This window comes from Triturus cristatus, chromosome 12 (assembly GCF_964204655.1).
Source record: "Triturus cristatus chromosome 12, aTriCri1.1, whole genome shotgun sequence".
Lineage (NCBI taxonomy): Eukaryota > Metazoa > Chordata > Amphibia > Caudata > Salamandridae > Triturus > Triturus cristatus.
In genome coordinates this window covers 750,217,238-750,361,416 of record NC_140595.1, presented here as the reverse complement: position 1 = coordinate 750,361,416, position 144,179 = coordinate 750,217,238, and the positions used below count along the sequence as shown (strand labels likewise).

At 42.3% G+C, this 144,179-nt stretch overlaps 1 protein-coding gene across 1 annotated transcript; it reads left to right on the top strand.

The window, feature by feature from the left end:
* Nucleotides 1–81,407: 81,407 nt before the first annotated feature.
* LOC146782690 (extracellular calcium-sensing receptor-like) lies at nt 81,408–135,336 on the top strand. The gene is made up of 6 exons (XM_085637184.1): nt 81,408–81,583; nt 85,813–86,104; nt 94,879–95,709; nt 126,424–126,651; nt 134,171–134,294; nt 134,420–135,336. Exons 1-6 carry the CDS (start codon nt 81,408–81,410, stop codon nt 135,334–135,336), a joined length of 2,568 nt encoding a protein of 855 aa, XP_085493310.1.
* Nucleotides 135,337–144,179: the final 8,843 nt, after the last annotated feature.

Below are 144,179 nucleotides of genomic sequence, written 5' to 3'. Positions count from 1 at the left end.
TGGATTTTTATGTGTGATTATAGCTATATGCAATATTTACATGCACTTTTATGGCCTATATGACTTTTAGACTGAATAAAGTTATATTGAACTGAATTGAGCAGACTAAAACGGAGACTTCTGAAGTAAGTCCAGTCCAGTTGCAGACATGAAGACGCAGATTATCATTTGTGATTTTGTCCCACTCCCCCTTCCCTTCTGGGGTGTCATCTGTTTTGGGGTTTGCTTTCCTTGATCAGGGTCCAGCATCGTCCCCATGACACATTAGTTCAGGAGTCCTGAGTCAAGCTCGAACAACACTGCTCATTCACTCCCAAAGCTTTATGGAATCAACCAGCCACACCCAAAGAGCGATTCCCACAGGACACTTCTCTAGCCACACTGGAAATCTCATGGAATCACACCTATGTTCAGCCCTCAACATCTCCGGAGATCTGAAAGGTTGAGGCAACCCCATTTAAAGCCCCTCTCATTCAGACTCAGAGCACTTCAATGTGCGTGTATAAAGTCAAGACGGAAATTGCCAGTATTTAACTGTTTCCTTCATTGAATTCCTCCTTTTTTCATGTTTCTCTGTTATCCTGGCACATCAACCAATCTGAATGAAGTGAAGTAGATGTATTGGGAGCCTGAGCATTAGAAGTGTGGATGAGGTATTCAACTTGAAGTTCTGACTCAAACACTAGCAAAAATATAATTATTCATAACATCCACATGAAAGGAAATGGACTAAACTCAATAACAACAGAATCACTAGCAAGTAAAGTTGATGCAATAGCTGCTAAAACAGTACGTTCATCAAGGTTCAGTGCTCCTTGGGGTACCTTAAGCTCCATCAACATTGAGTGCAGAATCAACACCAAATACAGTAACCAGAAATAAGATAATACATGCTGCACTGGCAAAAGTTCCTTTAGTGGCACATGAAGGATTTGTTATAGATTTACAAAGGATGTAAATGTTTCTAACCCAATGTGTTTTTGTGAAAATTGACTGCATCATCTAATGCCCAGTGTCTAGTGCCATTTGTTTTTTCATATTTGGCTTGGGACACTGGGGTGTGGCAATACCTTTATCCATGCTGGCTGTCTACATTTTGTATGATTATAATAATATTAAGACAGTTTCAAAAATATGTGAATGATGAACAGCAGCTTTAGCTATAGTGTAGTTCCTAGAGTACCCCTGCAGGACCTGAGCTTTTGGATAACATACACTGTGGGCCTGGTGGCATGACTGATTCTGAGCACTCCCACCGCGTATGTTAGCCTTGTTTGCATTAGCTAGCTCACAGTGCCACTAGAATCTGCTTGTTATCATAGAGAATCATTTTTGGCAACCTCAGAACACAATAACCCTGCTTCCTCAGACTCGTGGAAACAATGTACTACTTTTCGCCTAGTCACTCGTGCTTGCTCATTTGGTCTCAGATAGGTACACAGAAGAAACAGTCGAGCGTGTTTACAATGAGAATTTATTGCACAGTTGTTCTTCTAGTGTACAATATATGTGCTGCGACAACTGTTAAACAGTAGCAGAGATATATGATTAGCAGTACAGTGAATAGAATGGAATAGTATGGTTCTACCATTTTGCAATAGTCATGAACATATACATGAATATAAAATACATTTATATAATAAAGCGCATACTCCTACGATGCCCGACTAGATGTACCTAAGTATACCTAGCATGTGAGTAGGTGCAAAAGAGAGCCAAGAATCCCGCTAGGATTTAGTTGAACCCCATTACCTGAATAATGAGAGTGTGGGACCTCGTCCTGGTCTCGAGTTGGACACCCCGCAAGGGATGGTTAGACCACTGTCAGCTGGAGCGACTTCATGCAGGAGCCTCAGCGTCTCTGGTCAGTGTGTCGGCCTGGAAGTCTTGTTTCCCTCTAACTACTGATAGCAAGAGGTGCTGTATTTATACAAAATAGAATAGAGTCCCTTTGCCCCTTGTGTCTTGTGTTAGCCATTGTTGGATATGAAGATGACGTATGGGATAAACCGTTTACGTAGATGTTTATGCAGGTGGATTCTAGCCCCTGCCTGGTTTCCTAGAACTCTTATGAATATTTAATCATACCGGATTAGCACATCGAAGATGGTATAGGAGGCCATTGTTCAGGGAAAAACCCTCCTTCTGTACCCAAACAACAGTCTAGATAAGGTTCAGCCCTCAGCGACCGATATTGTGGAGAATAGGGAACTAATGTAGGTGAAAGATTATGCCTATATATGGGCATCTCAAACCATGCCTATATTAGGGCATCTATATGAAACATAACATAGCTACTTAAAGGAAGACACTAAAGCCCTGATTACGAAATCAGCCGGAGATGCCTCCCACCAACATTGCTGTGGATGTGGAACCGACTGACCTCAGGTTGGCAGTTCAGACACCGCAATTAGGATGATACTGCACATGGTGCAGTCGCAAGCTTCAATTTTTCAATTGGAGCTTCTGTAGGGGGCCCAAACTACCTGTAGCAGAAGCTCCCATTGAAAAATGTACACATCCCTGCACCATGTGGCAGGCACCTGTAGGGTGAAGGGACGTGAACGGAGCCCCATAGGTGCCCCCCAGGGCCACATGTGGAGAGCCTGGGGGGAAGGGAGCCCTTCTAGGGCCCACCAAAGACACTTTACGACAGCAGTTCCATGTCGGAAAGGACGACATGGAACTGCTGTTGGAAAGTGCCATCATAATCCGACGACCGAAAAACTGTCCTTTAGGGATAATGAGGCCTTTCCGACTGGCTGACAGGCTCCTGGAGCCTGTTGGAATTAAGTCTGATTTCCCAGCAAGTTTAAACTACGACAGCTGGCATTTTAATATGGCGGTCAGAGTTTAAACCTAGATTGTCAGTCGGAAAGGCCCTGGCCAGCAGTCGGAGGCTTTCCAGTCGATTTTGTAACTAGGCCTTACATTTGTGACATAACAATTGAAACCGTGTTGCATATTTAGTGCCATGTAACATTTCATTAGTATAAAAATAAATGAAAGAAGCAAAACATGCAGCTCTCTTATACAGAAGACATTGTGATAGCTTTAAAGATGCCCTAGCACAAATCTTAAATTGGTGCATAGAGGACTGCATCTCTTGACTTGGTCCATCAAATTTATTATAGGGTGTTGTCTTTAACCCCTTAACTGCTGGGCCTTTTCCTCCCCCAGTGCTGAGTCCTTTTTCAGTTGTAACTTTTTGACCACATAAGGTATCCAAGCCAAATTTGTGTCCTTTTCTTCCAACATCATGGGGATTCTAAATGTACCCAGGGTTTGACAATCCCCCTGGAGGGGACCCAGAAATTAGCAAAAATACAGCTAAATTTCGGGTTTAGGGAGAAAAATGGTAAAAAAAGTGCTGCAAATGAAAGAGTCTGTTTTTTCTCCTGCAAATGGTATCGACATAGGATTTATGGGGCTGAAATCACCATTTTCCCAGCTTTCAGGGACTGACAGACTTTTGTCAGAAAAACAACAATTTGTACACAGTTTTGGTATTTTACTGGGATATAGCTTTATATTTGCTATTTTTTGTGCTTTCAATGTCCTTCTGTTAATGGTAGAAATGGATATGAAATCAATAAAGCTATACATTTTGGAAAAGTAGACAAAATTGTCAATTCAGCCAGGGGTCATTTGTGTAGATCCTTCAAGGTTTCTTTATAGAAACTAACAGTTGAATATAGGAAAAATTGAAAATTAGTTGAAAAAAACAGCTATTGGTGCCAACGTTTTCACCTGTAAAGTCTTGCCATTTGCCAGCTGTTTGAAAGCAATATACTGTTACATCCGCTGGACCTTTCTGGTTGTAGGGATAGATAGGAGTTGTAGGTTCACTAAGAACCCGACGAACCCAGAACCAAAAACTTAGCAGCATCTTGCAATGCTTTTTTATTATGTACCGGGTATATAGCAATTAATTTGTTAAAACATATACATGGAAAAATCGGTATGATAGACACCTATGTATTTCTGAAATTGGAACAAACTATAGAGTTTAGAAACAGTAGATACTTGCACATTTCCGAAATTGTGAGTACCCATACTTGCATGATAATTAGAGTGATTTCTTTTTTACACATTGTCTTTCATTTGAAAGGCAGAAATGCATCGAAAGTCAATAGGTAATAAGAGTTGCTCTACAATATTGTGTCACCCTAAGTCTCCCGATAAAAATGGTACCTGACTCGTGTGGGTAGGCCTAATGCCTGCGACAGGAAACGGCTCAAAACGCAACGTAGACACACTTTATTTTTACAGTGAAAACTGACCCTTTTTTTGCAAAGTGCCTAGATGTTGATTTTGACCACTAGCTCTGCTGGCACCTAGGGAAACCTAGCAAACCTATACATTTTTAAAAACTAGACACCCAGGGGAATCCAGGATAGGGTGACTTGTATGGCTCTCACCAGGTGCTATTACCCAGAATCCCTTGCAAACCTCAATATTTGTATAAAAAAACACATGCTGCTCATATATCTGTGGTGGAAAGTTCTGTAATCTGTGAGGATCCTCAAAATGCCACACACCCCAAATTCCCCAAAGTCTTCCAAGAACAATGGTACCTCACTTGTGTGGGTAGGCCTAGGGCTCGTGACAGGAAACGGCCCAAAACGCAACATGGACACACCTCATTTTCACACTGAAAAAGGACCCTTTTTTTGCAAAGTGCCTAGCTGTAGGTTTTGAACCCTAGCTCTGCTGACACCTAGGGAAACCTAGCAAACCTATACATTTTTTAAAACTAGACACTCAGCAGAATCCAGGATGGGGTGACTTGTCTGGCTCTCACCAGGTTCTGTTACCCAGAATCCCTTGCAAAACTCAAAATCTGTCAAAAAAACACATTTCCCTCACATTTTTGTGGTGGAAATTTCGGGAATCTACATGGATCCACACAATTCTACTCACCCCGCATTTTCCAAAGTCTTCCGAGAAAAATGGCACCTCACTTGTGTGGGTAGGCCTAGTGCCCGTGACAGGAAATGGCCCAAAAAGCAATGTGGACACACCTCATTTTCACACTGAAAAAGGACCCTTTTTTTGCAAAGTGCCTAGCTGTAGATTTTGAACCCTAGCTCTGCCGGCACCGAGGGAAACCTAGCAAACCTATACATTTTTTAAAACTAGACACCCAGGGAAATCTAGGATGGGGTGACTTGTCTGGCTCTCACCAGGTTCTGTTACCCAGAATCCCTTGCAAACCTCAATTTTTTTTTTTTAACTCATTTTCCGCACATTTCTGTGGTGGAAAGTTCTTGAATCTGCGTGGATCCACAAAAGTCCACCCACCCCGCATTTCCCAAAGTCTTCCTAGAAAAATGGTACCTCACTTGTGTGGGTAGGCTCATTGCCCGCGACAGGAAACAGCCCAAAAAGCAACGGGGATGCACCTCATTTTAACTGTGAAAACTGACCCTTTTTTTGCAAAGTGCCTAGCTGTAGACTTTGAACCCTAGCTCTGCCGGCATCTAGGGAAACCTAGCAAACAAATACATTTTTGAAAACTAGACACCCAGGGAAATCCAGGATGGGGTGAATTGTCTGTCTATCACCAGAATCCCTTGCAAACCTCAAAATCTGTCCAAAAAAAGACATTTCCTCATATTTCTGTGGTGGAAAGTTCTGGAATCTGTGTGGATCAACAAAATTCCATCCACCCCACATTCCCCAAAGTCTTTTGAGAAAAATGTTACCTCACTTGTGTGGATGGGTCAAGTACCCGCAACAGGCAAGGGCCCAAAACGTATTGAGGAGAAATCAAATTTGCCTAATTCGAAGTAAAAGCTATTCTGGATTCAAAGAGAGTGCGAAGAAAACTCTTTTATTTAGTAGACTGGGGAGGATATGGTCCTGAGGAACAGTCCTGGAAACCCATGGCTAACTTAACCCATACTCCCAGATTACTCAAAGCATTTCATACCAGATTCCCAACGAAACCTAAGCCAATTCCACAGGTATTATGGGGACTTTTGAGAGGGGAGTACTGTCACAATGCTCCCATGTTGTCAAGATTATCTTAAAATGTCTTCACCTTTACGGAAAAAGACGGTAATTCCCATAGTAACAAAACCCTCCCCTGTCCCGTGCACCAGCACTCCATAATGTTGAAATGTAGTGTGATTTATTTGATATGGACTTTATGTTTGGTACATGTAACAGTCTCATATGCTAATGTCAAAGTAGGAATTCATTGTATGAATACTGTAATACTGTGAATTGGTTTTTCAAGACACTGTGAGCCTTAGCATACGACTTGGCACAGGCTAAGGCCCAGTAATGTTTGGCAGTCTCATCTATTGATGAGTTTTGTGGCAAAGAGCAGGGCACCGTTCGCAGAGCGCAGCGGTGTTGTTTGAAACCTCTGAAGGTTTCCGCTGGAACCGCGCACCGCCGCAGGACATTGCGGTGTCTGTCAACGTTGGGTGCGGCAGGCTATAAAAGCCGCACCCAAGGTTCTGGAAGGCGCTTTGCCTTCCGTGCTTCCCAAGGTCAGGATTGGGGTTTAGACTCTCGGGACAACTTACCTGAAGAAGCGTATGTTGTTGCAGCTTTTCATCTTCGAATTCCTCTTCTTCCTGGAAACGTCGAACCTGCAAGAGAAGAGAAAAAGGAGATAAGTAAACTCATTTCAGGCGCCCTTCGCAAAAAAGGGAAGCATCATGAAAAAACAATTTTTGGAACTTTGAACTTTGTGTATCAGAGACTTAATCTACTAGAAATGTCAAGAAAAAGACACTTGTAGATGTTTATGTAATTATTTAGATTACACATAGACAGTTTTGAGGAGTTTTTGGGAACTGTTTATGTGATGAAAAAGCAATCATCAAAAATGAGAAAGCATTGTGGTTTTGCGTATTGTATGTAATTTTGTTTTACATAGCTCCTGAAAGAAATACAGAAGAGAACACGCAAGATAAAAGAAGTAAGTCATAGATAAAAGCTCAGAAAGAAACAGAGAAGAAGGGGAAACACTAGTAGAAGTAGAATGATAACAATTTTGTTTATTTCCTTTTAGACTAAAGTTATCTACCAAACAACTGTGTAGACGAACAACCACTTACTCGACTGACGACGGACTCCATTCTCATACAAGATAAAGAAATACTGGACATAGGATTCACAAAAGCTGATTGCAGGTAGGCCAGTTTTAAGTATCTTGCAACGCAATTAGTTGATAAATCTCTGTAGGAAGAACACATAAAAAGAAATATAAAAGAATTAATAGCGTGTCTTTTGTAAATTTACAGGTCAACAGCCAACGCCCACCACGTCCAGTTCCAGGCCCTCCTCCCTAATTTCTAATTTATATCTAAAAGTGTTTAATACTATCTTTGGAAGTAAGTAAGAAATTTGGGAAGTTGGTCCTTTGCGTCCCTGCGAAATACTTCTACGTCGTTACAAGTAGTACAGGTAAGAGACGACGTAGACCTTGACAGAAGGCAAAACCCAAGAAGATACATTTCGCCTGGACGCAATGGATCAACACTCGCAAATTTCGTTACAGGACATCGCAGCAATGTTAAATGATATCAAAGTAGAGAATGCTGCCTTGCGTAGAGATATATCAACTCTACAAGATGCCATGCATAAACCAGTTCTTAAACCGGCGACCTTTCAGCCACCTTTTTGCTAATACTGCGTCCTCCTTGTCTTCAGTGGCCCCAACACAAATCCAAGTTGTAACCCCAGTGCCAGTTCCTTTAGCGCAACCAGAAAGATTTTATGGTGATTGTAATAAGTTCACCATCTTCATGAATCAGTGCCATTTATATTCTTTGGCCAAGGCTACTGCCTTTCCCGATGACTCCTCCAAGGTGGCCTTTATTTTATCTTATTTAGGTGGGGACGCTGCACTCTGGTCAGTTCCTCTAGTTGAAAGAGACGACCCCATTTTATACAATTTTTGAAAATTTGAACAAGCTATGAAAAAGATTTTTGCTAAACATGTTTTCGTGCAATCTGCAGATAACAAATTATTAAATCTGAAACAAGGATCTTCAGATTTACTCCATTATATTTCAGTGTTTAATCGATTGATCTTAGAAGCAGATTGGCCTTATGATAAAAGGATTTCACTTTTTTACAGAGGTTTAAAAGAAGAATTAAAGGACATGGTAATGCAAATATTAGAACCACCTGATGACATACACGAATTCATAGACTTAGTAGTTAAACTAAATCATAGATTGACAGAAAGACGAGGAGAGAAAGGAAAAACAGATCACAGAGTCATGTGATTTAAAGACAAACCTAGTAGTCAAAAGGAAATAGTTGCCAAGCCTGACTCTGTAGACCCAATGCAATTTGGGACCATCCGTGGGCCTTTGTCCAAAGAGGAAAAGGAAAAAAGACCAAAGTTAAATCAGTGCCTCTATTGTGGCAAAACTGGTCATTTTGTCAGTGAGTGTCCCACGTGCACAAATAAAAGAAAAACAAGATCCGCAGATGTAACTGTAACCCAAGCGGAAAACTAGATCACTCGATAAAAGATGAGGTCAGTTTGTTGAGTGTTTATTCTAGTTTGACCTCCACAGTACCTCCTCAAGGTTATTGACATTTATGTTTAAAGTTAGAATTACAGACCTTAACAAAACCCTCGCATTTTTGGGAAGTAGATGCCCTATTAGATTCTGGTGCTACTGGCAATTTTATTGATACAGAATTCCTGAAAAGATTAGGGATAAAATCTGAAAATAAGAGTCATCCAGAAATAGTACGGGCCGTTGATGGGAAGGAACTGACATCCGGGCCCATTCGATTACAGACTGAATCATTAGAAATGTTTTGTTCCTCAATTCACAAAGAAGAAATAACTTTTGACATTATCGATGCACCACAATTTTGATTAATACTAGGAATTCCTTGGTTGATAAAACCCTATCCAGGTATATACTGGATTAAAAAGACTTTTACGTTCTCCTCTTCTTATTGTTCAGACACTTGTTTCCAGGAACAAGTTTCTGAAGACATTGTACAAGGATTTGACTTTTCAAACAAATTACAAAGCATATTATTGTTGGAAGGGGTTCCTGTTGAGTACTCTGATTTAACTGATGTTTTTGATAAAAAAAAGGGCTAACACCCTTCCCCCACACAGAGATTTCGATTGTAGAATAGATTTAATCCCTGGCGCGACTTCACCATGCAGCAGAATATATGCATTGACAGAAAAAGAAAACAAACACTTAAGAGAATATTTAGATGAGTATTTAGCAAACGGCTTCATTCGACATTCAAAATCCCCCGTCTCTTCTCTGTTTTTCATTCCAAAAAAAGGCGGGGAGTTGCATACGTGCATTGATTATAGAGCTCTAAACAATGTTACGATTAAGAATAGGAGTTAATTACCTCTTATTCCGACTCTTTTGGATCAAGTAAAACAGGCTACCATTTATACAAAACTGGACTTGCGAGGAGCATAACATCTTGTGAGAGTCCAAGAGGGCGATGAGTGGAAAACTGCATTTCGCACAAAATTTGGCCTTTTTGAATACCAAGTAATGCCCTTCGGCCTCTGTAATGCTCCAGCCGCTTTCCAATTTTTTATAAATGAAGTATTGCACGAATTTATCGATGTCTGTTGTGTTGTTTATATTGATGACATCCTGATATACTCACATACAAAAGAAGAACATGTAAAACAAGTTTGGGCTATCCTTCAAAAACTGCTTGCAAATTCCCTTTATGTGAAATTGGAAAAGAGTTTATTTCATGTATCTGAGGTAGATTTCTTAGGATATGTTATCAGTCCTTCAGGAATAGAAATGGACCCCAAAAAGATAGAAGCAGTAAGCAGTTGGCCAAGTCCAACCTCAGTAAAACAAGTACAAAGTTTTTGGGGTTTGCGAACTTCTATCGTCGATTCATTCAAGACTTTTCCCGAATTATTACTCAGATTACTCAACTTCTTTGAAAAGGAGTAAAATTTAATTGGTCTGATTCCGCCGAAAAGGCATTTCAAGAATTAAAATCTAAGTTTACCACGGCGCCTATTTTGAGTCATCCTGACCCGACTCAACCATTCATTGTGGAGGCTGACGCTTCTCAGTTTGCATTGGGAGGTATTCTATCACAACGTAATAAAGACACTGGGCAAATGCACCCAATAGCCTATTATTCTAGAAAACTATCTTCAGCAGAACTTAATTATGCCATTGCAGACAAGAAATTATTGGCTATAAAGGCAGTTTTTGAAGAGTGGCACCAGTAATTGTTAGGGGCACGCCATCCTATAACAATATATACAGATCAGAGAAATTTACAATCTTTACAATCTGTCAAAGCGTTATCCGCTAGACAATTGCGGTGGTCTTTGTTTTTCAATGATTACACTTTTGTTATCACATTTCGGCCTGGAAGAGAAAATTTAAAGGCTGATGCTTTATCACGTCTTGGAGAAGATGACTCCGAAAAGGAAGTTCATATTAATCCGGTATTACCCACAAATTGTTTTCAAGCTAGTCTTTCCATTTGTGAAATAATTTCTGATATAAAGAAGGACCTTGGATTAAAAGATGAGAATATTTGGAAAAAAGAATATCCATTTTTGCAAAGCCGAGACAATCTATTGTACTTCAATGATCAAATATTTGTACCATTGGTTGAAACCCAAAAGACAATTATGCATCTACATCATGATACTCTTTTGTCAGCTCATCCTGGTGTCACAAAAACTTATGAAGTCATTAAGAGAAAGTTTTGGTGGCCTTCCATGTTTAAGGACATACAGGAGTTTGTGGAAACATGTAACATTTGTATCCAAAACAAGCCTTCACATCAAGCTCTCAGTGGTTTACTTCAACCATTACCTGTTCCACCTCAGCCGCGGCATACTATATCATTAGATTTTATAGTTGAGCTTCCACCAACTAAGAAAGGGTTTACAACTATTTTAACGGTGGTAGATCAATTCTCTCGTATGGCTCATTTTTGCCTTTAAAAAAGCTTCCAACAGCAATGGAGTTAGCTCAAGTGTTAATGGACAACATAATACGTGTACATAGACTTCCATCTGTGATAATGACAGATAGGGGTCCTCAATTCATTTCTCATCTTTGGCAGGGTTTGAATAAAATGTTGAATATGGACGTGCTTTTATCATCCAGTTACCATCCGCAAACTGATGGTCTAACGGAACGCACAAATCAAACTATAGAAAAATATCTTCGATGAATGTTAACTCATTTGGATGATGATTGGTCAGATATTTTTGGAGCTTTGGAATTTGCATATAATAATTTGGAACATTCTTCTACTAAAATGTCACCTTTTTTTTGTAACTATGGATTTCATCCTAAAAATATCCCTGGCCACTTTCCTTCGCCTATTGTTATGCTTGCAATACATCACTATGTTTCCAAAATAACGACAATTCAAGCTGAAGCTCAATTTAATCTCGCAAAAGCAAAAGAAAGTCAAAAAGAATGCGCAGACAGACATAGAGTTGAACAACCTTCCTATGTAATTGGAGATAAGGTCTGGTTAAGCACAAGAAATTTAAAAATAAAGGGGAATAAAAGATTCAATCCTCGATACATAGGACCTTTTTCTATAGAGGAAGTAATTAACCCAGTTTGTGTGAAATTGACTCTCCCACTTACTTATCGATGTCACCCAGTCTTTCATGTTTCCTTGCTGAAACCTTACAACTCTAAAACTCATATGTTAAGGCCTCCTCCTCCTATAGATATCGAGGGGCATCCAGAATTCGAAGTAAAAGCTATTCTAGATTCAAAGAGAGTGCGAGGAAAACTCTTTTATTTAGTAGACTGGAGAGGGTATGGTCCTGAGGAACGGTCCTGGGAACCCATGACTAACTTAACCCATACTCCCAGATTACTCAAAGCATTTCATACCAGATTCCCAACTAAACCTAAGCCAATTCCACTTTTATTAGGGGGACTTTTGAGAGGGGAGTATTGTCACAATTCTCCCATGTTGTCAAGATTATCTTAAAACGTCTTCACCTTTACGGAAAAAGACGTTAATTCCCATAGTAAAAAAAACCCTCCCCTGTCCCGTGCGCCAGCACTCCGTAATGTTGAAATGTAGTGTGATTTATTTGATATGGCCTTTATGTTTGGTATATGTAACAGTCTCATATGCTAATGTCAAAGTAGGAATTCATTGTATGAATACTGTAATACTGTGAATTGGTTTATCAAGACACTGTGAGCCTTAGCATATGACTTGGCACAGGCTAAGGCCCAGTAATGTTTGGCAGTCTCATCTATTGATGAGTTTTGTGGCAAAGAGCAGGGCACCGTTCGCAGAGTGCAGCGGTGTTGTTTGAAACCTCAGAAGGTTTCCGCTGGAACCGCGCACCGCCGCTGGACGTTACAGTGCGTGTCAACGTTGGGTGTGGCAGGCTATAAAAGCCACACCCAAGGTTCTGGAATGCGTTTTGCCTTCCGCTCTTCCCAAGGACAGGATCGTGGTTTAGACTCTCGGGACAACTTACCTGAAGAAGCGTTGTTGCAGCTTTTCATGTTCGAATTCCTCTGCTTCCTGGAAACGTCGAACCTGCAAGAGATGAGAAAAAGGAGATAAGTAAACTCATTTCAGGCGCCCTTCGCAAGACAGGGAAGCATCTTGAAAAAACTATTTTTGGAACTTTGAACTTTGTGTATCAGAGACTTAATCTACTAGAAATTTCAAGAAAAAGACATTTGTAGATGTTTATGTAATTATTTAGATTACACATAGACAGTTTTGAGGAGTTTTTGGGAACCGTTTATGTGATGAAAAAGCAATCATCAAAAATGAGAAAGCATTGTGGTTTTGCGTATTGTATGTAATTTTGTTTTACATAGCTCCTGAAAGAAATACAGAAGAGAACATGCAAGATAAAAGAAGTAAGTCATATATAAAAGCCAAGAAAGAAACAGAGAAGAAGGGGAAACACTAGTAGAAGTAGAATGATAACAATTTTGTTTATTTCCTTTTAGACTAAAGTTATCTACCAAACAACTGTGTAGACGAACAACCACTTACTCGACTGACGACGGACTCCATTCTCATACAAGATAAAGAAATACTGGACATAGGATTCACAAAAGCTGATTGCAGGTAGGCCAGTTTTAAGTATCTTGCAACGCAATTAGTTGATAAATCTCTGTAGGAAGAACACATAAAAAGAAATATAAAAGAATTAATAGCGTGTCTTTTGTAAATTCACAGGTAAACAGCCAACGCCCATCACGTCCAGTACCAGACCCTCCTCCCTAATTTCTAATTTATATCTAAAAGTGTTTAATACTATCTTTGGAAGTAAGTAAGAAATTTGGGAAGTTGGTCCCTTGCGTCCCTGCAAAATACTTCTACGTCGTTACAAGTAGTTCAGGTAAGAGACGACGTAGACCTTGACAGAAGGTCCCAGGGCAATGCAGCAGAATTGTCATTGAAATGCAGCATGCGCTGCAATTGCAAAAAACGATATCTGCTCATGTATGATGCGAAGATGGGGGTTAACCAAACCGTGCGAGTAGACCAGTAGGATAGCAAGGTTGGATTATGCACTACCCCCATATTAAGCGTGAGACCCAAAAATACCTTCAACTCCCCTAAAGAAGTGGGGGTCCACTTGCATGCCCTAGAATGAGGCCCAAGAGTGCCTCCATGCTCCCTCAGAAATCGTTTGGCACGCAAATTTGTTTGCTGCACAATTTCGTCAAGGAAGTCAACATCCAAAAAGAGATTAACCTAATCAATTGGCAAAAGATTTGCCGTATCAACTTTACATCCAGCGTCACCAGTGAAAGGCAGAATTTGAGGCTGAACTAAATTGGGAGACTGCCAAGACAGTGCTCCGTCTGTGCCTGCGGCCACACGTGCCTACTCTCTGGCTTGCACTAACCAGCTACTGGTTTCCCGCTGCACAGACTGTGCTGGCAAAGGGACAGCACGACTGACATGGTCTCCTTCAGAATCGCTGGAAGATGAGTTGTCAGATGGAACTGCGCCGACTGAAAATCACTCCCAGATTCTGCTCCATTGTCCTCTACCTCAGATGCTGTCTCAGTATCTGCTGTCTCAGTCCCTGATACTGCCTCAGGAGCTGGACTCCAGAATCAGACTTAGGGCCTGGGCAGCATTCATTAAACGATATCCTATCTATGCTAGGGGCATATCAACAAGGGCTTTATCTCTGCTTTTTTAGCTTTAAAAGCCAAAAAAGCAGAGATAAAACTAGCACCCTATCAACAACAGGGTGCTAACATGCAAATTTGCATGTTAGCACCCTTTTACTCTACGCTTCCCCTTGCATCTCTAATGAGATGCAAAGGGGGCGTTCCAGAGTAAAATAATAGGAGAAATGTCGCTAAGCGACATTTCTCCTATTATCAAGAATGTCGCTAACCCTGTTAGAGACAAAAAAAGCAGCTCTAACCGCGGTTAACGCTGCTTTTTTACGTCTGCTAATTTTCAGACTTAGCCATGATATCCTATGGAAGGAGGATATCATGGCTAAGTTTGCCTGTCCCTATCAACAAGGTAACGTGTGATTATCGCTGGGTTTCCAGCGATAATCTCACGTTAGCCTGTTAGCGTGTAGATTTTTATCGCTATTGAGATAAGCGTTGCTAATAGCACGCTATCTCAGCGATAAAAATTCACGCTAGCCGGCGATAATTATCCTCACGCTAAGAGCGCTGAGCGATAATTATCGCCGGTTGTTGTTGATATGCCCCCTAGTGCCTAAAACTATAATTTTAAAACACTATCCTAGCAGATAGGTTGTTGGTTTCAAAGTGTAGGTGTGTGTGTGCGTGAGTGAAGTGTTTAGCAGTCAATAATGACAAAGTCACCTTACCCTTCCTTTGCGAAATCTGTATGCTCTCCAAAAAAACTAAGAAAGAGAGAAAAAAGACACAGTATTACCTTACCTTGCCACATACCCATCATCGCAGCCTTTTAGCTCTGGTGAAAGCCAGTGTGACCATCATTTTGGCGCCATGATGCCTACAGGTGAACATGTGCTTCATAATTGCACACTATGACCTCCTTTGAATCCCTCACTTCCATCCTTGCAAACGTGCCCCTCATCTCTCTATAGCCCCTCTCTCACATTTATTTCATCTGTTTCAAAGTGTTTCTACTGCGTGGCTTTACTAATCCACTTAGCCATCCACATAATACAGATCTGTTCTTTCCAGCATGCCCTTCATGGCGTCAAAACTGCCACTAGACAAAAGTCAGATATCTCTATCTAGCAGGACATTTTTTTGTACTCTACAGCAGTACCCCGCTTTACTACCTTTCATGTAACTTCAAAGAGACTCATTATAGTTCTTTCACAGTCTCATATTTTCGGCACTGAGAAATCTCTCTGTAAATATATATACATACAGTCGCCAGTAGGTAGTTATAGTTAGGACCTATTTTCCATAGGAAATCCTCATCATTCTATTTGGAATAACGTTGGCGCCGATTGACGAATCTTCGCGAAATTTTCCAAACTTTTGGCCAGCTCCGGTCCGCTCCCATCCTGAAAATTGCACGGTGATTTGTGAAGCGGGGGCCGAGAAAAAAGGGGGTCCCAAAACGCATTTTCCCCATGCATTTTCCCATAGGACATGTTGACGCAGCTACAGCCCGAACTGCTGAACGGAATTACACCAAATTTGGCAAAGAGGTAGTCCTCAGTTCAGACTCAGGCCTTTTGCTCAAATAGTGTAAATCCATTCAGTAGTTTCTGAGAAAATTAGAGTTAAAAAGATAAATATATCTGGGCGGAGCCTAACCACACATCTCATCGTGAGATCTGATTGGCTGTCAGTACTTCATCCAAGAAGTGTTGGCAGCCATCTTGGGACCAATATACATGATAGCACCTCATTAAAAAGCATTGCAGTTAATAGAAGGTTTTAAGACTTTAGTTACATTAGAAATCATTTGTTGATGGTACCATACTGATTTTAGGATTTGTGGTGTGTTCTAAGGTGATTTTACCATGTGAAAAAGCCTTCTGCTGTGATATCATGAATCATGTTTGAGAGAAAACAATTTTCTCATGCTATTCCCACAGAGGTTTGGAAGGTGATCTATAAGCTAAACTGAGAGCATATTTTCTGTAAATTCACATTATCTTTCTCAGTCATGTGAGAATGAAGTCTGACATTCTCAGTAAAACATGTACATCCAACAAGGGCAGAGACTGTCAGTTGATTCCTTTGTGTTCTACTGCAGCTTCCCAGAGTGTTCCAAAGAACAACTAGAGCGCTAACAGTCCTACTTATGACACATGTATGGCACACCTGAAGCCATCTTGATTGGAATAAAGTGGTAAATCTTAAAACATTTAATTTAAAAAGGAACAAAATGAGGGGGTTCATTTTGCCATAGAAAGTATGATTAGTGCTGCAGAAAGAAAAATTAGGGCACATTTTGAGTGACTTCTCAAATCCTTTTCTATTTCATTAAAAAATCCTGACATGCAGACTGAAACATGCCCTTTCAATACCAGCAGCAGACTTCCCAGGTGAGCAGTAGCTTTACTACAGTGTTCTAATAAGCAACTAGAGTGCTAACATTCTGAATGTATGGCAAATGTGTGACACATCTGAATGCCTTCTTGATGGAACCAAAGTAAAAAACTGAAAGTATTTCCTACTGAGGAGACTGCAGTAAATGAGGAAATTAGGAAACTTCATAACAAATAAATCTCCCAAGATGGCCACCAGAGACAAAAGAGCCCAAATGTAGCACAAATATCACCCAGATGTAGGCCAAGTATAGCCCAATGACAGAATGTCCCAGAGTGTTCTAACGAACAACTAGAGCGCTAACAGTCTTACTTATGACAAAAGTATGGCACACCTGAAGCCATCTTGATTGGAATAAAGTGGTAACACTTAAAACATTTAATTTACCAAGGAACAAAATGAGGGGGTTCATTTTGCCATATAAATTATGATTAGTGCTGCAGAAAGAAAAATTAGGGCACATTTTGACTTCTCAAATCCTCTTCTATTTTATAAAAAAATTCTGCTATGCAGACTGAAACATGCACTTTGAATACCAGCAGCAGACTTCCCTGGTGAGCAGTAGCTTTACTACAGTGATCTAATGAGCAACTAGAGTGCTAACATTCAGAATTTATGGCAAATGTGTGACACATCTGAATGCCTTCTTGATGGAACCAAAGTAAAAAACTGAAAGTATTTCCTACTGAGGAGACTGCAGTAAATGAGGAAATTAGGAAACTTCATAACAAATAAATCTCCCAAGATGGCCACCAGAGACAAAAGAGCCCAAATGTAGCCCAAATATCATCCAGATGTAGCCCAAGTATAGCCCAATGACAGCATGTCCCAGAGTGGTCTAACGAACAACTAGAGCGCTAACAGTCTTACTTATGACAAAAGTATGGCACACCTGAAGCCATCTTTTTTGGAATAAAGTGGTAACACTTAAAACATTTAATTTACAAAGGAACAAAATGAGGGGGTTCATTTTGCCATAGAAATTATGATTAGTGCTGCGGAAAGAAAAATTAGGGCACATTTTGACTTCTCAAATCCTCTTCTATTTCATAAACAAATTCTGACATGCAGACTGAAACATGCACTTTGAATACCAGCAGCAGACTTCCCTGGTGAGCAGTTGCTTTACTACAGTGATCTAATGAGCAACCAGAGTGCTAACATTCAGAATTTATGGCAAATGTGTGACACATCTGAATGCCTTCTTGATGAAACCAAAGTAAAAAACTGAAAGTATTTCCTACTGAGGAGACTGCAGTAAATGAGGAAATTAGGAAACTTCATAACAAATAAATCTCCCAAGTTGGCCACCAGAGACAAAAGAGCCCAAATGTAGCCCAAATATCACCCAGATGTAGCTCAAGTATAGCCCAATGACAGAATGTCCCAGAGTGTTCTTAAGAACAACTAGAGCGCTTACTGTCTTACTTATGACAAACGTATGGCACACCTGAAGCCATCTTGATTGGAATAAACTGGTATTACTTAAAACATTTAATTTAAAAAGGAACACAATGAGGGGGTTCATTTTGCCATAGAAATTATGATTAGTGCTGAAGAAAGAAAAATTAGGGCACATTTTGAGTGACTTCTCAAATCCTCTTCTATTTCATTAAAAAATTCTGATATGCAGACTGAAACATGCACTTTTAATACCAGCAGCAGACTTCTGTGGTGAGCAGTAGCTTTACTACAGTGATCTAATGAGCAACTAGAGTGCTAACATTCAGAATTTATGGCAAATGTGTGACATATCTGAATACCTTCTTGATGGAATCAAAGTAAAAAACTGAAAGCATTTCCTACTGAGGAGACTGCAGTAAATGAGGAAATTAGGAAACTTCATAACAAATAAATCTCCCAAGATGGCCACCAGAGACAAAAGAGCCCAAATGCAGCACAAATATCACCCAGATGTAGCCCACATGTAGCCCAATGACAGAAGTGTGCAAAACACTTATTTTTTTGTGTATTTGCAGTTTTATATAGTGCAGACTTGTCAGGTATTGGAGTGCTTTACATGAGCATTGGTTACATCACCCAAGATCAAATTCATTTTGGTTGTAGACATGGGGAGATTAAGTGATTTGACCAGAATCACAGAATATTGAGCTGAAGCAGAAACTCCAACCTGGTTCCCCAGTTGGAAAGTCTGCAGCTCTGGAAGTAACACCACATCCTCTCCCCTAGGTGCAATATTTAATCAAGTGGTCAACTGGATAAAAAAACATAAAGATTACAAATAATTTAAAATTTCTTTGTCGCTATTTGAAAACTCAGAAAAAATGTCCTCATTTTAGTTTTTAGAGCACTAACCATAATTTTGATGCAAATAAGACCCTCTCATATATGTAATTTCTACAGGAAATGCTCTAGGTATTACAGTTTTGATTACATCAAGATGACGTCAGGCTTTCCACACTTTTGTAATAAATATAGAATGTTAGCAATCTAGTTGTTCATTGGGATACTGTTGAGAGGCAGAGGCCAGGGGCACGGACTCTGAAAATTGAAGGCAGGTAGGAGAGTGCAGAGGTAACAATTTGACCACACTGGGCAGGCAGGAAGGGCAGTGGCAGCACAACAGACTATGGAGGGCAGTGGAAAGGGGGGCAGGGGCAACAAACCAACAATACAGGACTGGCAAAAGAGGCTGTGGCAATATAATATACCATTGTGGACAGGAGTGCAGTACAACAATCCGTAGAAAGCAATAGGGAGGGGACAGGACCATGCACATGGACAACAGAGAACAGAGGGGAAAGAGGCAATTGTAGCTAGCTGACCATAATGGACAGACAGGAGAGAAAGCTGCAGCATAACAGATCATAAAGGGCAGGAGGGACGGATCAGGGGCATTACAATGGAACAGACAAGCCATGAGGGTGGGAATAGGGGTCTGCACATGGAAACAGAGGGCTGGGGGCATGGGGGCAGGGCAGGAGCAGCAAGATGACCATGGAGGTCAGGCAGGATGGGCACTAGAAACAAGACACACCATGGAGAGCAACAGTGAGACTATGATGGCATACACACAGACTATTGAGGGAAGGTGGGAGGGGGTCATGGGCTGACCACACAGGGAAGGTGGGAGGGGCCATGGCAGCACAGAAGACCATGCATGGCAAGCGGGAGGGTTAGTGGCAGCACAATGGCTATGATGGGCAAGAAGGAGGGTGCAGGGGCATGCACAAAGGACCATGGAGGATAGAAGGGAGGGTCAGGACCTGGGCACAGACAAAAGAGTTCAGAGGAAGGGGCCTCACAACAGACCGTGCGGGGCAGGCAGGAGGAGCAGTTGCAGCACAACAGACCAGGGAGGGCAGAAGGGTGTGGCAGTACAATGGACCATGGAGGACAGGAGGAAGGGGATAGGGGCATGGCATGTGAACAGGCAGGGTGGAGGTGGCAGGGACAGGTTACAGTCATGACAATGCTAGGCAGGTGGGAGGGGAGTGGCAGCCCAACTGAACACTCAGAGTAGATAGGAGTGGCAGGTCCATGGAACATGGTGGGCAAAAAGGATGGAGCAGGGGTATGCACAAATACATCGGAGGGCAGGGGGAAGGAGAATAGGGGCAGCAAGCTAAGCACAGAGGCTAAGCAGGAGGTCAATGATGGGCCATAGAATTGGGCAATGGAGGGCAGGAGGAGTGGACTGGTACATCATGCTAAATGGAGGGCAGTGGCAGCACATCAGACCATGCATGGCAGGAGGGAGGAGGCTAGTCCATGGATACAGACAACAGAGGATAGGGAGGAGGCGGATGGGGCAGCAAGCTAACTGTTCAGAGAAGGTGGGTATTAGGAACTTTATTGTTTTTAGAATGTGTGTCTGTGCGAACTACTTAAAATATGAACAAGTATGCAGCATAATCTCACTTTGATTCAGGAAGAAGAGGACGTTTGTGACTGTGACTCTGGGCTCACTTGGCAGAAACACCCCCTGACCCTCCACCCTCCGTCGCAAAATGTAAAAAAGGGTAGGTGGACGCAGTGTTATATAGAACATAGTCCTGAGAGCACGATTGAAAATGAAAACTAAATATAGTATATGGTATAAACTATGCACCAAAAAGTGTGATATAAGATGAACCGGGGCGTGAAATATAATATGCAATACATTGTGCGCAATGACAGATTTATTGGAGAGAGCGAGATAGCACAGGGACTAGCGCATGCTATGCGATATGTGCCTTGGAGTGTAATATGCACAGGGCAGTGTTGTGTAACCTAACTAGTCTCTAAAGTTGTAATATAAAATATGTGCTGGGGAGTTTAATGTTGCATATGCATTGTGACAAAGATATGGATCCCAGATTGTAATATGTATGGCATAGCGCTGTGCGTTATAACATAGGCATGTTCGATGTTAGATCTTGGGACCAATATACATGATAGTGCTGCAGATCGGCGCATAAAAATTCTCCCAGCTTCCACGGACAGAGTAAATCCACAGTCACACGCGCAGTCACACATCATACGCTAGGGCCCATATCACTAAATTCACACAATTACTCTATCCACACTGAATATAGGAGAGAAAACCTAGTCCAATCTGCATCTACAATGAGGTCAATGCGACCTTAATGACATTGCCTTGAGTCATGATCTTGAACATGAGAAATACATTTGAAACTCAATAAATGACAAAGAATAAACACCCGACACTGTAATTCAAACAAAAGCTTGTTTATCTAAAATTAATTCAAAAGTAAAGTCAATCATTAGCAAAATCGTTATTCTCATAGTTACCTATTCTAGCTAAATGGGACAGGTCAGGTCTCTCGGTAAAGTCTCTCGAGCCACCGTCCTCAGCATAGGAAACGTCCAAACGCGATGAAAGAATGAACCAGCGAACGAACATGGACCCTCTCTAATCTAACATACTTATAGTATATGTTGCGAACAAAAGTAACAAACAAATGTTAGAAATCCGTTGAGCCACTGAGCAGAGCGAGCAGGAAAGGAAGTCTTTAGATACATTTAGAAAATCTCTGCTCAGGAAAAAAATCACAAAAATAAAAAGACGGAAGAAGGAAACTCAAGTTTGCAAATGTTTCTTTCGAAGACGCTCTTCCTTGATATCTTAGCAAAGCCACCGCAGCATTGTCATTGTTCATTGTGACTTTATCCTTGTCCAAGGGCAATTGGACCCGTTCCCGGAGCTGCTGTCCTCACGGAAAACTTTTAAACCAGGCAAAGGCTGTGGTCAGGTGACTCTCGACCATGTTCAGCAAGGCCTCTCATCAAAATTCGATCACTCGAGCGCAGGCTGTAAAAGGCAGCCATCTTATCCAGGCCAAAACGGACCATCTTAATTAAAAGAGACAAAAACAACGTTACCACATCATAATGATTGTAAAGTGTTAAACCCCTCTAATACCCTTATGTGAATGTACTTATCTAGCCCTCTGCAACTCAACAAAGCATTAGTACTCGTTATTTAAAACGCACAAAACACAAAACCAATAGCATTTGTGAATAAACCACACATTATTATTAAGCAACATTTATGCATCCCACGTGTAGTTTCTCTCATTAGTGATATTGATTAGTCCAGACAAAACAAACTATTGATTAATCGTTACTAATTAGTATTTTAAAATCATAACATATAGACGAAACTGGAGCTTAAAACTCGATAAATTTTCAACAGAAAACTCTGCTCCAGCAATCCCCCCTTTGGTGATATCTTATCACCACAAAAACCACCCAAAAAAAAGGAAATTTTAGTCCCAAATTTAGGAGAACTTGGAAATGTCTTTATGACACAACATTAAACACCAGATTCTCTCACATCATCCCTCCTTGACTCCAAGTACACGCTCTCCCTCAACTCTTCTAATTCTATTTCTTGTGGGTCTCTCCTCGACCTCTTTTGTTTCTTTTCAGCATTGCTTCTAATTATTCTCTTTCTCCCTCCCCTGTTTTTACAACACAAACACCCCAATCTTAAAATCAATAAAGCAACAATTATGCATGTCAAAGGAAATAATACTTTACCAATGATGGTACTACCTATCTTAGCATTAAAACTCTTAACAGCAATTATCTTATTAGCTATTTAGTCCAGACACTTTCAGCTTCAAGTGGTACTAATTCTTCATGTAAATCAGTAATATTTTTAATATAGACCTTTAGGTCTCTGCTTTCGTCAGGAATGTAAGTGCAACAATGTTGAACTTTCAGCATTCCACAAACTCCACTCTCTTTAGCCAAAAGAATATCAAGGGCAAGTCGATTTTGCATAGACATAGCTCGTACGGCAATCATTTCCGTATTCACCAAAAGAAACCCTCCAGCAGTACTTGTCGATAAACGATCCACCACTGTCGACAGTTTTCGAATCCCATATGCATTCAAAGAAATTCCCACTGCTGGAATTAAAGCACCAAAAATGTCACCCACTATCTCTGACCAAGTTTCTCTCTTAAAACGTGTTAGTATATTAATGTGTTCTACATCTTCTATTCTATCTATATGAAAAATCTTTGGAAAGACCAGGCCCACATAACATGTGCCATACCAATGGTCAGGCAACTTGTAATAAGCCTTGTTCCCACAAACATAATACACTCCTGGGAAAACTGGATCTTCACCACCTTTAAAAACCCATCCTGTTGCAATAAAATATGTATCATGACACTCACTAGTCCCAACAAAATATGAATCATATTGGGATTTCTTCCTGGTAATGCATAACTTACCCTTCTGTGGTGCATCTGAAGCCAAAGTCGGACTAGCTCCATTTCTTAATTCCTTTCCCATCTCAATGTCCCAAATTGTCTCACTCATTTTATATTTCCCTGCCTTCTCATGCATGCTCTTTCTTCTTTCCTCTACCATGTTTAGGAAAGCTTTCTCCTCTTCTTTCAGACTGCAAGTCAAATTGTTTCTAAAAATGTAATCTAAAGTTAATTCTTCTTTCTCAATAAAAATCTCACCAAAAATGTTAGCTTCTTTAGCCGGATTCAGCTTTTTATCCATTGGCAATTGCCCAAAAATGTTATCTTTGTTAGACATCTCATAATCTATTTTCCCTAACAAATAAAAAACACTACTTAGCACACTACAAGAAATTCCATACGTAGCTGGTAAATGGTGATAAGTAACACCCTCTGAAACGGATGCAGGTAATTGCATACATACGTAGCAATCCCTAACTTCCATTGTCTTTACGTATTCATATAACAACTTTGAAAAAACATTACTAGAAAAATCATTAATTGACCTATCCTTATGCACATAAGTGTTACTAATTCTAGTTGGAACAACTTTTTGTGAACCCTTCTCTACACCGGTCACATTTTCAGTATGCATTCCCAAAGCGTCTATTGTAACTCTAAAAGTAACTAATAAAGCTAAGACTCCCCATAATAGCATTAATAATCCAGTACAGCAGCAGCACATTTTACACCATCTTTTCAAAAAGGCACATCTACTTCGATTATTCTCTGTGATAGCCATTTTACTACTTTGGCAGTGTCTTTTGACTTAGCCTCTTCTACTCCACTACTGAGTTTTTAGAACTCTAGATTATTTCACACAGCTAATTTCAGATTTTTCTTTTTTCACTTTTCTCCAAGTGACTCCTTTAGTTCACTCAATTTGGATTAACATCACTTTTCACTTCTTCTTCAGCAACATCAAACTGTATTAGATCATCAACAACATCCTGTACATCCGACTCTTCTCCAATATCAGTCAGAATAACCTTTAGAATTCCAACAGTTTTCTCCTCAACCACTTCTTGTACAGTCCCCTCTGGATTTCCTTGACTTTCTGCCTCTTCACCTTCAGACAGTGCCACATACGTCCAATCCGGTGACCTATACTTCTGGTTAGGTTTTCTGATTCTCTTGATCTCCTCTGGTTCTTTTGTAATCTTTTGTTTTTCACCTTTTGCTTGATTCTGACTAGACACCTCGTTCACTTGTTCAGCTTTCGATGAAATTGCTCGTGTCAGTCTGTACCTCAGTCTCTTTATCCTGTTGGGCCAAAGATCTCCTCTTACAACCCTTTTTGGTCTCACTTCTTTATTATTTCTTTCTCCGATCCAAGTTCTCTTTATCAGAACTCGACCCTCTGATTTCTCATTTTCACTCTCATCTGATTCTGTCTCATTTGCCTCTTGTTCTTCAACAATTTTCTTTTGCTCCACAGTCTTTTCCACTACCGATTGAGACTTCCCTAATCCTGTCCCTCCTCGGGTCTCCAACACGCAATCTTCTTGCTGTCTACTTGTCCCTTCACCTTGCTTATCAAGAATGTTCCCTACACCTCCTCGGGGGTCTTCCGCAATCTGTCCCTCTCTATCTTCTACTGACCCTGTTTCTTCAGGTGTAATCTCAAGTGGATTTTCAACCTCTTCATCTGATTCAGGTGTAATCTCTGTGGAACTGCTCCTTTCTCTTCTATTGCTTGTTGGAACTTCAGGCACTCTTACAGAATCCGATCTCTCCTCTGAGACTCTTAATGTTTCTCTTGAAGCCTCTCTTGGAAAGGGGTAAGAATCACTCAACTCTCTTTCACCTTCACCTCTTTCAGGATTTCTCCCCCTTCTCACTGGTTCAGTTTCTGCATCATCACTGGAATCTGACTCTTCAAAATACTCCTTACCAGTCCCATCCTTTGGATTTGGAACTCTCAGAGTATGACTCGCATGCACCCAATTTTTCAAACCAGCACACTTCACTGCAGTTGCCGTAGTGAGAATGACTTGTCTCGGCCTTCCCCACCTTGGAACCAAGCAATTTCTTCTCCTGTGCACCTTAATCCTCACCCAGTCCCCTGGACTCAGATCATGGGCTTGCTTCTTCTCAAGTGTGGTAGCGTCTCCTCCAACCTGGTGAAACACAGAATGAACTGCGTCAGCCAGGCCTTTACAGTAATCCAAAATCATGTCATCAGTTATTGTCATCAACTTGTTGACAGGCGCAAATGCATGTCTCATCGCACGTCCCATTAAGATTTCGTGCGGACTCAAACCTGTGGTTCTATCTGGAGTAGACCTAATAGTCATCAGTACTAGAGGCAAGACATCAGGCCATTTCATTCCAGTGGCTAAACACATCTTACCAATTCGGTTCTTTATTGTGCCATTCATCTGCTCCACAACACCAGAAGCCTCTGGTCTGTATGCACAATGTAGCTTCTGCTGTATGCTCAATGCTTCACAAATTAAACCCATGAGCTCATTATAGAAGTGTCCACCTCTATCAGACTCAATGGTCACTGGGAACCCGTACCTAGGAATCAACTCCCTTAACAGTAACTTTGCAACTGTTATTCCATCATTTCTCCTAGTCGGATAGGCCTCCACCCATCTTGAGAACAAACAGACTACCACTAGAACATACCTCAATTTGTTCACTTGGGGCATTTCAATGAAATCTATTTGCATTCTTGTGAAAGGACCTCCTTCTCTGCCTATTGTTCCTAGACTCACTACTGTCTTTTTCCCAGTATTGAACTGCTGACAAATCAAACATCTCTGACAGATGCTCTCTGCAATCAACCTGAACTTTGCATTGTACCAGGTCTGCTTAAAAGACCTGATCATCGCATCCCTACCCAAATGTCCCTGGCCATGATACATTCTCGCCATTGTCGACAACATTGAATTAGGCATGACTGGTCTACCATCTCTGTAGATCCAAACATGATCTGTTTCTCTTGGGGCACAACCTGCCTTGATCCAATCTCTCATTTCCTCATCTCCTGCCTCATCCTGCAACTGTTTCACTTCATCCCACGTTTCTAGGACATTAGTAAACATCACAGAACAAAAAGACATTTCCCTCTCTCGTGCCCTATTAATCGAATGATTATTTTTGGCACAATATTGTGCTATGTCATTGGCAAATCTATTACCAAGAGTAACAAAATCATTTCCTTGTCCATGAGCAGCACATTTCACAACTGCTAACTCTTTTGGCAGCTGTATCGCCTCAAGCAATTTCCCAATCACTTCAGCATTCTTTATTGGAGTCCCACTCGACGTCAAGAAACCTCTCTGTAGCCATAGCTGGCCAAAGTCATGAACGACTCCAAATCCATACTGACTATCAGTCATCACAGTCACTCTCAGATTCTTCCCAATTTTGCAAGCTTTTGTCAATGCCACCAATTCAGCCACTTGAGCAGATCTCACTCCTTTCAAAGGCGAAGCTTCCATAACTTCTGAAACCTTGCACACTGCATATGCTGCACTCAGCACACCATCATCAGTTCTCAGACACGATCCATCCACAAACAGCACATGATCACTCTCAGGCAACGGTAAATCTCTTATGTCTGGTCTTGGTTTTGTGCAATAGTCAAGCACATCCAAACAATCATGATCAACATCATCTCCAACATTCACATTGTCAGCATCTGGTAACAACGTTGCTGGATTCACATTCACACATCTCTCGAGAGTCACATTTGATGCTCCCAGAATGATTTTCTCATATTTAGTCAGCCGACTATGTGACATGTACTGAGTCCTGCTTCTTGTCAAAAGAATTGCCACATCATGAGGTACGAACACCCTTACAGGATATCCCATTATTATGCCCTCACTCTGTTCCAAGCTTCTGCATGTAGCAGCTACTGCTTTCAGGCAACCTGGCAAACCCACAGCTACGGGGTCAAGTGTCGATGAGAAGTACGCAATCGGCCTTCTCAGTTGTCCGTGCTTCTGAATTAACACTGAAAGTGCACACCCATTTCTCTCACTGCAGTACAACTCAAACTCTTTCTCATAGTCTGGCATTCCCAAAGCAGGGGCTTCACACATTCTGCTCTTCAACTCTTCAAATGCTGCCATTTGTTCCCCATCCAGTTCCAATGGGTCTCTCACCTCACTTTTGGTCAACTTAATCAGTGGCTTTGCTATCAGAGAGAAATTACTTATCCACTGACGACAATAACCCACCATCCCCAGAAACATCCTCACTTCTCTTTGGGTCATCGGGGCTCTCATTCCTCTGATAATTTTGATCCTGTCATCGGTCACCTTTCTCAGAACCTTTTCAATATTGTGTCCAAGATAATGCACCTCTTTCTTGCAAAATTGCAATTTGGCTGGAGATACCTTTAACCCTCCATCTGCCAGATGATTCAGTAAAGCTATGGTATCTACTTCACAAGCTTCACGTGTCTTTGATGCCACAAGTAAGTCATCAATATACTGCACTAGCACTGAGCTTTCAGGCATGATCAAACTCTCCAATGACTTTTTCAACAACTGATTGAATATCGAAGGACTCTCTGTATACCCCTGTGGGATAGGACACCATGCTAAAATACGCTGGCCAAACCGGAATGCAAAAATCGGCTGGCTGTCATGATGCAATGGAATTGAAAAGAAAGCAAGACACAAATCAATCACTGTGTACCACTCAGCATCATGAGGAATCTGATACAAAATCACTGAAGGATTTGGCACAATGGGACAACATGCCACCACAATTTTGTTAACTTTTCTCAAATCCTGTACAATCCTGAACTTTCCATTAGGTTTCTTCAACCCCATTATCGGTGAATTACACGGGCTACTCAGTAACTCTCTCAAGACACCCTGTTGAATCATCTTGTCAATTATAGGAGTTATTCCCTCAATTATCTCTGGTGTCAGTCTGTACTGTGGGATATTAGGATAACTGATTCCCTCTTTCACTGAAATCTTCACTGGATCTACATTATTCATCAATCCCACATCTTCTCCAGTAAAATCCCAAACAGCTGTTTTCACTGTGTGTCTCAACTCCTGAGGTAAATCATCTGGATTAAACACAGCATATGTACCAACAATCTCACTCTCTCTATTATCTAGAGTCATCCGGTACAAAACATCCTCATTCGGTGTCTCAAAAGCTATTCCATCCGGAGTACAAAAAATTGTACAATTCATCTTGCACAATAGGTCCCTACCTAACAAGTTCACTGGACTGGTGTCACAGACAACAAATCTGTGCATGTCTGAAAATTTCCCTATTCATACCCTTACTGGTTCAGTAAGACGGGTCTTAATCTGTGTATTGGCTACACCAACTACTTGGATTGCTTTGTCCGAGAGAGGAAGATTTCTAATATCTGCTGACCTGACAGTTGATCTCGCCGCTCCTGTGTCTACCAAAAAAGTAACACTTTCCCCATTTATTTTTCCATCCACAAATGGTCCTGCCTGGTCTATTTCTAGAGTTGCACCAAGTATGCACTCTTCCTCCTCCTTTCGGCACCGTCAATAGTCCCCTTCAGACTCACTCCCCTCATTCTTTAACCAGTACTGCTGTACCAGGTTAGAACGTCTCGGTTTGTTTACCTGCTCATCATTGTAGAATCCTGAGTCCTGGTTATACTTTTGGGACCCTCTATTCTGTGGCAAGGGCGGTTTTGGCTCTTGACTCTGCTGTCTGACAACCTTCTGCTGTTGCTGCTGTTGATTACACCCCTCGTTCTGCACCTGTTGATTTAAGGGTTTACTTTCATTACTCACTAATGGTGGATTGGTACACTCGGATCTCCAATGCCCCAATTGTCCACAGTTGTGACAAGGGAATTTCTTTTTAGCCTCCTCTAAATTACCCTTTCCTTTTCCCGCATATCTGGGTCTAATTCCTGGATTATTTGCCTGTTCCATCAACTGTGCTTCTTGTCTTTCAGCAACTTTCACCTGAGCCCACATTGCTTTTTCTTTTAGCTTTCTCTGTTTTGCCTCAATCTCATCACTGAAGTACTTTGCATGTCTCAAGATTTCATCAATCTTTTTACTCTGCCAGTCAACCGTATGCTCACGTATTCTTTCACTTATTTCAGGTCTCAGGCCATATACAAACCTGTAAACAAAATGACTCAAATCTTTATCACCCAGGTGTTCATCTCCACTGAACTGTTTAAAAGCCAGTATCAGCCTTTCGTAAAAAGCATGAACTGATTCTTTTGTTTCCTGATGTGTTCGATCTATCTTAACCCAGTCTGTCTCTTTTGGGGGTACTTTATTCTTCAGGAATACAATTACCTGATCATATTTCCTCATGACCTCTGGATCTGGTGCTCCTGTTTTCGGATCTCTTGGATACTCTTTAGCAGGCCAATCTACAACTATTTTACACTCAGCCCACAAGTCTGCTGGAACAATTATATCAAACAGACTATTCAGGTCAATCCACAGCACCTTTGACAATTTCACAAACCTGTCTACCTGCCTATACCACTCGACGGGCTTTTCTCTTAGTCGAGGGAAATCATTCGTAAATGATAAAATATCCTGTCTAGTCCATGGGACATGTACATATCCTCCTCCAGGAATCTCTCTCATAGGATAAGCATCCACTGTTTTCTCTTTTTCTCTCACAGAGTAAGTCCTGTCCACTGAATCTTCCCTTTTCTTGTACCACCTATCCTTCCACTTTTCTACATCACCCCATTTTCGCAACAATGCAATCATTTCCTTAATCTACCCTGTTCTGCCAGCACCATTTAGATTGTCAATATCTTTATCAGAGAAATCCACCCTGTAAGGCTTCTGCAAAGCTTTCACCTTATCCATGTCAACTCCCTGTTCACTCGCTATTGCTCTTAACCTTTCATATGTATTCTTAGCTCTCCAGGTGATACTCTTGCACATAAATAACAATTCTCCATCATGATGGGTTTTGAGTATGTCTGTAGAAATTGTCCCTGCAATAAGCTCTTCCAATTCCATGCGCAACCTGGCTACATCAATTGCCTGTGAATCTTTATCCTTCTTTTGAAGAACTTTTAACCAATCATTCAAATCTTCAGCTGTTATTTCAGTAGACTTTTTCACTGCACCCACTTGTTCTGTCATCCTCTGTGGTTCCAAAATTGTTCCTCCCAAACAACCAGTATTCAATCCTGAATTAGGCTGCACATCTAATCCTCCACTACATGTGTCATGTCTCGACTGCCTTGAATCATTTCCTCCTGTTCTCACTCTTGATTCCTCCAAAGTACAAGTACCAACCAAACCATTTCCAACATAAGGAACTGTCAAATTATTTTCACCCATTCTTTGTTTATCAAAAATAGGCACAACCGGACCAATCGTTACAGGCACTGTAACTGCTTCAAGATTTTTCGTCAGCTCACGGATTTTCTCAGTCAGCTCAGATGTGGTTCTGGCTAATTCTCTTGTTTTCTCTTCACTGACTCGATTTTCTCTCTCTCGCTCTCTCTCTCTCTCCCTTTCCATGAAAGAGCTACTATTTTTCAGATCAGGTGTCACAACCTCAGTTTTAATAATTCGCAAAGTATCTCTTACAGGAGTAGAAACTGGCGTACTCTCTTCTGGTTCTGGTCTATACGGAGGTGGTCTCTTGTAAATCATGTCATCCAAGACCTCATCCACATAATCAGTAACTCCGTACCTTCTCACTTCTGTATCCGGCACCTTTTCTGCACCTTTCCTCCCTTCCGCTTCATCAACAGTCCTCATAGGATATAATCCCTCTGACATACTAGCATCTCGCCATCTCCTCATTCGATCATGATGAGTCTCACGATCATATTTCCTCCCAAAAAAGGACCTATAATTGCCTCCACTCCTCTGCTTTTCTCGCTCATGCACCTCATCTTCCCATTCCACCAACGCCTCAAACTGTGTCGGCCTTGGTCTAGGCTCTAGACACATCATCTTCTCTCGTAAATTTCTCAACACGGCCAGATTAAATGAACCATGTTCCGGAAATGCTAGGACACCATCTTCCTTAGTATACTTAGCCCAATTATCCAACCATATACAGGTATGATACCCATATTTCGCAACCATGAAGGATGCAGGAGTTCTCGTCGGAGGTAGCAATTCACCTTCTCTAGTTATCACATTCTTATCTTTGTCGAACCACCTTTTTATTTTACCGAACAAAGACTTTTTCTTCCTTTCCTCAGGTTGGTAATACATCTTAACGTTTATCAATATTCTCTAGTCCCCTCCGTACAGTTGCAAATCTCTGCCCAATAACAGCGCGACTCACACCAACGCACCAATCCTGGAGCGTCTACGTCACTCTGTACTCCTTTCAATCCCTGCGCGGCTCACACCAACGCACCAATCCTAGCGCGAGCACTATTCTGAGTCACTATCCAATCACAGCGCGGTCTGAATGACGTCAGCAGTCGCTGCAGTCACTTATGCTCCTGTCGCCTGTCACTCGTCTACCCCTCCTTTACAAAGCCCTTTTAGTAGACTTCGTTTCAGATTCTACAAAATCTATTAGTTACAACATATAAACATGTGAAAACTTAAATTGATGGAATCAACCTGACAGTTGATCTCGTCGCTCCTGTGTCTACCAAAAAAGTAACACTTTCCCCATTTATTTTTCCATCCACAAATGGTCCTGCCTGGTCTATTTCTAGAGTTGCACCAAGTATGCACTCTTCCTCCTCTCTTCGGCACCATCAATAGTCCCCTTCAGACTCACTCCCCTCATTCTTTAACCAGTACTGCTGTACCAGGTTAGAACATCTCGGTTTGTTTACCTGCTCATCATTGTAGAATCCTGAGTCCTGGTTATACTTTTGGGGCCCTCTAATCTGCGGCAAGGGCGGTTTTGGCTCTTGACTCTGCTGTCTGACAACCTTCTGCTGTTGCTGCTGTTGATTACACCCCTCGTTCTGCACCTGTTGATTTAAGGGTTTACTTTCATTACTCACTAATGGTGGATTGGTACACTCGGATCTCCAATGCCCCAATTGTCCACAGTTGTGACAAGGGAATTTCTTTTTAGCCTCCTCTAAATTACCCTTTCCTTTTCCCGTATATCTGGGTCCAATTCCTGGATTATTTGCCTGTTCCATCAACTGTGCTTCTTGTCTTTCAGCAACTTTCACCTGAGCCCACATTGCTTTTTCTTTTAGCTTTCTCTGTTTTGCCTCAATCTCATCACTGAAGTACTTTGCATGTCTCAAGATTTCATCAATCTTTTTACTCTGCCAGTCAACCGTATGCTCACGTATTCTTTCACTTATTTCAGGTCTCAGGCCATATACAAACCTGTAAATAAAATGACTCAAATCTTTATCACCCAGTTGTTCATCTCCACTGAACTGTTTAAAAGCCATTATCAGCCTTTCGTAAAAAGCATGAACTGATTCTTTTGTTTCCTGATGTGTTCGATCTATCTTAACCCAGTCTGTCTCTTTTGGGAGTACTTTATTCTTCAGGAATACAATTACCTGATCATATTTCCTCATGACCTCTGGATCTGGTGCTCCTGTTTTCGGATCTCTTGGATACTCTTTAGCAGGCCAATCTATAACTATTTTACACTCAGCCCACAAGTCTGCTGGAACAATTATATCAAACAGACTATTCAGGTCAATCCACAGCACCTTTGACAATTTCACAAACCTGTCTACCTGCCTATACCACTCGACGGGCTTTTCTCTTAGTCGAGGGAAATCATTCGTAAATGATAAAATATCCTGTCTAGTCCATGGGACATGTACATATCCTCCTCCAGGAATCTCTCTCATAGGATAAGCATCCACTGTTTTCTCTTTTTCTCTCACAGGGAAAGCTGAGTAAGTCCTGTCCACTGAATCTTCCCTTTTCTTGTACCACCTATCCTTCCACTTTTCTACATCACCCCATTTTCGCAACAATGCAATCATTTCCTTAATCTGCCCTGTTCTGCCAGCACCATTTAGATTTTCAATATCTTTATCAGAGAAATCCACCCTGTAAGGCTTCTGCAAAGCTTTCACCTTATCCATGTCAACTCCCTGTTCACTCGCTATTGCTCTTAACCTTTCATGTGTACTCTTAGCTCTCCAGGTGATACTCTTGCACATAAATAACAATTCTCCATCATGATGGGTTTTGAGTATGTCTGTAGAAATTGTCCCTGCAATAAGCTCTTCCAATTCCATGCGCAACCTGGCTACATCAATTGCCTGTGAATCTTTATCCTTCTTTTGAAGAACTTTTAACCAATCATTCAAATCTTCAGCTGTTATTTCAGTAGACTTTTTCACTGCACCCACTTGTTCTGTCATCCTCTGTGGTTCCAAAATTGTTCCTCCCTAACCACCAGTATTCAATCCTGAATTAGGCTGCACATCTAATCCTCCACTACATGTGTCATGTCTCGACTGCCTTGAATCATTTCCTCCTGTTCTCACTCTTGATTCCTCCAAAGTACAAGTACCAACCAAACCATTTCCAACATAAGGAACTGTCAAATTATTTTCACCCATTCTTTGTTTATCAAAAATAGGCACAACCGGACCAATCGTTACAGGCACTGTAACTGCTTCAAGATTTTTCGTCAGCTCACGGATTTTCTCAGTCAGCTCAGATGTGGTTCTGGCTAATTCTCTTGTTTTCTCTTCACTGACTCGATTTTCTCTCTCTCGCTCTCTCTCTCTCTCCCTTTCCATGAAAGAGCTACTATTTCTCAGATCAGGTGTCACAACCTCAGTTTTAATAATTCGCAAAGTATCTCTTACAGGAGTAGAAACTGGCGTACTCTCTTCTGGTTCTGGTCTATACGGAGGTGGTCTCTTGTAAATCATGTCATCCAAGACCTCATCCTCATAATCAGTGACTCTGTACCTTCTCACTTCTGTATCCGGCACCTTTTCTGCACCTTTCCTCCCTTCCGCTTCATCAACAGTCCTCATAGGATATAATCCCTCTGACATACTAGCATCTCGCCATCTCCTCATTCGATCATGATGAGTCTCACGATCATATTTCCTCCCAAAAAAGGACCTATAATTGCCTCCACTCCTCTGCTTTTCTCGCTCATGCACCTCATCTTCCCATTCCACCAACGCCTCAAACTGTGTCGGCCTTGGTCTAGGCTCTAGACACATCATCTTCTCTCGTAAATTTCTCAACACGGCCAGATTAAATGAACCATGTTCAAGGAAATGCTAGGACACCATCTTCCTTAGTATACTTAGCCCAATTATCCAACCATATACAGGTATGATACCCATATTTCGCAACCATGAAGGATGCAGGAGTTCTCGTCGGAGGTAGCAATTCACCTTCTCTAGTTATCACATTCTTATCTTTGTCGAACCACCTTTTTATTTTACCGAACAAAGACTTTTTCTTCCTTTCCTCAGGTTGGTAATACATCTTAACGTTTATCAATATTCTCTAGTCCCCTCCGTACAGTTGCAAATCTCTGCCCAATAACAGCGCGACTCACACCAACGCACCAATCCTGGAGCGTCTACGTCACTCTGTACTCCTTCCAATCCCTGCGCGGCTCACACCAACACACCAATCCTAGCGCGAGCACTATTCTGAGTCACTATCCAATCACAGCGCGGTCTGAATGACGTCAGCAGTCGCTGCAGTCGCTTCTGCTCCTGTCTCCTGTCACTCGTCTACCCCTCCTTTACAAAGCCCTTTTAGTAGACTTCGTTTCAGATTCTACAAAATCTATTAGTTACAACATATAAACATCTCCATTGTCTGCTTCGCTAACCACAGAATAGTATAGAAAATCTTTCCCACAAGAATCCCGCCTTTCTCTAGAACAGCGCTTACCTCTGCTCTACCACGGAATAATCACTTTCGTTGACACAGTAGCACATCCCTCTACTCTGCCCTTCTAACATGCATCCATTAACTGTTTCCTCTAGGACTGCTCCAAAGAGTCTTACAATCAATTAAATGCTCATACATTCACGCACTTTCATACCAGCAAATTTAACACACGCACACAGAATCCTGCCTTTCCCAAGAACAGCGAACAATCTGTCCCGCTACAGAATTATAACACACGTTAACCAAGCAGCCTACCTCTGCCCAGTCCTTCAAACAAGCTTAGAGAATACCTATTACTTCTCCAGCGATAAGCTTTAACGGCGAACTTTACGGATCCCTGGGACTTAAAACCAGAGTTTCACAGATAACCTTCGCTATCATACACACTCCTTTTATACCGAAAATATGTCCCTAATAGTAACACACGACGATGTCACTGATTCCGAACCCAGACAATGTGACGCGCGACTTCAATTGTCACACGTTTTCCCCGCATACGTACAGGGCCAACAATCCCGTTTTTCCCGAGAGCAGCACTTACTTCCCTCTGCCCTACTACGGAACTGTCACCAGCTCCCAAGTTCCAGAAGCCGTACACACTACATAAAACTCAACACGACGACCTCAACATATAGTATTAGTACATATACCAACTTAAATCAATAATCAATAAATCAAAGCCTATGTACAAGCAATCTAATCAGATCAGGACAATGATCATAACCATCATACTGCTACCAGGAAACTGCTGCAGATCGGCGCATAAAAATTCTCCCAGCTTTCACGGACAGAGTAAATCCACAGTCACACGCGCAGTCACACATCATACGCTAGGGCCCATATCACTAAATTCACACAATTACTCTATCCACACTGAATATAGAGAAAACCTAGTCCAATCTGCATCTACAATGAGGTCAATGCGACCTTAATGACATTGCCTTGAGTCATGATTTTGAACATGAGAAATACATTTGAAACTCAATAAATGACAAAGAATAAACACCCGACACTATAATTCCGACACTATAATTCAAACAAAAGCTTGTTTATCTAAAATTAATTCAAAAGTAAAGTCAATCATTAGCAAAATCGTTATTCTCATAGTTACCTATTCTAGCTAAATGGGACAGGTCAGGTCTCTCGGTAAAGTCTCTCGAGCCACCGTCCTCAGCATAGGAAACGTCCAAACGCGATGAAAGAATGAACCAGCGAACGAACATGGACCCTCTCTAATCTAACATACTTATAGTATATGTTGCGAACAAAAGTAACAAACAAATGTTAGAAATCCGTTGAGCCACTGAGCAGAGCGAGCAGAAAAGGAAGTCTTTAGATACATTTAGAAAATCTCTGCTCAGGAAAAAAATCACAAAAATAAAAAGACGGAAGAAGGAAACTCGAGTTTGCAAATGTTTCTTTCGAAGACGCTCTTCCTTGATATCTTAGCAAAGCCACCGCAGCATTGTCATTGTTCATTGTGACTTTATCCTTGTCCAAGGGCAATTGGACCCGTTCCCGGAGCTGCTGTCCTCACGGAAAACTTTTAAACCAGGCAAAGGCTGTGGTCAGGTGACTCTCGACCATGTTCAGCAAGGCCTCTCATCAAAATTCGATCACTCGAGCGCAGGCTGTAAAAGGCAGCCATCTTATCTAGGCCAAAACGGACCATCTTAATTAAAAGAGACAAAAACAACGTTACCACATCATAATGATTGTACAGTGTTAAACCCCTCTAATACCCTTATGTGTATGTACTTATCTAGCCCTCTGCAACTCAATAAAGCATTAGTACTCGTTATTTAAAACGCACAAAACACAAAACCAATAGCATTTGTGAATAAACCGCACATTATTATTAGGCAACATTTATGCATCCCACGTGTAGTTTCTCTCATTAGTGATATTGATTAGTCCAGACAAAACAAACTATTGATTAATCGTTACTAATTAGTATTTTAAAATCATAACATATAGACGAAACTGGAGCTTAAAACTCGATAAATTTTCAACAGAAAACTCTGCTCCAGCAATAGCACCTCATTAAAAAGCATTGCAGTTATTAGAAGGTTTTAAGACTTTAGTTACATTATAAATCATTTGTTGATGGTACCATACTCATTTTAGGAATTGTGGTATGTTCTAAGGTGATTTTACCATGTGAAAAAGCCTTCTGCTGGGATATCATGAATCATGTTTGAGAGCAAACTATTTTCTCATGCTTTTCCCACAGAGGTTTGGAAGGTGATCTATCAGCTAAACTGAGAGCATATTTCTGTAAATTCACATTATCATTCTCAGTCATGTGAGAATGAACTCTGACATTCTCAGTAAAACATGTACATCCAACAAGGGCAGAGACTGTCAGTTGATTCCTTTGTGTTCTCCTGTAGCTTGCCAGAGTGTTCCAAAGAACAACTAGAGCGCTAACAGTCCTACTTATGACACATGTATGGCACACCTGAAGCCATCTTGAATGGAATAAAGTGGTAACTCTTAAAACATTTAATTTAAAAAGGAACACAATGAGGGGGTTCATTTTCCATAGAAAGTATGATTAGTGCTGCAGAAAGAAAAATTAGGGCATATTTTGAGTGACTTCTGAAAGCATCTTCTATTTCATTAAAGAATTCTGACATGCAGACTGAAACATGCACTTTCAATACCAGCAGCAGGCTTCCCTGGTGAGCAGTAGCTTTACTACAGTGATCTAATGAGCAACTAGAGTGCTAACATTCTGAATTTATAGCAAATGTGTGACACATCTGAATGCCTTCTTGATGGAATCAAAGTAAAAAACTGAAAGTATTCCTACTGAGGAGACTGTAGTAAATGAGGAAATTAGGAAACTTCATACCAAATAAGTCTCCCAAGATGGCCACCAGAGACAAAAGAGCCCAAATGTAGCACAAATATCACCCAGATGTAGCCCAAGTATAGCCCAATGACAGAATGTCCCAGAGTGTTCTAAAGAACAACTAGAGCGCTAACAGTCTTACTTATGGCAAACGTATGGCACATTTGAAGCCATCTTGATTGGAATAAAGTGGTAACACTTAAAACATTTAATTTGCAAAGGAACAAAATGAGGGGTTTCATTTTACCATAGAAATTATGATTGGTGCTGCAGAAAGAATAATTGGGGCACATTTTGACTTCTCAAATCTTCTTCCATTTCATTAAAAAATTCTGACATGCAGACTGAAACATGCACTTTGAATACCAGCAGCAGACTTCCCTGGTGAGCAGTAGCTTTACTACAGTGATCTAATGAGCAACTAGAGTGCTACCATTCAGAATTTATGGCAAATGTGTGACATATCTGAAAGCCTTCTTGATGGAACCAAAGTAAACAAGCATTGAAAATGCAATAGGTCTTGCCCTCGTTTAAGTTAAAGCAATTCTGTTTGTAATTAGGTGGCTTTTTAGCTTTGCTCTTATTAGTGTTTTTCAAACTTCCATGTACATAACATGCATATGCATGCATATATGTATATGTATGCATGCATTTATATTTGTATTTATATAGTTATGCAGATTATGTATATGTTTATATATGTATGTATATATATATACACATACACATATATAAATGCAAATGTATATATATGCATATATATATGTGCATATGTGTGCATGTAGAGAGAGGTAGAGAGAGGTAGAGAGGTAGAGGTGTAGAGGTAGAGAGGTAGAGGTGTAGAGAGGTAGAGAGGTAGAGAGGTAGAGACGCCGAAAAAAAAAATTGGAATTATTTTTTTAAAGAAAAGAATATAAATATATTAATATAAGAAATGAAAACAATAAAATGAATCAATATTTCATATAATGTTATTTAATGAATAAAATATTTATAAATAAACAGTTACTATACAATAAACTGTAGAAAATCAGTACAAAAAAATAGGTATAACTACTATCACACTTAAAAATTTGCATTTAAAAAACCTTTAAAATTCACTGAAAAAAACATAGGTTTCAGAGACGTTATAGTTAGAAATTAGCATTTAAAAAAGTTTTGAAATTCACTGAAAAAAACCATAGGTTTCAGAGACGTTATAGTTAGAAATTAGCATTTAAAAAACCTTAGAAATTCACAGAAAAAAAATAGGTCTCAGGGGTGTTATAGTTAGCTGGCCATTTCACTCGTAGAAAACCATAGAAATTCCTCTGTTATAGTTAGTTCTGCTAACTATAACTCGCGCGCCTGCAATGCACTGCTGATGATGTCACATATTGCATCATTCATGACATGGTCAGTGACATCACTGATGACATCACTGCTGACATCTCAAATGACATCACTGATGACATCATCCACGTGACAATCTGATACACCTCATCATACACTAGTATAACCTTTCATCACTCACTGTAAAATACAGAGTACATATTTGAAACCATTGGCACACCAATGCCAGTTACTACATACCCACTCACTGATTCCTAAGTCTACACACACAACTACCCATTCAACAACAGAATAATTTATACATGCAGTCACTAATTAATAGAACACTATCAAATGCACTTATACACATATATAGACATTGACACATCAGCAGTCATCTTAGTCGGGTATGCAGTTGTCCTACTCACTCATGAAAAAAATTAATCACACTTACTTTTAATCACTTACACAATTATCCAACAACACCTCCTTTATTCAAACACATAGTAACTGATAGTTAATATGTTAAAATTCACCATTACAATTATACACCCATTCATGTAGTTACTCTCACAATCACTGACTCTTACACATACTTATTTATATACACCAACTCTCACATACAATGCCTTTTATTTTTTTACTTTGTTGAAGATGTACAACACAAACATATATTCGCTCACCAACACACAAATAAATACACTCAGTCGCACAAACAACTGTTTCCCACATGCACTCTTAAACCTATACACCTAGTCAATCAACAAATTCACATATCTATGCAGAGTTACACACACCCCACCCAACCACACACAAACTCAGTGTCCCATACAAATACTCACCCAACTAATCAATAACTAATATACACACTCATGCAGTTAGTGACCAACTGATGCAGCATGGTATACAACAACAGAGACAGTGCTGCACACATTCACATGGTTTAGTTACTAATCCATGTATTAAGTGAGACACTTTTAATTACTCACTTAAACAGACAGTCAGACAGCTACTAAATCCTCCATCCAGACAGTTATATATCCACTCAATCTTAAATACAGATTGGCATATATATATATATATATATATATAATGCATATTTACATTTCAAACTAAACCACATTCACTGGATGATGTCATCAGTGATGTCATTTGAGATGTCATCAGTGATGTCATCAGTGATGTCATCAGTGATGTCACTGACCATGTCATGAATGATGAAATATGTGACATCACGCGCGAGTTATAGATAGCAGAACTAACTATAATGGAGGAATTTCTATGGTTTTGTACGAGTGAAATGGCCAGGTAACTATAACACCCCTGAAACCTATGTTTTTTTCTGTGAATATATATATATATATATATATATATATATATATATATATATATATATATATATATACATATATATATATATATATATATATATATATATAAATATATATACTCTAGCACTGCCCACATGAGTGCTGATTTTCTTTTTGGGAAACAAAGAAAGAGAGCTTGGATAAATATCGCGGGCGCACCCCTGCGTTTGTAAAGCACCCGTCCGCAAGTGCGCTGTTCATGGTGCATCAAGGAGCAGATATATATATATATATACACACACATATATATAAGATGTTATCTCTACATATATTTATATATATATATCTATCTAATTAATTCTATTAATGGCCAACACTGAAATACAATTTTAAAGCACATCATTTTGGGTCCGTGTCTGCTTTGCTAACAAACTTTTTATTGAATGGTGAAAAGCAGCGTGTGCAGATACATATATATGTATACAGATACATATATATCATTCACTCTGTAGACTTATGTATATATCTATCTATCTATAGAAATCACCAGTAATCCTTCGTCAGCTCACAGCGATATCAGCGCTTCCTCCGCCACAAAGGTTATACGAACCACCGAAAATTCAGGCAAATCAAATATTTATTGCTGTTTCCTGATGACGCGTTTCGGGCACCACTTGCCCTTGTTCACATAGCCAGTAAGTAAGAAACGCCATTTTTTTATACAATGCTTTCACCACATGATAAAATAACTTCAATGGATATAGAGAAAATACTACATATACATGTGCATGTTTGTGGAAACACCAGTCTTTCCTTTTGTTTCTTTTATCTTTTTTCTTTCATTTTATACTGTGTCTTTTTTTCTTTTTTTTCTCTTTTCCTCCTCTTTTTTCGCATCCAAATAACTGTAATGTCTGCGTCACAAAACCATTGTGATCCTCCAAAAGATATCGTAATCCATATAGAGGTGATAGGTCCCAGATCTATCTATCTATATACACATATATGTATACAGTGCTTAATTTGTAAAATATTAAGTGCCAGGGCTCTGACAAGGAGGCCACTGCAGCTTGCACCACCCATCGCCCTTGTCATCGCTGTCAAAACAACTACTAACCATCTCTCTCACATGTAAAAGCGACAGTTCAGATTATTCCAGGTCCCAAAAGGTAAAGGAAAAGCTGCGGAGGCAGATATTAGCAATTTTAATATATATTGTATTCCTAAACTCCTGTTGTTCTGCTAATTTCTAAATTAGATGAGCAGCGCCACCATCTGGTGGACTGTTTTACGCATGATGTTGAAAATGAGGTGCTTAGCACCAGAAAGCCCCGGCTCAAATTAAGCACTGTATGTATATAGATACATATATGTCAGCTCATGCTTCTTTATTCAGAAAAGAGGATGCCACACTCACGGTTGATTTCATTCAATATTTAATTCAACGAAAAAGCGGGATGCGTTTTGACTTGCGCCTTTTTCGACCACAATGTTTACCGAACTCATTACGCTATTTTATTTTATATTCACGAATGCGCACATGCGTTCCATCATGAAAATGAAAAGCGGACATAGCTTAATTATCGGCTGCAAAAAGTAGACGCCATTTTGAGGTGGTTTTCACGCAAATTATTTCAATCCATGATTTAACTCAAGTCAAAATATTATTAACAATATGGGGTTAATCACTTGTGTCTTGTATTGTATTATTATGGAAATGAGGATAATACAATTTGTCGCATGTTGAGTAATTCAATGATAAGTGCGCATATCAAATGTTCATTTCCCAGAATTGTCATATTTCATCAACAACAATAGCGCTTTATGAAATCCCGCTCTGAATGAGCTTACTATACACCAATAACTCAATATCGATATATGCAACTTATATCAATAAATTCATGCATCCTCACAATTTATCGATGTGGTTCATTAGTTAATGTTTGGTGCACATTGCATATTCGACCACTGATTAAGCTCTGGATGAGCATTCCTGGTTATACATCAAATAGACCCCTTTAAATTAATAAAAATATATATTGAATCATTCATTAGGGTGCCACATAAAAATGTTGACAATGACACATCATAGTTACTGACAAATTTCAAGGAGGTACTTCAACCCACATGAATGGCAAGTTCATCTTCAGTATTCAAGCCTCCTGGAGTCCTGGTCTGGAGATCAATTATATATCTGGACTCAAATCTACGTAAGCAGAGCTCTCTATTTCCTCCTCGTTCATTCTGTGGGACATGATCAATACAGAAAAATGGTAGAGGTTTCTGTTACTGGAGTGGGATTGTGCAAAGTGCCTAGCAATGGGATATGTTGGATCCTTTCTTTCTATGGCTCTGGCATGTTCAAGGATACGTTTTTTAGTGGGATGGATGGTGCTCCCTATATATAGGAGATTGCATGGGCATAGCAAGCAGTACACGCAGAACGGAGTATTACATGTGAGAAATTTGTTTATCTTTCTCGGTCTATCAGACCTCGGTACTTTAAATGATAATTTTTTGCTACAGTGTCTGCATGCCTACACTTGGTACATGGAAAAAATCCAGTCAATTCACTTATATGTGGATTCTTCCAACTGTTATCTAGATGACTTTGGGTCAAACTGTCTCTTAATGATCTACTTCTCATATATGTGATTTTAGGATAATTTGACAAGTTCCTCCCTATGACCAAATCTGTCTTGAGAATATGCCAGTTTCGTTTGACGATTTTAGATATATTCTGTACTTCATCGGTGAAGGTCATTATTAATCTGAACTCTGGATTTTCAGGGTTTACTAAATCATGTCTTTCAGGAGTAGCTTTCTGGGAATTCTGTCAACTCAATTAAGAGTTGACTTTAATAGATTCTCTGAACATCCTTGTGTTTTAAATCTCGTTATGGCTTCTAAGGCCACCTGTTCGAAATCTGACTGTCTCGTGCAATTTCTTTCAGCCTTAAATATTCCCCATAAGGGATGCTTTTTACTAGAGGTGCCCTAGAATCTAGAAGCCGGATAACTACTTCCGGCTTCTAAGATTGAATTGTCGGCCATTGGTTTACCAAAGAGGGAGGTGCATATCGTGCCATCTGCTATAAAGACTTTTAGGTCTAAGAAATGTACTTCTGTGGCACTCATTTCCCCACTGAAGTATAAATTAACCTTATTGTAATTTAGTGCAGCAATATATTGTTCTGTGTCTTTTTTGGGTCCTTTCCATAGGAGAAATAAATCATCTATATAGCGGTGCTGGCCCACAATACAGGACACCCATCTCTGATATTCATTAGCCCAGGCCAGCTGCTTCTCCCACCAGCCCACAAATAAATTCACGTAGCTGGGGACGAAGCAGGTTCCCATGGCCGTACCTTTCAGTTGTATGTAAAATTGTTGCTGAAAAAGAAAAATATTGTTATGTAGGCAAGAGGTTACAAATTCAAGCAGAATTTGACTCTGTTCCGCTAACTTTAGTAATCTGCCCTTTAAGAAGTATTCAATTGCTTTGATTCCTTGTACATGATCTATGCTTGTGTATAAGCTTGTTATGTGCAACGATATCATTAACATGTCAGGTTCCCAACTAATATGGGAAATTATTCTGATGAAGTCAGTTGTATCTCGGACATGAGATGATAGAGTCTTTACAAGGGGGGCCAGAAAAACAACGACAAATTGAGACATATGTTCAGTTAGGCTCCAAATAGAAGAGATAATTGGGCGGCCTGGGGGTCTGCTTGCATGCTTATGTATTTTAGGGAGATGACAAAATGTTGGTAGAATCCGATGTGCTCAGCTCAAAAAGCATGCTTCCTCATAGTCAAGCATCCCTCAAATGATCCATTTTTGTATCAATTCCTGATGGTTTGTTACACTTTGATTGTACCTTTCCTTTGTAATTCTTGCATAGTTTACTGTATCTGATAACTGATGCAATGCTTCCATGATGTAATAGTCTGCAGTCAATAAAACGATGTTGCCCCCCTTGTCTGATGGTTTACATACAATAGTGGTGTCCTGTTGCATACCCATGATTGCCTTTTCCTGTTCATACGTGAAATTTGGTCTTGATCGGTTTCCTCTTGTCCATTTAGACTGCTTCATTCGCAATTGTTGTAATTCTAGCTTTACTGCTTCTTGAAAAGCATAAATGGTGTCGAATGGAGTGTTCGGGATGAAAGCCGATTTGAGTCTGAGCCCTGATTTGACTCTTTTTTGGTCAATCCCAAAGCTTTCAATGTTTGTTATCACTTGTGTTTCCGAGATAGATTCCTCATCGGCCAATTTCCATTGAAGATCTAAATCATCCCCTTTTAGCACATCCTTCGTAGTCTGTATGGAAAGATGTCTGTGGTAGATCCTGCTGTCCTCTCAATTTAAAAAACGTATACAATTTCAATTTCCTTGTAAATAGGAACAGGTCAATCGGTAATTGTGTGTACTCAAACTTCAGTGTGGGGCAAAACTTAAGACCCTTTTAAAGTGTTGCCTTTTCAATTTTAGACAATTTCCTTGGTGTCAGATTTACAATTGTAAGTTTGTCAGTTTCATCTATTTCCTGGCATTCCTCTTGCTTCTTGTCTGTGAAGCTATGCCCACACTTGTCGAAGCCTCCTCGTATTGTTTTTCTTTTCTCTTCTGGTTTCTCCACTCCGGGGGTTTGCCTCGTCCTCCCCTTTGCCACGTCTGTCGCATCAGTTGAAATTCCTTGTGAAAAAGGGAACGCGAAGGGTTATGCTCTGCTCCTTCTTCTCCTGAGTGTTCAGCATCAGTTGTTCAGATTCAGATATTTCCCGCTGTTCAATCGATTTGCGTGCAGCATTAGATCTCAGAGCCCTTCTCGGTGCATCATACTTGCGTGCAAATGTTAACAAGCATCCTTGCTCATAGTATTGTGCATCTCGATTCAATTTGCTGTGTTTGCTTTGTTTAATTTTTTCTTCATATGCCAAGAGGCGTTTTTTCATCCCTTCGCGCAGCTCTTCTCTGATCTTGGCATCCTTCTCAGTCAGAATCATTGTTTCCAGTTCCTCTATTTCTTTGAGGCATTTGTCACTGTCACTCCAGGCAAATTTTATTAATATTTTGAGCATGCCCACAGAGGATTCTGTTGTGTAGGCTGACCATTGGTCTAGCAATTTGGGGTCTGGGTTTTGATGGGAGGGAACGGTGTATCTGCGCAAGCCACATGAAATGCGGTTTACCTCTATATAGTTTTGAAGCGCCTCCCACCACTTCCGGATCTCCCATTCGTAAAGTCTTTCCAATTTTCCAAACTGGGCCTTAAGTCCCCCATGTGTGTCAGATATCTTACTTGTTGCTCCTTCTTCGCTGGTTTTGCCACTTTTAAATATGTCTACTGCAGCCTCCTGGCGTGCCGCGTCGGTGAACATGTTGAATGATCTACAAATCACTTCTCCTATTTACTGGTGCTACATAGAGCACAATGTTATTATGTCACCCTCGTTCCAACGGCTATATTTAAATGGTACACGGCTTCAATGCCTCTGAAAACAGGAAATGTGAGTTTTTAGACTCACCCGATTCCAGATCGAAGTTCAGTCCTTGTCCGTGTTTTCAGGACAGTCGCAGTGGTGCTAACGCGCTTGCAAATTGACTCTTCAGTCCACCAATATGCGCACTCAGCACTCTGGAACGAGTGCGGCTTGACGTGGCGGTGGGTCCACGAGTCAATGTCAGCTCACGCTTCTTTATTCAGAAAAGAAGATGCCGCACTCACGGGTGATTCCATCCAATATTTAATTCAACAAAAAAGTGGGACGCGTTTCGGCTCGCATCCTTTTCGACCACAATGTTTACCGAACTCATTACGCCATTTTATTTTACATTGACGCATGCGCACATGCGTTCCCTCATGAAAATAACATAGCTAAATTATTGGCTGCAAAAGTAAACGCCATTTTGAGGTGGTTTCCACGCAAATTATTTCAATCCATGATTTAACTCAAGTCAAAATCTTATTCACAATGTGGGGTTAATCACTGTTGTCTCGTATTGTATTATTATGGAAACGGCCAATGGACATGCGCCGCACCACGGAGGTAGTGCTTGCGTTGGCCATTGGCCGACACAAGCACCAAAAGGGTTAAGAAATAGAAACATGTTGAGTTTCTAGGTTTGCCTGAACCAGGAAAGACTTTTCTGGAAAGACAAGGATGATAGGTCCGATTTACAAAGATAAACTTAGACCTAAAGTCTAGGTTTAGACCTGAAATCTAAGGGTTCAATTCACAAAGGTAAACTTAGACTTCAGATCTAAGTTTACCTTTATGAAGTGGGCCCAATGAGTAAACTATATATGCAGCAAACAAACAGTAATAAAGTGAAGACAAAACACAAGAAAACCCCTTCACCAATTTAGAAACATTTAGTAAAGTTTAATACATTATTTGACACCAAAATGTCAAAAATCCACTCTGTAGAACAGGAGTTATGAATTTTTAAATTTAATGGTGAAAACTAGCACCTAAAAAAATCAAAGCAGCAAATGCAGACATCTAGTCACACAAGACTGGGACAAAGTAAAATAATACTGCTGACCGCGATAGAGCACAGTTTGGATGCAAGAAGTTGATTACGCCTGGTCGGTGATTACTTTTGGACTTAAAAGGAATTTTGTGGAAAAATTGATAAAATTGTAAAGTTCAGCAGGGCAAGGCTCAGGCAGTGCCACAGGAGCAGATGTCGTATTTGGGGAGTCACTAGATAAACTCACATTGAAGGTTTCTACGCTTGGACTCCAGTGGCACAAAGCTGAAAGCTGTAGCTGACAAAGGCTTCATAATGCCACAACCCCTTCTGCACAGGACCCCTGAACAGGATTTGCTGCTGCAGAGAAGAATATAGCAGGAGATGTTGCGAAGTCAAGATGACAGGCCATGCACCTTCGGCAGACCGACTAACAGGTATGTACTGGTGTCCTTTCGGTTCTCAGAACACTTTTTAGCCAAAAATGTTTTAAAGTCCCATGTTTTTGATTTTGTATATCTGGGTGCCTTTAGGATTACTTCCAAGGGTCCAGAAATGAAGATGCATGACTTGGAGCTGGGTCCAGGTATGGGCTCAAGATGGTTGGAGCCTTTTCTGTCCCTATTGCTTGGGTCAGGAGGCCAACCAACTATCCCTTGGTGTAACTCTGGTAGTCCTGGGTTCAAGCAGTGAAACAGGGCTCAAGCAGCAGGTCAGGCCTCTGAAGGTTCAAGTCAGACTTCACACAGCAGAGCAGCCCTTCCAGGTACAGAAAAGCAGTCTTCATAGGTATGCAGGAGGCCACAGCAGCAGACAGTCCTCCAAGAGTCCTTCAGCGGGTCCAGAATGTGAACTGAAGAGTAGGTATGATGGTTCCATTTTTATATCTGGTGACTTCTTTGAAGTAGGGTGAGGTTTCCAGAGATACACTTTGAAATTCTTGGAATGTTCAGCCTCCCCTGCCTTTGCTCCAGGGTGGCTTCTGGCATAATGGGTTATTGTGATGTTCTTTGTGTGAAGGTAGGACACAGCCTATAGAACTGCAAGTGGGGCTGTGCCAGCTCCACTCCCCAGCCTGCCTGTGATGGCCAATCCAGGCACACCATCTTCCTCTATTGTTTGGCTGCCTGAGAGGATTATACAAAGACCAACCGCTAACTACCCCCAGTAATGTGAGCCAGGAACACACTGAAGGCACCAGATAGCTAGGGTAGGAAAATGCCAACTTTCTGTAAGTGATATTTTCACAATTGTAACTTAAAATCCAACTTTTCCATAAAAGAGCATTTTGAATTTCAATTCTCAGACACCAAACAAGAATGTCCTACCTGTACCCAATCAAAATGTAGCACTTTATAAATGTAATATGGCAACCCAATGTTTTCCTATGGGAGAGTTAGGCCACACAGCAGTAAAAATCGAATTTGTTAGTTTTTCACTACGAGGACATGTAAAACTTAAAAGTACATGTCCAACCTTTTCATTATAATGCACCATGCCCAATGGGCTATCTATGACCTCCCTTTGGGGTTTCATATGTAATAAAAGGGAATGTAAGGATTGGTAAAGTGGTTATTTTGCCAAGTGAAATTGGCAGTTTAAACCTGCATTCAACTGCAATGGCAGACCCGGGACTTGTTTTCAAGAACTATTTAAATGAACGCAGAATAAGGGGTGCAAGCCAACTAATAGATTTTAATTAAAAGACCATGAGCATATGGTATACCACTTTACTCCGGACTTTAGGAAGTGAGCACAAGCACTTTAGCGCCAGTTAGCAGTAGTAAAATGCAAACAGTCTAAAGGCCTGTTAAAATGAAGTCAGAAAAATAGACTGGGTGAAGGCAAAACGTTTGCCTGCAGAGGTGGCCAAGTCCAACAATGAGGATCCACAGTGCCCACAGTAAGACAAGGTGCCACATGTAGCACTGGCAAAAGGCCAGGACAGAGACAAATGGGACCACAAATTTGGCAAGCAATATCACTGGAACCATATGGGCTGGAATAATGAATCGAACAGCTCCAAAAACAAAAGGACATCTTCTAGCCCTAGAGACTAGACCAAATGCTAAATATGTGAAGAATTACTGCCTCCTGGTCTATCTTATTTATCTGGGGCTTATCTCTCCGTGGGCACAAGGCAGGTTGGAGATGATGCAGGGTCACATTTCTCTATGTAGAAGGTGATGGAGCAGGTTCTTAACTAAGTTTAGAACTTTCTTTTTTCATAGGCAGCGGGGTGGTCTGACCACATGGCTTCCACACACAGTCAGTGGCTCCTGATGGCCCTTCCAGTCAGCTGGACTTTATCCAAATCCCCATGCGAATCTGGCCCCTTCGGCATGAGTAGTCTAGTTCCTCTGATGGAAAGTAGGTCTTCCGACTATGCCCAGGTCACAGCAGAAAAGTGATTTCACATTTCTCACATGGTGGCCCAGTCTTGAGATAAAATAGCAACCCTTAGAGATTCTACAGCGGTTCCTTTCTCTTCCTTGTTTAGGAAGGTGTGTACGCCTCCTCTGGTAGAAAAAGATGGATCTAGTACTGGATGAAGGAACAAGTGCTAATGCACCTCTGCTCTGGTGTCTAAGGTGGCCTTCGGCAACTTTTGAAAATGCATTGACTCTTCCAATCCTGAAGAAGCATCCAGTTTCTGTTGAGATTTCATTTGCTCTCAGCCATTTTCCACATTGAGATCAGTTTTAGGTGGCTCTGGTACAATACATATCACCCCTTTTCTCGATCTTTATTTTATCAGGGGATAGGTCCATATCACAGGAAATGGAGATGGGTTGAGTTTCACCGGGACGGAGTAAAAGCACACAACTGGTAAAGCGAAAGGGCTGGAGACCTACCCTACCCAACAGCTAAACAGGTTTTATTAAGGAATGGGACTTTTAGGGCACAATTTCTGAGATGAGCATCACCAGTCCACTGAAAGGACATCTCCATTTTGTGCAGCATACACCTGTGGGGCCCAATCGACCCCAGCACCCCCCAGTGCATTCACCGCTCAAGCAGCCCTTAGCATAGGCCAGACATGATGTGGGCAAAGGTACCAAGTACATGGAGAGAATGGATCTTGTGCATGGCAGGGGTGATGCACAGGTTTCCTGGCAGGAGCACATGTAACAATGGTAGTGCCTCTGCCTACTTAGTGCTGCCACCAGTGTCAGACACCAGGCAGCCTGGTTTGAGGTGGGGTAGCCACTCTCATTTAGAATGATGCATACTTTGGGTCTTGCCCTGACATGCTGTAAGTACCGGAAGGCCTTCCAGTGGGCTTGTATGGCCGCCAAGTTAAGAGGGGAAAACAAACGCTCTTCAGAAAATGCAGCAAGGTTGGGAGGCACTGAACAAAGCCTTGGAAATAGGTTTTGTTCCAACCGTGGACCTTACAGAACTTTGAAAAGAATTGTCTCTCAGAATTATGGATAACACATAAGTATCTCAGACATTTGTGCTCCAAAATAGAGACAAAATAAACCCCAGCGGATTGGTGCGCTGATTACTTTCTACACATCCCATCAGACCATGCAGCTCCTAGCCCCCTCCTCGCCACTAGATCCGCCTGTCGAGACTCTGATTACATATAAAGCCTTCCATCCTCCTGGCCTGGAGATCACTGCCAGGCCCAGGAGATGGAGTGAGGCTCTGCTGCTCCAAGGCTGTGAACGCCATCTGCCATGGCCCGGGGATAACCAAGGAATCACGTCTCTTTCATCGTCAGCGTGGAGTCTTTCCTCTCTCTTACTCTGGCACGAGCGTTTGCCTGGGCTCCATTGCAGAAGGCTGTGAGTAACACATTTCTGGGTGTCATTAATAGGGGTCTTCAAGGCTACCGAAAGCAAACTTTACTCTTCTTCATACTTTAATTTCTGAGCAGACTATTATGAGTTGTATATGATGTGGAATCACACATTGTGCATTTAATGCATAGACAATGCATTGATCTTTTTTCAGGCAGGAGAATTGATTCCTCATCTGAAATATTTTGCACCGCAAGAGAAGAGTGCATTTAATTTTATCCTTTTGCGCCATACTGTGACATATTGTTTTAGAAGTGGGGATCCAGAATGTACCGCATTTGCAGTGGACAGTTTCATTATTTTGTGTTAAGCAGAACCATTGGAAATATGGGATTTTTTGGATGTGGCATTTTCCGCATAAGTATGAATTTGTCTCATTTGCTACATAATCCATCATCCACTGCACAATCTGCAGATTTTAACAAAAAAAATAGTTTCTAGCTTTATTGTATTAAGAGTTATTAAAAGTGTGTCAACATGTGCTGTCATGCAGTGGGAAGTCCTGTGCAAAGGTTGAGTGGGGACCTTTCGGTTGATTATTGTTGTATTTGTGTGTCAAACTGGTACTAATCTTAGTGAGGTAATACTATCACAAATATGCCGCATTGTGCCGTATAATTTGTCTATTCTCATACAAGATTTAGTCAAAGCTGCTGCATAATTTGGTCCTTGCGTGCCGCACAATTTCAGTGACCCTTTTGATAATACATATTTTGGTGGGGGTCAGAGGTCAGAGGTGCACCGTCAAGAATTAAGATTTGGTTTCCGGCACTTGTTATTTTATTAAGCACTAAACCCAAACATGCAACGACGAAGCACAGGCGGCCAGGTGAGGCAAAGCGATGTTACTCTTGTGATTCGTCATTCACTTTGCGGTGATTGGTTACTTGGGTGAGCATGGCATGCAGTCTGGGCACTTGGAATTCCGTCGCGCGGTTCTTTTCTTTCGCCCGTTAATCGTTATCCGTTGAATGAAATCCATTGCCTTACGTGCTTTTCGCATGGCTGCCATTTTCATATTTTCATGAGTTGCCTTTTAATAAGACTGAATTGTTTGAGATATTGTTTTTTTTTTTTCTGCACGAACTGTGAATTCCGTTTTTTATAACCTACAGTCAGATAGCGTTCTGTCGTTTTGTATTTCATGCCACTGTACGCGGCGTATTTTACAATTTGTCGCAACATCCCTTTTGCTTTAAATACATCTAGCATTTATTTAGTCGGGACTAAGGTGGTATTTCACCCAAGAATTAGCATAATGTTTCCCAGCATGCCCCTGTGCCTCGAGGATCAGCTTGCATGAACAAGCATTTGCAATGCAATAGGTCTCGCATTTGTTGGAGTTGGAACTACTGGCATTGTAAATGACAATGTTTTTTATTTATGTTTTTTTGTTTGCAGTGGAGTGATTTTTTTTTTTTTTTTTTTTTTTTTTTAAAGCGGACGCTGTATCATATTCTAAGCTTTTACAGCAACTGTACAGTAAGGCACTGGCTATCCTAGCGTAGAGGGATGTGAATGGATGAATAAAAATACAAAAAAAGGATCTTAAAATATATGATAGAATGTAAAGCAGGTGACAGGGACTACCGATCACAACATGTGTACTTGAAGTGATTGTGGCCATAATATGCAATGAAAAGCATCAGTAGTATGGGGTGTCAATGACGCGTGTGCAAATCATGTTCAGCTGGTGAAGTGGTCAGCTCTGTTTGCAGATGCAAAGTGGTGAAAGGTGAAGTATTCAGCTCTGTTTGCAGGCACACAGGGATGAATAGTGAAGTGGTCACACTCTTCAGTGGTGAACATGTTCTTTACTGCTGCTCATGGGCATCAAGAGAATCTGCCAAGTCTGAGGCATTTCAGAAACCTTATGTGATGGCTGGGGTTTGTAAATTAACCTACAATAAACACCACTAAGAGATAAAGCAATTTCTGCGACATCACGTGATTTTTCTCCAAAATGATTTTTTCAGTTTTACTTTTTGGTTTCGGCAATGCTCTTGCATAAGATTCCCAGGTGCACCGTGATTCATTTAGTACAGTAAGAAAACATAATAACTAGAAATACTCTCAAACTACTGTTTTTACAGAGACGCGTTTTCTGTGTAACAGACAAAAACCCGACCATGGACCCAGTAGGGGCACGTGCCACCTAATCCTAAGCAGAATTGAGACACTTGTCTGACAAGAGTTGTGCCAACCCACCTGCAGCCAAAGCCATGGGTCGCGGGAAAATGGGATGGAGAGAAAGGGGGGGACGGGGAGAGAGAGAAAAGGGGGACGGGGAGAGAGAGAAAAAGGGGACAGAGAGAGAGAGAAAGGGGGATAGGGAGAAAGAAATGGAGGACAGGGAGAGAGAAATGGGGGCAGAGAGAGAAATGGGGACAGAGAACACAGGGAAAGAGAGACGGGAAGGCTAAAAACAAAGGGAAAGAGGGCGATAGTGAGGGAGGTTCAAGAAGGGGAAGGAGGTGGACAGGCGCTATACATTTTAAAAAGAAGGTCTTTGGCAGGAGGTGATGACTGCTGGCAAGGACCAACACCTGGAAAGGAGGTTTAACCTCCGAGACCCCACTATTATAATGTGAAACTATCAAGCAACTACAATATAAGTCACAAAATGTGCAAGCTTTCCAAAGGCACATGACCCGCCTGATGTACACACTGCAAGATTCTAATAAGTGGCAAGAACGTTTTTGTTAACTCATTGTTTTTTAGGTGGCCATCAGTATTTAATATAAAGACACATTCACTTAGTGCATTAAAAAAAAGTAATCCATTTCAAGTAGCGCTTCGTATCGAATTTGCTCCATTTCTATGCACTGTTAACAGATAACTACTACCCAATCGATGGTATTCAATTGACCCACCTCGGAAAAATGAAGGCTTAACCAGACATGCCGGGACTGTAGCCTCTGCCCCTTACAAGTGTAAGTCTCACTGAGCCCATGTGCCGGCATTGTTTTAGACACCTGGTTACGGTTCAATCAGTATAGACGCTTTTTTGTAGCCTTTAAACAGAAACACAGCAGAACCTGCTTTTGTGGACACCAGACAACTTGGAAAACAAGCAATACATGAGGCGGGAGCAGCAACCAGAGTCACAGAGGTAAAGAGAGCAGCCTTGACTCCGCCCGTTATGAATAACTTTATCTCCACGCACCTACCAAAAAAATGTGTCCTTCTATAACGTATGTGGTGTGCATGTAAAGTGCTTCAATGCCTACAGATTGAGTTTGCGCTAAATAAAAAAATAAATACAAACAATTGACAGGTCTTTTCCATATCCGGCAGTGGAGTCATAGTCCGCCCGACCCTTGTGAGCACAAAGCAGCCGCCCCTGAAAACCAGCAGGGCGGAGCGAAAAGCAATACATGAGCAGGAGCGGCAACCAGAGTCACAGAGGTAACAAGAGAAGCCTTGACTCCTCCCACTCAAGCGTCATAAATATATTAATCTTCGAGAACCTACCAAAAATGTATGTGTCCTTCTGTAACGTATGTGACTTGCATGTAAAGTGCTCCAATACCCACGGATCGAGTTAGTGCTATATAAAAAAAAAATAATGCATACAACTGTTAGGTCTTTTACCGGTCGTCGGCGGGTTCATAGACCAGTATTCACCTGGCCCTTGAGGAAGACAGAGGGCAGGACTGCAAAAAAACACCAATGCCTGACCTGCAATAGCCAGATGAGAGGAGGGAAGAGAGGCCTTTGCCCCTAGTTCTGGTCACAGGCAGAAGTCTTGGAGATATTCCCCTTCTCACACAGCCCATCTGGGTGCTTGGCAGATGATTACATTTTGAGTGTCAGCCTCCCTTTTTTATAGTCCCATTCCAGACACCAAATTTGAATTAGTGTCTGAGGTTTTGAAGTTTTATTTTGGGGTTCTGCTTCTTTTGAAGTGTACACTTTTGCTTTTTCTTCTTTCCTCTTGAAAGGCTGTCTGTCACAGCAGGAAACACTCTAAAGGTGATTTTCCAACACCACAGTTCATAAGAGTGACCAGCGTTCACACCTGGATGGCATTCATAGTGCTATGAGCATCAAAAGGTTAATCTCGGGCTCCCTGCTCAACTATTCATGATTCCTGTTTGACCTGTACATCTTAGTGTGGTCTTCCACCCAAACCTTGTGCCTGCTTACCTCCAATATTTGCTGAAAGTTGTTTTTGTTGGCCTTAGGACTCTGTGCACTTTACCACTGCTAACTAGTGCTTAAGTGCTTGTGCTCATTCCCCTAAAATCATTTGGTTGGTATATACCTAATTGGCACATTTAAATTACTTCAAAGTTAGTTGTAGAGTAGTATACCGTATACCCAGGACCTGTAAATTAAATGGTACGAGTGGGCCTGAAGCACTTTTTGTGCCAATCACTTAAGTAGCCCTCCAAAAAAAGTCCCAGGCCTGCCATTGCAGCCTGAATTTAGCATCACAATGGTATGTCAACTTGGCATTTAAGCTCCCTTGTCAAGCTTTATAGTCCCATTTTATTACATAGAAGTCGTCCCTAATGTAGGCCCTAGGTAGCCCCCAGGGCAGGGTTCTCTGTAATTAAGAGGTTTGCCATGTTCTTTTAGGTTTTACATGTCCTGGTAGTAAAAAATTCCCAGATTATTTTTTTCACTACTGTGAGGCCAACCCCTACCATACAATAACATTAGGGATTCCTTATTACATTTAATAATCACTAATTCCTAATTGGGAGCCAGTAGATATATGTGTATGGTACCTATGAAATTTTAATGATAAACCCTTGCTAATAGCAAAGTCAGATTTTTCATTAGTTTTAAAAATGCCACTTTTAGAAAGTTGACATTTTCCTGCCCTTAGCCCTTTTGTACCTGCAGACTTTCTTGGGTCACATGGTTATGTGTAGCTGACAGATAGACTTTGTGAATTTCTCCCAGACAGCCACACAATAGAGGGATTACTATTAGATGTGCCTCAATGGGCCCTTTCCTGGCAGAATGGGGGGCATAGCTGAGCACAGCCCCACTTACAGCTAAATTGATTGTGCTCTGCTTCCAGACAAAGAGCTTCAAGAGCTAGTGTTGTCCCTGCTTCCAGCTTGGAGGCCAGGAAGGTGAGTCAGGAAATTCCATGCACTTCAAAGAACCTTCCCAGAAGCGTTTTCCACACTTCATAAAATGGGCAACAGGGAATAGAAATTGGACCTTCAGATCCACTCTTCAGTTCACTACTGGACCTACTGAAAGACTTCAGAGGTTTGCCTGCTGTTGTGATCTGCTGTGCAATCTGCCAGACTGCTGCTGCTTGAAACCTGCCTTGAACTTTCTGAAAGTTAGCCCTGCTATTGAGCCCCGCACCTTCACTGGCACCCAAGACTGCCAGAAGTGACTCCTAGGACTAGTTTTCTGGACTCCTGTTCAGAGCCACAGGGGCATACCTGGATGCCTCCATTTTAAACCCTTACCTACAACCAGCCTGAGTGAGTCCTGAACCCAAAGAGGTGTCTCACGAGTCCTGGACCTTTGGTTGTGATGCTAAAGGTACCCAGATGACCCCTTTTAACGGCCCTTCACCAAAGGAGAATCTGAACTCATGAAACTGTCTTCAGCTACAGCCCTGCGTCTCGTCACGCTGGAGATTTTTGACTTCCATTTTGGTGACTAAGTCTGAGCATAGAAATCGTCACCATGGCTTTGGTCCAAGACCATCCAATGGCAAAGGTCCCTCCTTGTACACCTCCTGCAGCCTTGCCCCACTGATCTTTACCTTCTCAGATATTTTTCTTCAATCATTTTTCTAAGTTTGAAGGTGAGCACTGACCAGGCCCAATCCACTTCTTGTATCGTAACCTTGCTTGATTGCGGTCGGCCTTAACTTTCAATTTTGACCCAGTCTCATGCCACTAGACATCTGCAGTTGGTGCTTTGAGCATTTAGGTGCAAGATTTAAATTAAACCGGTACAAATTAATAACTCTGGTTCTACTGATTGAATTTTTGTAATTTAGGTGTCTAATAATTTTATTAAAATGTACTCTATTGTTATAAAGTGGTTTGGAATTGTCTTGTGTTTTCATTTCATCACTGTGTGTGTGCTGCATAAATACTTTACACATTGCCTGTAAGTTGAGCTTGACTGCTTTTTTGCCAATCTACCCAGGGCTAAGCACAGTTTATTTAATGACTTTTGTGGTTCATCCTCCAAGGGATTGTGGCTGTTGCTTAACCAGGGATCACACCCCAGTCAACCAACAACCCAATTTCTCACCATTCACTTATCAGTTTCACCTCCTTCCTGAGGTGTGCCCAGTCCCCTTCCTTGTGATATATTGCTGAATCAAAGAGCAACCTTTTGAAGTGTAAAGGGGAAGTCTCTTCCTCCCTTCCTTCAGTGTGTGTCCCACCTAGCTCACAGGAATATAGCAATACAGTAATGTGTGTGTGAAATTCTTCTACTCCTCAGGTTTTCACCAGGCAGACTTAGCTTCCCAAAATTGGACCCAGGGTCCTCCATGTAATGTACCATTGTGGGCACACTTGCACTTTCACAGCACACATACTCTCCAATACTGTAATCTTAATGCATTGTGCCACTACAGTTACACATATCTTGGGGACACACTTTAAATCCATGCACACTGCTTAGTACTGAAGCTTTTTCTGTATTGTACCAGGGTGTGCTATTTTGAAAACACACAGGCTGCCAACACACACACTCACAATGGACATGCTGCACAATGCTTCCCCCTTCATGTAATGTACTTCTCACACGCACATATATACCCAGCACATGCATTTATGGTGCACGACCTGCACAGCACTATATCTCTCATAATATATTCCTTGCAGGCATAAAAAACTCAGTACACGCACTAACCATTCATGTACTACAGAGTACTGCTCTACCCTTGAACTGTGCCCTTTCTAGGTATGCATACATGCATCTCAGTCACTAATCCTGCACTTCGCAGCACTCTACATCTACCTGCTGTAGGCCAAGGGTGATTTAAACACACAGCAGCTGAACTTTAGAAAGCTGAGTGAGCCTGTAGGTCTCATTCTGTGACACAGGGTAAAAAGGACCTGTTCCCTCCTACTGATCACTACACAGTATGCTGCTACTGTCGTATAGTTCATACTATATCAGTAAAACTTGGCATTTGGACAACATATGCATCAAAACTGTTCAAGACTGACTCCATACACACCTTCAGGATGTGTTTGGCCTTACTCCTGACTAGTTTACAGTGCGCCCTCTGGACCTCTAAACCTTACAAGGTACTGGAAGGCATATGCAAACTCAGAATATGAAAACCCGGACTCCCCAAGGAAATCTTGGAAACAGATCAGTCCCTTTCATCAGTAATTCATGCATGTCCAAAGGAGACCCAAGAAATATTGAGGTTGGCATTTCAATACTTTATTGAAGCAGAGTGATTCTTGTGTAAAATATGTGTGCTACAATGATCAATAGAAGGAAACAGAACAGGGTAATCAGCATTACTTGAATCGTAAAAGACGAACAATTAAACCTATGTGCTGTTACATTGATTATAAGCATATATGTACAATAATACTTACATTCCTACCTAGTGCTTCCTAATCTAGTGTGCCTAGGGTGGGTGATTCTGCCAGAATCCCTTAGGGCGATGTAACTCCCCAGTTACCTGTGAGTATGTTTCATTGGGGGGCCTATCTTGGTGTAGAGCTTCGCACCTTCCTTCTCCAGATGTAAACAGGATTTAGCTGAGCTAGAATTCTGGCATGGATGACCTCAACAGTGTCAGAGAAATACTCCTCTGTCTGAACAAAGAGTAATGTTCAATACATGACAGTGATGTCCATGACTCAACAGCGTTTCACATACAATCAATGCACATGACGAAATTTCCTTCGTTCAATCAATCTACATTTATTTTCTTCTTATAAGCAGAACTTAATCGAAAAACATATTAGCCAACGTGTTTCGTCCAACTCGGACTTATTCAGGGTTCCAGAAGATATATACAACTCATAACTAAATATGTGATTTGCATACAGTTAAAACACTTAGCAGCTATGTGATTAATGCACTTCAAACATTTCTTTTTTCAATAAAGAATATACAGAAGTTGGAACAGACTCCAAAGGACACCACAGTTTCAACTCACACATATTTAGATGTATATACAATGACACATATAAATGGTTGCACATTTATATCAGCTGTCAATATGGCAATAAGATCATGTGCCCATAGATTACCCTATTAAACCAAACCACAAATTGTTATTTGCTTAGTGGGTTGGTTTAATAAGGTAATCCATGGGCACATGATCTTATTGCCCTTTTGAAGGTTGATATAAATGTGCAACCATTTATATGTGTCATTGTATATACATGTAAATATATGTGAGTTGAAACTGTGTTGTCCTTTGGAGCCTGCTCCAACTTTTGTATCATTTTGATTGAAAAAAATAAATGTTTGAAGTGTATTAATCACATGGATGCTAATTAACTGTATGCAAATAATGTAAATATTTATTTATGAGTTGTATATATCTTTTGTAGCCCTGAAGAAGTCCCCGTTGGATAAAACGTGTTGACCACTATGTTTTTCAATGACGTTCTACTTATAAGAAGAAAATAAATAAAGATTGATAGAATAAAGGAAATTTCGTCATGTGTATTGATTATATGCTAAGTGCTGTTGCGTCATGGACTTCACTGTCACGTATTGAATGAAAATCCATGTAGAATCCATGTAGGACTATAAATGCTACTGTGATACAGTTATAAGATTGAGTGCTAAGCCATTTATAGTCGATTGGAGATTATTTTCCATTTGAAGTATAGAGGGGCTGTGCTTCAGGTGCGCTGCACCATTTAAATCCTACTTTGCTTAATACTGTTGTTAGCCAGTACGGTTGTATCATTACCCTAACCCCTCATCTTTTTTATTGTAAAAGAGAGATGTTGTTTATATGATAAATGTCATCCCTGTTACCATGCTGAAGCCGCAGTCAGGCCACCATTATTGATTCTGTCTATACAGAGCTGTCTCAGAGTGGACATTAATATGAACATTTTGCAAAGTTAACTTAGCCCTTGTACAGAATATTCAAGACTCCGATAATATGCCTATGAAGAAATGTAAATGTAAGCAAAGCAATTTCAGAGAATATTACTCCATATTGGCATGCAAGTAAATGTGTATGAAGTATCAACATTCAAGAAAGATGTCACCTATAAACATGGACATGTAAACTGGCGGTGTTCTTGCACTGGGCCTATGTGACTAAAGCACACCTGCTCCTTGGATGTAAGGTGACTAAAGCTTCCTGAAAACTATTCTAAAAATATAGATCTAAACAGGTAGCAAAACCTAAAACCTTGAACGGATTGTGCTGTTTCATAATAAAAGGAAAAGGAAAGCCAAATTGCATTTAAATTTAAAAAATCAACATTAAAAAACAAATTAAAATGACTGCATCTAAAAGCAATTTAGCTTTTAAAAAATGGCCAAATTAAAAAAATCTGCACTGCTCAAAACTGCCAGATTATTTAAATGTTCCAAGAAGCGGAGAAAACATTGCTGTTCTCAGCTACCATAGACAATGTTTCCTTTGGCACTCATCTCAACAGATCCAATAAACTAACATGCTCAAATCCACCACCCTCAGCATCTGCTAAAGGTGTGATGGCAAGTGGTGCACCCGCAGAGGAGGAGCCAGGATCCAAAACTCTGGGGGCTAAAGCATCCCAAGAAGGCTCATAATATGTATTTTGGAGCAATGGTGGTTGCTCAGGGAATCTGTGAAAGTGAGTTTTGAAAGGACCCACTAGCAGTTCTATATCTGTAGATTGAGCTAGCTGCATTCCTAAGCATACATCCAGGAAACACTCAAGAGGGCACAGTTGACAGCAGAATACGGGTGGCACGCAATGTAGCCAGACAGGCTGGAAGGACAAAAACCAGTCATCATTTAGTTCCTGAAGCAAAGGTGTGACAAAAAGCTGAATCATTCTCACACCTCACAGCAGCACATGTGGTAGTGCCATCCCCATTTGGGTGCATGACGGAAAACCCATTGAATAGCAAATCAAAGAAAATCAATATCCTGACAACTAGGAATAGGACAAGCCGTAAGCCTCCAAAAAAGCTTCCAAGCAGAGAGAGTATGAAGGATGGAATAACTCCAAAGACAGTCTGGAAGGCGCTAACCAACTTGGAGTCAATTGTTTTAAAAAGATGCGCTAAACCCACAATATTTGAAACATTGAAAATGCGGAGCACTAGCTCTCGAAAATGGTGTGGGTGATTGGTACGAAATAATGGTTAAATCTCAAAAGATGACCGTGCAACTTCAGGATAAAAAGTGTCCTGTGCAGAGGTTAAGGCCACTTCCTTCTTAAACAATAAAGCTTTCAGTCTACTCAAAGCATCAAAGAGCACATTCAAAATTATAATTGAAGGACAAATTGTTGCATCCCTAACTGTACAAGCAGGTGGAAAAAGCACTAGTATATAACAGGTCGCAACTGCAGAAACTGTCACCAGATTTGGCATTCCTGATTTCATCCCTCAGGAACCATAATCATTCAACATCAAATAGCTTCCATTTGAAAGTAATCTAAATGCTGGATGACTTACGTAGTTGAAGAATCTTTCAGACAGCAGAACAAGTTCACCTTAGACTCATTACATGCACCATGGTGTGTGACCCCCTGCAAACTAGAGAATAGCCTGAAGTATTATTGGAGTCTGTACTGCTAAGAAAAACCTCAACAAGATATACTTGTTGTATGACTGTGAATACAGTGGAACAAATTGACTTACTATGTCTATCCCCACCTGCATAAATGGAACATGTACAACTGGTAGAGGCATTACGGCCCCATAGTCTTCCCTCCTGTCTTACCACTAATCTGGCAAGTGGGACAGTTTCTTCAGAACTGCTCTGTCTCTTTGCACAATCCTGGCCAGTAGAACTGAGGGTCCAACCTATCCTTGGTTGTTTTAATCCCTAGGTGTCCTGCTAAGCGCATTTTATGGGCTAGTGACAACAGGACGTTACTGTGCCCTAATGTAACCACTAGACCATGCTATATCGTAGCTCAAGATTTACTGGTTCATCACGATAAAGTAGACCACCCTCCCTGCCAATATAGTGTTTCCTCTCCATTCCTTTGCTTACCTGTTCTTGGGCTACCTTCGAAAGTCCCACAAGAGTATGGCACTCATACTATACCTTACAGTAATCTTCCCAGGTAGGCCCTCCAGCAGTTAACAAACCATACAGCTCTGAAAGCGACCCCGACTCCAGCAGCTGGTCTACTTCAGAAGCCTCATCTTGCCCTCCATCTGGAGAACATTTCTACCAATCTCCAATACTCCTTTGCTTAGGTTAAAAACTGTTACAACAAATAAATGATGGACGGAATGCTGACAATGCAGACATTCTCCCTCAGTCAAGAGATCTGGGTTAAATCCATCGTTCTTTTGCCCACTACGCCACCCCAGTTTAGACATGGCCATATGCAAATCAGTCTTGACCTTGTGCCTCATGGGAACAGTCCAGCCCGAACTGCCAAGCCATGTCTTCCCTGGACCGGAATCAAGCATCCTAGGACCGGTTTCTGGCTATCAGCCGTCATCAGCCAGGATAGCTTGACTCCAGTGGCGTAGTGAGCATGGGTCCCACGTCTGGGAATACCCATCCCACTTAGGGCGAAAAGCGTTACAACAAACAAATGATGGACGGAATGCTGACAATGCAGACATTCTCCCCCAGTCAAGAGATCTGGGTTAAATCCATCGTTCTTTTGCCCACTACGCCACCCCAGTTTAGACATGGCCATATGCAAATCAGTCTTGACCTTGTGCCTCATGGGAACAGTCCAGCCTGAACTGCCAAGCCATGTCTTCCCTGGACCGGAATCAAGCATCCTAGGACCGGTTTCTGGCTATCAGCCGTCATCAGCCAGGATAGCTTGACTCCAGTGGCATAGAGAGCATGGGTCCCACGTCTGGGAATACCCATCCCACTTAGGGCGAAAAGCGTTACAACAAACAAATGATGGACGGAATGCTGACAATGCAGACATTCTCCCCCAGTCAAGAGATCTGGGTTAAATCCATCGTTCTTTTGCCCACTACGCCACCCCAGTTTAGACATGGCCATATGCAAATCAGTCTTGACCTTGTGCCTCATGGGAACAGTCCAGCCCGAACTGCCAAGCCATGTCTTCCCTGGACCGGAATCAAGCATCCTAGGACCGGTTTCTGGCTATCAGCGGTCATCAGCCAGGATAGCTTGACTCCAGTGGCGTAGTGAGCATGGGTCCCACGTCTGGGAATACCCATCCCACTTAGGGCGAAAAGCGTTACAACAAACAAATGATGGACGGAATGCTGACAATGCAGACATTCTCCCCCAGTCAAGAGATCTGGGTTAAATCCATCGTTCTTTTGCCCACTACGCCACCCCAGTTTAGACATGGCCATATGCAAATCAGTCTTGACCTTGTGCCTCATGGGAACAGTCCAGCCCGAACTGCCAAGCAATGTCTTCCCTGGACCGGAATCAAGCATCCTAGGACCGGTTTCTGGCTATCAGCCGTCATCAGCCAGTATAGCTTGACTCCAGTGGCGTAGTGAGCATGGGTCCCACGTCTGGGAATACCCATCCCACTTAGGGCGAAAAGCGTTACAACAAACAAATGATGGACGGAATGCTGACAATGCAGACATTCTCCCCTAGTCAAGAGATCTGGGTTAAATCCATCGTTCTTTTGCCCACTACGCCACCCCAGTTTAGACATGGCCATATGCAAATCAGTCTTGACCTTGTGCCTCATGGGAACAGTTCAGCCCGAACTGCCAAGCCATGTCTTCCCTGGACCGGAATCAAGCATCCTAGGACCGGTTTCTGGCTATCAGCCGTCATCAGCCAGGATAGCTTGACTCCAGTGGCGTAGTGAGCATGGGTCCCACGTCTGGGAATACCCATCCCACTTAGGGCGAAAAGCGTTACAACAAACAAATGATGGACGGAATGCTGACAATGCAGACATTCTCCCCCAGTCAAGAGATCTGGGTTAAATCCATCGTTCTTTTGCCCACTACGCCACCCCAGTTTAGACATGGCCATATGCAAATCAGTCTTGACCTTGTGCCTCATGGGAACAGTCCAGCCCGAACTGCCAAGCCATGTCTTCCCTGGACCGGAATCAAGCATCCTAGGACCGGTTTCTGGCTATCAGCAGTCATCAGCCAGGATAGCTTGACTCCAGTGGCGTAGTGAGCATGGGTCTCACGTCTGGGAATACCCATCCCACTTAGGGCGAAAAGCGTTACAACAAACAAATGATGGACGGAATGCTGACAATGCAGACATTCTCCCCCAGTCAAGAGATCTGGGTTAAATCCATCGTTCTTTTGCCCACTACGCCACCCCAGTTTAGACATAGCCATATGCAAATCAGTCTTGACCTTGTGCCTCATGGGAACAGTCCAGCCCGAACTGCCAAGCCATGTCTTCCCTGGACCGGAATCAAGCATCCTAGGACCGGTTTCTGGCTATCAGCCGTCATCAGCCAGGATAGCTTGACTCCAGTGGCGTAGTGAGCATGGGTCCCATGAAACTGAGCAAGTACAAAGAGGCACTGAATCATCCAATAAGGACACAACTCTGTAGCAGCTTTCCTTCCTCTCAACAATTCAAAAAGGGGACTTCCCTGTCACACAATGAGATGGAGTACGGTAAGACCATATTAACTCCTTAAAAGACTCCTCCACATTCATGTTGCTTCTAATGGTAGCATGTATACATTCCACTAGTACCTTGTTACAATGTTCTACTTTTCCATTGCTCTTAAGATGCTACAAAGGAGTCCTTAAATGTCTTATAGCACATTTATTCAAAATTGAAGGAATCTCTGCAGAAATAAATTGAACCCCATTGTCCATTAGAATTTTTTCAGGTAAACCTTCCCTAGAAAAACGTCTTTAGAAACAATCAATAACTTTCCCAGTGGTACATTCAGAAACTGGTTCGACTTCAACCCATCAGATGGTCCACCATTACTATGAAATAACTCATACAATTGGGTAGAATTTGAAATGGCACCAAGAACTCCACCCCCAAAACTTTGCCAGGGTTTTCCTGAACATAAAGTCACTGATTCATCATGTCTCTCTGTTACCCAGACTTTGTCACTTACTTTGCATTTTACACAGTTTCTTACAAAACCTTCTATTTCACTGTCAATTTGTGGCCACTACAACCTTTCCCTAACTTTTCTTTTCATTACAGTTGTATCTAAATGGCCTTGATAAGCCAATTCAATTATGCATTGTCGAAATCAGGAAGGTGCAATCAGTTTGTCACAACGCACTAAGATTCCACTTTCTATGGACAATTCTTCTGAAAATGTTGAAAACATTTGTAAATCATAAGACGCATTTTTCTCTTTTGGCCATCCAAATTTTACCAATGTAACAACTTCCCTCAAAATGTGATCTTCCTTAATGGCATCAATCCAAACCTCATTCTAACCACATACACTGACAACTCCTACATGAGAAATAAAACATTCCTCAACCTCCGACTCCCACTCCAAGGGCCTCATGTAGGTAGCCCAATACCGGTCGGTAACGGCCGATGTTCGGTAATTATACCGTTACCGACCGGTATTTAGGCTTTTGCAATGTAGGGGGCACATTACAGGATTCGGTAATTTACTGAATCGGTAAAATTACCGAATCGGTAATTTTACCGATTCGGTAAATACCGAATCCTGTAATGATATGTAGGGGGAGTGTGTGGGTGTCGTGTGGAGTCAGTATTTACCACCAACTAATAGTTGGTGGTAAATGAAGAATGGCTCTGTAAAAGCATGTTCAAGCGCTTAGAAGTGTGCAATGTGGCAGACATACATGCCCTTAGGGCATGTATGTGTGCCACATGTGCACACATGCAGGAATCAGGGGTGCAACAGGGTGTCAATGTGACACCCTGCCACCCTTGATTGTGCTCCCCCATTACCGAATCGGTATTTACCGATTCGGTAATGAGGCATACCTTCCCATTGATTCAATCAATGGGAAGGTATGCCTCATTACCGAATCGGTAAATACCGATTCGGTAATTACCGAATTTCTACGATTCGGTAATTTTTACCGAAGGAATACCTACATAGCATTTACCACTTCATAAATACCGAATCGGTATGATTCGGTATTTATGAAGTGGTAAATGCCAGGCCACCTACATAAGGCCCCAAATCTTGAGAATCCTCAATGGGAAACCTGGACAGATTGTCTGCTCTTTAATATTTCCCTCCAGGAATGTACTCTATCGTAAATGTATATTCCAATAATTTCCCTGATAATCTAGATATTCTAGCTGTGGTGAATTGAACTTTTTTTCCTGAAAGGATATTAACTGGTGGACAATGACCAGTCTTTAATACAAATGGATTTTCCCCATAAATACGCATTAAACATCTCCACACTCCACACACAAGCCAAAAGTTAATTCTGCTTGTCTCAATGTTCTAGAGGCAAAACCTGCAGTAAATTCAAGACCACCTTCTGTTTGTGATACCAAGTCCATATTCACATGCATCAACTGTAACTGCTGTAGCTCTAACTTTGTTTGTAGAGCTGGGGCTTTCATGATCTCCTCCTTGATGTTGTTAAACGTTTGCTCACAAACAGCAAACCACACAAATTTAGATATTCTTTAAAAGTACCCTAAAACCTTATGTTAGATTTGCAAAATTCTTTAAAAATTTGGTATAAAAGTCACATAAGCCTAAAAATGATAGAAGTTATTCCTTGTTTTTAGGAGCAGTTGACAAGACAAGGTTACGGTTTCACTCTTTGGTTGGAAAAAACATGACCAAATTATTCAGTTTTTCTTGTTTTGAAAATACATGTGTATTTTCATAAGGTTGCACCTCTAGATTCAATCATATCCAAAACCTTAGTTAACACCAAATCATGTTCAGGTTCACTGTCCATAAACACCAGGATGTCATCTTGAAAAACTGCTACTTGTGTAAAATCTTGACGTGTCGAAGACATAAGTCTCTGAAAAACTGCTACGGCAGAGGCTATACCAATTAGCATGCTGCAAAATTGAAAAGTACCCTCTGGGGTGACAAAAGCAGTTAGATGACGAGAACTTTTATCCAATTCGACATGATAATAGGCAAACCTAAGTCCAATTTTGTAAATCAGCTAGAATGACCGATCTTCTTGATAAGATCCTTTATCCTAGGTAATGGGAAATTATCTACCCAAATAGCCTTATTGACAATCCTCAAATCCACACACATTCTAAGCTCTCCCAACTTCTTATTTGCTAATACAATGGGAGATAACCATAAGGTTACATCTAATCTTTCAATAATGCCCTGTTCACACATAACCTTTACCATATCTGAGAATTCCTTTCTGACACTTAATGGAATGTTTTATAACTTGTGTTTCACTGGTAAAACATCTTGTTTGAATTTTATAGTGTAGATTAAGTCAGTTATTTTCCCTAAATTCTCCTGAAATACTTTCTTACATTTTCTCTCCCACATATTCTCTACACTTTGATAGAGTTTATATTGTACTTTTCAATGGCAACTGGACTACTTGAACCAGGCCTTATTGTCAATTTAAATTCAGCTTGATGAAATAATCCTAAAACATTGATACCTTTGTGTGCCACATGCACCTTCCCCCTGATAGAAATGTCTAACAATTTGATGGTAGCCCAAAAATAGCCAATCAATTCTACCTTGCTGCCTTCTAAAGCTACTGTCAAGACATCACGAGGTAACAAAGACTGTCTGTTTCACAACTGACTATATTTATCTTGTTCCACAATAGTGATCCAAGCTCCCGTATCCACTAAAAGCTTCAAGGATTTCTTTCAATCCATACCTCTTTTTACGGATCATGTATCTGTGGAATTATGTCTTCTTTCTCATATATCCTCCTAAAACTAAGTCTTTGTGTTCTTCCTGTTTATCATCCCGTTATCCCCACACTCTTCACTAACTACACAACGTACAATGTTCCTCTTACCTCCTCTGCACACTAAAAAATGTCCTATTTTACCACATTTCTTACTTCGCTGACCATGTGCAGGACAATATTTGAATGCAGAAATGTGGCTGGGTGAAACACATCTGTAGCAACTAACTCTCTGTGGTTGAAGAGTTGGGGCATTAAACTTAGTAATACCCCTACCTTTCTTAATTTACGTAGGTGTTACTGGTTTACTTACTACCACAGCTGAAACAGAGATTTTATTGAGAGATTCTTCTAAAAATGTCACATCTTCACATGAACCCTCAATACTCTTAATTATATCTATAGCTTTGTCTAAACATGGATTTTTGCATGTAAGCAATCATTCTTGTATCTTCTTTGAATTGAATCTTACCACCAGTTGATCTCTAATTAGCTGCGGCATTAAATACTCAAACTCACACGTCGCTGCTAAAACTTTCAAAGCAGTCACATAGGTATCTATATTTTCAGATAGTTTTTGTACTCTAGTAAAAAACTTAAATCTATAAACTACTAAATGTTTTGTCTTAGAAAAACATTTAGCCAACTGTGCAATTACAGTGTCAAATTCATCAAAATCTTCTCCTTCCACGTATTCATACTTTGGTAAGTGATCAAAAATAGTCTGACCTTTTACCTACAAATGATAGTAAATTAAAACATTTTTTCTTTCTGGTTTGATTTTTGTTGCATCAATTGCTGTCAAGTAAGCTTTGAAAGATCGAATCCATAATTTCCACTCCAACTGTGGTTCACCAGGTTCTGGTAAAAACTGTGCAGGTAGAGATCTAATTTGCATGTTTCCTTCATTCGAATAAAATGTAGCAAAATAAAGCAAATTTTTATACTTGTAAGAGCATGTAAATCGCTGATAAAGTACAGGAAAACAAAAAGAATTTCACCAAAAATAGCATGCAGATCGCTGAATGTTATACAGAAAGAAAATAATAGAATCTGCACTGTGATTTTGTGGGCAAATCATAGTCAAACTGAGATGAGGCAATATGAATCTGCAAAAGCATGCAAATCGGTGAAAATTAATTCAACAGGTATATTTGACACCATGACTCTATGAACATCACAGTTGAAGTGAAACATGATGTGCCAAACTTCAAAGATCCACTAAAGGCAGTTCAGAGACATGAGGCTGATACACTTCTCTATTGCACCTGCACTTCCTGGCTGAACGTATTCATGTCTGGGTCATTGTAGCTGTGCACACAGGCTCTCTGAGAGGCTGCAGTCTTACACCTACACTTGTCGCAGATCATCGTGGGGAATGCGTGATGCCAGCACAAAGTTACCAGCAAAGGAAAACAAGCACGTAATGAGAAGGTAACAGCGTTGATAATACACGCAGCTTGCACTTAACAGAGAATGCGGCTCATGCTTTGAACATGTGACTCGCCCTTTGAAGACAAACTCAGCTCCCGCTTTCACAGAGACTGCAGCTTGTGCTTTGTTCTGCTGCTAGGCATCCCGTTAGACAGATCACAGTTGAATGGAAGCACACAAAAAAAATCTGTAAAAGCTTGTAATAACCAGGGTAACACTCCCAAGTCTATGGAGCAACTTTGAGTGTCTCCTTGATCAGCGAAGCGTCTCTCAACCTAAAAATTCACATTTGATTGAATGATACCACTGGTCTCTTCTGTGCTTCCTCCAATGATTAATTATTCCCTGGCCCCCACAATAATTTCCTTTCTTGATGAGTGCTACATATGTTTACCCAGGTCATCACCAGTTCTGTAGTAAGCACACCAGACAGAGATGAAGAGGAAACAATGGTTTAATTAGTAGCTTGGGAATACATCCATCTTCAAGGGGGCACAGTAGTAACTGACTGCATGGAACCAGTCTCCAATTACCTTATCCCATTCCATCTTCAACCTACTAACTTACACATGTAACTATAAGCAGGGTACTTTATAGGCCCTGGTGTTGGAGAAATTGCACATTTAATTTTCCCTGCTGTACATCCCCAGCCACATAGGATAACATTGCAATAGGTTATGAGCGCATAAATATTGCTAGGAATTAAAGAAACTAGCACTGGAAGACTTAGGAGAATGGTATTGATAAATCCAACAATATGCTATTGTTGAATGTATCCTGAAATGTACAGAAAAGAGGTTATACAACTTTCTTGTTTGTGAGCCAAAATTCAGCCTTCCTGTGGTTTTCCCCAATTGGTCAGATTCAACAGGATTAGCCAGGCTGCTTTGATTAAGTGATACATGGCTTACCCAGAGCGAGGCTATCTGGTAGATAAAGCTCTGCTGTTTAGGAATGCCAGAGCAGGGGGTAGGTGTAGCAAAGCATGAAGCTTCAAGGGAGGAATGGGACAGGCAGGGAATGCCAGGTCCATCTACCCCCATCACCTATGACCCAGGCAGATGGCAGGCTTAAGGAAGGAATCTGCAGATGGCGGAGAGCTAAGGAAACGAGCCATACTGGAGGTTGGTTTAACTAGTTCTTACTCCTGTGCTGAGATTTCAGCCATACTGAATTTTGGGGGGATAGTGATTTCTGGGAGAAGAATATGCCACACTTTGGAGAAAGTGATCATGCTCTGGGGTGTTGCCCTGCACCTCATTGGACAGGATTGCTCTGCTGCTTGACCACAGAGAACTCCGAATAGATATGTGAAAGAAGTAAAGTTTCTCAGATTTGCTGCTTTAAACTAAGAGAAGAAGGAGGATAGCCAAGCTGGAAACTTAATTCGCACCATCAGGCCCTGCATTCTGACTGATTGGGTCTGTTGCATCATTTGGAATTACCGCCCTTTGGATGCACCTTGCTTCAGGAGTAATAAAGAGTGGACTCCCTGCAAGCTACAGGCTAACAGGGCTCACCTGGACCATAACCACCAATTGTTCCCTGCCTGGAGTGTGTTCAGTGGATTTGTAAGGGTTTTGTCCAGATGCATTGAGGGAATTGTGGCCCCAACTTTTCAAGGACCATTTAGGAGGTTCCAGGCCAATACACTGTGTTTTGGATACTCTGGACCCTCAAGAGGAGCTTCAGAAAGAAGTTCCAGAAGTTTGGAGAAGTTTGAAGAAACTTTGGAAAAAAGCTCCATAAGGGGACCGACTCAGCCATGAGAGCCTAGCCGGCCACCTTAAACTGCAAGCTGGCCTGGCCTGCTGGTTCGTCCCACTGAGAAGCTCCAGGGACCCGACTTCCAGAGTTTGACCAGGAGCTCCATGAAAAGCAAGCAAGCGAACCATCACCTAATCTGAACTGTTGAAGAGCATCGAGGGACTCCGGCAGAAAAAGCACCAGAAAAGTTTCTGAGTCTTAAGGGCAAATTTTAGGTGTACCGCAAGGGGAATCTGAGGGGAGTGAGTCCTCCGACTTCGGTCTCAGGATCGCACTCTCCCCTGCAGCTCCGCTGTGCTCTGCGTCGCCTGCCAGCCCCACCGTTGCAGGGTTCGAATTTACCCTGATACTGGTCTTGTTTTTTCCGCTCTGTTCCTCCTAATTTTACTTCCTTTTGCCTGACTGCTGTTAAACTTGTTTTTTCGTTCTGTGCCCTTAATTTTACTTCTTTGTGTCTGACTGCTGTTTAAACTTGTTTTTTACCTTTCTGGGCCCTTAAGTTTACTTCTTTGTGCCTGACTGCTGTTTAATCCTGGTATTGGGCCTCACTGTTGTGCCCGGTTTTTCTCCCCTCTTCCACTCGTTTTCCCGCTGTTGCCCCCCATTCCTGCCACCACTTTCTCCTGTGACTCCTTCCCCGGAGCGCCCCGTTCCTGCCTCCCAGCTTCACGCCACTCACCCCTCACCTACATAATCGCAGCCGCGCCACCGGCACTCCGTTGGCGTGCCTAAGGCAAGCCCATTTGCGCCCATCTGCGACCCAACTGCGGCCAGTGCCAGGAACCTTGGATCTCTGGAACCCTGCTGTAATGACTCAGTGGCACTCTACTCACTCAACCCCGGAAGACTCACCGACTGCGAGAGATCCTCACCCATCACCACCAACGGACAGTTCTCATGCAGACTCTGCCGCATCTCCTTCACCATCGATAAAACCACCCCTACCGCCAAAGGCCCGCATGATGTACGCACCACCGAAACCCTAACGTGCATTCTCCTCAACGTGCGTTCCCTCCACCGACACGCAGAGATCTGGGACCTGATAGACACCCTCTCGCCTGACGTCGCCTTCCTCGCGGAAACCTGGACCAACGCCTCCTCTGGCCCCGGCATCGCCATCGCCGGGGCCAGAGGCCATCGCCGATCTACAAGATCCAGAGAAAGGACCGGCCCCACCACCCAGGAGGAGGGCTCGCCATCGCACACAAGACCCCACTCCGACTCTCCACATCCAGCACGAGTGACCCCCACTCTAACACAAAATACCTCCACTTCCAGATCCAGAACAGCCCCAGGACCATACTACGCGGCACCCTCATCTACCGACCACTGGGACCCCGCACCCAGTCCACAACTACCATTGCCGAACTCGCCGCCCCCCACTCCATCACCTCCACAGACTACATCCTACTCGGGGACCTGAATTTCCAACTCGAAAACCACGACGACCCAGACTCCACCACTCTCCTCCACAACCTTGACAACCTCGGACTGAAGCAGCTGGTCAACGTGCTCACGCACAAGGCTGGACACACCCTTGACCCAATCTTTGCAGGTGGAACCAACATTCGCTTCAGCCACACCACCCAGCCCCTCTGAATCGACCAACACTGCGTCCATTTCACCTTCAACACCACCACCGCACCCAAGCCCGTCCCGCCACGAAGGAACTGGAGCAAGGTCACAGAGGAGCACTTCAACAGCACCCTTCTCCCAGACCCCCCAAGCGCCGTGACCGACACCAACTCCGCAGCCAAGGAATTTCACCGCTGGATCTCCTGCTGCGCCGACGAGCTCGCACCCCTCTGCCACTGCCAGACAACGCCCCCTGGTTCACCACAGAACTCCAAGGAGCCAGACGCTCCTGCAGACTCCTAGAGAAAACTTAGCAAAAACAGTAAACCACGGAACCATGGAACAATCACAGGAGCGCCATGAAGGAATACCACCAGCGCATAAGAGACACCAAACATACCTTCATAAGAGACAAAGTCCAGACCAACGCTACCAACGCCAAGGAACTGTTCAACGTCATTTAGCAGTGCGCTAAACCACCCAGTGAAGCCACCCTCCCAAGAACTCTGCGACAAGCTCAGCTCCTACTTCCATCTGAAGATCAAGGTTCTCTACAACTTCAAAAAACAGACGCCGGATATCACCCCCCCTCTCCTCCGATAAGCCATCCATCGCGACCTGGAATCCCGCAACCATAGAACACATCACCGCGACCATGAAGAAAACCCACTCAGGAGCCGCATCAGACCCCTGCTCCCCGCACATATTCCACAGGGCCGCCGCTGCCATTGCACCTGAACTAGAACGGACCGACAATGCTTCCGTCAGGTCCGGCATCTTCCCAGATGATTGGAAGCAGGCGGAGATCAAACCCCTCCTCAAGAAACCATTGGCCGACCCAATGGACTTAAAAAACGACCAGCTCATCTCTCTTCTCCCCTTCGCTGCCAAAGTCACGAGAGACTCGTAAACACCCAACTGACCGCCTTCATTGAAGAGAACTTCAACCTGAATGCCTCCCAGTCCGGATTCCGCAGCAACCACAGCACCGAGACTGCCCTGCTCGCCGCCACCGAAGACATCTGCATGCTACTCGACCAGGGACACACCGCGGCTCTCATCCTCCTGGACCTCTCTGCAGCCTTCGACACAGTTTCACACCACACGCTCGCAGCCAGACTTCACGACGCAGGGATAGAAGGAACCGCCCTCGACTGGAAACAATCCTTCCTCTCTGGCCGAACTCACAGGATCAGACTCCCTCCCTTCCTCTCCGAACCCACCAATACCAACTGCTGAGTTCCCCAAGGATCATTGCTCAGCCCCACGCTCTTCAACATCTACATGGCCCCCCTCGCCGCCATCGTCAGACAGCATGGGCTCAGCATTGTATCCTACACGGACGTCACCCAGCTCATCCTCTCACTCACAAAAAAGCCAGAAGACACCAGACCCTGTTTCCAGGAAGGAATGAAGAAGGTGGCAGCCTGGATGAAGGACAGCTGTTTAAAGCTCAACTCTGAGATGACTGAGGTCCTCATCCTCGGACCCTGCACCTCCGCCTGGGGCAACACCTGGAGGCCCGACGCCCTTGGGAGCCTGCCCACCCCCACAGACCAAACACGAAACCTCTGCATCATTCTCGACTCCTCCCTCTCCATGAACCACCAGATCAACGCCGTCGTCCACACAAGTTTCAACTGTCTATGCGTCCTGCGAAAGATTTTCAAATGGATCCCTCCCGACTGCAGGAGAACCGTCACCTAAGCTCTCGTAAGCAGCAGACTGGACTACGGCAACACCCTATACACCGGTATCAACAGAACCCTTCTACACAAACTCCAAACCATCCAGAATGCCGCAGCCAGACTCATTCTCGGGACACCACGTCACGAACACATGACCCAACACCTACGAGACCTCCACTTGCTCCCCGTCGAGAAGAGGATCACCTTCAAACTCCTCACCCATGCCTACAAATCACTCAACAACATCGGACCCAAATACCTCAATGAAAGATTATCCTTCCACGCACCCAAGAGGAACCTCTGATCCGCCAACCAAGCCCTGCCAGAGGTCCCCTGCATCCACAGAAACAGAACAGGTGGGAGAGCCTTCTCCCACATCGCATCCAAGACCAGGAATGAGCTCCCTGTGAACATCAGACGCTCCCCGACCCTGCACACATTCAGGAAGGACCTCAAGACCTGGCTCTTCAACTGATCCGGAGCTGCCCCCTCCCCCCCAGCGCCTTGAGACCCTCACGGGGAGTAGGGCACTATATAAATCCCTGATTGATTGATTGAGCAGGGCTCCATCGCGGTCAGCCTGAACCTTTGGCTTTTTCCTGGTCAAGGGTGACCAGAAGTCCTATTGTGGTGCTATAGGTTTTACGTGTTATAGAGTGTTAAATCTTAAAAAAATCATATCTCCACTTCCTTACATTGGATTTTTATCTTTTCTGTGTCATTTTAAAGATACAAATATTTTATATTTTTATAAATTGGTATGGGATTTTTATATTGTATTTATTGAATTGGTGTTTTTAAATGCTTGACATTCCTGTCTCCTAAGTTAAGCCTGCCTGCTCTCAGCCAAGCTACAAAGGGATGAGCATGGGAATAATTTATTGAAACCTGTACTGAGGCCTAGACTGTGTTAGTGGTTTTATTGCCAGTGGTATATGCATATTTACCACTACTAATAACCCACTTTCCAACACCCTGGATGTCTAGTTTTAAGAAATGTGGCTTCCCTGAGTGCTGGCCAACTTTGGGTCTAAATTCTGCAGCTAACAACATCCCAAAAAATGTTTACAATTATCTTGTTTCCATCGTGCATCATTTGCCCTTTCCTGTCATGGGCAATATGTCCAATCACACAGGCTTTCATCAGTAAAGTGTGAAAAGGCTTGGTGAGAAGACTTTTGTCAATCTTGACCAATTCTGTAACTTCCCCTCGCAGGAATGTTAGGAAATTATGTGGTTTTACTCTGCTTTATGTTTACTTGGCATTCAGGACAAGGAAACATTGTGGGATCCCCACAAACCACAACATCCTGGACTCACTCGGGTATATAGTTCTCCATGCAGGGTACACCACCCTTGACTTCCCATGTTTGTAATTTTGAAAAATGCTTTAAGTTTATCCCAGATGCCTCCAAATTCCCAGACCAAATACCATAGGTACCCATATCCAAATATTGATGTAATTTCAAATCAAAATGCTTGATATCTGCACTTTGTAATTCTAGGTCTTTCCCCTCCTAAGATATAAGCCCACTCACACAAGTGGAGTATTGTTTTTATTAGAAGTGTGGTGATGCTGTATGGTTGCACTAATCTTGTTCCCTATGAATTCTGCAATGCTTTCTCACAGTGTACAAGGACATTCTCAGATTTATCCCAAAGTTTGATGTTTGCAAGGCGTTGTGGGAAAGAAAATTAGATTGATACATGCAAGTCACATCCATCCAGACACCCTCAGGAATTGTGTTTTAAAAAATGTCTAGGGTTAGTAGATTTCCCCTTGTGCCAGGGGAACCCACACCAAAATGTATCAGATGTCCCCATACTAAAAATCATCGTAATTCAAAGCAGGAATATTGATATTTCCATGCTATGTTTTTGGGCCGTCCCTGCCCCAGGTGATAGGGCAACTCAAAAAAGTGGGGTGCCGCGTTTATCAATAGTGTGGCAATCCAGGCAGCATGATTTTTGCCATTCCATGCAGATTGAGGGAACTATGGAAATGTGCCCACAGATTAACATTTTTGAATTATTCTGGGTAAGAAAACAAGGCGGGAACCATGCATGCAACATCATACTGGACTCCCTTGGGTTTCCAATTTTCTAAAATGTCTAGGATTTGTATGTTCCTTTTTTGCACTAGCCTGTCCTATGCTCCAATACCACATAGAACAACTACCCCAAAAGCATATCTTATTTAAACATCACTTCCGGTTTTTAATTGTTAATTTGCTGTGCCATTCCTGTTATGTGTGATGGACCAATTCATACGTGTGGGTACCCTTTTCAATGGGAGAGGTTTGAGAACAAAGATTGGCAAGACATTTGTTATTACCTATTGAAGTTCTCTATATATTTGGCTTACAATTGCCTGTTGCCTCGCAGTAGGTAATGCAACTAATTATTTTATTTTCCTTGTATGCACACCAGAGTGCAGTTCTAGAGATACCTGGCTCCGCTGACCCGTTAGCAGCACCATCTTCGAACGTTTTAGTTTCGAGTTTCTTTTATTAGCATAGTTACTTAAAACCTTTGCTACAAACATTGTCATAAAAATTCGCATTATAAATTACGATTTTGAGAGAAAGATAAAATAAGTAAAGTGAAGATCAGTTCAAATCTGTTAATCATATCATTTTCAGATGCAAACTGTAGTAATCAAATCATTGACTTAGCAGCTTTTTACCTCTTTACGTTTGGGCAGTGATATCGCTCTGCCCAATGTTAGTGCTGAGATGTTCCTGTCGCAATTGTGGCATTTTCTTCTCCACCTGCCTCAAAAACTTTACCATCTTCGAAGGGCTTCTGAGTCCATTTCTAGTTATTTTATGTTTATGTTTTACCTATTTTTAACCTGCTTACTTTAGTTTGTTTTACTTTGCCAGTAAGTGTTTGCCTGCAAGGGAACATGCAATAGAACAAGCAGGGTTGCTGAACCCCAGTTTGATTTTTAATCTACCCTCCCATATTTAATCCATGCCGGAAAGCAGCAAGTCACCACGCCCCAGACATGCCCACTCTCTGGATGCTGGCTTTAAAATTGACCGCCACAGTGCATCCAAGTGCACCGCTGGCACGCCATCCATGCGCGGACCATGCTTAGCACCAGCCACTATGCCAGTTTCTCCCCACAGGCCAGAACCCTGACATAGTACCTCAGAGATCAGCTGCTCAGCCTGAACTCTCCTGTAAGCATTGCCTTTGCCCCACTGTCTGCCTCTTTAGCATCACTGATACTATTATATATGCTCTAGTTGCAGGCTCACCCTATCCAACTAAAAGAGCAGATACTCTACCACTACAGATGATATCACCCCTAAGCCACCCCTACCAGAAGGGATTTTTCACCTCCATCAACGGCCACTCCCTCATTAGGCATGCACTTGAATTCACAGATTTTCTTCAGGCGGAACCCTTAGACATTGCTTTTATAACCGAGTGTTTGGCAGACGCAGCCTCTGGTTCAGAACTGTCCACTACAGTTCCTGCCTAATACTCGATCTGTAGACAAGACCACCTGGATAAACAAGGCAGCAGCCTAGCGATCATCTACTGCAGCCTATTCAAAAGTGCATTTATAGGCCACAACAATTCTACAGAGCTAGAAGTACTATCATAAAAAATCACTCCTTTAACGGTCACCCTTAAATAACAACCCCCCCCCCCACCCCGGCCCGAGATGGCTTCCATCCAAACCCTTGGTTAACTCCTAGACACTATAGTTGATTCCTCTCACTGTACTATCTTGGGAAATTTCAACCTCCACCTAGAAGATGCTCAAAGCAATGATGCCGCCCAACTTATAGACGTGATGGATAGCATGAGCCTGGTCCAGCTTGTCAAGGAAGCCGCCATTCTGCAAATCGGCCTGTTTGCAAATGCAAAATTGATTGATACATGTGGCCCTCTGTTCATAAATTCAAAAAGGCCTGCTGGGGTGGAAGAAGCTTTGTCTTGGGCACAACCAGACTTAGGAACTCTCTGCCCTTGGAGCTGAAATGAAAAATAGATCTGTTAGCTTTCAGAAAAGCCCTCAAAACTTGGCTTTTCGTCCAATAACTCTTATCATGTTCTTCTTCTGGCAGCAGTTCACCTTCTCTGAGATCAGCACCTAGACACCTACGGCTATGAGTGCGCTCTGCAAATCCTATTTTCATTTAATTTCATTTTAAGTCAATCTGAACAATTAATCACAGATGAAAATGCTCATTTACAATCAACTGATCTTATTGGTAATCATAAAGTCAGAGTGATATGACCAACCCTCATTTCTGAATTCAAATTTTTGGGCACATTTATAAAATTATATCTTTCCATTATACCAATTTTTAGTTCAGTAGATTTTTTTCCTATTAATTGTTGCATGATCAGAACACAATGAAAATACACTATAAAGTGCAGCTTGGTCAAAGGCCCTGTGTGTTGCAAAATTTCAAACAACCAACTTACTCTATTTATCTGTACAATGAGAAGAGTCTGAATGACGTAATGATCAAACAATTTTATGGATTGGCCTCCAGTGTAAAAACGTAAAAATTAAATCCAGGTCACCTCCCTCTCTTTCATATTACTTACTTTCACTAATTTTTATTTCAACAGTTTCCTTGGGAAAACCTTGAGCAATGTAAACAAATGTTACCTTGCTGAATTTTGAACTGTGGCTAGTTTTCAGAAATGTGTAGATTTCCAAGTTCTTCAATGAGTTTCAAATCTATGTTTCCCAAAAACTACAAGTAGGTACACACAGCAAAAATTTTAAATATTGACCACCACTTAGAAATTCAAAATTCTGTGATGAAAAAGTTATCTTTCCAAACTGCCTCTGTCTTAAAGCTGTAAAGAGGGTAATCTTAACACTGCATAATGTTTGTTGAAACCATGTTTAGAAACAAATACAGAATCTTTCAAAGCACTTTTTTCCAATTTAGTTAAAAAATAACATTTTCCCAAATGTTAGATATTTTCTCAGGCCCCTTCAGTAAACCACATATACAATACCTAATATTGGACCAGCTCCTCTCAGCAGGATCAACTCCAAGCCGTTTACCTTCATCCCAATCTTCTAAGCTGATCTAGTTTTTGTTGACTTTAGGACACTGTGCACTTTACCACTCCTAACCATTGCTAAAGTGCTTGTGCTCCATCCCACCCACTTGAGTAGCTTCTTAAAACATGTTTCAGAATGCCACTGCAGCCCTTAGTGTTGTTTTCTACTGCCAATTTGACCAGGCAAAATAAACCATTTGCCCTTTTTAAACCTTCCTTTTTAAGACATATGCCACCCCTAATGTAGCAATTAAACACTCCTAGGGCAGGGTGCATGGTATTTAAAAAGTAGGATTGTGGGTTTACGTTTTACATGTCCTGATATTGAAAAACTCCTAAAGATTATTTTCACTAAAGTAAGACCTATCTCTCCCATTGACTAACACTGTGCTACCTTATTACAATAAATATGTGCTAACTGTAGATTGAAGGCATTTAGAGATATGCTGTTTAGGCTCAAATGATTTGTAATTTAAAATCCTATTTCATTATAAAGTCAAATTTTAAGTCACAATTTAGAAAATGCCACTTTTAGAAAGTTGTGTTATTTCTGTCCAAACCATTTATGCCTTATACCAGTGTTCTGGGTGACATGCCTGTGAATGTCTCTGCTGTTGGTGTTTGTGTATTCCTCCCAGACAGTGAGACAAAGGGTATTAGGTGTGGAAAGGAAGGGTCATCCTGCCAGGATGGCCAGGATGGCTGGGTCTCGCCTGACCCATTCGTAAATTAAATAGCCTCCCCGCAGCACACAATGGAACCTGGTACTAGCCTTCTGTCACCCCAGTTTGATGCCTTGACAGGGGAAGGGAACAACTTTCCAGAACCAAATGTAGAGGTTGGACACGGTGTCCCCCCAAACACAAAGGCTGGCCCCCGGTATAATTATAGAACCCTCAAAAACACTCTTCAGAACGCTCCTGGACCTGTGGAAGTTACAGAGGAAGGATTGCCATGCTGCCAGTGAACTTTTCTTCTGTTTGAAGGACTGCCTTAATGTCTAAGAAGGAAGATTGGACCTGCTTATCTTAATCCCAGGCTAACCTAAGTTACTCCATAGTCAGTTGGCTGACCTCTTGCGAGGACACAACAAGCTCCAGAGGCCTCCCTGCAATTGAACAGCTGGCCTGCTGCTCTGGACCTGCCAGGACATGCAACTGGACCTGCCTGAACCCTGCTGGCCCCATCTGAAGTGAATTCATGACTCCCCAGAGGTGCTTGTTCAGGTCCTCGACCCTTGGCTGGCATCGGAGTGTACTCCTTCCTGCCTCACAGTGGGTTTCATTGAATGCAACACAGTACAATGCAAGTCGACGCATCCCTCGCAGCTCCTCTGTGGAAACGATGAAGCCCAAACCAGGAATTTGCATCGCGGAACCACTCAGCTCTAGAGCGGAACCGACGGCAAGTGATGTGAAGCCTTCATCAAGGAATATGATACAGCTGTCAGTGGGACAAACTTTAATCCGCGCTCCATCGTGCTTGCCTGAACTTGTGACTTTGTCTCAGTCCGGTGCGACCAGGTAAGCCCAGTGGGGGTTTCATGCTTTTGGCGCTATTGATTTGATTTTTGTGCGTTCTGTGTTCATTTGATTTATTATAATTTACTCTATTTCTCTAAATTGGTTTGGGATTTTTCTTGTGTTGTGTTTTAACTTTATAATTGCTTGTGTGCTGCATTAGTTTTTTACTCATTGACCTCAAGTTAAACCTTACTGTTTTTGTGCCACCCTGTCAAGGATTATTTTTTGTCACCTGAGTAGGGCTTTCACCCTCTCAACCAGTCCCCAATTTCGTATACCCAATATAGGGGGAAAGAAGGTCATACATGTTGCATGGATATATTTTATGAAGAAAGTTATGGAAGCTTACGCGCAAACTTCAAATGAAAATAGGGCTCAGCATAGTGGGGGACTCAGAAATTCAGGGGTTAAGACGATGATATCTATAGTGTTTAAAATAATAATTAGATTTTATATCTGTGACTGAACTGATTTTACCTTAAATGTGTTTCTCTAGGAATGATACATGCTGAAGTTAAGTTAAAAACCTTGTTGCGGATGTTAATGAAAAAGGTTTCCTCATGGTAATGAAGTGTATGGCTTTAGAGAGATGCATCAATATTCATCGAAACCAAATAATGTTTCCCTTTCTAATGGTGATCTGTATGATGCCACAACATGTCTGTCAGACTCTCATAACTGGGTGTCACCTGCAAAGACCTGAGGTTACTGGACTGTCACAAGATGGAGATATCCTCATTGGTGGAATTTTTAATGTACACACAGAAATACAGTTCAGAGAAATCACCTTCACAGGAAGACCAGACGCAATCATTTGCCAGAGGTAAGATATTCCTTTATTATAATTGTTTTATTTAAGGCAATGATCTGGTCTCTAATTTTGGATTTTGTTGCAGTTATTTTAATCTTGATAAGCTGTTTTTTTTCTCTGCTGGGCTGAGAGGCAGTTTTCTTATCTACATCAGAAAATACAATTGTAATATCAGGATTTGATTGGAAGAGAGATTCTCAGAATCAAAACATGCTCTTCAAATTTGTTTTAGTTCCATTTTGTTTTCTCTTTACTTAATGTTCCTTCTCTTCCACAGTGCATGTAGGCATTTTCTGGTGTGTGAATTCCCTTGCAATCAAGTGTCTCCTTGATTTTTTTGTTGATTCTTTTTTTCCTTGTAGTGGAATGACTCACTGTGCCCCCTTTCATTTTCATCACTTCCTTCCCATTTTTTAACCAAATTTCACCTGTGCCAACCTCCCTTTTTATATTTCTTTTCCTCCCTTCTAAGATCTTGCACTCAGGGACCGTTTTGGCTGTCTCTCTAGACAGCCCAGACATTTCAACCATTAAAAGCATAGCTCACTGGATACCCCTTTATAGCCATTTGCTCTCTTGCACTGTGACTATGAGTGACAGCATTTGTCCAAGTCACAAGTGCATACCCATCTTTAAAAAGTTCACTTCCTTATTTTTAGTCACCCATGTGGCTTCAACTATGTGTTCATGTTCTTGTAAGTTAAAAAAAATAGTATATTGTCTATGCACCATTAAGAATCCTATCTTTCTGTTACGTGCATTAAAAGTAAATAGGATTTTTATATATGCTCTATGTAGATGTTTATATAGGTTCTAAGTACACATTCCTGCTAGGAGGCAATGGTATTTCTCCATTAAAATGATGTGCAATAGATTAATCTTTTAATTTTCATTGCAAGAATATGGTCACCAAGTTTCGGTTGCATGTTATCTTTTCTTTTCTGTTCTTTTCTTTTCCTTTCTTTTTGTTTAATATAAATAATCACTATTGTCATAGCAGGGCCTAATGGCTTTGTCAATGCTGGTTTTCTTTATGGTGATATCCACCTGTTCTCACTCTCGTTGATTCCTCCCGCTATACCTGTCCATTATTTTGAAATCATAATTTTAGGGAATATGTGACGTTGCAACGTGGTCGTTGGACCGCAGTACTCTACATCGCAGTTATTACAACGCAAGTCATTACAACGACTTGCGCTGGAGGACGCTGGATTTAGGAATAGTATGATTTACTATTCCAACTCCAGCCTACGTAACAGTAGGGAAGGTGTTGGAATAGTAAATCATACTATTCCTTAGTGTAGAGCGCGATACAACGCAAGTCGTTGTAATGACTTGCGTTGTAATGACCGCGAGGTAAACATACCGCGGTGTAGCAATCGTGTTGTATAGGTCGCTTGCCAATTTTAGGTAGGGTTCAGTGTGTGAAAGATTTGGTTTTGTCAACTGCAAATTAGCATGGAATTTGGCAATGAGAGTTTCTCAGAGTTGAGTTAGTTAAGGTTAAAAAATCAGGGGGGGGAATGGACCACTTGTCCTGTGTAGCCAGGGTCTTTTTTGTTCTTAGTTCCGTCACAAAAGTACCCTAATAACTATACACAAGTGCGAACGCGGTATGAACTGGGTCACCGCTCATGTGTAGTAGTACAGCATCATCATAGGGTCTTATTGTATATATGCTGTCCTCCGCCAGGAGGAAGACCAACTGGTTGTGCAGTAGCGTCCAGGTATAAAAAGGGGTGGTGAAAGGTGATGAAATCAAGTGAAGTTAAAAAATCTCTAAATCAGTTTTTCTGTTGTGATTTTATTCTGAGAATGTTGATAAGAGAAAGATAAAAAAAGGTTCAAGTACGGTGGGGGACCGGGTTACTGGTCCGTCGTACTTTGTCAAGTAGTGGGGGTCAACATGTTTCAGCCTTCTGTCAACATCTAAAGGCTTTCGTCAGGACCGTAATAAAGGAGGGCGCGTTCTGGCTCCTTGTTTAGTGAAAATTATTCACTAATCTAAATTCGCATGGTCAGATCCTAGGTATCTGTACCTTTTAAACATGGTAATTGTACTCTCGGAGGTACCGATCGGCGGTATCACGGGCAGAGCAAGCACAAGTTCCCGAACGTGAAGGAATCGAAATACAGTTCCTCTCGTACCTCTCGGTACCTCCGAGAGTACAATTACCATGTTTAAAAGGTACAGATACCTAGGATCTGACCATACGAATTTAGATTAGTGAATAATTTTCACTAAACAAGGAGCCAGAACGCGCCCTCCTTTATTACGGTCCTGACGAAAGCCTTTAGATGTTGACAGAAGGCTGAAACATGTTGACCCCCACTACTTGACAAAGTACGACGGACCAGTAACCCGGTCCCCCACCGTACTTGAACCTTTTTTTATCTTTCTCTTATCAACATTCTCAGAATAAAATCACAACAGAAAAACTGATTTAGAGATTTTTTAACTTCACTTGATTTCATCACCTTTCACCACCCCTTTTTATACCTGGACGCTACTGCACAACCAGTTGGTCTTCCTCCTGGCGGAGGACAGCATATATACAATAAGACCCTATGATGATGCTGTACTACTACACATGAGCGGTGACCCAGTTCATACCGCGTTCGCACTTGTGTATAGTTATGAGGGTACTTTTGTGACGGAACTAAGAACAAAAAAGACCCTGGCTACACAGGACAAGTGGTCCTTTCCCCCCCCTGATTTTTTGTACTTATGAAAGGAAGCCGAATGGATCACAGCTTCTCCTTCCCTCCCCATTGATTATTTCTTAGTTAAGGTTAGAAATTAGTTGAGATACATGTACTATGAAGAGTACATTCTTTGATGTAACACATGGATTTTTCTGTCAATTGTTTGCAGAAATTAACCACTATTTTGCTAAATCTGCAAAGCCTGCAGAAAATTTCACAGTAGCAGTAAGTTTAGTAAAAGGTGGTTTAATGTCTCTTTAAATGTAATGTTCGGAGAGTCTCACAAAATTCGAGTATATAAAAAAAAACTAACCTATGGAGGAACTAGGATTCAATGAAAGTTCGTTGTAATCACCTTGTTAGAAAAACAGACTCTTTTTCTACAGACCCCTCACACACCAGGGTTTCCCCTAGGTGGCATCCTCCATCATTGGGATTCCTCTCAATCCTCTACAGATTGAGGCGTGCTGCAACTTGCGAACTACGTAGGAGCACTCAGTTATGGATTATGTGAGGTGCAGTGATATGGAGTGAAAGGAAGATAAGTCTTAAAAATATCTAACTAGTGAGCTACTGCCAGGGAGAAACCTGACCTTAATGAGTTTGGTTCACCTAGTATTACGTCTGTGTCAACATGTTTCGAGCTGTCCCCTACAAGCTCTTCATTAGGACTACACGGGGTCTAGCCCCGTGCGTACCACTCCTACTAAATCCTATAATGAGGATACAGTGAAGAGCAATCCTAATGTGCATGCACAAAATACATACGGTTACTTAATGATAAAACTGCTTGCCCACACCCACAAAGATATCCATGTTACTGGCCCAGAAAATCTGAACAGCTACTTTCACTTCCACTTCCCTTCCAGACACCTCTGCTGTGCCAGTGTCTCACTAGTGCACACCTCACACAGACAAAAGCAGGCACTGTGCCTTCTCGTACTTGGCCCCTAAAGCCTGTAACAATCTCCCCCAACACATCACAGCCTTTTTTTTCTTCTTGACTTTCGCAAGAAGCTGAAGACCTCACTTTTTGAGGTAACCTCTAAAGCTGGCCTCACACATGCTACAGAGCACCTGGATACCGTCACGGGTGATTCGTGTGCAAAAAAAGCGCTGATAACATCACGTAAATAGCAGCACGAATGGGCAGATACAAAATGATGACATCTACTCATACTGTCATCTTTAGCCTTGGGCAATAAGAAATCAAATTAGGATTTCCACAAAGAGTTTCAACACATTTATTTTACAAATTAACCACTGGGTGGGGTGGTCTGATTGCAGGAAACCTAGCTTGTTCATCTCATAAATTTGATCTGCTATTTGGAAGCCTCAGTATTTGTCCTGAAGACTCAGTATCTCTTTGAAATCCGGCATCATCTGAAATACTCATGTTACATTACTCAGAAATTGAGGTGCATTGATAATTGTTTTATGGTTCAGTTATGTATCAATATTTGTTCTGGCATAAAGTGATTTATACTGAAATGGTTTGTACTTCCTCATAAATTTAGCCTCCTATACATTTTCAGGCTTGGCTTGCTCAATTACCAGTGGCTTCAGGCAATGGTGTTTGCCATTGAAGAGATCAACAGGAACCCTGACATCTTGCCCAATGTCACACTGGGATTCCGCATCTACGACTCTTGCTTGATGCGGCAGCGGGCCCTGGAGGGTACCTTCTGGGTCCTGACGGGTATGGGGAAGCTTGTACCAAACTATAGATGTCTAATGAACAATGTCCTGGCAGGCATAGTTGGAGATGCTGGGTCATCATGTTCAATCGCTATGTTACGAGTCTTGACCCTTTACCGGCTCCCACAGGTATGAAAGTGCCTCAATCTGATCACCAGCAAAATCACTCTTGTATGTCAAAATAATCCCTGATACTGTCTGTAATGAGATGTGATAGAGAGTGGGTAAAAGCAAACACACAGTGCCAAGTTCCCAACACATTTTTTGTGAGGAGTTGCTTCTTACTTCTGGGTTAGGTGTGCAATGTACCTTTTAATTCCTAGGAGTAAAACAGGCTTACTAACTGAAAAAGCCTTAGTAAATAGGTCTATAATATAGTACAAATATGAACTTGAAGGTTTCCACAGGGTTCCTGGATCCAAAGCCAGTTTCTACTGAGACTGAAAGGCCTCTGCCACACTGAACTTGCAGATTTCACTGCTCCTTCTGGCTAATCACAAGAGGCCTGGATTGGAAGAGTTATTAATGAGCTTGTGGTGCCTTTTACATGAGAAGTGTGGGGGCCAAGATGATGACGGGTGAATAATTGTAATTATATCAGAGCCCAGAGGAGAGAAATTAGGACATATGCCTCCATCAGTCAAATAAGTTATGTTATTGTTTGTTATGTTATTTTTTTATGTTTATGTCACATGTATTTGTATCGTACACAAATCATCCAGTAGGGCATCCTTGCATTGAAGCAGGAGAAGTATGGGCTGAGCGAGAGTCAGGGCTAGGTGAGCAGCCAGGCCTTCAATTATTGAATTTCACAAGAAACGTAAGCGGAGGCTCTGATGTGCAAGGGCAGTGAAGTAGGGAAAGGCATGACTGAAGGATCTACTCCACCTATGCTGAATGCGTGTGTAAGTATGAGTGTGGCTGAGAGGAAGTAAATGGTAGGTGTGAAGATGTTTTTGCAATCGTTTGTGGATTGGGAGCCGGGTGGAGCTCTTTGAGTTGCAAGTGATGCAAGTGTGGGGCAGGAGGTTCAGGGTGAGTCTGGCCGCAGAGTTCTGTCTGGTCGCAGAGTCTTCTGGTCAGTTAGTTGTTGATTCTAGCATAAATTGTGTTGCTTTAGTCCAACTTGGGGCTGATGAGAGTGTGGGTGATGGTTTTGCGATGGTTGAGGGAGATTTGAAGACCTTCTTGTGCATTTAGAGGGTGTAGAACCAGAAGATGGAGACTGCATTCGCAAGGCTCGTCATGTGAGCTGGTTGTCTATTGTTCTGCACTCCTTTGCTTGAATTGCCGGGAGGGGAGTGGATCCAAGTTTGGCAGACCACCAGGTAGAGTCACAGAGCAAAGTGTTTTTGCTGAAGATTACTACTACTGTTATGTCTGTGTTGAGCTTGAGTCAGTTGGATTTTATTCATCTGGTGATTTTGATCATGCAAGTGGAAAAATTGTCCAAGGCGTTCAGCATCTTGTTAGAGAGGGAGAGTATGAGTTGGGTGTCATTAGCAGAGCATATGGTGTTGATTCCATAGGCATTGATGGTGCTGGCGAGGCGAGTCATATAGTCATTGAACAGAGTAGGGCTGAGTGAGGATCCTTGTGGAACTCAGCAGATGAAGTTAATGTGATCAAGGTGAAGGTAGCCAGGCTGACCAACAGAGTAGTGGCTGCTGAAAAGAGCAAATCCAGCAAAGTACATAACTTTGATGCAGACTTTGTGCAGTCGTTGGAAAAGGATGGTATGTTGAAAGCTGTGGAAAGATCCAGTATGAGGGCCCTACTGTCACCTCTGCCCATGATCATCCAGAAGTCATCTGTGTCAGTGATGAGGGAAGTCATTAAAATTGATGGTTTAGTACTTGTTTATCATCTTTTTTCCTGACGTTTGCTAAGTAGGGTAGCAGGCCTGTAGTTAGCTAGAGTCTTTGGGTCTGCAGAGGGTCTCTTGAGTAGCAGGAGAAGTATGGCATGTTCCATGTGTCCGGATATGTGGCAGTGATGAGTGCATTGTTCAATATTAGGGTGAGGGTCCATTCCTTTTATAAAGACATAGTGAGGGCAGAGGGCACTCCGGAGTATATTAACTGCATGGTCATTGGAGTTTCTTGAGTGGTGATGATGGGCTAGGGGGTCAGGGTGGTCCTATCGGTATTGATAGAGATGGACTGGAGGGCTGAGAGGATGGAAGGGTCAGATTGGAACTTGAAGTTTTCACAGATACCGGTGATCTTGTTGTTGAAGAATAGGATCATCTGGGGAGGAAAGTTCCGAGAGGGCTTTTGCTGATGGAGATTGCTGGCAGCGGAGTGAAATCTTTCACAGTGGCAAAGATTTCCTTGGTACTGTTGGTGCTGCTTTCGATATGGTCAGTCAATGAGTGTGAAGCATTTGTGACTCAGATTTGCTGATGGTATGATCATGAGGGCAGATTTCTATGTACTCTTGTTTGTGTCATTCTGACTTTTTCTCCATTTGCATCTAAGTTGCTCACAGTGGTGTTTTTGTGAGCCTGAGCTCTTCTGTGTACCAGTTTGCTTATGGTCTGGTTCTCATGACTTTGTTGTCTTTGAGAGAAGCCAGGCTTTCTGTGCAGGTGGTGATCCAGGCTTTGAAGCTGGAGATCAATTCGGGGAGGGTGTTGCTGTGTCTAGGTTGGTGGTGTAGTAGTTCGGATGTCGAGAATACTTTTGATATCTGGGTTCAGTCCCTTTCTGAAGATTTTGTGATAGTGTTTCTACAATGGTCTGGTATGGTTATGTTTAAGTTGATGAGGGTGTGGTCAGACTGGTTGATTTGTCTGGGCTTGTCTACAGTGATGTTGCTGAATCTGGTGAAGAAGACGTCCAGTAAGTGTCCAACAGTGTGTTTGGGGTCTTCCATTTGCTATTTGAGTATGAAGTTGGTCAGGTACTTGAGGTTGGTCATGTTGGACCAGTGAGGTCACCCAGGTGGTAGTTGAGGTCACAGTGGATGATAAAGGTGCTGGGGTCTAAGATCAGGAGTGCGACAAAGTCAGCAAAACTGCTGAAGTTGGTGCATGCATGGTACAGGAGGATGGTAGATGAGGTTGGTGCACAGGGTGTAGTTGGCGGTGATGAGAAGTTTAAAGGTCAAGTGCTCCACATTGCTGGTGGTAATTTCTGGTGGAGCATTGGATAGATTTTTTGAAGATGATAGCTATTGTACCTTTGGCTCAGATTCTACTATCCAGTCTTGCAATCTTTTATACAGGGAGCATTGTGGTGGCGATGATGGGGTCTGTTGAGGTACATAGCCAGATTTCAGTCAGGAAAAGCAGGTCAGGTGAGTGTTTGTGTAGCTGAGTACAAATTCTGGTGGCATGTTCAGTCAGGGGGCAAGTGTTGAGTAGTATGCAATACAGGAAGGCATGTGGTGTAGTTGGAATCAGGCGTGTGTGGCCATGAATGTTGAGTATGTTGGGTGTGTGTGGAGAGTCTAGTGGGTGCAGGAGGGTGGTACAGAAGAACACCAGTGTTGGGTGGTGAGGCACAATGGGAGGATAACCAGAGGTCCTGGAACTGGGCATGGCGGAGCACGTACAGGTGCAGACAGGCTTGCCTTTGTGTACCTTTGGTGTGCCATCGTCTTACCTGCTGTGCATGTCCACATTGAAGCCTCCATTAATAATAATTCTTTATTGTTTGGTTTAAAAAAAACATTTACAACTGAACATGCTAAAAATTGAATAATCAAGTTAACTATTATAAAAGTTTTAAAACAATTAATCAATAAGATAAAATTCAGTAATCATAAAAGTCTGGTAATTTCCAATACAATACATCACCCTGGATTTCATGTAGTTTCTGATTTAGATAAGTCGACTTTTAGTTCAGAATCACTACTCTGGCTAGATTGAAAGTTTGGCTTCAAGGAGTCTTGACGCTTTATGAACAAATTTCGCAAGCCCAATATTTAGCTTGATGTTAGCAGGGTTGAGGGCAGCCATTATTGCTTGGCGGCAGGAGCGTACACCCAACATAATACATTGGCCTCTCAGTAACTGCCATCTGGCTTGAAGTAATGCTGGGCATGCACAAACAATATGTTCCATTGATTCAATATGATAACCGCACAGCCTGCATGCAATGCTACTGCCCGACCGGCGCCATACCGGGAGATTCTTCAAAAAGGGCCATTCTCCCATCCTCAAGGCTAAAAACTTACGTTTCCAATAAAGTGCATATGTGCTAGACAGGTAGGGCAACTGGACACCCACTTCGTAGTTGGCAATTACCGCCCAGGCATGTCCCCTCTTTGATAGTGTTGCCCTGTCTGAATGGAAGGACCACAACCTAACAGATTTCTTTATAACAGATTTTAACACCAATGGAGAGGGATTTGAGTCCCATAGATCCTTTACCCCTAACAGCTGTAAACTGTAATCCAAGAGTTGTCGGTGCTTTTGGCTTGTAGGCTTTTTCTGTATTTCCTGCCAGAGTCGGGCCTCCAATGAACCCACCCTGGCCTGGCGCAGTCTATGGCACAATTTAACAAAAGCACCTGCCTCCACGCCGAGATGATCTTGGAGTCCCAGTTCTAGTCTCACCTGGGCTGGCGATGCAGATTTTGGCAGCCGGAAGGCTCGTTTAAAGATTTTTGTGATTAATTTATTTATCAATGTACTGGTTGTGCCCTTGGTGATCTCGTGACCATATGTCAGTGAGTTAATTACTTTGGCTTTCATTACTTTCAGCATAGGTGTAAGGCTGGGACCTAATAGCTGGTTTGTCAGTTTTGCGGCGGCCACCTCTAATGAAAGTGCCTCCATTAATTGAAGACAGTTTTGGAAGGAATCCAGTGATGTCACTTCCTTTAGAGATGTTTGATGGGAAATCCAGGGATGTCACTTCCTGTGCAGATGGATGAAAGGAAAATACATAATATGACAATTAAGAAAAATAACAGACAACCAATATCCAGTGTTCCCATTCATGTTCTAATAATTTTTTACCTTCATGCTGCAAAAGTGAAAGCCATAATAGGTTTCAGGCAAAAAGAAATGTTATACTTGCAATTGAATATTTCAGTAAACTCCATTGAAGTCTTGGACTGCTGCTCATGTTACATTTTTTTAATGTAAGGAGGGTTCTATCTTACATTACCAGTGGTGGTTCCTCTTAATGGGTGGGCGCAGCAGGTGAACACAGATAAATTATTCAAATGGTCATTTACCATTTTATTTATCTGGCTGTCTACAGCATGAGTGTGATGTTGGGGGCGGTGCACATTCCTGAAGATTGCAGGATACATCTGCAGGTGCTCAGTGTGCATGTCAGATTGTCTGGCTCCATACAGCCAGCTAATCTGACATTCACACTTTGAACCTGTAATCCACTGTAAAACAGCAGAGGGATTACAAGCACAGGTCCCCGCCTCAAAATGAGCACTGGGTGAGCCTGCTCCAACCAATCCTGGAGCTGCTCTCAACAGCATGAGAGCAGCTCAAGGATTGGCTGGATTTAGCACTTGGCAGGAAGTCAACCTCTTCCCTTTCCTGATCATTCATGCCACGACTATCCCTGTTTCCACCCGCCTGCTCCTTGCCTGGAGAGAAGAGACATGGAGGAGCAGCCATCAGCATCACTGTAAGTTTTTTTTTCTAGTCATCATGCCCGCCCAAATTTCTAATGTTACTAGCCACCCCTGTACATTACAATTGTCAACAACAGGTATTTGTACAATTTTCCCAAATATCTTTGTTTTTAGCAGATTAAAAAACGTTTCTTAAATGGCAGCCAAATTGGCTCTTCAACTCCCCCTCAAGGTGTCCACTTTTGCAACACTGAGTAAAATGCAGTGACTTCCCATGTCTTACAGGATCAGTTTTAAAGTGATATGACAGGTCTTTTGAGCTTTTCACAGGTTAGGCCCACAATATATTTACAGACTTAGTTTCAGAAATATATTCCAACCTGGCAATTGAGATTTGCTTAGACTTTCTTTTTAAAGGCCCATAGAGTTAACAAATCAAGACTATTTGGCTGAATATGTTTTTAGTAGCAGCAAGGGCTTGAAATGCATTGCTGTTTTAGTTGGCAGGTGCTCCACAACTTTTGATCTTTAGGAAGGAAGTTAACACAGGGTTTTCCAGACAATAGGGCATTAGGATGGCAATAAGGTCATATTTAACAAGGTCTTGTACCTGAGACCACCAGGACACTATATGCCAGATGTACTAACGTTTTTTGCAGGCGCAAATGGGTTTTAGACCCGTTTGCGACCACAATGTGTGGCCCATGTACTAATCCTATTTTGCGAGTCGCAAATTAATTTGCGATTCGCAAAATAGGATTAGCTACTCGCTATTAGGAAGGGGCTTTCCAAGGGCGTTCCTTCCTAATAGCGGCTCCTGAAGCTATGTATGAACGTTTTGCGACCGCAATTGCGGTTGAAAAACAGTCGTAGTTTACCACCCTTCCCAGAAGTGTGGTAAACCACTCTCAAATGGGAAGGGGTGCCCGGGGGACTCCTTCCCCTTTGTGAATGACTCTAAAAATGTTTTTAAGGGCAGTCAGTGGTCCCAGGGACCACTGCCTGCCTGTAAAAAATTAAACTGAAAAGTTTCATTATTAATTTTTTTAATGCATCCCGATTTCCTTTAAGGAAAACGTGCTGCATTTAAAAAAACTGCTTCATTTAAAAGCAGTCCCGGACATGGTGGTTTGCTGACCCCAGCAGGCCACCATCCCTGGGAGTGCCTGCCATTCCCAATGGGGTCTCAAATTGTGACAGCCTCTTTAACATGCAATTTGCGACCCCACTGGGAATTGCAAACAGTGTCTCAGACACTGTTGTGATCCCAATTTGTGAGTCGCAAATTGCGAGTGGCAAATGCGATGCAATTTGTTACCCGCAAATTGGTGGGTTGTAGATCTGGCCCTAAACCTAGTGCCATTCGATTACTTTCAAAGTGACCTTGCAAAACGCTCAATGTGGCATTTCATTTGCAAAAAGGTTTTCCTTTTCAGACACAAACCGACGCCTTGGCACTCAATGTGGTCATAAAGAATGTACTACATGTTTCAGGTATAAATGGGGAACAACTTACCAAGGGACCAAATAAGTCATTTTAATTATTACATTTTTTGTGTGCACATGAAGTTATGACCTGTTTAGCAGATCCCAACTGCTTGGAGATAACACTGCCAGATATCCAGGATAATGAAACTGAAGGAACCACTCAAACAAAGGGATTTCCTTGTGCACAAACGAGTGCTTGCAATTAAAAGTGTACCTAATGAGTGCAAGCAATTTGTGCTCAACTTATATCAGTTATTACTAAATTTACTACATTTATCACTCATTTTCTTGTTAAACAGCATACTAAGGCCTCAACACAAAATTGGAACTATTGTTAACAGAGCACAAAAGTATTTTGTGACACTTTTACCAAAACAAAAAACCCTGAGTTTTCTCATAAATTTGGTCTTTTTAGTTAGAGAAAAAGCATGGGCTGGCTCACTACTGACTAGACCAACATGTGGTCGAGGTTGTGCCCTCCAAACACAATGTGCTTTTCTTTTAGTTGAGCAGCAATGTTTGCCAGAGATTGCATACAATATAATCAGCTTGCTGCTTATAATTAATTGGTCTTAAATTGCAGTGAAGTTGGAAGTCCAAAGCCGCATGTGAGACCACTGAGTTACGTTAATGTTACTTTTTAGGTGACTTCTCTTGAGGATACGTCTTTTTGGAGCTATTGGAAGAGGGGTAATTTATTTTTTTATATTTTTTATCACAACATCATTGTAATCAGAAATGTTTGACTTAGTACTAGTTTTATATATATATAATATATATAATTAAGTAATTTATGATTAACTTCTGTATATTGTTAGTTTAATTCCCTGTCTTTTCCATTTTTTTTAATGGAACCCTGTAGCAGCACCGAGGCTGGTCTGGACTACATTTAAGCCTGTTTGGCACCATTATAGTTGTATTATCTTTAGAATTGCAATGGTCTTACTCTTTTGTGGGTATGTGTTTTGTATTACCATCCAAACCGCTCCTAACATTTCCATACATCTACCAAGTTTTGAGTAATACTCCCCATTTTCTGACCACTTCCCCTGGTTATTCCCATTTTTACGACAAAATAGTATACTTGCATGTGCAGAGATCTCCACGCAGAAAAGATAGGAAAGCATCACCAGTATTCTTGCGAACTGCATTTTGTAGTAAGTAAATACTACCACTGAAGTACTACTTTATGTACTACAAAATGCAATATTTGAATTGGCCCTATGTCCTAGGACAACAGAAGCTTTGGGTAGAAAAGGGCATAAAAGGAGAAAGGATAGGCTTATACGTAGTATCATGGTTGGAAACTGGGGGGTATAGTAAACTAAGCTGTAAAGGAAAGGAGTGTAGCTTGAGTTCAGGTGGCCAAGCAACATGTGGTTTAAAATTTTGTTATACATAAGTTACATTATAGGCCTCCGATATTTAAGTGGAAATTCAATTTCAGGCCCCAGGATATGTTCATTTAAGGTATAAAGAACAAGAAGCCGCGCATGGTAGGTTACTGTCAGGCTATTACAGTTCACAAATAATAAAAATGATAAAATAAAAAAGATATGCAGGTAGAACTCTGATGGGTACAATATGATTGTCTTGATGTTTTCTTGGATGACTGCTTTGAAGAGAGTTGATTTTAGTTTTTTTACCAGGTTGTGCATAGAGCCTCCCAAGCAAAATGAAGCATAACAGCAGCCATCCTATTCGAACATCTTAAAAAGTCCCTGGTATGAGAAGTGTGCAGAAAAAGAGTGTGTTTGACTGACTGTTGCCCTACTTAATTGAGGCAGTGATGTGGGGCAAAGTCATAGCAAGGGTTGTGGTTCCACATTTTGCCACTTTCAAACTTCTTAATCTTGCTTTCACAGATCAGTTACTTTTCTTCAAGTCCCCTGCTGAGTGATCGCATTCAATTTCCCTCTTTTTTTCGGACAGTCCCTTCTGATGATTTCCAGTCCCGTGGGCTTGCACAGATGCTAGTACACTTTGGTTGGACATGGGTGGGCCTTGTGGCGGAGGACAATGACTATGGTCAACAAGGTGCCCAAATATTACAAGAAGAAATTCTCAAGGCAGGACTTTGTGTGGCCTTCTCTGAAAGCATCTTCACAAGTAGACCTGACAAGAATGCTTTTCACATTGTTCAAGTAATTAAAGAATCAACGGCCAAAGCCATTGTCATTTTTGCCAGTGATGCTGAGTTCACTCCAGTTGCCGATGAAATAGTTAAGCAGAATGTGATTGATAAAGTGTGGATTGCAAGCGAGTCTTGGTCAACTTCACCACTAATATCTGCTGAGAAGTACTCCAATATCTTCACTGGAACTATTGGATTCGCTATCCATAGTGAGGAGATGTTGGGTTTTAAAGAGCATCTCAACAAAGTGCACCCTTTACAGTCCCCTAGTGATATAACTGTCAGAATTTTCTGGGAAAACGCTTTTGGATGCAAGTGGTTGAAGGAGAAACATTTGCCAGGTTCTTTGAAAAATGAAACACCAGAGTGTACAGGGACAGAGAAATTAGATCACATTCAAATAGGTTATAATGATGTCAACAACCTAAGAGTTGCCTACAATGTTTACACTGCAGTCTATGCCATTGCTTCAGCTTTACAGGATCTCATGCTCTGCAAACAGGGACAAGGCCCTTCCCATCTGGCGAGCTGCTCAGATATTAGGAACTTCTGGCCTTGGCAGGTACACTTTTTACATTTTATATGTTGTAAGAAGCTATTCACTTTTACCTGTAATACATTATCTGGTGTATAAGTTGCTGATTTTGGGTCATTCAATGAATGGAATTTAATGATGAATGTATATTTGGAATGTATATGGCTCATAAAGTCCATGCTGAGATACTTGGAGAACTGTTCAACCTTACCACCAAGATATATGACCCACAAAGTAATTAAGTAAATATAATTGTTCTGTCTTGCATTACTGTGCTGAGAAATAAGTGAACATGCATCCCCTTGTATTGTATTAATGTGCAAAGTAACCAAGTATTTCTATAAATCTCTATGTTATGAATGTGAGAATGAAATAACATTTATTTAGAGTCAGTTTAGCAATTCAAGTTAGCAATATTTATATTTTATAAATAAAAATGTTGCTTTAAATTAACCAAAACTTGTTTAAAACTACAACTGTTGCTCTGTGCATAGTCCACAAAAAAGGCAGATGTTCCTGCTCTTTCTTTACAAAGACCTGCAGTGGTTGGGGCAATTAAATGATAATGTAATTGTCATTCCTTCTGAGAAGTTTGGATATCACTCCTTTGGGTCTGTCCAGACTTCAGCCCAAGCCCATTAATCGCAGTCCATGTTATAACCCTAGCCATAAGTCTTTCAATGCAATACATGGGGTATCAAGACCTACTAAATGTCCTCTATAAGTACTACAGTACAAGAGTTCAGTTCATAGGCCCGCTCCTTGTTCTGTGTACAATGCATGCCCTTATATCAGGCGCAATGAAAGAATATAATCACCAAGCCTATCAAATGTATGTATACAACTTTTTGAAACGTGGTCATTTTTCTCTCCCTAGGCCATATATGTATTAACCTAGGATAATGTACGTCCTTACAAATTCAGCAGTGAAACCCTCAATTGATGGAATGTTATATTCCCAATACAAACCTCAAAACTCCAAAACCATTCAAGCTGTGGATAGAAACACAACCATGATTTCTCATTTTCCACCAATGCCTCACATCTGGCATCATCGATGACATCTCACCATTGATGTATAACTGACATCATCAAATATGACAGGTCTGAAGATTTAGATTGAGGTATGTATAGGGCATCGCCACTAGCATTGCCCAAAATATAAAGTCAATAGTCCACTGATGTAGGCAGGTCCATCAGAAATGAAGGGAGCAAAACGTCATTATTCTCCAGCCCCTACACTATTTTTCATGGCCCCGTGCTCATGCTGAAACAATTATTTATATCTTTTCAAACAATGCTATCCTATTTAGTAATAACAAGTCACCTAACACAGCCAATACAACTTGAAGATCCCAGGAGCTGCTTCAGCTGTGTTTGCACTTTCCCTGTGTGATATCCTTATAAAACCTAGAAATAGATCCCTGTCCTATAAAGGTTCCAGCATCAGTTTAGTGATCCTAAAACCATAAACTCCTTTGCCATGCCTAGTATCAGATTGTGTCCTGTACAAACTTCACACTTTGTAAATCTAATGGCAGTGCTGCCACGCAATGCATAAAGAGTCAAGACCTTCGTAAATTATAGACAGAAAAAGGGAACTTCCATGGCATATATATACTCTATTCTAAAATGCTGAATCATACAATACTACCTTTAATTTTTGCAATAAATAAATGAGAGTATAAAGTCTCAATCTAAATAATATTTAATATACAAAAAATAGATATTACCCTTTATAACTTGTGAGTTTCTCGAAAATACATGTTAATTGAAGTGAGGAATTAAGTGAGGAAAGCAGTTCTGTGGAACAGGCTCATTAAGACCCAGGTTCATCCAGTGAAGGAAAACCCAGATGTGTTTACATGTGCTGCTCTAGCAATGTTCACTGTATGACTTACCAAAATTTGTCAATCAGAAATGAAAAATATGCATGGTCATTTATGAGGCATAGTAAGGTTCCTATCACTAAAAATAGGTATTGAAAATGTGATTGGGCGAAGAAGAATATTTAGCTAATGAAATCAACAAAGCAAATATTACTTCAGGCAACAAAATCAGTATTTTACAGAGGCAAATTATTAAGCTGTATAGGATTTACTGACACAAACACACTTATGTCTTGATACTATCACTCTGTGAGTGGGTTAGTCACCATATGTGTGGGACAATAAGTGAGTGTGTATGAGAAAGTGCCTGTGTAAATGTTCTATGAGTGACTGATTGTGAATCTGTAAATGTGCAAGCACGTTAATTAGTTGGACTGTAATCTTGTGTGACGGTATATAAACAATTCTGTATCCATGCCTAATTTGAGTCAAAGAGGTATGTGTGTGTCTGTGACAATGTGTGTCTGTGTGTGTGTGTGTGTGTGTGTATGTCTGTGTGTGTGTTTATGTGTGTGTTTGTGTGTGTGTGTGTCTATGTGTGTGTGTGTATATATACATACAAAGATTTGATAATCAATACTGTATTCATATTGGTAATGTAGCCTACATGTTAGGATGCAAGAGTCACAAAAATAGATTGAGGGTTCTTTTGTTCATAACTAATTCATGCCCCACAGCTGGTCATGAATTATGCATAGGGGAGTCTTGGGAACAATAGCAGCTAAAGAAAATTCTGCTGAAGTGCCCTCATATTTAGCACTCAGCACCTAATGCTCCCAAAATTCACTGACGATCGTTAACTAAGTGCCCATAACTAGTTGCAATGTAGTATAAACAAAGTTACAAATGATCCCAAAGACAATATCAAGAATGACATCATCTCTGACTGTTGGAAGATGGTTCATTAGTAAAGGTAAGTCTGCACCTACCACAGGCTATAAGGCCACCAATGCAATGTAAGGTCCAAACAAGGTCTCAATAAATTATTCGCTTGCCAAACCCTTGGTTGCTGGCAACGAGCAGGCAGGCTTAACATAAAAGTCAAATGTGTGAAGCATTTAAAAACACCAATACATTATGTAAGTTAGACACAACACAAAATAAAAATCCACAACCAATTTATAAAAATAGGAAATATTTGTATAATTAAAATGACACCAAGTTGACAATAATCCAAAATAGAAAACCAGAGATAGGAATTTTTTAAAACAAACACTTTCTGGTGCTTAAAAACATATAGCACAAACTTGGGACATTTGGTCGCGCTTGACCGGGATAAAATCAAAGTTTGAGGCTGACTGCGATGGAGCCCTGGTTGGATACACTAACTGGGAGGCCTTGGTCAAAATATTACCTTCACACTTAGAAACTTATCTGAAGGATTTTCTCTCGTTGTCAAGCGAGGCTCTTCTTCAGGAAAGGATTCGAGTCAACAATGGTGGCATGGCTCATTCAGGAGCCTCAGTGAAATCCTGAAAGTCTTAAGCTCTGGAGCTTGCAGTGGAACAAAACTGAATTCCAGGCTAGTTCACGGTTGAATGACGGTGGCTTGACTCTCGTCGATGGGTTAGTCACCTTATGGAGCTTTTACCAAAAGCTACTCCAAACTTCTCCAAACTTCTGGAATGTTTTCCTGAAGTTCCTCCTGAGGGTTCAAAGTGTCCACAACACAAACCTAAGGGTCTGGAAGTTCTGAGAGGTTCTTTGGAAGTTTGGGACACAGTGCACCTGGCCAAATCCTTAAAAGTCCACTTGATGCCCTCCAATATGGGTACTTCTTGGGGGAGATAGTGCAGGTGATCTCTGTGAACCTGTTGGTTTCAGGGAGTCCACTCCTTAATCCTTTTTGAAGCATGGCAAAGTCCTCAGGGATGTAGTGTGCAGCAGGAGCAGTCCTCGAGAGTGCAATCCTTTGGAGTGCAGACCAGAGTTCCATTAGGGCAGTCCTTCTTCTCCTTGCATTTTCTGGCAGAAGATCTGAGTTGATATGCAGCACTTACATATTTATTCAATGTTCTGGGGTGAATAGCAGGGAGGCTTCCTTGACCAATCGGGTAAAGGGAGCCACTCAAAAGCATGACACCTTTCTCCAAAGTGTGACATTTTCTTGTTCCACAAAGCATTGCACTTTAGAATTCAAGATGGAGATTTTCCTTCATTGGGACTAATAGCTGGCTAAATCTAACCACTGATGTGGCTCATTTCCCTTAACACTCCCTTTCCAGAAATCCTGCAAATTCCACTCTTAGGGCTCCCATCTCGCTGCAGAGTACAGGAAGAGGGGGTAGGCATGGCTGAAATGTTCTACTGTCCTGCTCTCTCTTAAGCCCAGTTTGATTTTCCCAATCCCGTCCTGGCGGGGCTCCCCTTTCAGATAAACTCTGCCTCTATGTAGGTCACTTAACACACCATCAAAGCAGTTTGGCTAAGCCTGTTAAGGCTGGCCAATCAGGAGAGGCTTCTAGAAGGCTGGATTTTGCCTCAAAGAAAGGAAAGTTATATAACTTCTTATCTGTATTAGTTATGATAAATTCAACAGTGGCAAGTTGTTGGATATATCATAACCAATCTGTCAAGTCCTTGAAATAATATTTTAGCTCACTCCAGTCAATAGAAACACCGTATTATAGCATTCCCATGTTAGCATAAGGAGCTAAATGGGGTACAAGGGGGAATAACGAAATTGGTAGATTTTCTCTCACCAGGGCATATAAAACATATTTTCAAATGTCCCTGCTTATTTTTACATGGCACCCTACCCTAGGGGCACTTACGGTGAACCTTGGGGTTGACTTATATGTAAAAATAAGTTAGTTCAATACTTTGGAAGTATTGAAATTTGAATGTGTCTATACTTTCGGTTTAGAAGCAACTTGCTAAGCAGGGCTGACTTTTAACCCCTTCGCTGCCATGCCTTTTCCCCCTCCTGTGCCACGCCCTTTTTTTGGCTATTTAGGGTAGTGTGCGCTGAGGCCCCTGTAACTTTTTGACCACATAAGGTATCCACGCCAAATTGCGTCCTTTTCTTCCAACAACATGGGAATTCTAAAGGTACTCAGGGTTTGTGGATTCCCCTGGAGGGGTCACAGAAATGAGCCAAAATACAGCAAAATTTAGTTTTTGGGGGGGAAAAATGGGAAAAACGGGCTGCAAATGAAAGCATCTGGGTTTTTCCCTGCAAATGTTATCAAAAAAGGGTTTGTGGGGCTGAAATCACCATTTTCCCAGCTTTTAGGGGATACCAGACTTTTGTCAGAACCCCAACATTGTTTACACAGTTTTGGCATTTTTCTGGGACATAGCCTTTTTTTGCTATTTTTTGTGCTTTCGAACTCCTTCCAGTTAATGGTACAAAAGCAATAATGGATCCTGGAAAGCTATACATTTTAGAGAAGTAGACAAAATTCTGAATTCAGCAAGGGGTCATTTGTGTAGACCCATCAAGGTTTCTTTATAGAAACTAACAGTTAAATATAGGATAAATTGAAAATTTGTTGAAAAAAAAGCCTTTTGTGTCAACGTTTTCACCAGTAACTTATTCTAATTATGAAAGCTCTTTAAAAGCAATATACTGTTAGATCCGCAGGACATTACTGGTTGTGGGGATATATAGAACTTGTAGGTTCACCAAGAACCCGACGAACCCACAGCCAAAAACTGAGCAGCAACTTGCAATGGTTTTTTATTATGTACCGGGTATATAGTAATTATTCTGTAAAAATGTGTACATGGAAAAATCGGTATGAAAGACACCTATGTATTTCTGAAATGGGAACAAAATATAGAGTTTAGAAACAGTAGATATTTGCACATTTCCGAAATTGGAAATACTCATCCTAGCATGAGAATTATCAGTCATTTTTTAGAATGACTTCTTTTTTACACAATGTCTTTCATTTGGAAGGCAGAAATGCATCGAAAGTCAATAGGTAATAACACTTCCTTTACAAATCTGAATTACCCTAAGTCTCCCGATAAAAATGGTACCTCACTTGTATGGGTAGGCATAGTGCCCACAACAGGAAATGGCTCAAAACCCAACGTGAACACACCACATTTTCACAATGCAAAATTACCCTTTTTTAGCAAAGTGCCTAGCTGTAGTTTTTTAACCCTAGCTCTGCCGGCACATAGGGAAACCTTGCAAGCCTATACATTTTTGAAAACTAGACACCCAGGGAAATCCAGGATGGGGTGACTTGACTGCCTCCCACCAGGTTCTATTACCCAGAATCCCTTGCAAACCTGAAAAATTTCCCCAAAAAACCACATTTTCCCCATATTACTCTTGTGGAAAGTTCTGGAATCTGCGTGGCTCCACAAATTTCCACCCACCCCGCATTCCCCAAAGTCTTCCGAGAAAAATGGTACCTCACTTGTGTGGGTCGGCTTAGTGCCCGCAACAGGAAACGGCGCAAAACGTAACGTGGACACACCTCAATTTCGCAGCGAAAAATGACCCTTTTTGGCAAAGTGCCTAGCTGTAATTTTTTAACCATAGCTCTGCCGGCACCTAGGGAAACCTAGCAAACCTATACATTTTTGAAAACTAGACACCCAGGGGAATCCAGGATGGGGTAACTTGACTGCCTCCCACCAGGTTCTGTTACCCAGAATACCTTGCAAACCTAAAAAATTGCCAAAAAAACACATTTTCCCCACATTTCTCTGGTGGAAAGTTCTGGTATCTGCGTGGATCCACAAATTTCCACCCACCCCGTGTTCCCCAAAGTCTTCCGAGAAAAATGGTACCTCACTTGTGTGGGTCGGCCTAGTGCCCGCGACAGGAAACGGCACAAAACTTAACGTGGACAAACCTCAATTTCGCAGCGAAAAATGACCCTTTTTTGGCAAAGTGCCTAGCTGTACTTTTTGAAACATAGCTCTGCCGGTACCTAGGGAAACTGTAGTTTCCTCAGGTCATGTTATTATGTTCCCTTCATTCTGTACCTAGCTGCTCAGCCAGTGTCAGTGTTCCGCGTAGAATGTTAGTGTGGGTAGAATGCTTAGATACTGTGTTGGACTTAGACAGTTGGGAAGATGGGCTGAGCAGCTAGGAGGCTGTTCCTGGTGGGGCTAATGCTGGGGCCTATGTTGGGGCCTATTGTGGAGCCTGTTCTGGGTTTACTACTTCTACACTTAAGATCTCAATAAACTTCATCTACTCCTACCTGGCCACGTCTACAGCGTCTACTTGTACATCCTGCACACGTGGGGCCAGCCCACTACATTTATGGCGACGATCATGTTATAGGGGGTAAGAGTCCTACCTATTTATAGGGGGTTAGAGTCCCACCTATGTCATTAGTAATGGGTACCAGTCCTATCTACTAAGTTTAAAGGGGGTTTTAGTCCCACCTTTACGTGTATGTTGGGTATCAGTCCTTTCATTTACGTTTTCGCTGTCTTCTGTGTGGGTAGCCATCTTTTGATGCCACACTGTGCTGTGTGTCGGTTTTACATGCTGCACGTGTCAGTGGGTTTCAGTCCCATGTGACGTATCATTTACATTTGGGTGTTAGTCCCAAACACGTGGGTTTTAGTCCCATAGTGTCCCTTACATGAGGGGTGGCGTTTTGAGTTGTCGTCACAGTTTTCTCACGTGAGAAGTACTTCCTTGGGTGTTGTTCTACCCATAGACATTTATACCCGTAGGATTCTACTCTGGGTATCATTTTCATTTGTCGTATGTGAGCTTTTATTTCACTTCTAAAAATTTTCCTTGTTCAGTATTAAGGGAAGGGGATGGTGTTAGTGTGTTGATCTATGCTTGCATCTTTCCTTTTCCTTAGTGTGTCTGTTTTCCCTCTCGTGATGTATTTCTACATGCATTCCTGGGTTTATGGACTATTCATATCTTGTGTACATTTCTGTATTTATTTGTTTGCTTATTAGTAGTTTGGGTTTATTTTAGGTTTTATTAATTTTCAGTGTAAAGGAAGAGGATGTGTAGTATCCTCAGGTCATGTTATTATGTTCCCTTCGTTCTGTACCTAGCTGCTCAGCCAGTGTCAGTGTTCCGCGTAGAATGTTAGTGTGGGTGGAATGCTTAGATACTGTGTGGGACTGAGACAGTTGGGAAGATGGGCTGAGCAGCTGGGAGGCTGTTCCTGGTGGGGCTAATGCTGGGGCCTATGTTGGGGCCTATTGTGGAGCCTGTTCTGGGTTTACTACTTCTACACTTAAGATCTCAATAAACTTCATCTACTCCTACCTGGCCACGTCTACAGCGTCTACTTGTACATCCTGCACACGTGGGGCCAGCCCACTACAGAAACCTAGCAAACCTATACATTTTTAAAAACTAGACACCCAGAGGAATCCAGGATGGGGGGACTTGACTGCCTCCCACCAGGTTCTGTTACCCAGAATCCCTTGCAAACCTAAACAATTGCCAAAAAACCCAAATTTGCCCCACATTTCTCTGGTGGAAAGTTCTGGAATCTGCGTGGATCCACAAATTTCCACCCACCCCGTGTTCCCCAAGGTCTTCCGAGAAAAATGGTACCTCACTTGTGTGGGTCGGCCTAGTGTCCGTGACAGGAAACGGCGCAAAACGCAACGTGGACACACCTCAATTTCGCTGTGAAAAATGACCCTTTTTTTGGCAAAGTGCCTAGCTGTAGTTTTTGAACCATAGCTCTAACGGCACCTAGGGAAACCTAGCAAACCTATACATTTTTTTAAACCAGACACCCAGGGAAATCCAGGATGGGGTGACTTGACTGCCTCCCTCCAGGTTCTGTTACCCAGAATCCCTTGCAAACCTAAATAATAGCCAAAAAAATACATTTTCCCTAGCTCTGCCGGCACCTAGGGAAACCTACCAAACCCACACATTTCTGAAAACTAGACACCCGGGGGATTCCAGGGAGGTATGGCTTGCGTGGATCCCCCAACGTTTCCTTACCCAGAATGCCCTGCAAACCTCAAATTTTTGTGTATTAAAGTTGTGGCATCACCGGGTTGACACAAATTTCCTACCACACAGCGTTCCCCCATGTCTCCCGATAAAAATGGTGCCTCACCCGTGTGGGAGGCCCAAGTACCCACAACAGGCAAGGGCCCACAACGTAGTGAGGTGACATAAAAATTGCCTACCTCAAAACAACCTGGTTTTGCAAGGGGGGTCACATGGGTTTTTGGCCCGTTACTCGGTGGCCACCTAGGAGAACCTACCAAACCCACACATTTCTGAAAACTAGACACGCGGGGGATTCCAGGGAGGTATGGCTTGCATGGATCCCCCACCGTTTCCTTACCCAGAATCCCCTGAAAACCTCAATTTTAGCTGAAAAAATCACCTTTTTCACACATTATTGTGTGGGAAAGTTGTGGCATCACCGGGCTGACACAAATTTCATACCACCCAGCGTTTCCCCGGGTCTCCCAATAAAAACGGTGCCTCACTCGTGTGGGAGGCCCAAGTACCCGCAACAGACAACGGCCCAAAACGTATTAAGGCGACATGAAAATTGCCTACCTCATAACGACCTGGTTTTGCAAGGGGGGTCACTTGGGTTTTTGGCCCGATGCTCAGCGGCCACCTAGGGAAACCTACCAAACCCACACATTTCTGAAAACTAGACACCCGGGGGATTCCAGGGAGGTATGGCTTGCATGGATCCCCCAATGTTTCCTGACCCAGAATGCCCTGCAAACCACAAATTTAGCTGAATAAATCACCCTTTTCACACATTTTTGTGTGGGAAAGTTGTGGCATCACCGGGCTGACACAAATTTCCTACCACCCAGCATTCCCCCGGGTCTCCCGATAAAAACGGTGCCTCACTCGTGTGGGAGGCCCAAGTACTTGCGACAGGCAAGGGCCCAAAACTTATTGAGGCGACATGAAAATTGCTTGCCTCAAAACGACCTGGTTTTGCAAGGGGGGTCACTTGGCTTTGTGGCCCGATGCTTGGTGGCCACCTAGGGAAACCTACCAAACCCACATATTTCTGATCCCCCAACGTTTCCTTACCCAGAATGGCCTGCAAACCTCAAATTTAGCTAAAAAAAACCTAAAAACAAATCCTTGGTGTTTAGTGGGCTTTCTGCCCCACCGAAGGGGCAAATTAGGGGCCGATGCCCCATCTGCCCCCCGGGGGGGCAGAAAAACTGTAATAATTGGGGGATGGGGTGGGGGCATGGCCCTGCCCGTTTTGGGCAGCCCCCACCCCTATTTTTACTTTTTTTTCAAATTCCCTGGTGTCTAGTGGGCTTTTTGCCCCCCCGGGGTGGCAGATTGGGGGCCAATGCCCCATCTGCCCCCCAGAAAGGCTGTAATGGTGGCGGGTGGGTGGGGGCATTGGCGTGCCCGTTTCGGGCAGCCCCCACCCCTATTTTAATTTTTTTTCAAATTCCCTGGTGTCTAGTGGGCTTTTTGCCCCCCCGGGGGGGCAGATTGGGGGTTACTGCCCCCATATGCCCCCCAGGGGGGGGCAAAAAGACTAAATTGTGCCAAAGTAATCAGGGGGGAGCAAAGGCCATTGCCCAAGGGGCCGCTCCCCCCTCCCTGGTGTCTAGTGGGTGGATCCCTGCTTGGGGATCGCCCTCCTGTGGCGATCCCCAAGCAGGGATCCACTGGGGAGGGGTACCATTTTAAAGGGGAGATTCTCCCCTTTCCAACGATACCTCTCCCGTCTTTCTACGTGCGCAGGGGGCTGAGATAGCCCCCTGAACACTTAGAAAGTGAAACTGAAATGAGCCTCTTGGCTTATTTCAGTTTCAGAGTAAATGTAAATGTAAATGTGCAGATATTTATATAGCGCAAATCACCAACCGGTCTCTAAGCGCTTGCTTAGGGAACACGTCCTGGTATTCCCCTGTGAGATAACCCAGCAGGGCATCCACAAGGTGAAAGCCAGGCATCCCGCCGCGAGGGGCCATTGTGGAGATTAAGCAAGCTATTGCCCAGAGTCGCAGAGTGTGAACCCATGAATCGAGTATGCACTGGAGCGAGAATTATCGAGTCCATGGACAATTTATGGACTCAAGACCCAGCCGAGCCGGGAATTGAACCCTGGTCCCGGGCTGACCTCTGCTTCCAGGTCTGCCTACTCTAACCAGTGAGCCACACTTCTCGTTCGCCCCGATCGTCATTACACTGAAAGCAGGGGGGGGGCCTCGGGAGCTGGGTAAGCTCTTCCCCAGCTCCAGAGGCTATTTTTAGTGAAAGGGAATCCCTCTGGTGGCACCAGAGGGATTCCCCAGGGAATGCCTCATGACGAGCTGGACTCGTCATGGGCACAGCGTGACTGTGCTCCATCACGAGTCCAGCTCGTCATGGGCACAGAAGTGGTTAAAAGGACAGCATGCAACAGACAGTGCACATTTAAGTGCCTCCAAGCTGCTGGGTCTCTGACCTCTAAACCTACATGCCTTACCATTTTATAGAGACTTACAGGTAGGTTGTCAGCGCAGATTGAAAATTGCACTTAATTACCATATACCTTTTTAATCAGAGGACTGTCCCTGTGCCTGGCTAGCAGAGCCCAGGGCGCTATCAGAGTCAGTTAAGACAAGTATTAGTCAGAAAATGGGCGTGATCAGGGCAAAATGGTTGACTTTCTCACACTGATATTACTGGTTTATCTCATATCACATCGCAGTCAACATTATTTTAGACACAACTCACTTCACCCTAGAGATAACTGTGCTCAAAGTGCCATCCTACACAGCAGGCTAGTAAGTCATTTCTGGCCTTGTCCAGCCCTCTTAGTTATACCCCCAAAGCATTTTGAGTTGGAGAAAGTCCTTCTTCTGGGGATTCGATGAGCAGGGGAGCTCCATAAGCATAAAATCTGCTAATTCAAATGTGATAGCATAGACTCATTTTATTTTTGTATTTTAAAAAGTTATTTATAGAGCTATTGAGACCCAAGGGTATCGGAGCGCTTTACAGACATTTGATTGCCAAATATTGTCAAAGGCAGTGTTGGGTAAAAAAAGGTTACAGAGCCAAGTCTTTTTTGAAGTCACATCGGTTACAGATTACACGTTACAGATTAGAGTCCTTATAAAGTCAGATCACAGCAATTTGATTTGATTTCGGTACCTCTATCCTATGTTTTGTTTCTAACTTGCTCATTTTAATATTGGTAAAATTTTAAACTTGCTTTTATTTTGCACTGCGCTGGAATTGCGGCGACTGCACTTTGGCAAACCGCTGCTCTTTTTATAAGTAAGACTGCATTGAAACTGTTCACTTTTTAATATTGATGAAGAATAATCCTTCACCACTGGAAGGGTAACCCATGTGAGCACTCCTGCGAGAAGAAATCGCTGAAAACGAGTCAAAAATCTTTATTAGTTGTATGTCACTATAGTTTATTTACATCAGATTTCAATAGTGAAAAAATCCATTCATCTGTTCATGGAATGTATATATCCGCTTTTCTTTGCGATCAAATGTTGAACATATATAGCTGATTCACAGGAATATAAACACAAATCCCCGATGCATTTCGGGACCAGCCCTTCTTTATGGGGTTTTCCCTGTAAACAAAATAGGATGCTCTTAGTGATCCCAGAGTTGAATGCGCCAAAACATAAAGATAATCTAGTAAACCAATGTGTCAAAAAGAAATATATGGTGTAAACTGTGACTCCTAAAAGGTTATAACGAATAGTCAACAGATGACAGACTAATGTGGAAAAATACCATGCAACCCCGCGTGTTGAGGATATTATGCTTTGTGCATAAGTGAAAAGAGACAGGGTGTTTACTCTCCGAAGTATAATTGTGCAATAGCCGGTAGTAATGATCCGACGTGCTAAAAAACGTGCCTCAAGTAGACCATTATAAAAAATCGTGCTCAAACCTGCATTCGAAACCAAAAGTTGCTTACATATGAGTAACACAGTGTGTATTAACGAAACAAAAACAACGAAAAAACTGAAAAAACAGAATTATGCATCAGTGCAATGAAAGTGAAAAAGTCTGCGAGTGCAGACGTGCAAGGTAACTAAGTGCCTGCAATTCCGTGAGGTGACAAATTTAATCATTACCTGTGAGATGCTCAAGTTTGGGCGTGCTCCGTGTTGGTGCTCGTGAACGTCACTAAGGTATGAACGCGGTACCCTGGAAGTAAATAAAGAAACAAACCAGAAAAGAACAGCATGAGAGCACGAGAAACCAAAAGAGGACTGTGAGGAGGGAGACTCTCCTGTATTGCTGTGCGTAATAACCTTGTGTGTTTAACATTGTACAATAAAGTTTTCAAACAGTAACGTAGAAGGATATCAAGGGACATAAAAACAGTCCCTTCAAGATAGAGGAACAACTGTGTTTCACCTATTTCAGGGTTAGTGTAAGTTGCAAAAAAATAACAAGGAAAAGGAAAAATAAATTCTATACCATACAACTGCATTAATCATTTAGATAATTGAAAAATCTTCATGCTAGCACAAGAATAATATAGTAATGCGGAATGACAGAACCCAATACACGAATAAAGAGATTATAAATGACAACTGAGTTCTACACGGTCATTTAGCCCTTTAGGGCTTAATGAGTTCATTTTATGGATCCAATATAGTTCACATTGCAACAAAAACTTCTTATTGTCTCTGCCTTCTTTTAAGAAACTTGTTCCAAGATCAAATACCGTAAATGGCTTATGTTGTGATTTTTTTCTTGATAATGCATGGCAACTGTTGATTTGGAATTTTTCAACCGTATGTTAGTTTTGAGTTCAATCAAACGAGTTTACATTTTTCGTTCTGTTTTCCCAACATAGGGAAGCCCACACAGACATTTCAACAGGTACACAACATTACTTGTGTCACACGTTGCTGTTACTTGTAGCTTGATAGGAGTACCTTGGGTTAGATACCTCAAGGTCGTGCCTTTTATTTTATTATTACAACTCCCACAGTTGTGACACAGGATTGTTCCAGTATAAACCTGTTTGAGGGCAACCTTCTGCATTTGTAACAATTGAAATAAAGTGGAGATGCAATTATCTACCTGAAGATAAAAGGATCTACCTATACACTATAAAAGCATATAAAAGGTGCATTATGATTGCCAAAGCGGCTTATTTTTCCTCCAAATTTCTGACTACAACCAACAGATCCGAGGAGATCTTTTCTATTGTGAACAAACTGTCTAATCCTGAAATAGTTTCAATTAAACCCACCCCTTCTCAAACATTCTGCAACTCTGAACTCTTTTTTTATAGACAAGATTATTAAAATTAAGGCCAGCATCCCGGCCTGTCTTACTTAGGAAACAAGCTCCAGTACAATAAAAAAAATCCCTGCATCTTCACGCAATTCACGCAATTTCCTACTATCAGCAATCAGACTTTTGCTGATCTCCTATCCAAAGTCAAATCTGGCTCCTTTAGGGACTGTTGCCCCCCCCCCCATTCATCTTAAAATAAATTTTTACCGCCTTTCCTAGCCCGGTTCTAAACCTTCTGAATGAGTCATTGTCCCAGGGCATTGTCCCGGTAACCTTCAAGGAGGCAACTGTTGTCCCTCTCCTGAAGAAACCAGGTTCAGACCCCCAGATTCTGATGAATTACTGCCCTATTTCCCTCCTCCCATACCTAGCTAAGGTTTTAGAATCCTATGTAACAAGATGCCTTTCCGGGTTTCTAGAGGAGTCTGAATATTTCGATCCTCACCAAGCTGGCTTTCGCCCAGCACATTCTACTAAGGCAGTGATTTTTGACGGTGTTGGACACTCTCTACAGTGATGCCGACAAGGGCTCCCACAGGCTCTTGTCCTGCTTGATCTCTCTGCGGCCTTTGACACGGTCGACCATGGTTTATTGGTCGACCGTGTGAGAGATGCTGGGATTCAGGGACTAGTACTGGGTTGGATTGACTCCTTCCTGGAAAACCGTTCTCAAGCGGTTTGCACCACTGAGTTTACTGCTCCCAGGATAAGGATCTCATGTGGAGTCCCACAAGGCTCCTCACTTTCTCCCCTGCTGTTTAATCTTTACCTCCTTCCCCTCATCCGGGCCCTGAAGGAATGCCAAGTCTGCATGTTTAACTACGCTGATGATTTCCAACTTATATTTCCCATCAGCAACTCTCCTGACTCGGTCCATGCTTTTCAGTCCACCATGCTGTTCATTTGTGAATGGATGAACAGAAACCATCTAAAACTTAACCCGGATAAGACGGAGCTGGTTCTAATATGAGAAATTCATAAAAATCCCTAGGGCCCTCATTTTTGGCCCAATGAACTGGGTCAATCTCCCTCCCCTTCTAGTTCGGCCAAGAGCCTTGGGGTAAAAATCAACCAGGATCTCACTATGAAGTCCCAGATCGGGTCAGTAATTTCCACTTGTTTTTTCCATCTGAGGAAAATAAAAAAGATCCGAAGACTACTTACCCAGGAAGCTCTGATTCAGGTGACTCTTGCCATGGTTATGACCCCAACCGATTATGCCAATTTGTTGTATTTTGGCATCCCTTTATACCTATTAAAACACCTGCAGCTGGTCCAGAACCAAGCTGCACGCTTGATTTTCAATCAACCCAAAAACTGCCATGTCACTCCGCTTCAGAGGAAACTACACTGGCTCCCGATTACTCAGCTCTGCACCTTCAAGGTCTGTTGCCTCATTTTCAAATCTCTTAATAGAAGAAGTCCCAATTTTTTGAACAGCCTGATCATAAGGCATGAACCCAGACGCAATCTGCGCTTGGCCCTTAAGCAATTCCTGTCCACTCCCTCATTTAAATTGAAGCGTGTAGGCAGTGAGAGGTTTGCTATCCTGGCCCCAAACGTTGGAATTCTCTTCCTTCTGAAATCCGCTTTTTCACCGATCTCCTAGGTTTTAGAAAACTCCTTAAAACTTGGCTGTTTTGACAGGCTTATGAGTAACTCCTAAGGGCACAGGTATCTATCAGGGTAGAGCCATGAAACCAACCTGGTATACGCGCGGTATAAACATTTTTTTAACATAACATAACAGCAATTCTTAGAGAGGGATATTGAAGGAAGGTGGGATCCTTCTACATGGTTACCCCCACTTTTTGCTTGATAAAATGCTGTTTTCTGACTAGTCTGACTGGAATCCTGCTAACCTGACCCCTAAATTGGTTTGGTAAGTACTTAGGTACATCCCAGATTAGACACTGGTGTAACCTTATCAGTTACTAGTACACAGTACTAATGTACCCAGGGCACAGGTACACCAGAGGTCCCCATGGGCTGAAGCATGTATTATACCACCCATGGGAGACCATTCAAACTGTCACTCCAGGATTGCCATTGCAGCCTGTGTAAGCTGGTGCTAGCACCGCTTACGAACAATATAGTTTTCCCTATATCTCGGGTCACTGTACTTAAAACCTATGAGTCACCCCTACAGAAGGCCTTTTCAATCCTGAAGTCAGGGAGCTTGGTTCTAAGTGTGAGGGTGCCCCTGCATGAGCACGACACCTCTACAGCATTTGGAGTCCATTCTCCCGGGTTATAAGCGAAGCAGCCATATAACATATAGAGGGGCACCGCGCCATTACGCAATGACCATCTCAAAACTGGTTGAAACAAACCCTATCATGTTTGGTATCAAACATGTTAGAATCATACCCCCACACTGTAAGTAGTGTGAAAGGTATGATTACAAGCACTGTAAAGCCCCTTCATTAGGCCCTCAGTGCTCCCAGTAGTGGTCTTCTAGACCTGGACAGCACAACATGGCTGCTGCCGACCAGAGAGATGATTCTGCTCTAATGCTGCTGAGCCAAACTCGAGCAGGGGAAGGCAGGACAATAGGTATCCTGTCAGAGGTAGTTGTGATCACCTTCCAGACAGGGTTTAGTGTATCGGGGCTGGGTGGGAGCACTTGCCAGCTGCTTGAAGGGCACATTTGGTGCCCTCCTTGCATAGTCCTGTTCAAACCAGCTCCCCTGGGAGGGAACCCTGAATCATCCCAACCCTTTCCTTATGGTACTTAAGGGCTTACCTGAGGGTAGGTCCCTAGATTCGTTGTGGGACACAATACAATTCAGACACCACTTCAACTTTGACCGTCTGGGCAGTCTGGACTTCGCTGGACTTTGTTTGGGGCATCGAGGCTGCCACCGGGAAGTCTCCTGCTGCTCCTGATCTTTTCGCCCTACTCGTCTCTTGCAACATCCGTTTCTGTACTCCATAGAGGAAACCTTCCAAGGCCTGTGGGCATCCAAGACACTTGAAGAAATCTCCCTTGAAGTGAAGGAGTTACTTGCCTGTGTCTGCAGGCACTGCAACTAAGCTGACTGGTCTGCTAGTTCTGAGCTCCCACAGACTCTAAAAGGCTCAGCAACACAGGTGGTGGTGTTTCACTTCCTACAAGGCCTGCCCTACCTCTCACCAACAAAAAGGAAAGGTGCATGAAACATTTAAGGTAAACCTATTGAGATAGTGACCACCCACAAGTACCTAGGGGTGTGGATCAATCTTAAAAAACGGCCCTCCACTCACATCACTGCAATGCAAGGAACAGCTCAAACCTTGGAAAGCATTTTTTGTAGAGCGAGGAAAGCCATATGTTCACCTGATCTCACTCCCTTAATGTGAATATGGGGGCACATTTTTATTGTCTGTAGCCCATGGTGCATTGGCGTTCAAAGACAAGATGACAAAATGGCTGGAAAGAGCACAGTCGGCCTTTTTTCGTAAAATCTTTTTCCTACAGACCGCTACCTCTCATGCGCAAATACGTAGGGAATTCAACCTTTCATCCCAAAAGTGGATCCTGAAAGCTAGATTCATAGCGTATTGTCTAAAAGCTAAACAAGCCCAGGACATCACACTAAAGAAAAACTTCTGGACAATGATAAACACCCGAGGATCCACATGGTGTGCATTTCTAGCCCATTGTGTGGAGGTATTGGAAGCAAAGGAAATATGGTCAGCCCCCTTACTCACATCAGCGACCGCAAGACTTCTAACAAAACAGGCTGCCGACAGTGATATGCAAACATTAAAAGACTTAAGTCAGGGAAGCTGGGCATCAAATCTCTATAATAGTGGGACCTTGCCACACCACCTGTCCTCCCCCTTAAAACAAATAATAAAGCATCAATTAAAGAAATTGCTGTTTGGATTTATCCCACTGTCGGCATACAAATATAGGCAAGGTTACAAAGAGTCTGAAGCTACTAAGTGCTGAGCATGTGGAGCAGTAGAGGAATACCTAACTCACATACTGTGCATCTGTGAGACACTACGCCCACTGACAATATACTGGCTTTGCCCAATTTGGCGTATTTCAAATATACGGACATGTCAAGCTGCCCAAGTCGAGTGCATGAAAGGTGAATCAGTGCAGCTGGTGGCACACTTCTTAGATGGCAGTAAAGGCAGTTTTGGATTCTGAACATCACACAGAACTATAATTCATAATGCTGTGCCTAAGTTTTTTTAAAGGGTTCATGTTTATAGTTGCTTAAGCGGTGTTTAAACGTTTTACATTTTTTTGAGCAACAGACTGAAATAACTCTTTTTACACTCTTTTATAATATTGGAACTTATACACTTTATATTGTGTTTTATAAGTCCTCATTGAAATGATGTTAATTAATTGTGCAATAAAAATGATCTATCTATCTATCTATCTATCTATCTATCTATCTATCTATCTATCTATCTATCTATCTATCTATCTATCTATCTATCTATCTATCTATCTATCTATCTATCTATCTTTCTATCTATCTATCTATCTATCTATCTATCTATCTATCTATCTATCTATCTATCTATCTATCTATCTATCTATCTATCTATCTATCTATCTATCTATCCATCCATCCATCCATCCATCCATCCATCCATCCATCCATCCATCCATCCATCCATCCATCCATCCATCCATCCATCTATCTATCTATCTATCTATCTATCTATCTATCTATCTATCTATCTATCTATCTATCTATCTATCTATCTATCTATCTATCTATCTATCTATCTATCTATCTATCTATCTGTCCATCTATCTATCTGTCTATCTCAGCAAGTTTGGGCCAGTATCCTGCGCCGGAGCTGCCGGAACCAAACCCCTGTGCTTCCTTCCACCAAGATTTTCGGCTCCAAGTAGCCCCAACCACCAGCATCTCCAGTGACCAAGATCTTGTGGTGAGTCTCCTGGTCATTGCTGGTCACGACATTGCACCTTCTTCTACTTCCACGTTGTTTGCAGTTGCAAAGGCTTATCGGTGCTCTTGTCGGTCACCGACCCCTCAACTCTAGACATCCGACATGGGACAGTTCTTGTACTCTCCTGGGCTTTCAGAGCATCACCTGGTCCACACAGCTGCAGTTCCAAGGTCAACGTCAGCTCTCTTGTAAAACTCGACATCGGTGGGCACTCGTCTTTGTGCCTCCTGGTCACTCCTGAGTGGCATAGACTCTGTCCCCTCTGCTTGCACTTTCTTAACGAGCACCTTTGCGTTCCACCGGACACTTTCACCTTCTCCAGTTTCAATCAACCTAAAAACTGCCATGTCACTCCGCTTCAGAGGAAACTACACTGGCTCCCGATTACTCAGCGCTGCGCCTTCAAGGTCTGTTGCCTCATTTTCAAATCTCTTAATAGAAGAAGTCCCAATTTTTTGAACAGCCTGATTATAAGGCATGAACCCAGACGCAATCTGCGCTCGGCCCATAAGCAATTCCTGTCCACTCCCTCATTTAAATTGAAGAGTGTAGGCAGTGAGAGGTTTGCTATCCTGGCCCCAAACGTTGGAATTCTCTTCCTTCTGAAATCCGCTTTTGCACCGATCTCCTAGGTTTTAGAAAACTCCTTAAAACTTGGCAGTTTTGACAGGCTTATGAGTAACTCCTTAGGGCACAGGTATCTATCAGGGTAGAGCCATGAAACCAACCTGGTGTACGCGCGCTGTATACATTTTTTTAACATAACATAACAGCAATTCTTAGAGAGGGATATTGAAGGAAGGTGGGATCCTTCTACATGGTTACCCCCACTTTTAGCTTGATAAAATGCTGTTTTCTGACTAGTCTGACTGGTATCCTGCTAACCAGACCCCTAAATTGGTTTGGTATGTACTTAGGTACATCCCAGATTGTACACTGGTGTAACCTTACCAGTTACTAGTACACGGTATTAATGTACCCAGGGCACAGGTACACCAGAAGTCCCCATGGGCTGAAGCATGTATTATACCACCCATGGGAGACCATTCAAACTGTCACTACAGGATTGCCATTGCAGCCAGTGTAAGCTGGTGCTAGCACCGCTTACGAACAATATAGTTTTCCCTATATCTCGGGTCACTGTACTTAATAACTATGAGTTACCCCTACAGAAGGCCTTTTCAATCCTGAAGTCAGGGAGCTTGGTTCTCAGTGTGAGGTGCCCCTGCATGAGCACGACACCTCTACAGCATTTGGAGTCCATTCTCCCAGGTTATAAGCGAAGCAGCCATATAACATATAGAGGGGCACCGCGCCATTACGCAATGACCATCTCAAAACTGGTTGAAACAAACCCTATCATGTTTGGTATCAAACATGTTAGAATCATACCCCCACACTGTAAGTAGTGTGAAAGGTATGATTACAAGCACTGTAAAGCCCCTTCATTAGGCCCTCAGTGCTCCCAGTAGTGGTCTTCTAGACCTGGACAGCACAACATGGCTGCTGCTGACCAGAGAGATAATTCTGCTCTACTGCTGCTGAGCCAAACTCGAGCAGGGGAAGGAAGGACAATAGGTATCCTGTCAGAGGTAGTTGTGATCACCTTCCAGACAGGGTTTAGTGTATCGGGGCTGGGTGGGAGCACTTGCCAGCTGGTTGAAGGGCACATTTGGTGCCCTCCTTGCATAGTCCTGTTCAAACCAGCTCCCCTGGGAGGGAACCCTGAATCATCCCAACCCTTTCCTTATGGTACTTAAGGGCTTACCTGAGGGTAGGTCCCTAGATTCGTTGTGGGACACAATACAATTCAGACACCACTTCAACTTTGACCGTCTGGGCAGTCTGGACTTCGCTGGACTTTGTTTGGGGCATCGAGGCTGCCACCGGGAAGTCTCCTGCCGCTCCTGATCTTTTCGCCCTACTCGTCTCCTGCAACATCCGTTTCTGTACTCCATAGAGGAAACCTTCCAAGGCCTGTGGGCATCCAAGACACTTGAAGAAATCTCCCTTGAAGTGAAGGAGTTACTTGCCTGTGTCTGCAGGCACTGCAACTAAGCTGACTGGTCTGCTAGTTCTGAGCTCCCACAGACTCTAAAAGGCTCAGCAACACAGGTGGTGGTGTTTCACTTCCTACAAGGCCTGCCCTACCTCTCACCAACAAAAAGGAAAGGTGCATGGAACATTTAAGGTAAACCTATTGAGATAGTGACCACCCACAAGTACCTAGGGGTGTGGATCAATCTTAAAAAACGGCCCTCCACTCACATCACTGCAATGCAAGGAACAGCTCAAACCTTGGAAAGCATTTTTTGTAGAGCAAGGAAAGCCATATGTTCACCTGATCTCACTCCCTTAATGTGAATATGGGGGCACATTTTTATTGTCTGTAGCCCATGGTGCATTGGCGTTCAAAGACAAGATGACAAAATGGCTGGAAAGAGCACAGTCGGCCTTTTTTCGTAAAATCTTTTTCCTACAGACCGCTACCTCTCATGCGCAAATACGTAGGGAATTCAACCTTTCATCCCAAAAGTGGATCCTGAAAGCTAGATTCATAGCGTATTGTCTAAAAGCTAAACAAGCCCAGGACATCACACTAAAGAAAAACTTCTGGACAATGATAAACACCCGAGGATCCACATGGTGTGCATTTCTAGCCCATTGTGTGGAGGTATTGGAAGCAAAGGAAATATGGTCAGCCCCCTTACTCACATCAGCGACCGCAAGACTTCTAACAAAACAGGCTGCCGACAGTGATATGCAAACATTAAAAGACTTAAGTCAGGGAAGCTGGGCATCAAATCTCTATAATAGTGGGACCTTGCCACACCACTTGTCCTCCCCCTTAAAACAAATAATAAAGCATCAATTAAAGAAATTGCTGTTTGGATTTATCCCACTGTCGGCATACAAATATAGGCAAGGTTACAAAGAGTCTGAAGCTACTAAGTCCTGAGCATGTGGAGCAGTAGAGGAATACCTAACTCACATACTGTGCATCTGTGAGACACTACGCCCACTGACAATATACTGGCTTTGCCCAATTTGGCGTATTTCAAATATACGGACATGTCAAGCTGCCCAAGTCGAGTGCATGAAAGGTGAATCAGTGCAGCTGGTGGCACACTTCTTAGATGGCAGTAAAGGCAGTTTTGGATTCTGAACATCACACAGAACTATAATTCATAATGCTGTGCCTAAGTTTTTTAAAGGGTTCATGTTTATAGTTGCTTAAGCGGTGTTTAAACGTTTTACATTTTTTTGAGCAACAGACTGAAATAACTCTTTTTACACTCTTTTATAATATTGGAACTTATACACTTTATATTGTGTTTTATAAGTCCTCATTGAAATGATGTTAATTAATTGTGCAATAAAAATGATCTATCTATCTATCTATCTATCTATCTATCTATCTATCTATCCATCCATCCATCCATCCATCCATCCATCCATCCATCCATCCATCCATCCATCCATCCATCCATCCATCCATCCATCCATCCATCCATCCATCCATCCATCCATCCATCCATCCATCTATCCATCCATCCATCCATCCATCCATCCATCCATCCATCCATCCATCCATCCATCCATCCATCCATCCATCTATCTATCTATCTATCTATCTATCTATCTATCTATCTATCTATCTATCTATCTATCTATCTATCTATCTATCTATCTATCTATCTATCTATCTATCTATCCATCTATCTATCTATCTCACCAAGTTTGGGCCAGTATCCTGCGCCGGAGCTGCCGGAACCAAACCCCTGTGCTTCCTTCCACCAAGATTTTCGGCTCCAAGTAGCCCCAACCACCAGCATCTCCAGTGACCAAGATCTTGTGGTGAGTCTCCAGGTCATTGCTGGTCACGACATTGCACCTTCTTCTACTTCCACGTTGTTTGCAGTTGCAAAGGCTTATCGGTGCTCTTGTCGGTCACCGACCCCTCAACTCTAGACATCCGACATGGGACAGTTCATGTACTCTCCTGGGCTTTCAGAGCATCACCTGGTCCACACAGCTGCAGTTCCAAGGTCAACGTCCGCTCTCTTGTAAAACTCGACATCGGTGGGCACTCGTCTTTGTGCCTCCTGGTCACTCCTGAGTGGCATAGACTCTGTCCCCTCTGCTTGCACTTTCTTAACGAGCACCTTTGCGTTCCACCGGACACTTTCACCTTCTCCAGCAGCGGCATCTTCCTGAAGTCTCCCATTGAGTTCCGATGCCACTTCACACCTATTCACCTGCTTCCCTGGGTCAGGTATCCTGGTTCCTAAGGTATCCACTGGTGGGGTGGCTCCCCAACCTATTGTCTTCCACGGGGTTTCTTCAGGGCCCACTGGGAATGGTCCTCTTTCTTTAGAATTATAACCATGCCTTACACTTTGATTCGTATGGAGAACGCAGTTGTGTTCCTACACTGTACACAACTTCCGTGGGGCTCCTCGATACTCAACTTGGGTGGTTTCTTGGGTCCCTGTCACTTCTATGTCCTCTGAGTATTGTCTTGACTCGAGTCATCATTCGCATACGACCTGGGGACCATTGTATATTTAGTGCTACTTACTTGTTTCTTTTGCAAAGTATTATGTGCATTGTGTATATCTCCGGTTAGGAGATATCTGTATGTGTTAGTGAGTGTCTTATAATAAATACATATTTTTATAAATACACTGTGTGGTTCTTTTTTCATTTAATCTTTATCTAAAGGATTACGCTCTGGTAACACAAGGCGCTTTATACTCCTTCTGGACTAAGCCTGAAGGCTGCTCTCCACAGCTACCACTTAGAGAGCTTTCTAAGGTTGTCTAACACCACTATAATCACCATAAGGGTTGTTTGGAACAGTGCAAGGTGTCCACTTACATAAGTGTACCTCACATACTGAGCCAGCTTCTCACAGATAAACACTGAAGTGAAACTCGAGGAGGAGGTTTCAGTTGGAATTCAGGTTTTATGATGAGCTTTAGAACCTGAGGTGTTGATAGAGGAGAATATTTTTTACTTGTCTTTTGAAGCTCACAAAGGAGGTGTTAGTCGTATTATTTACTATGAGTGAGCTCCAAATTTCGCAGGCATTGTCAGAGAAAGAGTGTGTTAGGGCTTTTTGTTTGTATTTTTGGGGGGATGAGAAGCATAGTGTTGGAGCAACTTAAGTTGCATGTCTGTTCTGCCTTTGTGAGTTTGGAAGCAAGGTAGGCTGGCTTCCCTGTGTGAAGGGCTGGGTGAGTGAGACAGGCAGTTTTGCAGCAGCAACGAGCTTTCAATTGGGAGATACCTTAGATTTTTCAGAGAGGGGGAGATGTGATTGTGATATTTGATTCCAGTGACCATCCTTGCTGCTGCATTAAGAGTGGCTCTTAATGGAGCTATGTGTGATTACGCAGTGCCAGTGAGGGTGGAGTTTCCGTAGTTCAGTCATCAAAGACCCAAAGTTTGTGTGGCAGTTATTAGATCATTCTGGGGGAGGAGAAGCTTGAATTTATATAGGAGATTTAGGATTGTAGAATGCATTCTTCTCTGTATTCTTTATGTGTCAGTTAAGGCTAAGAGTTGGGTCCAGGGTGATCCCCAGAGATTTGACAGAATCAGCCGGAGTCAGCTTGCAGTTTAGAGCGTAAATGGTATTTATCCATACTTGGACTTGGGTGGTTTCTACCATATGTTTCGGGTGGAGACTTCTGTCTTGTCGTGGAATCAATATGTTGTTTGAGATGGGAGAGAACTAATTTTCATTAATTTTTGCCAAGTAGGGAAGATTGGAGATGGGTCTGAAGCTGTTCTGGTCCTCTGGGTCAGCATCTGGCACAGGGGTGACTTGACCTAGTTTGAGACAGTCAGGCATAACCCCATTACTCAGGAAGCTGTTTATTATCTTAGCCCAGAGAGGGGTTAGGGCCTGGTTAAGACTTTTCACTAGGGAGGAAAGGAGAGGGTCTGCAATGTGGGTAAGGGATTGGTTTTCACAAACATCTTTGAGATGTCCTCCCCTGTGAGTGGGTTGAATATCTTCCAGGTCTTGGGAGTTGTGGGGGGATCCTTATGTTCGGGACTTCGGAAGGAGTGAAGAGGGAGAACTTTTCATGGTTGGCTGGGAGAGGTGGATTAGGGAGAGCTTGAGCTTTCTGATTTTATCATGAAATCATTTTGAGCTATTGTTGCAGTGTCCTTTGGAAACATTCAGATTATTTTTTGCTGGTTTACTGGCTTGTTGTTTTATGACACTGAAAGTTATTTTGAGTGTTTTTTTGCTTTGTGTAATACTCTGTAGAAGATTGTATCTTTTCAGCTTTTAGCTTCACGATGTGTTTTTTGCAGTTCCTGCCTTTCTCTCTGAGCTATTGAAGATTGGTTATGGAAGGTTTATTTCTTTAGCCTCTTCCGTGCTCATGACGTCTCCCGGCCGGCATAAGTCCCGATGGGCGTGTGCGGACGACGGCCGGGAGACGTCATGACCACGCCCGCGATCGGAATGTCAGCACTGCGGGAGCGCTGCGGCGGAATTTGCGCCGCAGCGAAGAGGCTAAAGTCTTTCTGAAGCTCTAAGTTGCCTTGTTTCACAGTTTCGGTCTTTGTTGAACCATGATCTTGAGGGGGTATTTCGTGCATGGTCGAATCACTAAAGTTGCCAATAAAACCTGAGCTCAACCTCCTGCTAGCCAGCGGCACAGATCAGACAATGTGTAATATATTTATGCAGTACAACAATTAGTAATCAAGTCAAAACACAACATAAGAAAAATCAATGTTTATAAATAAAGTGACACCAAAGAACAAAAAATACAGTAGGGGATATTTGTTCTTAAAGTTTAAGATTCAACATGGTGCCAGCCGTGGTCATCTGATTGCGCTCGATCTGCACCTGGGTGCAAGTGAAGGTTAACTGCGATAGAGCATGGTCTTGTTACAGAAATTAGGTTCAACCCCGTCATATGATGTACCTCTGGATGAAGTGTTTAAAATGGAGTCCAAAATCCTCACTGTAGCAGGACAGCAGGCTGTGGCCGAAGAGGGTTCGGCAATGTCAGATAGCAGCTGGCAGGTTACCAGTTAAGACATTGACTTTTAACAGCAAAGCTCAGAGGGGGAGAAATTTTAATTTTATACCAAAGAAAAGTCTCCTATTAGCCTAATACTTTTTGTACCTTCACCCGGTGAAGATTTCTATGTTCAAAATTAGTCACATTTTGGTGCTTGGATTTTTCCAGTGGGGCAGGGCTGCAGTTTGTAGCCAAAGAGGGCTCCACAAGGCCAGATACCTTCTATGTAAGGTCCTTCTAAATCGGAATTGCTGATGCTGAATCTTCAGCCCATCTGTGACACGTTCATCTTATCAGCTTGGCAGATTGTTTCCAGTCCTCCGAAGGTCTTTAGAGCAAAACATATTCTAAGACCCAGGTTTTAGGAGATGATAAGAGGGGTATACTTTGACACAGCCCAGTGTTCCAGCAGTTCAAGAACATAACTTGGGAGTCAAGGCTCACTCCAGCAGAAATCACCAGCAGGAACCAAGGCAGGTGCTGTGAGAAATGGTCAACTGGGAAATAGTAGTAAAGGACTCTTGTAGCTTGTTATGCCCCTATTGCTTAAACAGGTTACCCTCATGACCCTTGGAGTTCACGTCGTTGTCCTGAGTGCACGAGCGAGAGCATGTCCGGACTTCTCGGCTCTTCTCAGGCATTAGGTACAGCCCTCTTCTGATTTTCCACAGGTCCAATAGTGTTCTGATGAGGCTCCTGTGGGTGTCACCTTTATGCCTAACACCTGCTTGTGGATGTGGGTGACTCCTGGCCCCCTCTCTAACAAAAAGGGTAAAAGTACCCAGGGGTAACCCTACCTACTTTTGCAGTAGTTCATGTGTGACCTACAGCAAACAATCTAAGAGTATCCTTCCCTGTCCAAGCCCAAGATGGCAAAACCTTTCTTCCCATGAGAGAGCCCCATAGGTGTGGCCAGGGAAATAAGCAGCTCCTCCTCTATTGTCACTCTAAACTACTTTGGAGGGCAGCTCCTCTACCATTTGGTTTGGTGCCTGTCTGACGACAAAGAATGGTCCTATCCAAGTGTTAGCAGACATTTTCCTGTGACAGGGTAAGCTCTTAGAAGTTAATCAAGTTCCTGGGTGCAACCCAAATGGTCACTCTTCTTGAGGAACAGAAACACCTCCCCATACACAAGGCTTTTTCATGCACTGAGAGCAATTTTCACACCTCAACAAAGGGGCTATTGCGTTGCCAGGAGACAATTGGAACTGATGCAAATGGGCCTTCAGATGCTTTAGGCAGGTAACAAGTCGATTTCTAAATGTAACTTTTCCATAATATTTATCAGAAATATGACTTTTCCAGTGAATTGGGCTTTGAATAAATATTACAGAAGGCCAGAAATGAAATTTGCAGTTGTTTCCTAGCCAGAGATGACATTATTAAATGCAATATTAAATTCCAATACTTTCCTAAAGAGCAACCAGCCTTGCTACTGTCAAAATAACTTTTGCGCATGTTTCATTGGACATGTGTAACATAACATTTCTACATATCCTTTTAAAAAGTAATACACACTGCCTTTGGCAATAAGGCCTACTTATAGGTGCAGTATTGCTATTTAAAAGGAAGGGTTTGTTTGTGTGTCTAATTGGCTGTTTAAAAATGCAACAGCCAGGCTGTTAATGGTAGGACTGTAGTTAAGTTTGCATTGCCTCTGTCGTGGGTGGCATAACAGGTGTAAGAGTCTACTAGTGACTTCTACATTACAGGCAATGGGTACACTTTGTACTTCATACTATGGACTTCTAGGTAAGTTCAATATAACAATTTCAACGTATAAAAAGGAGGAGCGCAGGCACTTTACTACAAATTAGCAAAGTGTACAGAGTTCTACAGCTAGACAATGCTTTCAAGGAAAAAATCTGGTGGTACACACTCTCAAAATGGTCTTCACTAAGGTGGAAAAACCTGGAGAGGCCTTTAGCACTGGCACAGTCAGATCCTGGGCTATTTTCCATATACTGTAGAGCAGTGGTCTTCAAAATTTGATCTGTCAAGCCCCCCCTAAGCAAAATGTTTGGGGGTCGGGCCCCCCCCCTCCAACATACAAAAGGGCATATCGAGACATGGGTAAGAAGGTTAACTAAATCAGCAGTATATTGGGAATTCCACTGGGCAAAAGCCCCATCCAGGTTCTCTTACCAAAGCCCCATTCAGATCTTCTCTGCAAAGCAACATCCTGATCTGTACTAACAACGTCCTATTCTGAAAGCCCTGCAAATCTGCACCCAGACCATAGTTGCCAAGTTTTTAGACTGCTTATGTGTCACATTCCCATGGTTTAAGTGTGCTTAGGAGTGACATTCAACGACCAAATGTACGACACTCGGAGTAAGACTTTCCGATGACCAAAAACAAGCAATGAAGGGCATTGAAGGAGCTATATATCAGAAATTGCACACTTTTAAGCAATGAGAAGCATTAAAAAGTTCTAGGAACTGTTAAAAAACATTTGCAATGGTAGGTCACTAACATACTATCCCTTAGTGACCCGGCCAAAACAAAAATTAGCAGAACTGTCAGACACCAGTACTTTTTCCCCTTATGTGTACATACTTTAAACAGTAATTGTAAGAATGCACTTTAAAATGCGCTCTGGCGCTCTCTTAATAATACCTAACTGATAATAAAAGTAAACACAGACTAAAAATCCATGATAAAACTGTATACAGATGAGTATATGTAAAGTTCTATTTAAGTATCCTGTTTGGGCCTTTGCAGAATTTTGAAACCTGAAGATATCACAATTATTCTTCCCTGGGAAAGGTGGCACCCCTATTTTCTGCTTAAAAGTACAACACAGCAGATAGTAACGAAGCCCACTGTAGGACCCACAAGTGGCCACCTTTAAAAGACAGATGCTTTCCTGGGAAACAAGTCTGTATGCTGCCCTCCAACACAAGGCAGAGGTGAACATGATTAATTCTAACCCGGCTGGGGCTCCGCCAGTGAGGAGAAAATCTGCCTGGGGCCAGAAAAGACTCTCCTAAACATGGTCCTCTGTGTCATTTAGAGCGACCTCCTCCGATGGTTGCAAATGGTTGAACAAAGAAATGTCACCCACCACATGCTGAGTAATGAAACTGAAATACTAAACATGCATGTATTGATAATATACAACAGAAACCCTTGCTGGAATTGTAAAACATCCACAGGCAATATGCCACTGTCAAATCAAAGTGAGGGACAGGTGCACTGTGACAGTGGGCAGGTTTTCGCTACCTTATGAATTTCCGAGGCTGTTCCTTCTCTTCCTTACATGAGTCCAAGCCATTCTCAGGAAAAGCCCAACTCCCTTCAAAAATAAGGCCGAAAATGCACAATGACAAAAACATGCTACAAAATGCACCAATTAAATCCACTAGTGAGTGTGTTCTGGGGCTTCTGCCTGCCACTGGGGTGATGTGGACTGGTGCCACCCTTGAGATGACTTCACGCCCCACAGTTTGAAGACCACTGCTGTAGAGAGATGACCACCTCGACAATGCCATCTAAAGGGTCTATGGTCTGTCTGTACCGGGAAATGAGTCTCAAAAAGCTATGATCTCGGATATGTCAGTGTCCAGACTACTGCATATGCTTCCCTCTCAAATGCACTCAATCTTTGCTCTCTGGATAGTAGCTGCCTGCTGATGAAGACTACAGTTTGGTCCAGGCCCTCCTAATTTATTTGTGAAAGAACAGCCCCTATGCCATGCTCTGAAGCATCTGACTGCACAAGAAAATCTTTACTGAATTCAAGTGGGTGGGGTACTGTTGCTTAATAGATTGCTTTATTCAGGGTGTCAAATGCCCTTATAGCATATCTTTATCCAAATCACCTTAATTGACTGCTTCTTAGAGTGAGTTCCCTCAAGGGCAATACTGGTGTCATATACAGCAACTTGTTGGCCCAGATACACAACAGAACCCTGCCCTATCTGACACTTACTGGCCTTGATAGTAAGGACTGACTGCTTCAGGGCCTGGAGCACTTACTTCAGGTTGTACAGATGGTTATCCCAGCTGAAAATAAATAGACGGCACTGAAGTTCTCCAACACAGCCAGAAGCCAGTTGACCAATGTTTGGAAGGTGGCAGGAGCATTCTTCAAACCAAAAGGCATATTCTCAAACTGGAAGTGCATCCTGATGACTGAGTCTCACCCTTGTCGCACACAAAATAGTGCAAGAGAAGGTGTAAAGGATAGAAATGATATGCAGTAAAGGAGTGTGACCATAAAGATCACTTTGATGTATAAAATAGGTCCATGAACATATTTTGTAATTAATTCTCCAAATGTTTTAAACAAACTTAGAGTGAGGCTTGAGACAATGAGGTGTCAAGATTCACTAAGACAAGATGATCGGAATGTAACTATCCACTGTTCACAAACTCCTATGTTCTCGCACATTTCAAATATTAATATTCTCATAACTAACAAATAAACACACTGTTTCTACCTATTTCACAATATGAGCACATAGCCGTACTTTATTAAGAAAAACCCACTTGCACCTAGCCACCAGCATTGGAAGAATTAACACCAATACACTTAGAAGTTTGAACAACAAGGGTCCGAAGCAGTACACGCAGACTTGTGAAAAACCACAGAAAAATGTTAAATAACTGCAAATGAATTAAGAGTATCATCGTTTTTGCACATATCATACTTGTGAATACTTTCCTCCTATAGCTTCTTCCTTATGTCAAAAAAGTGAGTTTTCACAATAAAGTTGGAGCAAAAATATTTTTTGATGAGAATGGCAACATCCCAGCTCAGTATGATATCATGAACTGGCAGTTTGATACCATGGGCACAGTCAAGTATGTGAAGGTGGGCAGCTACGAGTCCGGCGCCACAATGAAAAAAGGTCTTTTCATCAATGTCACTGCCATCAGATGGGCTGCAGGATTCCCACAGGTATAAGAAGCTGTTTTCTGAAAGATATTAACTTTGTGGATAGATACTAAAGTGATTTCTTTATTCTCATGTAAAAAGCAATGAAATGGAAAAATGCAAGAGAGAGAATCTACCGCAAAAGCAAAACTGAAAGACAAGGGTGGGAACATTAAGCCATTTTGAAGGGTACATTTAATTTATAGAAGGCATTATTGTTCTTTCCATTTTACTATTAGGTCTTGATTCAGTCACTGACTAATGCGCTGGATAGCTGCAAACAATGTGCCTTGAACATTATCCTCGCAATCTCAATACCGAATGGTGAATGCTCATTTCTGGCTTCAGTGGTCCGCCTTATGCCATTTTGGTAGGAAGTGTGATTTGAACCAGACCTGCTCTACATTGACTTGGACGGCAAGAAAACAGTCCTATAAAAGCCTAATTGGGGAACTAATAGAAGTTTTCTTATGAATCCTTCACTACTTACCTAAAGCTCTCAGTAAATGAAACTTGATCAGTATTAAAAGTCACTTCTTCTATACACCAATCTGAGAAAAGTATTGAGGTAGTTAATTGTTTCATAAGAACAAACATTCTTACTTTTTAATTAAGAATGTGTTATTCAGCTCCACATTTTTCCAACCAAATGAACATGTTAGTGGAAGCATCTTGAGCTCCCCTTTCTAATGAAATATCAGAGCAACCATTGTCCAGCTGTGAACCAGCCTTTACCACACATCCATTACCACGCAATGTGTATAGATATGGGGGGCTCCCCCAATTAAAAAAATTAATATATAGATGTAGTTAGTCATAGTTAGGACTCAGTTTCCATAGAAAAAAATATTTTATTGATTTGCCAATATGTTTGGCGTTGTTTGATAAATCTTCATGAAATTTTCAAGGCTAATGGGGCAGTGAGGTCAGCTGCAGTGCTGAAAGTTTCGGGGTGATTCGTCAAGCGGTGACTGAGGAAAAGGGGGGGTCCCAAAACACGTTTTCTACATGTTAATTTCCATAGGAATCTATGGACACAGGTACAGCCCGAAGGGCTGAATGAAAGTACACTAAATTTGGCAAAACGGTAGCTCTTGGTTCATAAAGCACTCTTTTTGTTAAATGGTGTAAATCCATTCAGTAGTTCCTAAGAAATTGAAACATTTCTCAGATATACAACTGTGGCCGTGGAGGATCCACGAATCCTCCCGATCTCGAGACTTTAATCTGATTGGCAGCCAACACTTCAAACCAGGAAGTGTTGGCAGCCATCTTGTGACTCAGTTGAACTGAGTCACAAGAAAAAAGGTTACAAAACCTGAAAAAAACAAGAAAAGGGGTCCGGGTAAAGACATCCTGAATAGGCCTGCTCGGGGGGACCCAAAGGACCCCAGGGCAAAAAAGGCTTTTTTTCCTTCCAAAAATACAGAAAATGAAGCGCAGGCTCCCGTGTTTTGCTTCCTTTAGGCCCGTGGGTGGGCCAGGTCCCGGGGGCAATTATAAAAAGAGACATGGGGCCTGCACAGGCCCCCACAGCCCTGAGGACCGCCACCTCCTTGGGGCTTAAACATTGAATGTGGGGGGCAATGCGGACTCCCGCAGGCCCACGGACTGCCAGCTCTCCGGTGCTATATTGTAGAAATAAATGCGTGGGGAGGCTCCTGGCCCCCAGGCAGCCCCAGGGACCGCCACCTCCCTGGGCCTACTTATCAAATGGGAGGGGGGGCCCTTCTTGGGGCCCTAAATGGCCCTGGGAACCCCCAGGGCTGCATCCATCATTGTCCCAGGGTGCCACTCCCAGGGCGATGTACATTATAATGCGTGGTGGGCTCCTGCCCCCATGCAGCCCCAAGGACCACCACCTCCCCGGGGCTACTTATCAAATTGGAGGGGGGCTGTGCGGCCCCCTTCAGGAGCCGTAAAAGCGCCACCCCTCAGGGCCAGCTCCTGCAATGTCGCAGGGTGCCTACCTCCGGGAAATTGCAGTTTGCTATGGGATGGCAGGACCACTGCTCCCGCCAGCCCTTAGCGAACAGTGTGCTTGCTTTAAACAAGAGAGAGCACTTTGCTCTCGCTTGTTCAAAGCAAACGCACTTTACTTTTTGCCCCCAGGAAGCTGTATGTCAGCAGGTCCCTGGGGGTAAAAAGCCATGCCATGCTGGCACTTGCAGGAGGCGGGAGCCGGCTGCGACCTGGGGGGCCTTCAGGCTCCCCCCATGGTTCCCAAACAGCTGGCCATGCCCCGGGGGATCGGGTCCCGGGGCCGAAAATGGCCTGGGAGTGGGGCCCTTGGCCCACCTCCCTTGAAAATGCATAGAAAATGCCCATGCCCCAGGGGGATGAGGTCCTCAGGACAAACTCAGCCTAGGGAGGGGCGTCACATGACCCCCTTCCCCTTTCTAATTTTTCTAACTGAAAAAAAAGGCCTAGCCCTAGGGGATTGGGTCCCCGGAGTGGAAATCTGCCTCCTATTTTTTTACGTCAAATGTTTTGAAAAAAATGGGTCAGGCCCTGTAGGATGGGGTCACCGAGGCCCAAATCGATCAAGGGAACTGGGGGTCACACAGCCTCCCTTCCTAAAATACAAAATAAATCAGAAGCCAGCAACTCAGCGGATGCCCTCCCGCCTTTCTCCACTACTCTGCAAACGCATCTTCTGGCAGGCACTTGGTTGGGGGATGAAGTCCCCTTCGCTCTTGAGGGTCCTTAGGGGCCAACTGGTCCACATGTTACCTCCAGTAAGCCCCACACAGCTGGATTGCTGAGAGGTGACCGGAGGTCACACTTCGCTTCCCACCACTCTGCAAACGCACCTGTCAGCGCACTGCTGGTAAGGCTATGAGGTCCCTTTACGTCCTGAGGGCCTCAGGACTAAAGTGGACTTCATCCCCCAAGCAGCAGTGCACCAGGAAGTGTGTTTGCAGAGTGGTGGAGGAAGGGGGCATGGCATCTGACCACCTCTCAGCAATCCAGCTGTGTGGGGCTTGCTAGAGCTAACAGGAGGGCTAGTTGGGCCCCAGGGACCCTCAAGAGGCAAGGGGACTTCATCCCCCAACCAAGAACACGCTAGGAAGCGTGTTTACAGAGTGATGGAGAAAGGGGTGTGGCCTGTGACCACATCTCTGCAGTCCCACTGTGTGGGGCTTACTGGAGGTAATAGGTAGGCTAGTTGGCTCCTAAGGAACCCCAGCAGTGAAGGGGAATTCTTCCCCAAACCAAGAGCACGCCATGAGGTGCATTTGCAGACTGGTGGAGAAAGGGGGCGTGGCCTGCTATCAGAACTCAGCAATCCTGTTGTGTGGGACTTACTGGAGGTAACAAGAGGGGTAGTTGACCTACAAAGATGTCCTTGGGGCCAACTACCCCTCGTTACCTCCAGTAAATTCCACACAGTGGGATTGCTAAGAGATCTTCCGATGCCCCCCTTTCTCCAACACTCTGTAAAAGCATCTCCTGGCGCACTACTGTTTGGGGGATGAAGTACACTTTACTCCAGAGGGACCTTGGGGGCCAAGAAGCCCTCCTGGTAACTCCTGTAAGTCCTACACAGCGGAATTCCTGAGAGCTGGTTGGAGGACCAGCCCTTTTTCTCCACCACTCTGCAAACGTGACTGCTATTTAGAAGACCATAGAAATTCACTTAAAAAAACACAGTTTACAGTCAAGGCGCCCCCTGACAGCTTCTTTGCCTCTCCGCTCGTGTCTGCAATACGGCAAATATGCAAAGCGACTCCCTCATTTACATGGAGCATGCCCCCATGCTAATGAGGGAACGCCCAATCAAGATACTGCTGACACATAATGTGCGCCAGTGCTATCAGTATTACAGAAGGGGCTGCACAAGTGTCTATTTCCCCTTCTGTAATACCAAAGGTTCCTGGGGTCACGCAAAGAGAGCACAATGGTCCGCTGCTCCCCCGGGGTACCTTGTGTAATACGGCCCCAGATGTTTTAAGGCACAATAATCATTCTAGTGCAGCGTTTAATACATTGAGCTATGAAATTATGATGCCTTGAGGTCTCGCTTTAGTGTACTGTAGAACCTATATTGTAGCTGGTTGGAAAATTCATGAGACTACTGAAGCCTTTGGGTAGGGTCTTTACCAAAGTGACCAGTCCCACAGATGGGCAAGATGGGGTAAACTGTTACTCTTTCAGCAGGGCTGTCTGACTACACACAGGAATGGCATAAGGACTGTTGCATGAAGCCTTCTACAACAGCATAAGGTTTCTGAATAGTTACTAGGACCATCAAACACTGTACTTATGGCTTATGCCTTTTATGGCTGTTCGAAATGGTTGGAAAGAGTATGCTCCTAAGTCAGGGTAAGGGATTGCACACCCAAGATAACACTTGCTCATCCCCTTGGTAGCTTGGCCAGAGCTTTCAGGCTCATCCCAGAGGTGATGGGTAAGGCATTTGCGCAGCACAGACACACACTAGTGACGCAATAAATACACCACAAAAAAGACTCCACATAATAATGTATAACATAATACGTTTCTATATTGCATATAAACATAGATCACATAAATCAATAATCACTTTGCCAACAAGGAAATTGTCATAACATCACAGTTAATGCAATAAGATAAAGACTTATGTAATGCACACGTCATAAAACACGTCACTGTGCATACAAATGCAACTCCTGAGATAATATTTGGTATCTTGACAAGACAAGGCAAAAGCAACCAATATCATGACATCAGGGGATAAAATGCAGCAGTTAGGGTAGGAAGTGAAACACCTGAATCTCCAATCATCATTGTAAGAAATAAACACTTTATGCGCAGAATCCCCTGCGTTTGTATTACAATACGGTAGTTCAGGCCAATTGTGGGTACACAGGAGCCCCTGCGCACCTACTACAGTTAATCCGGTAACTTTACTGGTCACAAGAACATCAATCCTTTAAGCAGGGGCCTCTGTTGAGGACTCGCCCCTGGATTGCCTCCAATGTTCATTCAATTTCCTATTTAGGAGGGAGGCCTCCAAGGTTTCAGTCAATCAGTGGAGCCAAATACAATGCCCCCACTGGTGTGACCAAAATTGAGGAAGGGGCCACCCACTGGGGAAGTCACCGGGGGACCTCTGTGGGTCAACTGTATGCCACGGATTCAAAGTTCGATGCCCGTAAAGAAGGTGCAGGATGGCCTCCTAACTCCCTCACACCCGACTCACCTCCTCAGGCCAAAACAATAGCGTCACCCATGAAGTCAATACGAGATGGCTGTGTGACACCCCAGAGGCCACTCGATATGGGAGACTTCTCTTTGTCTCCAATGCACAGCACCCTGGGTGGTCTGGCAACCCTCGCGTCACCGAGCCTCTTTTGCTGTCAGCACAGTGCAGCGCTGGGCCACGCAAGAGAATAGAAGATCAAGATGATCCACTTCCTGTGGCTGAAGTTGATTAATCAAGGGGAAGCCTGGTCATTCTGGCAACGCGTCCTGAGGGTCTCCACTTGGGCTCTGCAGTGGCATTTGGAACCAGCGCATGGCGTCGTGGAGGGCATCCTCAGGAGACAGAGAGAGAGAGGGCTGGATGTTTAAAGGATGTGGCACCCAGCCCAAAGTGTGATCAATCACAGTCGCCTGCACTCCAAATTGAACCAGGGAAAAACTCTCACCACGCACTGTGCTGAGTCGAGTTCAGCACTCTGCATGTGCTGAAAAAGAACATAATCTACTATCAGGCAACAAACAGTGTTGTCCTGGGATCCTTGAGTGATCCTCAACTAAGCTGGGAGAAGCCAGCTCACCCGTCTCTGGAGAGCAGTGGAGGTTTGAAGAGCAGGCAGGCAGGCAGGCAGTCAGGCAAAAGGCCAGCACACTAGTGTCCTTAGCAGAGTGGCAGTTTCTCTAGTCGCCCAGCAGGTAAGTAGATCAGCACAAGAAAGCAAAGTCCAAGTGGTGGTTTTCCTGGCCGCACAGCTGTTCCTCCTGGTGCAGTATGTAGAGCCAGTAGTGTCGGTTACAAGTCCGATGCAGTGTCTAAAACATGGGGTCAGAGCCCCTGTACTTATACTCCAAATGTGTTTGATATGGAGGTAACTTCCTTCAAAAGAGCTTTTAGAAGTACACAACACCTCCATTCAATCTTAGCTCGGGCTCCAGACATCAGTAGGTGGTAAACAAACACATTGCTGGAGGGCAGGGTTCAGCCTTTGCAAATGTAAGTGTGCCCCACCTCCCTCTCTCCCAGGCCAGGTAGACCATTCAGTATGCAGATGAATGCAGATGTAACCCTGTTACACCCAACCCTTCCTGTACGATGGCTTTCTGGAAAGTATGCACAAGCCCAGCTGTCACTCTACCCTAGATGTGGCTTGGAGTCAAGCTGCAAAGAACAGAGTCAGAAGCACCTAAAAATGCTCACCTCCTAAAAGCGGCATTTCTCCAATAGTAATGTAATATCTACTTACCCCAATGAGCAGGATTAATCACCACTACTCCAAACATGGGATCACAACTCCTTTCAGATCAAAATTACCGTTGAAAAAAATATACGGGAAATCCCAATGCAAACCTATGAGAGGAGCAGGCCTCACAGCAGCGAGAAACCAAAAAGTCTGTTTGTCACTACCAGGACATGCCACACAATGAAGGCACATGCACAGACACACATAGCACCCTGCCCATAGAGCTACCTAGGGTCTACCTTAGGGGTGACCTACATGTAGTAAAAGAGGAGTTTCAGACTTGGCAAGCGACTTTAAATGCCAAGTCGCTGAGGCAGTAAACTGCATACACAGGCCCTTGAGTGGCAGGCCTGAGACAAGTTTGAAAGGCTACTTCATGGGTGGCACAAGCAGTGCCGCAGGCCCACTAGTAGCATTTAATTTACAGGTCCTGAGTTTATGGGATACCACTGTACAAGGGACTAACAAGTCAATTAAATATGCCAAACAGGTGTGGACCAATCATGCCATGATTAAAGGAGAGCGCACAGGCACTTCTACACTGAATAGCAGTGGTACAGTGCCCAGTGTCCTCAGGTCAAGAATATCTGGTCAGAATAAATACGGGAAGGCAAAATGTTTGGGGATAACCCTGAAGAAAGGGCCAGGTCCAACAATGGCACATCCCCTGTTGTCCAGAATTCCCAGTATGGCACTGGACTCCTCTCTTAACTCCCTCCATCCTATCCTTGCTCACTTTGTTGAACTTTTATTAAATGATTAACTGTGAGTGAAATTTCAAAGAACAAACTTCAAACTTTCAATGTGCTAAACAAATGCACCCAAGAAAAGCAAATGAAGATCCACCTTGGTTGAAGCCCTTCCCTTTCCCAAAATAGATTATTTTCTTCTGCTTCTGCAACAAATCATGTGTGTGTTTCTGTAAGTTTTTTCTGTAAGATGCCCTGACCTTTCTGCCATATGAGATTGTTAATAAATATTATGATAGATTGCATGCACATCTGCCCCATTACACCTTCATTGTTTTCTCCTATATAGTTATGCTGTAGTAGCTCTACTGCAAAGGAGCACACTGACAAATGCTATAAATAAATAAAATGTGTTGCTTTCTACTGAAGGTCCCAATATCTGTATGCAGTCCTAGCTGTTCTCCTGGTTTCAGAAAGCTTACTATGGAAGGCAAGCCTGTGTGCTGCTTCGAGTGTATCCGATGTCCTCAAGGGGAGATTTCAAACCAAACTGGTATGAACTATATATCTGGAGCAGTACTGAGTTGTATATTGCAGTTCACTTTTAACATGACATTGACTTAATCAGAATATCTATGTTAATTTGTATTTAAACATTCTGCTTTACCTTTCTTTCAGACTCTGCTGAATGTTACAAATGCGGCTGGGAGTCTTGGCCAAATGTAAAGAAGGACACTTGTGTTGCAAAAATTATTGAGTACCTCTCCTATGAAGAACCCCTTGGAGCCACTTTGATGACAATCTGCATTTTCTGCTCATTTCTCACTTTTCTCATTCTAGGACTCTTTAAGCATTACAGAAACACCCCCATTGTCAAAGCAAATAACCGCTCCCTCAGCTACCTGCTGCTCTTGTCTCTTTCCCTGTGTTTTCTGTGCTCATTGGCTTTCATAGGATATCCTACCACTGTTAAGTGCCTTCTTCGTCAAGTGGCCTTTGGCATCACTTTTGCTTTTTGTGTCTCTTGCATTTTGGCCAAAACCATTTTGGTGGTCATTGCCTTCAAAGCAACAAAACCAAACAGTGACTTAATTAAATGGATTGGACCACATTTTTCATACATAGTCATCTTTGTCTTTACATTCATTCAAGTTATTTTATGTGTGATATGGCTATTTCTGTCCCCACCTTTCTCAGCCTACAACACCCTCATCACACCTGAGATGATAGTAGTTGAATGCAATGAGGGGTCTCCTCTTGCTTTTTGGTGCATGTTGGGATATCTTGGAGCGCTGGCCTCTGTCAGCTTCATATTGGCCTTCTTAGCCAGGAAACTGCCTGACAGCTTCAATGAGGCTCAATTCATCACTTTCAGCATGCTCGCCTTCCTCAGTGTTTGGCTGTCGTTTATACCAGCGTACCTAAGCACCAAGGGCAAGTATATGGTGGCCATGGAGATTTTTGCTATGTTATCTTCTACATTTGCACTAGTTTCTTGTATATTTTTCCCAAAATGTTACATCATCCTTTTGAGACCAGAGAATAATTCAAAGGAACATCTTATGGGCAAAAAAGTGTACAGAGCAGGGCATTAACATATAAGTTGAGAGTATACAGTTTTCTTGCTATTCCATGTTTTTATGATATGTTTATGACAAAATGAAAAGGCATTATTCGAGCAAACTGAGATACTCATTAGTTAGTGGCCTAAGTGTGAAGAGTCGACTGATCCTGTTTAGTTTAAACTACAAATAATGGAGAATGTATAGAAAAATAGATGGGTAAAATCTTTTATTAACAACTATTGCTATGCCATAGCAGTGAGTTATTGGATATTGGATTCGAATCCAGTTATTCTGTATGGTCGGACCGTGAAAAAATATTAACTATTAATAAGAAAGAAATGAAGGCCTCTTATCTATCATTTAGACAAAACCGTAGAGCAAAAATGGAACTGAGTACACCAACTGTGGCTCTATACAAAACATACGTGTTAGAAGAGGGAATTAATGGTTATCTGTTGCATGTGACTCATGCACAGCATCGGTTTGTTTTATTGAGGCTGAGATAAGGTATTGTACACTATTTTGTCGCTTTCCCAAAAATGAAGACACGTCATTTAGATAAGGTACCCTGCCCGTGTGATAATAAGAGTAAACAAAGCACACTGCACTTTCTATTGTTCTGCAAATTTTATTGTAATTTTAGGAATTTTTATCTGAAGCCCCTGTTTGTTAACCATGGAATCAGGTCCCACAAATTGGCAATTAAATTCCTTGTAAGGTTAGAGGATCCTCTGACATGTTATAATACTGCCCTGTTTATCTTAAAATCAATTACTGCAAGGGAAAGTATTGTGTTACAAACTAGTAATGGATGACACCAATGTCTGTATCTTTTAATAGCGCCAATTTTTTATATATTATATTGTCTGTGCTTTTATGGCTGTTTTTAATAGTCGAATAAAGATTTTGATGATGATGAATCCAGTTATTCATACTAGTGACTCAACCAGAGCAATACATAACTTATAGATTTATAGTTGACTAACAGGGAATTTTCGCCTGGGGCCTCTGAGTGTCATAAAATAGACAAGAAGACTAAAGCTCAAATTGTCTATAATGTCACTCAGAACCCCACAGTGAAAAACATGACCATAATTCACTTTTTACCCATCTACAATTTTATGTATGGCCTCCAAAGCCATCTGGCCCAGGTTTCAACTGCTATGCAGGGGTACAGGAGTACTGGGGGATGGGCTTACATAATATGGCTGCTCCCTAAAGACACTAATATGGAAAAAGTACCTTACCATCCATCCTTAACCAATCTCCACCACCTTTCCAGCTTTCCTTTTCCCTACTGCAGCTGTTCTTTCTGCTTTCAGCCAAAGGAGACAAAGAATCCTGCAAATGCAGGCTTCAGAGAGCCCTGTCGGCCTAGCCTGGAAGGTCTTTATGACATAGCAACACTGTTTTGATATCAACCATTGTTACATGACAGCAGTGAGTTACCTGATTTAGAATATAGTGTAAGTAAAAGAGATTTCCTATGGAAGCCATGCATAAAAACCTTTTTTCAGTTTTGATCGAACACGAAAGTGGGCTATCAACTGGTGAATAGTTGATAAATGCTACAGGAGTGGAGCAAAACAATTTACCAGTCACATATAAAAGCTCCTCTTTGGTGTCACGAAACTATTTCACGTAAAAATTAAAATTGTCATTTGCATGGCTGCACTGAGGCAGATGTCGTAGACGTTGGAGAGGTATGGGAGTGTAAATCTATGGCTTTGAAATGTTTTATAATGTAAATATAAGTTGTTAGTTAAGAGAAATTCAAATATCAGAGATATTTCGTCACATTCAATATTTTCCTCTAAGCTAAGATATCAACATCTCCTACTTTCCAAAATCTTTTGAGTTCCTTATATTTCTCCACACCTTTTCTTTGGACTTTGTCGTCCTCATTGTCATCAAGGCTGGAGAGGAACAAACTACTTTGGGAATCCTGGAATCATGAGTTCAGTGTGGACAGTTTTGACAACATGTGGAAGGATATGTGGACGCTGAACTTACAAACAACCTACATTACAATAAATGCTGCAGTTAAATTGTCTCTTTTTGGTATTAGTTACAAGAAGCAAATACATCGATCAGCTTTACTCATTATTAATATACGCTGGGCTTACAAGATTGACGGAGGATCTTTGGTTCTTATGGGTTTTTTTTTGGTAGAGTATGAGGTTTTTTGCAAGAGATATTTCAATGAATAAATGTGCATTAGGTAAGTGTATTCCAATGTTCTGTTTTGTATTTTGACAATCTTGCAAATGTCTCAGATTTTCTGCTCCTTACTGACAATGGCAATGGCCTTCAATGGTGGCTCTCTCATTACATGAGGTTATGCTTAGTCGCTGTAAAGGTCTGCAGTTAAATGACGAAATATTTGCTAAATTGAAAGAGATGTTTTTACATATTAGGATACGACTATCCTGCTCTGTTTTAGAAGGCTTATGCTGTTTTTGTGTTCCCTCGGGAGATGCTTAGGTTTATGTCGTTTTAGCACATGACTATTACAATTATTTTGTTTCAATGATTACAATCTTATGTATCGATTGTATTACTTTTATTTCGGGTTTATGCAATATGTGTTAATTAAAAAGACAAATAACAAAATACGATAAACTGATTTCCATAAACTGTTTTTTTCTGCTTTAGAATCCAGACTTAAAAACAATAAGGAACTCTCTGTCTTTGGATAAATACCTAGTACCCAACATGAGACTTTTCAGCTCAACCCCTGATGATCCAGGCACAAGCATCAGGCAATCCCTAGCAAAGCACATGTTCAAGGAATATCAACAATCTTAAAGTCAACAAAGCAACACAATATATGTTGTTTTTCTTTTCACATTCTTACTTGATGTTTTTTGTAGATTTAATTATGTGGTTATATATTAACACCAAATTCCAATAAACAGACCTTTTATAAAAAAAGAAAACAGCACAATTAAATTTCCACACCAATTTTGAGAATGGCGAAAAGAGTAACACGCACAAAGAAGTCAGGGTCATCAAAATAGGGAAAGGAGAGCTGAAGATATGAATGTTTTAGGTTTTAGGACAAAAAGCACCAAGAATAACTAAAGGGTCAATCAAAGGTCAGTGGTCAGGAGTAACCTGGGCGTAGGGGCAATTTTAGGATGGCTGAGATGGAGCAGAGGGCGCCTACACCAAGAGGGACGTCCTGGTAAACTTTTTACCTTTCGACTTAATTTAAAAAGAAATTCCAGGTGGGGTGAGACCCAAGGCTGTTGAGAACTAGGAACGCTCAATATTAGACATGCCATTGTCAAGCTCCTACTGAAGTGGCTGGCTTTGCTGTCAAAATTGCAGGGAGGTAACAACTGGAATTTGTAGCCTCCAAGGCCATGTTTCAGTTCAAATAGATGTTCTGCCTTGCCATGGCCCAAGATTTTACCTTTGGAACTAGGGCTTGATTTGAAGTTTGGGTGCTGGTAGACCGACAGTCAGTGTAACAGAGCACATATGTCCGCCACCCTGATGGACGACCACCCATCAAGTTGAGAGATCACCGTAAAAACAGTGAGGATATCTGTTTGTGCAGAGGAACCTCTTTGATAGAGCCAATAGGGGCATTACTGATGAAAGCTGATAGACTGTGTGACACTAAACACGCCAGGCAGACTGAAAGTGTGGCAGACAGGGTACACCATCACATTATGATGTGTACTCTGTCTGTCAAACCTTAGTCAGTTATGGAAATTTAAAAATCCTCCAGTGGACCACGGTTGGAAGCTGTAGCCTGGCATGGCTCCGTGAGGATACCTTTCCTTGGAAACCCAATTAACCTGTTTTCAGCTTGACAAAACGCTGAGAGCACCACAAACATGGTTTTCTTGCTGACCCAGGGTGCAACCCTCCTGGGCAAGTCTCCTCACCTTGTCCCAGTCAACAGGAGTTGAAAAACACTACTAAAGGCCTGATTTAGACCCCGGCGGATGGGTTAGTCCGTTACAACGGTGACAGATAACCCGTCCACCGAAATATAAATCCCATAGGCTATAATGGGATTTATATTTCAGTGACTGGGATATCCGTCACCATTGCGATGAAGACACCCATCTGCCAAGATCTAAATCAGGCCCTAAGTCTAACTTTTCTCCAACTGCTTTGAAAATTATTTATGCCTCTAGCTTCTCAGGGCAGCCCTCAAAGCGCCAGCTCTCTCTCCTTGTCATGAGCCCCTTTTACTTTGGGAGTCACATCGGATCGATCACCTTATGCCTAAGAAGAAACATACATATCATACCCTCTTCAGGGAAATGGAGACCTGGAAGGAGTCTCTCACGCCTCTAAAATGTTATACTACTTAAGACAGGGGGTGTTGTTAGTCAGACAACCCTGTCAGTCTCACCCCCTGCAGAGGATATATATAAACAGAGCCACATTCTAGTTAACCAAAAGAGACACAATAATTGGTATTTTACAATAATCAGCTATTTATTGTGCACAAATCATATATAAAACAAATGTATCAGAATTATGTTAATTATTACTAAAGTCTTAACATTCATAACTGAAGTCAGAGCTATCCCGAGGAAAGCCCCAAATATGTTTCAAACACATCCCTCTACATATTGGTCTAAAGTTCCTATCAGTTATTCAATCAATCAAAGCAAAATGTATTCAGTTTTATATGTCTAAAACTATAAACGTATATCTCAACAACAAGAGAGAGAGGGAAAGTAATTCACTCTTATTCCCCTGGTAAATCTAAGCAAAAAACAACAAAAGAGTGCACGACAAACTCATTTAGTGAGTAGAAACGTAAAAGAACAGAGAAAGCAGAAAGAGAGTCACTCTTGTGAATAAAAAGAACCCTCACTCACCAACCTGGTTGGTGACATGCTTCGTCATTGGATTCCCACCAGAGAGGCCGATGCCTCCCTGATGTGCTACAACGCCTGGTTACAGCGGAGCGGGTTTCTTTCAAGTGTGATGAAACAAAAAAAAGTGATTTAAAAAGGGGCTTGGTTTAAACCCCAAAAAAACTTTATTTGCGGTAAACCAAGCACTGTTAAAATAGCAATTGGATATCAAAGTTGTCTAGCCAAAATTAACCAGACTCATCCAAGTGTAAGTGAATACAATCATGGTCAACATGTTTCTGCCTCCTGTTGGCTATTTTAGCGAGGCTTTCGTCAGGACCAAAAAAGAAAGAACACACCATGGCGGTATGCACACCCTAAGGTGCACCCTAACCTGTGATGTTTGTAAGGAATTGTTTCAGGACTTACAATTTGTAGTCGGGCTTACCACTTTTCAGAAAGCCATATGTAGTTTTAAGAAGAAGGGGAATTACCCCATGGGTCCGGATGGGGGGCGCGTACTTATAGTCACACTTACTCCAAAGTTCAATGCCCGCAACCGACCTTCTTCTGCCCGATAGCAGTGACTCTCTTTCTGCTTTCTCTGTTCTCTTACGTTTCTACTCACTAAATGAGTTTGTCATGCACTCTTTTGTTGTTTTTTGCTAAAACTATAAAAGTACATCTTCAACATCAATAATAAACTTCAGTAAAATCATAAGAAAAAATGTAAACCTATGTTTACACTAGTGATAAAAACCGGGGCTAAATTACAATAAAAACAATCAACCGTACATGATATAAATGCCTTATAACACCATCTCATTAATAGGTCAAATTAATTTGTTTAACTATAAAAGCTGGCCCCTACCAAGACTATTCCTGATGCTAAGTATACAACATATTTAGGAAGAGACAGCGAAAGACACTACGGCCGAATCTTATTGCTGAAGAAAAAGTAATGCAGAGGTGCAGTTTCTGCATAGATATTTCATCAATACAGGTTTAACGAAAGTGGCTCGAGGCACATTACAAAAAGGAAAAAACATAAGGTGCAATGTGCCTTGAATGGAACAATTGACGCACATTTGGAAAGAGTTCTCGACCAATCATTATGGTGTGGGAATGTAAACATAGGTTGTACCAAACTGAGTGTAAATGTTGTGAGTACATATCTCTGTTGGGGGCCTTGAATAAAAAAAGGTATGTTTGGATACCCGCCAATGGTAGTAAATCTAGATGCAAGTTAATGGAGGTCTTAGATTTAACTAAATTCGCCCTTTCTTCCTCGAGAAGCAGCAGGCACATGTGCTTGAGCATGGACTTACTGTGGCCAAAGGTGACGGGTTATCAAACAATTCGGGTTTCTCCAGCTTCTTGGTTGACGTTTTAATATTTAGCAGTCAAGGAATATCATTAACCCAATCTAAAGCTATACAATCCTTTATATTTAGTCTATTCAGTTATGCGTTCTCATTAGTCCGCACCCTGTTCTACAGTAATAAAGGAAGAAGTCTAATGAGATCTTCAATATACGGCAAACCCCATTCTCTATGACACAGAAAGGACCGAAGCTCTGAGGAAGTGTCAATATCATCCGAAGGTGATCATTTTCAGAAATCTGTAGACTTGGGGACTTGACGTGCCCCCAAATGCCTGTCACAAAAGTGGCCACTTAAATACACTTGATAAATGGAAGTTATTTGTTTTGACCCTATTGCTGCCAGGCCTTCCCTCCACCCCCCCCCCCCCCCCCCCCGGTGCCACGCACTTTATTGACTATTTGGTGTAGTTCGCGCCTAGGCGCCCATAACTTTTTGACCACATAAGGTATCCATGCCAAGAATCCATTATTTTCTACCAACATCATGGGGAATCTAAAGGTACCCAGGTTTTGTGGATTCCCCAGGGAGGGATCAAAAAATTATGTAAAATACTGTTTCATATTGGGTTTTTGGGGAAAATGGGAACAAAATGCTGCAGAAGACAGCATCTGTTTTTTTCCCTGCAAATGGTATCAACAAAGGGTTTGTGGTGCTAAATTCACTGTCTTACTAGCCTATTTTTTGTGGTAACAACCTCCTTCCAGTTAGTGGTAGAAATTGGTGTGAAACCCATAATGATCCCAGAAAGCTATACATTTTTGTGTAGATCCTTCAAGGTTTTCTTATGGAAAGTAACAGTTGAAATAAAAGAATATTGAAATTTAGTTGAAAAAAAAAAGCCATTTCTGTCTACATTTTCACCACTTCTTCTAACTATGGTAGATTTTTGAAAGCTTTATAACGGTAAGTCCGCAGGGCCCTTCTGGTTGCGGGGTTAAATGAGGTTTGTAGGTTCTCCAAGAATCCGAGGTAACCAGAGCCAATAATTGAGTTGCACCTTGCAATGTTCTTTCATTGTGTACAAGGCATACAGTGATTCATTTGGTAAAATATAAAGAGTGAAAAATCGCTATCAAGCAAAACTATGTATTTCTGAGATTGGAATAAGACATGGAGTTTAGTAGCAGTGGTTATTTGTGCATCTCTGAATTTGTGGCTACCCATATTAGCATGTAAATTAGAGGGCATTTTCAAACTGACTTCTTTTTTACACTCTATTTTACATTTGGAAGGCAGAAATGCATAGAAAGACAAATAGTAATAACATTTGTTCTACTATTTTGTGTTTCGCTAAGACCCCCGATAAAAATGGTACTTCACTTGTGTGAGTAGGCTTAGTGTCTGTCACAGGAAACAACCCAAAACACAACGGGGAATCATCAAATTTTTCTTGTGAAAATGGACCCTTCTTTTGCAATGTGCCTGGCTGTGGATTTTGGGCCCTAGCTCTGCCGGTACCTAGGGAATCCAAGCAATCCTGTAAACATTTTTAAAACTAGACACCCAGAAGAATCCAGGATGAGGTGACTTGTGTGGCTTTCTCCAGGTTCCGTTACCCAGATTCTCTTGCAAACCTCAAACTATGTAAAAAAAATAATAATAACATTTTCATTACAATTCTATGATGGAAAGTTCTAGAATCTGTGGGGAGCCGCAAACTTCCACCCAAGTCTGCCGATAAAAATGGTACCTCAGTTGTGTGGATATGCTTAGTGCCCGCAACTGGAAATAGCCCAAAACGCAACGTGGACACATCACATTTTTCTTTTGCAATGTGCCTAGCTGTGGACTTTGGGCCCTAGCTATGCCGGGCCCAAATGAAACCTAGCAAACCTGTACATTTTTTAAAACTAGACATCCAGAGGAATCCAGGATGGGGTGACTTGTGTGGCTCTCACCAGGTTCTGTTATCTAGAATATCATGCAAACCTCGAACTTTATAAAAATAAAAACACATTTTCCTCACATTTCTGTGATGGAAAGTTCTGGAATCTGCAGGGAGCCACAAACTTCCACCACCCAGCATTACTCCAAGTCTGCTGATAGAAATGTTACCTCACTTGTGTCGGTAGGCCTAGTGCCTGTAGCAAGAAATGGCCCAAAACTTATTGTGGAGACATCAAAATTATTTATCACTAGACAACTTTGTTTTGAAAGGGAGTCATCTACGTTTTTTGTCCCAGGCTTGACGGACTCCCTTGAGTTTCTAGTTTTCAGAAATGTCTGGATTTGGTAGGTTTCCCTAGATGGCTGCAGATTCAGTGACAAAAAACACAGGTGCCCCCCTTGCAAAACCAGGTCGTTTTGTGATAGATAATTTTGATGTCTCCATTATATAACACGTTTTGGGCCCTTCCCTGTCATGGGCGCTTGGCCCACCCACACAAGTGAGGTACCGTTTTTATTGAGAGATCTGGGGGAGTGCTGAGAGGTAGAGAAATGTGTATCAGCTTGGTGATCCCACAACTTTACCATACAGAAATGTGAAGACAATTTGACTTTTTAAGCTAAATTTGAGGTTTGCAGCGGATTCTGGGTAAGAAAACATTGGGGGATCCACGCAAGCTACACCTCCCTGGACTCCCTTTCAGAACTGTCTGGGTTTGGTAGGTTTTTCTAGATGGCTGATGAGTCCAGGACCAAAAATGCCGATCGCCCC

Excerpts from the sequence above, each read along its gene's own strand:
- LOC146782690 (XM_085637184.1), top strand. The coding sequence starts at position 81,408 with ATGCCACAACATGTCTGTCAGACTCTCATAACTGGGTGTCACCTGCAA. Across the intron at positions 95,710-126,423 it reads GGAACTTCTGGCCTTGGCAG|CTTCTTCCTTATGTCAAAAA; the intron begins GTACACTTTTTA and ends TTCCTCCTATAG. Across the intron at positions 134,295-134,419 it reads GGAGATTTCAAACCAAACTG|ACTCTGCTGAATGTTACAAA; the intron begins GTATGAACTATA and ends CCTTTCTTTCAG.